Genomic DNA, 117,583 nt, shown 5'->3' with positions numbered 1-117,583 from the left:
TCACACCACAGAAAAATATCCACCCAGTCAAGTATATAAAGTAAGGTTTCAAAATCGTGGGAAAATAAGTAGTATGCTGTGTTCATGCCAGTCACCTTTCTACGTCATAGAGCTACCATTTCAGGCCTGCCCAAAAAATCCTGAACACAGAAATGGTGAAAAAGAGATTAACGCTCTTACTCCATAATTCAGTACTGCATAGTTCACAATCAGTTCACGTTTTCAGCAGTTCACGTTTTCAGCAATTATTTTATAACGTGTGTTTGAAAAGAAATCTCTCATTCTTTACATGGACTTTAAGGTAATCAAAAACAGACCAGTTTTCTTTTTTAACATCTAAGTAATGGATAAAAACACTCTACCAATAAAAAGATGACCAATGATAGTTTACCTCATACAATAGTTTTTAATGTCAGTCATGTCATACTGTGTGGACCTAGCAGTTGCTGTAGGAAGTCGCCCAGATAAGTAAACGCCCATGTAAAGTTATTTCTATTTCACCTGTCATGCGCTCAGATATGTCCGTTTTTTGTGAGACTATATTGACCGGAAACTCCTAATTTTTCTGAACGAAATTAGGTATAACACTCACAGGTTTGACATACATTTGACTGACAAAACCGGTGTTCTAACCATGAATACTTGTGATTCAGTTGCGCTAACGTTAGCTAACTGCGTAGCTAACAGGTCTAACATTTACATAACGTGTTGTTGTCTTTTCAACCGCTGAACTGTTGTAACAGGCGTCTTCATTATTTCAACATTACCAGTATGGGGTGTAGGGTATGCAATAGCCTACATTACTCGCTGCTCCTGGTTACACGTACACACCAGAAGTAACCTGGCCAGCTTTTCACTGAGGAAACTTTGAAGTGAGGAGAGGAGGAAAGGAAAAGTTACTATAGAGGTGAGAACTGAGGGGAGAGAGAGGTGTGTGTATGTGTTGGCACTGTAGTCTATAACTTTGCCTACTCAAGGAAAATTTCAAGGAAAGGAAATACCCCCATTGTAAATCGAGTACAATATATAAGGAGGGATGTGATTATTTCTACAGCCATGTTTATATTCAGCCCCCTATTGTTCTTAGGTCATCATACCATTAAGTAATAGCCTACCTATAATGAGAAGAGTTGTATTAACCAGCTCTAAATTATTTATTTCACCATAGCCACAAAATAGTCTGTTTAGGCTGGTTGGGGTTTTACAGCTCCATTGTCATCATCTTTTCAAATTAACTGAAAATCATATTTCCAAATATGAAAATGGATTAAAGTTTGATTATAGTGGAGGCGAAACTATATAATTGCAGTGGTAGGTTAGTGTGTAGCCTAAATTAAATTGTATTCCTTGGTAAGCTATGTATAGGCAGGTAAAAGACAAATGGACAAGGATAGGCATAAATGACCAACTAACAGTATTGGTATCTGCAGATATTTCTGTAAACAATCTGTTATTGGTATAAAGAATTTTCAGCACAGTGCATCCCTCACTTTTTTGTCTGACTGCTGCATGTATGCAAATGATTTACTACGGTAATGCGTATGTATGCAAATTATGTACAATAATTCATTGTGCGAACAGCAGTATTTACATCCGACGCATCTAGGTCGCTGAAGTGGTGTTCAAAAAATGTGTCCAGGGTTGGCAGGTTGATCTGTCATACTGATGTATATTTTCAAATGCTCATTTTTCTGATAAGTTTGTTTTTATTTAATTATTTGATGATATAAAAAGGGGGTGTGACGTCCTGATTGTCAGTCACTCTCAAACCTCCGTCAGACGAGCTGAGTGACCGCAGCAGTTTCTGATGGAAGATGCTAATGTACGTTTTCATTTGTGATTCACTACCACCTGTAACTGCTAATTACTGGCTGGCGTCTATCGTTTTTCCAACCCAGTTTAGATGAAACCACGCCCACTTCCGTTATGATGAAAGCCTTGACGCAATGATGGAAGCGTTCCCATGGGAACCGTGCTCCCGTGAAATATGACAGTGACAGTAGTTTGGAAAGCAGCACTTTTCAAAGATGACTGACGATCACGAGAGTAGAGGTAATTGATATTTTAATGTTAATGTTATGACGTTGATTTTTAATGCCCCTCTACCTCCGTTATGTGTCTTGTTTACATGTGTATGCCTTCCCTGTGTTTATCTGTTTTTACTATTGTTAACAGTCTTTGTCCTAACATCCCACTCGTGGCTTGTGCCTTGCCATGGCGAGTGGGTTTTATACCAAATCAAGCCTCAAGGTGTGTGTCTTGTCTCAAATGTTGAAACCTAAAAACAATTCTATTCTCCCTCAAATCTGTGTACACAAATGCATAGTATTACATTCACATTTCTTACAGGGAACAATGTAAAAAAACAAATTCATAAATTATTGCCATCACATCAGGCTACAGTAAAGTAGAAAAACTTTATTGTCGATACAAGTGGAAATTTTTAATGCAAATCTTTCTTCAGGCTTCTCTGTCCAGTTTGTTTCCAGTCAGTCGGTAGAAGTTTGGTAGAAGTCTGCATTTCTAAAATGTTGCGGTTTTGGTAGACCTTTTCTTGTGCAGCAAAATCAGAATCCTGACATGCAAAATGTTCTGAGAAAATATTGCAAAATAGTGATGGTAATCTGAGAAAAATAACAAGTCAATGACCATAACATTAACTCGGAATGACTTGAAAATAGATTTCATAACAATCTGGCATAGTGCATTAGGATTTTGTGACAACACATCCATAAACAGTAGCCTAATCATGGACTTGATGGACTTGGATAAGTGCATGTATCATATTAAAATGTTAATGAAAGATTGAAGATCTTTAGTGGGGGCACACCTTTACGGAAACAGCAGATGTGATAGTCATCTATTCCTATAAAAGGGTGTATAGTTTATGTGAATAGTGTAAACCCCACAGCCAGTCTCTATCAAAAACAATGACTTTGACAGCATTGCAAAACCTGTACCTCATGAGTGATAAGTTTGACACATGCTGAATTACGTCCGTTCAGTATTTGTCACGCCAATAAGTTAACATTACTAAAGACCTTTGAATCGACTGCATTCCACAATTAGGAAATAGCATGCTAGGTCGCTAAATCTTGTCTCATTTGTGGTCTGGTAAACAGCAAATTCATCAAATTCAGTGCCCCATATTGCTATTTTCCAAGCTACACATAATAAAGCCTCTGTGCTTGACTCAAACTGTTAACTCATAGCCCTTCAGAATGAACATTTCCCATTACTCAACACCAGACACCCACTGAAATTAGGATGTTAGGAAATTAGGAAATAGCACACTAGCTGGCTAATTCTTGTCTCTTTGTGGTCCGATAAATAGTAAATTCATATGCCCGATATTGCTGTTTTCCAAACTACTGTAGCTTTCATATGTTGCGGGACCCGCATGAGTGCGGTTTCCATGGGAACGCAGCCGTCAAGGGATCTACCGGTGGGCCTGGATGTGCACAGGCCCACTTAGATTGACAGCTTGTCCACTCTGTTAGATTTATGAAAACTTAGTCACTCAGTCACTTAAGAGAAGAAGTTTGCATGAATCTGATAGGGTGGACAAGATGTCAATCTGTCAGTCATGGTGACCCACCCTATCAAGATTAATGAATACTTCCTCTCTTATGTGACTGACGTTACAGTGCATCACACACACGCTGTCAAAAGGCGGTTTCGTGAAGCTAGCAGCTAGATGAAATTTGGAAACTAAACAGCTATCATTGAATCTAAACTACATCTAAACTGGGTCGGAAAAACAATAGATGGGACCAACGGAGAGGATTCAAGATGGCAGAGTGAGTGGCAACACCTTTGCAGGCTACGGTTAAAAGTTTTTTGTTTGTCGAACCCCCCCAAAAAAAGAAAGTGCAAAGTGACAAAATGGAAGATGAAAATACCAGTGCTGCAATGCCCCACGCAGTGCAAACTTTACCCCAAAAGATGAATGAACAGACTGAACTTTTAAAAAGTCTTGAAAAATGCATTGAAGCCAATACACAGCAGTTAAAGAAAACAAGGAGGAAATTGTTGTGCTTCAGAAAAAAAAATGGTGATCTTCAGAAAGAAAACAACTCGCTAAGAGATTCATGTGCGGAGCAATCCCACTACAAAAGAAGATGGAATTTGAGGCTGAATGGTCTTCCAGAAAAAGATGGAGAGGACACAAGAGAAATTGTCATTGGGATACTCGCAAGAATTGTACTACTGTCTGTGGGGCAGCTGCAAGAGACAGTGGATACCATCCACCGCCTGGGAAGAAAGGGCAACCTCAAACAACACACCGAGGATAATTATAATCCAATTGGGGATGAGAATTGTTCGGGATGACATCTGGAAAAGATCAAGAGATGCAAGAGTTTGCAGTGAAATACACATACATTTCAAAGAAGATTTCTCCAAAGAAGACCGAGAGGCTCGTATCAAACTGTGGCTGTTGGTTCAGGAAGCCAGGGGAAAGGGACGGAGAGTGTTCCTGAAGGAAGGATACGTGTTGATCGACAACTGAAGAGTTGACACTGAATAAACAAGCGTTTTTAGGTTTCCTTTGTTCTAAACAGGTATGCTTATATCTTAAGATTTTTTCTACTTTTTTGTTCAAAGGTTTTGAGGGTTATAGCACTAAACATGTATGACAAGGACTAAGTTACTCATTCCTGCCCATTGTAATTTTTTTTTGCACGTTCCTTAAAGGTTATTTATTAGTTAAATGTTGTCTTTTATATCTTTAAATACTAGGGGGTTGAAAAATAATGTTAAATTTAAGGCAACGTTTGTCTTTTGTAAGGAGCAAAAGGCTAATTGCGTTTTCTTGCAAGAGACTCATTCAGCTGAATTCTGGAAACTGCAATGGGGGGGTCTATTGTCTTTAGTCATGGAACATCGCATTTGGCTGGCATAATGATCATGTTTAACAGGTTCCTTGGTAATATAATCAACCACAAAAGTGATACTAATGGTCATTGGCTAATGGTGGTGTCGGAAATTAATGGGGTAAACTATATTTTGTTTTGTGTATATGGGTATAACAAAAAAGCTCAGAGCAAAAATTTCTTCTCATCTCTCAGTAAGCTGTTAGAGGAATGGAAAGTGTCCAACACAACTGATAAAATCATAATTGGAGGAGAATTTAATTTGGCTGATCTCTGGTATGATATCAGAGAGCTGCTTCACAATGCTTTCTTCGAATGCATTTCTGCAAGAAATCTTTCTCCACTATGAAACAAGGTCTTTTCACTCTAATCCCAAAATACAACAAAGATAAACTTTCACTGGATAATTGGAGACCGATAACCTTATGATGTAGTGATTACAAACTATTGGCACATGTTTATGCAAACCAATTGAATGAGGGTTTAATGCAAATAGTTGATGAATGTCATTTGGCCTTTATAAAGGGTAAAAGTATACATAATTTAATCAGGCTGATATTTGATATGCTAGATTTTCAAGATTTAATTGATACAGATATTTTTGTGTTATTTCTTGATTTTTATAGTGTTTGATTCCATTGAACATTCCTTTTTTTTTGGAACATTACACTTCTTGGTTTTAGAGAAAATTTTTGTAATATAATTAAGATGTTTTACACTGACATATATAGTATTGTATCCCTGAACCCTGGAATCACCCCTAGGTTCAAGGTGCTACATGGTATTCAGCAAGGCTGCCCAATATCTCCAAAATTATTTATTTTGACTTACCAATTACGCAATTAGCAATGCTTATTAGTAACCATCCTGAAATACAAGGTATTATCATTTTCGATAAGGAATTTAAAATTAGTCAATTCGCAGATGACACATTTATCTTATTAAGAAATAAATCCCTGGTAGATAAAGCCTTTAATGCAATTTAGATTTTCTCCGAAGTGTCAGGGTTATCCCTTAATTTTAAAAAAATGTGAATTACTTTCTATTCATACATGCACAGATTCCAATATTGCTTCAATTAGAATTGAATCTGAAGTGAAATATCTAGGAATAATGTTGTCTAAAAATGTTATCAGAAGAAAAGACATCAGTATTTCCAACAGCTTAACAGATATGAAGAAATCTCTTAGTCATTGACTAACCAGAGACCTTACTGTTTGTAGTTGTTTTCTGATATGGAAACTTTGCCTATAATGGATAAAGCACATTCTAAATTTATTAAATGGCCTGTTTCCCAAAAGGTCAAAGAAACTCATCTCAAAATAATTCATAAGGTTTTACTGGTTGCAGAATTTCTTTAAAAAAAAGGTTCAAATTTAAAATGGACCCTTGTACCTTTTGTAAAGTGACAGATGAAACATTAGAACAGGTGTTTTTCTCTTGCCCTGTGTCCAAAAGATTTTGGTTAGATGTGAGTTGTTATCACTTAAAGTAAATGACATTCCAACTTCAGACATTAACTCTATCTATTTCCTACATAATATGATCATTCTTATGGGTAAATATATTCATTATAGCAAGTGGAGAAATAGTAAGCCCTCCTTTGTTTGGTTTATAAATGATTTCAAATTATTTTTCTCATCACTTAAAAAATGTAGTAAAATAGCAAGAAAGATCAGTGGGGACATCTCATTTCTTGTTGTTTTGATGTATACCCTTTATTTTTGAAGTCTTTGCTTCAAGTCTTTGTGTTCAAAAAAAAAAAAGAGAGACAAAGATGCTCTATAGCAAAAGATGACACATTACAAGCTACGCCAGTGGTATAAAATTGTATACACTTCCTGTCTCCTAAGTGGGTGTGGTCGCACCCCCCCGTCCCCTAACCCTATGTAGATATGACCCATGCTAACGGGCTAGCCTTGCCTTTTCAGCCCCACAAAGTCAACCTGCTAGCCCCCAGGCTACAACCACAGCCTCCCATGGGGTTTAGTTAATTAAAACAAGGTGCAAATTCACAACATAATGATCTCTGTGTGTTTAATCTTTATTTAAATTGCATTATGTTGATTATATGAGACGGGAAGCAGGTAGATATATGACCATAGCTTAGCATTAGTGCCTGGATAGTTAGCATTTAGCAACTTCCCACGATGAGAGATTAGGGTTAAAACAGAAGTTCATGACAACAAAAATGATAAACACACAAACGACACAAACACAGAGCTGCACAGATTACTGTGGGTTTCAGGTTTATTTCCATGTGAATTACATAAAGTTTGTCCTGACAGAGAGAAGAGATATGTATTACATGTATCTGTGTTGCCAGATATTGTGAGAGTGTGTTGCTGACACAGAGACAGGTCTCCAACAAAGTTAATGTTCTCCTGATTCGTCTGTCTGAAAAATTCCATTTTAGTGTCTGAATGTTTGGAAGATATGTGGCTTGTGAAAAATGGGTCCAATATTTACTCCAGTGAGCGAAAGAATCGGTAATAATCTGTGCTCACATTCACTTCTCACATTGGAGTAAATAGACTCAGAGCCTGCCGCTAGTCTCCTAAAGGGGTGGAGCAGTGGCGTAACCCATGTGACACAGATACAGGAAAAGACTCTTAAGTGCACCGTCTTCTTTCTGAACTGTCTCTGTTTTGGTTTACCTTTCCAAGGCGGCTCCTCTTGATGGTGAAACAGCTGTCAGTCAAGTTTAGGGGGCAGATCCTGTGGGCCATCATCCCACTGCCCGACTCTACTATGCAGACTCTGGTTGACATCACACAGGCACGATGGTAGCCACCTGGAAATTAGGTATTTGGCTTCACTTTGGCAAGAGATGCGTCATCCATCTTTATATACAGTATGATGTTTGTCTCAGTCATTTTCATGTCATATTGACCTCTGTCCATGAGCCACAGAAATCCATTTGATAATATTTGAATTATGTAAATGCACTTGTACACTTTTTGACAGGGTGATGAGTGCAAGACCTCAGACTGCAGTAGTCTTTACCATGGTTAAACCTGAATCAACTGGGAACACCCCGTCATCATTTTTGCTTCCTTCAGTGAAATGTTCAGACGTGCTATATTGTATATAACACTGTTAACATTGTGTGCACAATGTAAGATATGATGAACCACAGGCTTGTCAATCAACAAGCAAGCAATAGCAAGCATAGATAATGAATTAACCTAACTGAGAAGCCAAAATCAAGATAAAAGCGGGCACTCGATGTCCCTCTCTTATCTGCGGACATTGTTGTCATTTTTCAGTTTTCTTTTTTTTCACTTCTGTCTGTGTAGAGAAAGCAAGAGATGGGGTGTGGCATTGGTAAGTATTGTGCCTATGCTTTATCATGAGAAGTTATTCATCAGTCACATTAACCAGCAGGTTTGGAGTGGCATTGGTTATTTTTCCACAAGTTAATTGATATGCAGCTTCACTCATACAGACTGTGTGTGACGGCAGTCAGTCTTTTAATCATAAGCCCTCAGAACTTCAGGACTGTGCTAATATTAAATCACAGTACACAAAGTACAGTACAGTGTGTGTATGTTTTTGAAAAAGAGAGGGGCAGTAAGAAGTAAAAGTAAGAGACGGAGAGATGAAATGTAGACTCTGGCACTCTTTGTCCCTCTCTGTCTGTGTTTCACACCCTCCTCCGACTGTTTGAGTCAAGCCTTGCTGTGCATGTACTTCACAAACATTTAATTTTCCCATAAAGAGGAGAAAGGCTATCTAAGGTTTGAAGATTTGTAATCTGCTGTGAAATCGAACACTAGTGGCGTCACACATTGTGAATCAAGTAAACAGATGCTGAGACCCCTTTCCTGTCCATTTTAGCACAGGAAATACTGTATGCGCCACATAAAAAGATAATGATAACACATAAGATCTGCCTTCCTTTCTCTCCAAAATAGGCACATAATTTAGTTTCTAATGTGCTGAATCCCAGTGAGAGACGGTGAGACATCAAGTGTGAATTCAGTATACCTTATATTTCTTGTAAATTCCTGTCCTGCTAATGAAAGATCACATGTCTGATTATTCTCAAAAAACCTAATTTCACCCAAAACACAAACACTTGCAAGCATGTAAACAGGACTGAAACTATTTATTGCTCTTTATTAACTGATGTAAAAAAGCTTTGTAGTAGAAAATACATTCATTCTCAAATTCACAGTCTGATCCCCACTGAACAGTAACTGAATAGGTAGGTCTGTTTATTACCTGTGGAGGGCAGCAGCAGGCTTGAGATGCATCTAGGCTGCATGTAGTCTTGCAAGAAGAATAAGAATAGGAACAACAACAAACCACCCCTTTTGTGTTTCATTTGAAATTTAGTCTAATGCTATGCTGAAAAACACATTGTACATCTACTGTACCCCAGTCTCAGTCCTTACAGATCAAGTCATATCCACCAGCTTTCAAAAGCTGAAGCAGAGCAAACTGATGTAGCACTCAGTAAGAAACCATAACAACTTGAGATCAACTTTCAACAGAGAGTATTAGAGATATTTTTAAAAGTTCAAAGTATGAAGGAACTGTAAGTATTGTGAATAATTGTTAAAGGGAGCAGAGCAGGTGGACCCAAATGCAGGAGACATCAGGCACATGAACTGAAGAATTATCTTTATTAAGTCTTAGGAGTGCAGGCAAAGCAAAACTGAGCAAGACAGAACAAAGGATCCAACAATCCAACAAGACTGAACCGAAACACAGGACTGAAATACAAACTGAACTAATGAGGGAATGGGGAACAGGTGACTAGGCTGAGAACAGGCAAGGAGCTGATAGGCTGAGGGAAACACTGGGAGCAGGGCAAGGCTAACAAGGCTGATGCAGGGCAGGTGTGGAGGAAATAACAGGCTGGGGACACAGGAGGAAAAGCACAGGGCAAGCAGAAACCAAAAACCTAGAAACACAATGAATACAGTCTAACTAATAAAGGCAACTGAAATGATATCATGTCAGAAGTATTTAAAGATACAACTCAAAACAGCCTACTCCAACTCAGTCTTAACAAGGATAAAAGGCTGAGAGTCTCTGGTGGAATGGAGGAGAATAACAACTAAGGAACACAAAGCCAGACTGCGACAAGACCATGGCAATAATAATTGTTATATAATACTATTATGGCACACTGTGTGTAAAAGTCCCAACCCAGTTCAGCTTTTGTCCTGCTTTTTCACTGTTTTACCGTTGACCACATTTGTCCAAGTTCAGATTATGTCTGATACTGTATATTGTACTGTAAAAAAAGGATTAATTATACAGTGGTTGATGAGGTATTAGAGTTACAACAAGTTGTTCATCAGACAGCAGATCATTGTGAATTGTCATATTAATAAAGGAACAGGTGTTATTAACCCTAACTTTGCCCTAGTGCTGGCCTATGCAATTGGCGGCCCATGGGCCACATCTGGCCTAGAAACAACCTCCAAGTGGCCCAGTGAGCTTGAATTAAATAGGCTACTTTAACAGCAATTTGGATATTTTAATTGTAATATTATTTTATAAAAAATATTTGTCAATAGCAATGTTATTGTGTAGCCTAAATAGTTAGAGCACTGCGGTTGTGGTCTAAAATCCATAAGCAGTCAGGAAACAAAATGAGAAACATATTCATATTTCTTTACATTTCGACTTGATTTGTTTGTATTGTGTCCAACAAAGTCTCGCTCAAGGAGAAGAGTTGAGTTGTTGCAGGAAGACAATGATGGCAGAAATGCGAGTGAGAGGTGGAGAGAGGAGTGCTGGGAAGAGTTTGTTGTGTAGGAGTACAGAAAGCATAGCTTAGTGTTATCTAAAAGATTTTCAAAGTCATCACTGAATATTTAGCTGATTATTTAGCTGTCTCTTGCAATAACTAAACTCTCGCGATATGATCCTTTCCATAATGTCATCAGACACTAATAACAATCTGAGCCTGTCAGTGGCAAAAGCAAGCACTTTTAGTGGACATACATGGAGATACTGGTAGAGAGAGATAGTGTGTTATTGGTTTCTGTTATTGCCACTTGTTGTGATTGTGCATTAGCTCTTTTTTATTCTGTTTCCGCACTTTGTGATGTATCTGGGCCAGATATGCTGACCAAAAAATTTTTTTTTTATTTCAAAAGTGAAACAATAAACATTGCTATTTTACTACATTCATTTGCGTTTGTTTACAATTTGTCATTACCAAAAGCTAAAAAAAAATGGTTTTGAATAGGCTGCTGAAAATGTCTGGCCCATCTACATTTCCTGGTTTTAAAATCTGGCCCAGTTGAATTTATAGTTGAATAGCTCTGCCGTAGTGTCCCAGTAAACCATGACAGTGTGACAGTGAGCCAGCGTGTACAGTACCAGGACCCTGAAACTGAAGCAGCTACATGGAAATCTGCCATGATTAATTCTGTTTTTTACACCTGTGATTTTCCCACTGTGACATGTCAAAATGTCTTCCGTGATAAAGGCTTATTATATGAATATGTGGAAATGTATTTTAAAAGAGGCTCTTGAATTGAATCTGTTAACATTTGGTTAGGTTAACCTCAGCCTGTTAAGTTCTCCTGATGAAAATTCTGGTTAAATTCGAGACCATTTTACAGTTTTCTTGATGCGGCGTTTGATAATATCAATAGAGCCTTTTCACAGCATATATATTGACTCGTCAACAGAAGTTGTAGATAATAACATTAATTATGTTTCTATTCCATTTGAGCGTCCCAGTATAAACATGCACAGTCGCATGGCCCTGAAACTGCAATCACTAAATGGAATGCAACCATCGTTAATGTTATCAATCACACCTGTGCTTTTCCTGCCACGACATGTCAAATTTCAACTGTAAAAAGCTCATATAGCTAACTTGGAACTGGGGTGGTACTTTAGCAATGCAGTAACAGTGAAATATTGCATATAGGTAGGATCAAGTTTAAATGTGAAGGTCACAATGTGATAATAGAAATAGCCTGAACTGTACAATTATTTTGGCCATTACATTTTAAGCAGGATGGAGGGTTTACATTAATTGTTCACAAGCTTGTTTACATGGTGAAAAGTCAGGAACTAAATACTGAAGGCTTGATTAAAAGGCCACACTGCTTATGCTTCATTTTCAAGGGCATGACTAGTAACATCTATAAATTATAAGAGTATTTTTTCTAATAGATTTCCAATAACAAAATTTGCGCTTTAGCAATGTATTTCCAAAGACGTTTTCATCTGCAGCAAACATTGTGCATTCCAAAGCCTTTTACCAGAAAAGAATGGAGAGCTTTGTTCTTGTTTAATATAGGTACGAGAATCTGACCATTCATTTAGTGTCCATGGCTGTCAGTTTGGTTTATAGTTGAATAGAACTGGCTGTCAGTAGAACAATACTGGAAAAACACATGCTTTTTAGTGAATAAAATAACCCAGAGGAAGCAGCTAAAGTCAGGACAAAATGGGGCCTAGGACGGAACCCTGAAGCATCCCCTCTTCACTTGTGCCAACTGCGGGTACAAACCTATTTTTCCAACTGTATTTTTAAAAGCTAATCAGAGAGATTCACAAAATTGGGCATGTGATCCAAAATATCACAGTCTATCGGTTAAATATCAATGATTTAATAAGAATTGCAGTTCAACTAAAAATGCAGGTATTTCTCTGAAGAAATCACTACTTTACTAACTACATTCATATTAAGAGCAGACAAGCTTGATCATTGTGACTAAAGAGATCACCTAGATGGTAGTGAGATATTATAAATGATATTTACTCACATTGCTCTATAGGATATTCTTGTAATACTGAACAGTTATTAACAATATATGGACAAAGCAGATTTTGCCTTCTCTATCAATACAAATAATTGTCTTCACTAAAACATGAAAATATGTCATTATATTGTTACAAGCTCTTTATTCTTTCAACAAATGTATCGAATTACTACTTCTAACTTCAAATGACTGTTTTTGTGTTTTTTAAATAATGAAAATACATAATAAAGCAGTTATTTTCTACTTTCCATCACAGAAACATCATCGTACTCACTGTGCTATGCAAGCCTAATCAAAAATGAAAATATATGGAAGCAGGGTGTTATGTCAACACATTAGTGTCCAGTTGGGCACGATATCTCCTTTTATGTGGGGTCTATAACCTCATTATACCTCAGTTCATGATATAAGCACAGCTGGGTCCTGGGAGTGGATGCATAATGTATATTATTCTTTTAACAGGGTCTTACTGTCAGAACTGCCCTGCTGGCTGTCCGACTGAGGCAGAAATATGAATTTTCAGCCGGTGAGTGATCTGCTCTATTGGTTTGCTTCTTACTATCATATCATTGAGCAGTTGTGTATGTGAGTGTTTTTGTTTTTATTTTTGGTTAAGGAAAAAAAAAGTTTGGGTATGACATTATACATATGACATTGTATTTCAGTAATTTTGAAATACCTAAATACCATCCGCAGTAGATGTGGTAGGAAATAAAAATGTGTAAATTACATCTTTAAACTCTTTTCTCTCTTTCTCTGCTGAAAGGTATACACTGATGTGTGTGTGTGTGTGTGTGTGTGTGAGGGAGAGAGACAGACAAACATGGACAGAAAGAGAGAGAGAGAGAGAGCAGGAGGGACCCGTATTAGCAGGGACACTTGAATGAATTTGAAGAATAGGTTTTTACATGTTGAACAGCCACAATACTGGGCCCTCGCTAGCAGACAGTACCAGCTTCCCTGATTCAAATGACGCAAACCTGCCTGATTGGAGGGATTTACAGTAAACACTTGTTTCAACAGAGCGTCCAAACAAAACCCAGTCCAGTTGTGTCGGTTGAACTGCTACTTATCTGAAATCTGCGGAGGAAAGAACACGGATAAATCTTTCAGAAGTCAGTAGTCTTTGCCTCTATCTGTCCACATCAGTGGTATCATTCATGATGTTTTTTGTTGTGGAGCTAATTTTGCTGGTCTAGAAAATAACTGATTTAGAAAACCATCACAAATGAATAACATAAAACCACAGAAAAAAAAAAAAACTAATTTGAAAAGTGAAGAAAAAGGTCTGTTTATGTAATATTCTCTCCACAACCAAACAGTTTAATACAATTACTGCTTGTGGAGTGAGGGCAGCTATTGTGTCCATGTAGCAACAGTCAGCGTTACATCGATTGTGATTTCCTACAGTGGTGTAAATGCACAACGGGATTATATCTGTAAAGTGGCTGTCCGGGTTTGGTTATGTGATCTTGTGAGGCAAAGCTGGCCCCTCAAATTTAAGTATACACAGACACAACTTAAACTCCCCGCCCCTCCTGCGTGTGCACACACACACACACACACACGCATATATATCTATATACAGACACACACACACATATACACACTCTGCGTCTGACCTGGAGGTCAAGGTGCAGTGACTCTGAGGGTTGTCTAACTGGGCCTCTTGAAACTCTTGCCTTGCATTCCAGCGCCCGGAGGAGGGGGTTGTTGCAGCCAGGCTTATTACCAGAGAGAGAGAGAGAGAGAGAGAGAGAGAGAGAGAGAGACGGAGAAAAAAGAGTGATTGAGAGAAAGAGAAAGAGAGAGGGAGAGGGAGAGGTGGGGGTAGAAAGAAGCTGGAAGGTATTATGCACTATTTCCTTGCCTTCCTAGAAGCTCCTGCTTGTTCCCTCCCACTCGGCCAGCAGAGTTCCACGACAAAGTAAAGGAAACGCTGAAAACTTGAACCTGCTATTCTCCAGCTGCCTCGGCCTTCTAACTAGCTCACTTGTTTTCTTTTCCTGCCTTTCCCTGCGTATGTTTCTATTTCTCTCTCTCTCTCTCTCTCTCTCTCTCTCTCTCTTTCTCCCTCCCTCGTCCTCTCCTTGTTTGTCTCTCTCTCTCTCTCTCTCTCTCTCTCTCTCTCTTACTCTGGGCTGTGTGTAAGAGGATCACTTTGTTTCCGTTGCCCGTGCCGCAGACATACATGGAGGAGAGGACTGGATTTGAGGAGATACTGACGGGGGTGCACAGCTGCAACAGTCCCCTCCATCTCCACACCAGGACTAATGCCCCCCTCTTTCTTTCTCTCTCGCTCCCTCTCTCCCTGTGTGTGTTTGACTCTCTCCCTCTGCCGCACTCTCTCTGCTTTCTGCCTCTCCGAGGGGTGGGGGTGCCATATGGGAGCTCAGAAAAATGGAAGTGGATCGGAGATAGACAAGAGAGGAATCTTTCATTCTTGAGCTCGGATGTCGGGATCTATGTGGTAAGTGCTTCTCTTTTTCTCTCTTTTGACTTTTTAAGTTCTGTACTCCCCAAGAACAAACATATGCCTGAATTCTCAGCAGTCTGTTTCATTTCTCTTTGCTTTTGATTCATGTGTTGCCAGTAGTTACCTATTTTGAGTTTTTTTTTTATTGTTGACTTCCAGCCCAGTTTTCTCTCATAAAAATGAAAACTATTTTTTCCTACACTTTCTTTCAGTGCACTCAAGTTCACATTCCATTGTAACAATTAGTTGTGTGAGCTGTAGTGATAAGAGCTTTGTGCTTTTGAATTTGTACTAAGTTTTGAGGGTCAAGGTAGAGCGAGAAGGGAGGTGGAGTGGAGGCCGACTGGGGGAAGGGAATCCGGAGGGGTCAAAGAGAATGGCACTTGGCCCGGGCAGCACAATAGCTTGAAAAACTTTTTAGTATGACATTATCACTGCGGAACATGTGCCCGCCTCAAAACCTGGAAACCGCCGCACGTTTCAGCTGACTTGCAAGAGGTTTGTTGTGGAGGCCGTTTATACAGCAAATGAAATTAATAAGTTGCTCAGTGGTTTCACTTTTTCAGGAGCTTGGAAATGCTTAAGTCTGGGTGGAGTGCAGTTCTGAGAGACTGAGTATTGAAGTTTTGACACGCCATCACCCTCACCATCTTGACAAAACTGTTTTTGTCTCATTATATATTTTCAACTGTTATTTCTTTTACAGAAATAACAACAGACAAGAATAAAACAAGATAAAAAGTGTGTGGATGACTTAGTTTGGATAAAGAAGTCAGACAGAACGGAAGAATAGAACAGAAGATTCCAAGTTCACAATGTTCTTGTTGACTAAGCCAGATTCAGATCCAGATTTCATCAGCCAAGGATAATATGCTTGAAAGGATGCTTGTTGCCGTTTATTAGCAGTCGGTTCTTCTCCGTACAATTTTAAAACAGGTGATGGTAGATGTTGCTGCTAGTGAACACTAATGCATTACTGCAGGCTCACTGAATAACTCCTTTATTTGATAAATGTAAAGGATACCTCATGAGTACTGGACCTGCATATAGATGTTAAAGCTTTGTATATTTATGATCGATTTTACAGTAATGTTGATGATGAGGAATTATTGAATGTAAGATTCCCCATGAATATTTTTGACTAGGTTAAGACTGAATATTAATACTATATTTATTTATATATTTATATGTGTGTGTGTATGTGTGTGTATATATATATTTATCCCCTAAAAAACTTGTCCTTTACTAAATTTCATCAAAATCTTTAAGTTAGAATATAATCTTCTTTAATTAAAATATACTTGCATATCTTTTTAATAAAGCACAATTTTCTGTGAAAAGTTCTTTACAAGTTAGTGATATTAACTCCTGAAACTATGACTAGTCTTTTCACTTTAAAGTAAAACAACAACATTTGAACCCAAAAAGAGCTGGTGTGTGTAAGTCTGAGAACTAAGCTGAGTTAAGTAAGCGAGCGTACTCCTTTTAGGAACCTATTGAACTTCAGAGCTGTGATTTATGTGTCTCACCTCGATGGTTCATTGGCAGTTTGGGGTTTTGACCTTGCTCCCTCGTCTCTTTGAGGAAATCAGAACCCGTCTCTCTGCCTGACTCATTCTGTGCCTCCCTCGCTCCCTCCGTTCATTAGACATCTAAGTAACAGGGGAATGAAGTGTCTCGACCGGCGTTAATAGACTTATTTCTCTTGTGAAAGGTGGTGCTAAGGCAAGATTTTAAAGGGATAAAAAAATTAGGTGAGCGGAGTTGTGCCTGTATGAATTTATTTTGGCTGTGTCTGTTCAGCACATTGCCTGTATAACTTATAGTATGAGGGGAGGGTTTTCTGGATTTCACTCACTACCACAGCTCTTTTATAAATACACAACTGTGTCTGCTGCAGAATCTAGTTCTCTATTTTGGGCATGTGGGTCACAATCTAATGAAGCAGCAGAACTACACAGTTTCTTAATGAGGACTCGTGAAGTTACTGTCAAAAAGTTGTATTCTCACTTTATGTAATATGACAAAATATAGAATAGAAATAGAAATTGCCTGCTCAGCACTAGGAAATAGACAAATTTGTGGATTACTTGCTTATTGATCAATGGCTTTAAACTGAGTTTCACATTTTTTAACTTGAACGAATCTTGAAATGAACATATTTGTGTCGTCTGCAATCTACAAGCTGTGCTTTGACGAGAGAAAATAAGTTAATAACAGCATTTTGTGTGCTTTTAGATAGCTGGATTTTACTGTTTTATATTTTAGTAGCAGTGATATTCACCCATTACATTTCTGTAAATCATAGAGCACAGTTGTAAAAATATAATTTGTGAGCCTTAATAAAAACAAGCACATTTTTAGCTGAGTAAAAAAAAAGTTTCTGAATTCATAGTAGTACAGGTGCTTGAAGAACAAGGCTGCTGTGTTTTGGTGGGTTACCAGTAAGTCAGTTGGTATGAAACAGTTCATCCTCTCATCAAGAACACCGGATTATTTGAATCTTGGAGGTATTTCATGTTTTTATTAGTAGTGCTCGTCTGGTGTACGTCTGCAGATGAACGTCTTGAGTTGTTTGTTGTCCTTTTTGCCAGGTGAAGACATGTTGTCAGATAACCTGCCTGACCTCAACAGCCAATTTTAGCCTCTCCCTCATGCCTCCTCTGGTTATAAATTAGCCCAGTTGTTGTTTGCAAGCAGCGAAAGGAAAAGCTCACTTAGTAGCTGTGATTTATTAGTTGTTAGCCTGCTGCTGCCATGTGAATGACAGAGGTGCCATTCAGGTTGAAAACAGAAAGCAGACAGAATCTGACTGCTTCAGGAAACTGGAGGTGGTTTCCTTTTCTGCCACTCAACCTAGAGAGAAATTACATGATTTAACTACTGGTACTGCCTCTGAGGAATTTTTTTTTGTTGTTATGTCCAAAATACATGGCATGTAATTCATGTAATATTTACCATGATTTTAATAGTGATACATCTATACTACTCTCTATTCCATGAGTTGTTTGATAGTTGAATTAATACCCATAAGGACCTGTGATAGCCTTCAGGCAAAGAGGAAATGGGAATATAAAAGTAAAATTGAAGTGCTTCGTGTTGATTAATTTACACATCACCTTAATGCAACCTCTGTTATGTGCAGTGGTACTTGTAATTGGAAATCCATTTGCTGTTGCCCCTAAAAATGTGTTTTATTTTTTCCACAGCTGCTAATGTGGAGGCTCTTGTTTTAAACATTGCATCTGGTTGTGACTTTAGTTGCAAAACAGTGAATGAGACCAGGATATATGGTGTATACATGCTGAGAGTCCTTTGAAAGATTGATGACGAATCCATCTCTGTAAATCGAGTTGTGCTTACTCCGATTACAACCTTAATGCAAGTAAGATAACTTTGTTAAGATGTTTTTATGACAGTCGCAATAATCTGAGTATAGTCTTACTCGGGTTATGATCAAATTACTACAGAGAATGTAAACCCAATGAGTGACATCCCTGTTTGCTTCTCTTGCTCTGTTCACAACACCCTCTGTGATACATGTTCAAGCTGTTTTACCCTTTTAACAAGAGATATTTTGGGGAACAAACCTCATACTTTACAGGTCCGTCACTGAATTCTCACTGACTATAGACCACAGTCACTCCAGAGAGAGAAATTTTGCTGACTACTCTGGGCACACAGTGTGTGACTGTGAATCCATGCTGTTACAGGAAGGAGTACGATATGACTGGTTATGAGAATAACTGCTCTAACAATGCAGCTGTTCATGCAGTCTTAGGAGTTCATAACGATGAAGGCCAAGAGAACAGGAGCCTCCATCTGGTCCCAGCACCCATGTCTCCTGTCAGTGCATTGACAGATATGACTGGCACAATCATTACATCTTTAGAAAGACTTTGTCAGCTTGTTGACCGAGCTTAAAGAGTTGCTCCTTCATTATTCTGAAAACACAAAGTTTTTACTATTACATAATCATCCATATGGTTATGCTCAAACAAGAGGTCCAGCCCCAATTGGGATGGCAAACTTTATTAAAATGAAGGGCAAAGTTTGTGTTTAGACAGGCAGGAGATGCTGTCATGCTTTGTTACAGTTTTTTTTTGAGATGACATGCCATTTCAGTCAGGGTTTATTCTGCTCAAAGCTTGAATCATCTTCTCTGGTTTAGATCATTGACAGTAACTCTGTGCAAGGCCACTGATCAAAGGTCACACCATCATGTTTCTTAAGAGGGTTTTCCTCCCAGCAAGCTGTGCCAAGCACATGAGTGAAGTGCATATCTTATCTGTGCTTAATTAAGTGGAAAACTGGTTTTCCTCATTTTTTTTTTCCTAAGATACTGTGCAACTGAGCAACAAATGGTGAGATTGATAATTGGTTTTCTCACTTTGTGCCCAGGCAGAACTCTCTGGTGTTCTAGCAAAAATACCCAAACTTCCCCAATCAATTTCTGTGTGCTATGTTGATAAGGAATTTTAAGTTTTGTAATTCTTTGAGTTTTTCTCATTGACTTGTTAACACTTTTACAAGCTTCTGTGGTCAAGGTCCTTCAGCCCTCCACCAGGATGGCAACCTGTCAGTAAACTCAGAGGCTTCTCCACCGAGAAGAGATATTCTAAAGAGTTAATTTGTCTCTCATTTCCCCGTGAGCAGTGATTATCTAAAGAAAGTACCATCAGAAAGGGTGTGGTGTTAAAGCTGTGCACGGAGCTTTGGACCTGAGACCCGACACCATGATTTGTTGTTGAATGTTTTAATGTATTCCAGGGAAGTCATGGAAACAACTTAAACTTTATTCATATGGTGAAAGATAGTTGTGACTTCATGGGTCATGAGCAAGACTTACTTTGATGAATAGTATGAAGGTCAGATGGATACAAGGTGTCAGTTAACACTAAGATAATGATGACAGATGATATGCATCATAAGTCAGATTCTTTATTGAATTATTAATGACTTGAGCCAAGTCTTGGGCCTTGCGAATGGAAAATAACAGATGTTTAGTGTTCATTGATTGTTTTCTGTAATGAATTAATAGCCATGACTGCATTTTCAGCTAAACCTATTATTACCACATGAATAAGAAAACTAGAACAACATGTTGGTCTTTCAAACTTAAAGCTATATTAACAAATAAAAAATATTGCAAACACAGCTAACTTATTGCATGCATGCACACGCACACACACAAACACTCTCATACACACACACACACACACACAGCATTGAATTCTAGCACAAATGGCCCCCAATGGGTTGGTTATAAAGGGGGTGATGTCATGTCTGTGATGGAGGCTGTGTGTCCCTTTACCAGTGATCCATTTCTTATCCAGCTGTCCTTACTGACACAAAGCAGAGAGAAAGAAAGAACAAAACAAAAGACTGAAAGAAAGAAAGCGTACGAGTAGACATTTATTTTTTTTATCCCCACCCACCTCCAGCCAACATTATACCTGTCATTAAAAAGTCCCGATGAGTAGCAAAAGGTGCAAAATTACTCCTGAATCTTGGCTATTTAAACACCTTATTTCAAGAAGTGCTGATCTTCTTTGTTGAAGCCAATTTACATATTATTTCACAGAAGTTATTATCTTATTTTGTGTTTCATCAATTTTAAAGCAGTTTGTTTTGGACAGTTGCCTGTTTCGTGGGTCAAGAGATCACAGGCAATTTGTCTGCTTGTCTTTGAGCTGACAGGAACTCATCCTCCTTGTTTCCAAGCGAAGGGGGTGCAGGACTTCTTTGTGGAACCGGCTGTGTGTGTGCGTTCATGTGTGTGTGTGTGTCGGACCCAGTGTTTCTAGCCACATGACTCTCTTCACCGTTTTAAACAGCTCAGCTTCTTTAACCACCTCTCTACGTGGTGGTCACATCTCAGCTACGTGGTGGTCACAGACAGTGTTTGGTGGTGGTGGTGGTGGTGGTGGTGGTGGTGGTGGGGAACTGGGGGAGGGGAACCCATAGAGAGCTCAGGGGCACACAGGGAAATGGCTTCCATACATTTAGCATTTCCTCTTTGAGGGCAGTCCAGTGCAGTACAGCGGGGTTGTCGCGTCAAAGCGGTGTGGCGAGGAGGGGTGGAGGTTGCTGGATAATGCAGACACAATGGGCTAAGGCAAACATTAGGAGTGAGACAAAGGACACTCCACTCAGGTCACAGGGGGGCCAACTCTTCCCATTATCTGAGGGAAGTGATCTTAACTGAGGGACTTTTTAAACCCATCAGCAAATTAGGGGCTGTGCTGAGTTGCTGGTGTGTGTTGGGTCATGATCAAAGCCTTGAGAGAGCGTCTGTTTATAGAGGAAGGCTGTAAAGCATAGGACAGCAGTCACAACACGGCACAACATGGGGCAGGGTTAGCACTGAGCATGCTATCATGACCATGTTATCATTGTCACAGCCGGAGTATTTACTCATGGGAAGCAGAGGATAAGTTCTTTCTCATCTACATTAAAAACACCACAAGTGACATATGTCATAGGGTCAGCTGAGGGTTCCTACGCCATATGCATCTACTCCTGTTTTAGCCAGAATACAGTCACGTTATCCTTTCATGTTTTCTATTTGGTATTGGAGTTAAGGCTTAGTTTGGGAAGATCTGTACATTTTAGTCCCCTTGAAAATGATCATTGATATTGTTGTAATTGTGTCGTCATTAATTATACAACAATATTAGGGTAGTTTTTTTTTGGTTTGTTTTCTAAAAACATATATGCTAAAAGTACTAACCGCTACAGTGCTGAGCTATAGGTCAGCTTTTAGCATATTTTATTAGCTAAACAGTCTGTCAAATTGGACTCTAATTTATTGCTTGAAAACAAGGCGTCAATTACATGGTAATTACACGCTCTTAAAGCTACTGCTTAACTGCAAGACATCACAAACATTTATGTTGTTCGCCCTCAGTAAACATATAATTTATTTTAGGGTTGTTTAAAATGAACCTTTTTGCATAAAAAAAAATAAAAAAAATCGCTTAGGAAACCAATAAAGAGAAAAAATAGAAAATAAACGTAGGCAGGCAAATAAACCTATTTTAGGAATCTTCAAAATGGCTCAAGTGAATGTATATATATTCACATGTGGTTGTCCAACTGTGTGTGCTTTTTTTTTTTTTGTATGAAACTCTATGCGTGTTTGTGTGACTGAAGGGCCATTATGGGACAGGCTTTTAAGGGAGATCTGGGAAGTGGAAACCTAATACTGCCTGACTGCTGCTCTTGTGTACATGAACCGCACAGCTGCTGGAGAGAGAGAGGAAAGAGGGAGAGAAAAAGGGAGGAAGAAGGGAGGAGGGGTGGGAGGGGGGGGGGTAGAAGAGAGCGTGGTGCGCTCAGTAATTAGTTGTCTGGTTTTGTATTGACCAGTCTGGTGCTTAGGCCTTGGGGACTGTTAAATTTGCTATTGAAACTGAAAGGATTATGCACCCAAAAGAAATTAAACGGGAGCAATGAATAGATTGTGGGCCACATGGTGGACTACTGTTTTTTTTTTTCTCTCTTCCTCTTTTTTCTCCTCTTTTTCCTTCTCCTCCTTCCACCGGCCTTTATTCTCCTTCAATTAGACAAGGTTGTATTTTCCCTGCCAGAAACTGCTGTTTTTATGTTATAGGTAAATTGAAAAAAAGCACTATAGGGTCATGACAGTTTTATGTCGTGATAATGACACCCAATTTTCAAACTGGCCCATTAAAAAAAACCAAAAAAACAGTACACTTGTTTGCTCTTTGCTAACTGTCAAATCCCGAGTCTTCGTTGGGGTCTGTTCATCAAAACGGAGACAAAATCCAAAATCATTTCCGCATGTTAGCTGTTGAAGGGTGTGATGTCGCAAGGGTGTAATGAAATCTGTGAGCGTAGACGTGGTGATTGCAAGCGGGAATTGATGTCTCCTGCCCGGGCCGCCCAGAGGGAAGAGAGATTTGTGTCTCTGTTTACTCCTGCTGAGGTTGGTCGTACTTATTACAGTGGGCACGGTCAGGAGGGAACATCCTCCACATGCCTGCGGAGGCTCATGGCCCAGAGAGACTGTAGTCCCTTAACGATCCAGCATGGTCAAACTGTTGTGCATCCCCCCCCCCCCCCCCTCTGTCACCAGTTCGGTGTCTTAAGGGAGACCAGACCGAACCGTAACACAATCCTCTTGTAATGACTTCCAGCGTCTGTTAAGCAGGCCAGCGCGCTTCAGGGAAAGTTTTAAAAAGGTGGCTATAATACGCAGGATCTCTTGCTTCAGTGAGTTAACATTAGCCTCCATCTGCATCGAGCATTTGAACCTGCTGAACTGTGAGCCTCGAGTGTATCTAGTGGATGATAGAGGGGTGATGTCATGTTCTCTCTCACTGTTTGTGTAGCTGGCAGAGGCCGGCGGCCTGCTGGAGAGGGTCGCATACTGTGACTCAGTCAAGACCAGAACAGCCCAGTGGGACATTGTCCAAAAAATAGGATAAAATTAAATCACTTCTTTTTTTGTCCCCGCTGCCACAAAAATACAGTCTTTTTTTTGTTCGTTTTTGGATTTCTCTTTGATTCTGTTTTGACATGATTTGAAATCTTGTACCAACATTCCGTGTTTATAATCTGTTTCAGTCTCTTGTAACTTTTTTGATCCGGAGGGGAGTGAACGGTCTTTGTAGATAAGACACGCAATCTGGTCGAGATCCCCGTTTGTGATTATCGTAACGTAAATACAGAAGGGCTCGTGCACAGGTGGCTGGTGCTGGGCTGATGGTAACCAGACCAGACTGATGTCTGCACCAGGAAAATAAATCAATGCTGCAATATCACAGAAAGCACAAGTCTATTTTTTAAAATATGTCAGGGTCACTGAAACATCATATAACACTAGTTTTTCACAGCGCGAAAGAACGAGCCAACTCCAACATAGCAGCAGAGTCAAACTTTGTTAAATATCATCAGGTTGTGTATTCTGTAAATCAAAAAAGTTCTCATAGTGACTGGTCCTAACAAATATCACCTGTGTCTTACAAGGGGCGACCAGGGGAGGCAAAATCCCCGCTGTCTGATTGGGTCTTTCTAAATAAAAACACATACATATACATCTTGCTGCGCCCCAGTGATTAGCAGTGACAGATATTTCTGCGTAGCATGATTCACCGGGCTTGAGACCCCAACAGTTGTGTAATGGAGCTCAGTGTTGGTCCCCCACAAGAGGATAAAGTCAGGAAAAAGGTAAAGAAAATGAGCGATGAAGGAAAGCTGGAGTGAGAATCATCGCACTAACAGGGACTTTGGAACTGACTGAATTTACATTAATGCAGTTAACTTGCACATGGGATGGTTGTAATTAAATAACTCTGCAGTGTTGTTGCAAAATATCAGGTTGTTAGCCTCTCCCTTCGTCGTACAGTTAGGGTTAGAGTTTGCTTGTGGTGCTTTGTTTATGATTACTGCGCTGCGGCCAGCAACGCACGCTGCGCCTGACATGAGTAAAACAGATTTAGGCTATTTGTTTTACAAAGCCTACACAAATTGTAATTTTACATACACATTAGTGGTAATAAGTATGGACTGAAACACATTTCTCACTGGAAAACTGCTCTTCACATGAGAGTGGTTCCCTCTCTGCAGTTTTTCTTTTTGTTTTGTAAATGTCGCCGTGAATCCTTTATCTGGTGCATGATTGCATCTACACTGGATACCAGAATATGCATATCCTTTGAAAGGTTTTAGTTATTGCCTTAGAGCCAGGAATTAAGTCTGATTTGTGGTCCTATTGCACAATGAATGATGATAAACTCTTCTGCCAAGAAGAATAGAAAAAAAAATCCCAAATCTACAGTAGATGAACAAAATTGGTCGATGTTTTTCATTAAGACTGTTGTTATAAAAACTGGAAGGTGGATTAAATAAAATGTATACAAACTTATGCAACCAGTATATTTTTGTTCATTTTAATAGCATGTCATATATGTTTGTTATTTTTTCTTGTTGATTTTGTCAAAACCTGATTTTCACTATTATCAGTAATAGATTACCAATGGATTTGATGATCAGAAGAGCCAGCAATAGAAGCCCAAAAATGTTTTCTGCTAAATCATCTGTATAATACCAGCTAAATGATCCTCTTTTTATGACTCCCATCAGTTTAATTCTCCTTACCATGTTCCTCCACATGTACTTAGTTTATTGCAGAAATATTCCTGCTTAAAAAGGTGGGTCACACCTATCCTGATAATGTGAAAGATAGTCTATGATTCAGTCTGTTTTCTTCCACTAGCTCTCCTTCTCTACTGCCAAGCCAAAGTGAAAAAATGTGATTTAATGGCTTCTCATTTCAGGCCTCTATGCAGTAAATGTGAAAAGGTGTTTTGATGTTCATTGTGTCTGTGTGTTGCTGCTCCTCAGGACGCGGCGGCAGGCTTTGGGTTCCTGGTGCTCATCGGCAGTTATAAACCTAGCTGACTGAGCTTTCCCCCCCATTTAGGGGTCTCTCTGTCTCCCCTCCCCTCATCCCTCCTGGTAATAGATGGCCTCATCGCTCTGGGTTTGAGCCCACCTTTAAACAACTAGAAGGGGACTGGGGTTTGTCTCCGGCCAAACGATGGAGTGGAACAATAGGAGCGTGTGACATTGTCTGTGTGTATTAGGAGGCCCATGTCTGTCTGAAACACATGTAAAAACACGTGACGGTGCGGTGTCGATACGCCCAGCTTCAAGGGGCCTGCCAGGTAGCAGAGAGAGGATTCAGGACATCCAGGGTATGCAGATCTGAGCTATTTGTTCATTTATACTCTCCTGTCTTTTCAATCCACTTGCTGTTTCTCCAACGTGGTCTCATGCTTCTGGGGGTTGCTCGACGCGTACGTCTGTGCATCACGTTCATTGCCGTTTCCTTGCTTCCTGCTGTTTGTCTTTCAGGACAAACCCTTTGTCTGGCTAAACCCTTTATATAGAGTGGTGGGGATGTAGACTGCATGGAGCTGTTCTTGCGTATATGTGTGTGTGTGTGTGTGTGTATGTGTGTCCATTTACGATAAAGCGTTTCTAAATATGTATATGCAATTGTGTTTTGATTCATAAGCTGCAAGGCTGACAGCAGCGTTGACCTTGGCTGGGTTTGAATGTGTGCAGAGAGGAGATAGAGAGAAAGAGTTTCTGTGTGTGTGTGTGTGTGTGTGTGTGTGTGTGAAAGCAGTTTTTTCCTCTTTTTTATTATTCTATCTAAATGTGCTTATGATGCCAATATTTCTGTTATTTGCCATGGGGGAGGATGTAGAGTTCTCGTTGCAAATGTGTGTTTTCTCACCCTGCGGTGGCTCCCTGGGACAAGGATCTTGCTTGTTTTTTTTTTCTTTAGCATATTCCACATTCATATGGAAATGGGGGGCAGAGGAGGGACAGAATCTCACATCAACTTGATCTGGTCATGAATAGCTGCCAGTGTTTGGACTGACCCAGAGCTGGCTTAAAAGGCACTGCCCAGCCTCTGCCCTCAGACCACAGAGCTGAGAGCCGAGCACATTTTCAGCTGCGACACACACACACACACACACACACACACACACACACACACACGCTCACATATACGCGCTTACACTAAAGATGAAAAAAGCAGATGCTCATAATCGTACTCGCACAATTAGATACACTTGAGCACTTGGGAACACTGAGCGCCGTCTTATTCTCTGTCACTGTCTCTGTGTTACACATACACAGACAGCCATGATAAATCCCAGGGAGACGCCACTGTTGGAATACACTCTTTTTTTTTTTCTCTCAAAATCCTTTCTTTATTTTATTAACCCACTCAAGCCATTAACTCACGTCACCATAACCGGATAATTGTGCATCAAAAGCAGCAAGAAGGAATTTTGACTTTTAAGTTTAATTTATGTTTTGTTTTTGTTATTTTTAAATGCATTTTTTTATTGTTAAACCGGCCAAGAAATGACGTAATGGACAAATAACAATGTGCTTCACATTTAAATAACACTGAGAGTTTTATTTTATCGTATTATTTCATCTCATTTAACAATGAAATTATGTGTTTATTTGCATTTTTGTTAAGAGGGGAAAGTCTTGCCTAAATAAAAGGGTTTTTTTTTTTTTTTTTTATTGGAATAGCTGCAATTAAAACAGAAAATATAAACTTCAGTAAGAAACATAAACACATTTTTAATATTATCAGAATAGCAAAAGATACCAAACAATTATTTACTAATCTTTTCAGTTTATTGTGGTTTTATGTGAGTATATAATAGTGTAACAGGAATATTAAAATTTTGCATTCCTGCTGAGAGAATGTGTGGGCCTGGCTTGGATTAAGATAATTTGCTTTTACTATGCTGTCTGTGAATTAATATTGTATTTCAGGAGTCCCGTTTCTAATAAATTTTGAGTGTGTTTCCTTCTCGAGCGTCTCTGATACAATGGGCCTCCCAGACCGGACTGCTGTGGTTGGATCTAGCAGCAGGGATCCATCAAACAAGATTTGTCTCGGTGGATATGCTGGTTTTGTCCTTCAGGATTAGAGCCCACCACCCATATTCAACCCTAGTCTGAGTTACTTTGTCTTTTATACATCCAGACAGTTGCCAAAAGTGTGCCTGTAGAGTTTTAATTCATTTAGTAACACAGAAGCCTTTCCTTTTGTTTCCAAGCAAAATGATCTCTGCAATTTTCTCTTTTTCAGTGAACCACACATTTTATGAATTTAAAAATACAGAATAGAATTAAATAAAAACATGCAAAAAAGCTTTTCTTTTTTTCAGTTCATAATTATCCAGTTATCCAATTTAATAGCAAATTATCTTTTAAAAATTTCAGTGACACAAATAGAAAGAAACCTGAAATCTGTTTATTTTACAGGACATATTACAATCTCCTTAAAGGTTTCTTTGCCTTTTAACATGGTTTTACATTTGTATTTAATATTAAATAACACTGAAAATTGAATTCAGCACTATTTTCTCTAATTTGCCTTCATATAATTTTATTGGAGTTTCATTTGTGTATTTATTTGAAATTTTACACTTTCTTTTTTCCTGTTGTTACATTTTCAGACTCTGTTTTTATGTCCAGTCAGAGCGTAATATACGACAGGCTGAAGCGTGGTATGCCGTCCCTCAACTTATAAACACAAGTGTCCAGCCTCAGTCTATGAAAAGAGCAGCGCATTGCAGGAGGGCCTCAGTGTGTATGTGTGTGTGTGTGTGTGTGTGTGTGCTGTTTTGTCTCTCCATTAGCACCCATTGAAGAGACGGTGAGTTAGAGAAGCAGACAGTGGGCTTGTTAACAGACAGGCATTAGTGAATCAGTGTGTGTCTTTGTGAGGGAGGGGACACTCCTCTAGTGTTATGACGGGAGTCTTTCACTGACGATACACTCCACTCCAACACCACAAGTGTCCAGCCGCTGAATAGGGAGGATTTGTTGCTCTACACCTAATTAAACAGTGCTTTGAGTAGTGGTTATGGTGAGGGGCCTTTTGTTCCAATTCACCTTCTAAAGCACCTTCGAAAGCTTAATGTTTGACTTTGGTGACAGTGATGGTTGGCGCGCCTGAAACCCGGGCCTCGCTGTGACAAATACAGGAGCTGCCTTTCATACAGAATGATCACAGCTCTTCAGACTGTGATCTACAGGGACGCCCGATGTTGTATTTCATCTCGCAAATTACTGCAAGTCATCACGTAGAGAGGATTTAGTTTTCCTAAGAAGATCCCTCACGTCTATAGTCGCTATCACAACCGTCCGATTAATTTTACGTTTTCAGACTCCAAAGCAACAATTTAATCAGTAGTCATAATTGAAATGTGGTGATTTTTTAACACGGAAGCCAAACGTAGTGAAACAATTTGAGCCAGATAATATAGTGAAGATGTTGTGGATCTGCTTAGCATTGTGGATTTTGAGCAGGGCCGACTCCAGAGGGGGTTTTTAGGAGATTATGATGCCCTCAGTGCTTTGTGTAGCAGCCTATGGGCTTGACCTGAGGGAGGGAGACACATGCCTTTGTGGCCCGGAGAAGGGACAACGGATCATGAGTAATGGTCTCTACGTTAGAGTTTTTTTGTGTGTGTGTGTGTGTGTGTGTGTGCCGAGGAGGTTTATGGAAGGTTTAGACCGATCTGTCGGTGCGACGTTTAGACCTTTTATTAAAAATTACATTTCAGCCTGTCGTCTTATCCTTAGGTTCCTCCCTGACCACAGCAATTTGTAAAGACTGCAATTAAATGAGATTTTCTTCACACATTTTATTATTTTGTTTAATTATTAATTTTGAAAATTGATTCTTTATTTAAAGGCATGCTGTCTCCAAGGGTTTCCACGCCTTTGAATCGGTGAGGTCCGTCACCCTGACAACCCTTAAAGAATTTCATTAGTTTGGATTTCAGGGGAGTTTTGGTGTCATGATGGTCTAAATGCTGTTGGAGAGACTTTGAACAGTTTTTATACAAATTAAATTCTGAGATAAAGATGAGTCCTCATATATATTTTATACAATTTTTACCTTCACATCCCTCAGACTCAGTAATTAACATCCTCTCCTACTATTTAAATGAACGGTAGCTGTGCAGATATACGTATGTCAAATGTAAGCTGTAGTCTCACGGTTTGCTTGCTGCCCAATCTGCATACTGCAAACTGGGACAGGATCAGTTGAAAGTGGAGGAAAAAAAAAAAAAAAAAACATCACAGAGATAAACCAGAGAGTGGGAGCTGGAACTTCTCATCCTTTGCAAACTCTCCCTTGTATTGTGTTTTAGCTTCGCTGCCTTGTAATGATGCGTGTGCGCAGCTGACACTGGATCGTGTCTTTGCGGCAGTGAGAGCAGACGCGGTGGAGCTGCACTTGGCATTTGGCTGCCACTGTTTCCAGGCAGGATGATGGTGATGATGGGACGCCGGGTTTACTTGTATGTCCCAGGGAACATCTGCCAAAGCTGTTGTACGTGTCTGTGTGTGTGTGTGTGTGTGTGTGTGTGTGTGTGTGTGTGTGTGTGTGTGTGTGTGTGTGTGTGTGACAGAGAGAAATTCAACGCTGTTCTTTGTTATCTTTTAATAGATTTATGCTCTGCCTGTCATTTAGTTCCAATCAAAATATCATAGATACAGTATGAACAGTACCAGATCTATGAGTCTCATCATCAGCTCCACTCTGCAGCACTCAGGTATAATTTGAGATAAAGAAAAGAAGACATGCTTCATCAAAAGATTTATTTTAGAACGCAGTATTCTAAGACAAGATGAAGAAATAACCACCAATTTTGAATTTGTTTAAAACCACAGTATCAGCTTAAAAACGTTTATTTTTTAAATCTTATTCTGAAAAATACATACAAGGCTTCCATATTATTTTATACTTTTATTTTGTATCTCAGTATAAAACGTGGGCTCGTGCTGGTGTGTAATATGAGACAGGAAGGTCGAGCGTGTCTTTGTGGCACATTTGGCCGGCCTGTCCCTGTCGCTTGTGCTGTATGTCGGCTCAGTCGAGACCCCACTGACCCCCACCTGCCCCCCATCTCAGCCATTGTTCCTGCTCAAATCAGCCAGCTCTATTTTCAACATGTCACTTCTGTTGTTAGTATATCACTCTTCTGTTTTTTTTTTTCTTAACCAAAAGGATGAATAATGTATGATAATAATGTGTGATTTGGGGGGATTTGTGCTTTATTTCATTCTCTTTTATACTCTATCTTTATTTTAAGATTTTCCTTTATAATATTATAAATATATAACATTATAACACATTTTTCTGCTTTTTAAAATGTGACTCTTTTTTTATTAAAGTTATTATAATATTTGTTTAAAATAGGAATGTAAAATGATAAAGAATTGCAATGTCCTAAATTTCCCACTTTTATTACAGTGTATCTATATTACATAATGGTTGTGATACAGAAGTGTTCAGTATTATTTAGAGAACATTTCTCAGAAGATCTTACTAAATTTGAATCACATAAAAGCCAAAGTAAATAAGCACTACAGTTGAATTGTTGCAGAAGGCTTTTTACTGGTCGTTGGCAACATGGCTTTTCCGTCTGTTTAATGACATCATTTATGTTCACATAAAGCAACATTTTCTTAAACCAGTAGCAGACCTCCTGCCGTAAGCCCTTTGGTTTGGTGCTGTCTGGATGTGGGTTGTGGTGGTAGCAATATTTTCGGAGGCAGGCCTGGTACTCGCTGTGGGAGCAGCCTTGATTGTTGCGTGAACACAATGCCTTTGCCTTCTTACTTCACTGGTTCCTTTGCTTTCCTTCCTCTGCCTTTGAATTTGCTCATTTTCTGCCCTGTTTTGTTCCCCCTTTCTGCCCCCTTTGATTGGCCCCTGCATAGCAACTTGTCACATGGAGCATGGAAGATATAACTGCTCCTCAGGCTTTGCTTTCTAATTTTGATTGCAAAGAGCACATTTACAACTTTTACAATTTTCCTTTTCACCTCATTTAATTGTTTGCTTTATTTTTCCGCAGCTAAACACACTTGAAATGCATTTATTTATTTATGGCTCTTAGAATTCATTAGATCTGTTTTAAGAGATTTGGTCAAAATATTAAAAAGAAGCTATCATGATGACTTAAAACTTCATTAACAGGTTTAACATTAACATTTTAAGCATTTATTAATTAGATTTTGTACATTTCTGTTGCAAAATCTAATGAAGATTATTAAGATAAATCATAAAAACATGCCAAAGATGATTTTTTTCTTTCTAGACCAGTTTTCTAAGTATATTTAAGAGTAAGTCAGAGGTGTCCAGCCGTAAAATCCAGCGTCAATTAAACAACAAAATGAGTTTTGCTTTATGAATCAGATTGAACAAATAGTCACCTTATCCGCGGCCCCGTCCCTGATTGAACAATATTGATATGTTGACATTGATCGTCTCACCTTTTACTAAAGCTGTCATCGAAGCCCTCGCCTGCCCTCTCTCTCTCTCTCTCTCTCTCTCTCTCTCTCTCTCTCCATCGCCCTGTCAAACGCACGTATACTCACCCAGAAGCGTTTACTGCACGGGGTCAATATGTAAACACACACACACTTAATCTTAATATAAACAGATATCATTTTAGCTGCCTCAAAATAATGATTATATTTAAGTCATTTTTTTGTCGATCGCCAGGACTTGACAAATGAAGTGTATTTTGACTTGAGAGGATAATTATGGTTATTTATGTGTCATATTTTCTAAATTGAAAAATACTAGTTTGGGTCATATAATGCAATGATTAATGCGAAAATCTTAATTCTGTAAATATAAAACAGATGAAACGTTGAGTAGAAAAATAAGAAAATAACAAAGTACTTCAGAATTTTCAACCTCAGCAGCTTTTAGAAATCAAGCTTCAGTTTAAAGATTTATGTATTTTGTCTGTTTTTCTATCCACAAGATTCAAATATTTAATAAAAAGAGGTTTTGATTTATTTGAGTGTAGAAAATACATAAAAATTGAGCATATAATAGCTTCAGACCTCTGATTGCACTCAATGTCAGTTGCTTATTTCTTGATTTATTTTGACACTCAAAAAAACGTCACTATCACATGATTTGAGTTATTTGCACACATGTAGAAATTTGTTTAATCTGTAAATAAAAATTTGTATTAAAAAAAATGAAACTCATCAGATTATTCAGTGACCAGTGAAGAATGATGAAAGCCAGCAGACCTTATTCCTCCGTCAATCACATATAAAAAAAAAATAACAGGCCACATCAAAATTAAAATAACAAGAATTATTAAAGAGAAAAAAAAAAATTTAAAAAACAAAAATGACATTCTTACAACTACTGAGAAAAGAAATCACAGCTCTGGGCCCACAACACAGACCTGAGAAGAGAGAGGGGAAAAAATGCTTGCTAAGCTATCCGTTTCACACACGCAGGGACAGAAGGTTCGATATTCATTCGATCGATGAATGAAAAGGCACAATGGCAAAATCGGACGGGCTCCTTTTCAAATCCACGTCTCCAATGTCCCCCCCGCCACCCCTCCACAGTCTGCAGTCGCTGGGCGGCTGGTGTGGCAGGCAGAGAGAGAAAGAGAGAGAGAGGAGAGCAAGGGTTACATCAAGGCTGCTCCCTGGACCGTGCAAACAAGTCTAGACCAGTGACCTGTTCAATGGTTCCTTTTGAGAAGTGGGGCAAGTTCGGTCAGAGCGAGGAGAAAGGCAGGCATAGCCTCTTTTCACTGCCGAAGCAGCTCACAGCCCGCGATCGACAGGAGGTAAGGAGGGCCGGGAGGGCAGGCATCTGCTTCCATGGTTACGGGCCGGGTATGGGGACCCTACTATTGAGGAAGCTCCGTTCTCATGCTCCCACAGAGGCAATGTCACGCATTTTAAAAATGCGTCAGGCCGGGGCGAGGACCATATCCACCAGCGGCAGAGTCGCTCTTTGAGAGGGGAAATAAAATGATAGCACGTCAGTTTGAGGAGGGAGAAAAGAGTAGGGGGAACGCTTTGAGATGGGGGTGGCAGCATGTGCTTCAGAAAGAAAGAAATGCGTCACATGATCGTAGCAAATCCTAATTCAAAGTAAGATGTTTTTACTGCAAGGCGCAGTGATGTTCTCAAATTTGCTGGGTCTACGGTTTGAGCTGCTTTTGTGCAGAAATTGTATTGTCCCGTGGAAGTCAGTGGCACAGATGATTTATCCTCGGAGGGAGCAAAGGTCAAGGTTTATGTGGTGAACTCCTTTTTTGAGAGGCAGAGATATGATTTTAATGAGGATTCTCCTCAACCAGCAACGTTCAGCTTTTAAGCTTAAAAATGTTTACTTTTTCACAGGGATTTATTCTTTATCATTTATCATTTTTAATTAATTAAAAATGTCAGGTTTAACATCAGTCTTGGCAAACTGCGTATAACTGTTACAATAACAGAGAATATAGGGGAGGATTTGGATTGCAAATATGTCGAATGTGAGGAGTCACATCTGTCTGTTTGTTTGTTGATTTGTTTGTGTTTGGGCACAAGCTGTGTGTGTGTTGAGTTGAATGGATGCTTTGGGCTTTTCTTCATGAAGGAGGGGTGTGTTGGAACGTTGAATTTGGTCATGCAGCTGACGCTTTAGCCCCTAACACACTCCAAACAGAACGGACAGATGGCCGGCCCTCAGGAAGGGCTCGGGGCGTTGGATTTGCTCTCAGACCGTGGGAAAGTCTTTGGCTGACTTCACCTGCTCAGGGAGTTGATGTGACTGGATTAAACAGCAATGAAAGAAGTGAGAAATGAAAACTAACATGGACAACGGTGCACAACGTTTTGTGCAAGTGCGAGCATTTTCTCAAATCCTGTTTAAGGGAGAAAAATGGGATAAACGGAGACACACAAAAAGATTTAGTATTTGAATTTAGATTTTTTTTTTTTTTTGAAGAACAGCAAACATGTCTTGTATTTTTTTTTTTTTTTTTTTGAGTGTGTGCAAAGGGAGAAAGGGTGGATGGGTTCATTCTATTTTTTGCATGTGTCTTTGTAATCCTAATTGGAAACAGTTGATCCTCAGTTTGTTGGGACATTAGACATGATGTTTGGCCATCTCTCTCTCTCTGCTTTTGATTATCTCTGTCTCAGAGAGACGGCCATGTGCACGCTTTGATTTATTGTTTTTAAAAAAGAATGGGGCCGTTTGTCAGGCTTTCATCTGATTGATGCTAAGATGCATGCACACTTCAAATTCATACTCATAAGAAACCACAGGCCTTGCATTTAATGGGTCATTAATTATATGGTTGAACGTGTAATAAAGTTAGATGGATTACTTACAATGAAACATTGTGTTTTGCTCATTTGATTTAGCGTGTTGGAATTTATGAAGATGCCACTTAAAGGTGTGCTGACAAGTGTGAAACACCGTTTCAAACCATACAAATGAATTATGAAAAACAAAAACAAAAATCACTGTCATAAGTGGGATAATGATCAGTGTAGCATGAAGTCCAGACAGGTAGCTCTTCATTCACCACTCAAGGATTCCCCTCTGTGATCTGAGTGCAGATTTCAGCAAAAGACAAACAAAGAGGCTCAGTATAATTCATATTCTGGTAGAATTTGGTATTCTCTTTTTAGAAGTTGCTAATATGCATGCATCATGCAGCATCCTCACCTTTAATAATTTGAGGATGTGCGTGTCTGATTCTGTGTGTGTTTAGTTACTGGCCATATTATCCAGTTATTTTTCACTCACTCTATGATCTGTTACACATTTTAAAAATAATTTTAAAATGTTCATTTCTGCTGTTTTTTTGTTGTTGTTGTTTTGTTTTGTTTTTTTAGATTATTCTTCCTGGTTTCATTCTGGCAGCGAGTGAGTGGAAAATAAATTTGCCAGATATATTTGTGCACTGGCAAATAATTGCACAGTTGTCATGTTTTTGACAACAGCTCAGGCGTCTCCAATAGTTTATTCACAACCACAAGAATCCCTTACTGCTGCCACTTTGAGTGCCATGCTCTCAATGAAATACTTCATTCCAGTTTGGCTACAAAAAGGCATTATCTTTCATAGAAGTAGAGTGCATTAGAGTTCAGTTTGGGTACGAGTCAAGTGCTCTCCATCCGAGAAGGGCGTGTGTGTGTGTGTTAGGGTTGGTTGGAGGGGGCTGTGAGGACTAATCAAATGTGGTTATGTGCAGAGCAGTGTAGTCAGTGTTTGACAAGAAATGTGAACTTGACTCTGCAGCGCTCGAGAGACCCTTCGGGAATTTAGCGTTGAGCAGTTTAGTCGTAGGTATATTGTGCACTTAAGATTTAGCCAAAGCTGTCTTATTTCTGGAAATAATTTGCACCATAAAGATTAGGTCAGACAGTTGTACATTTGATATTAATTTGCACCACATTCCCTACCAGAGCAGTGATGATGGTAAAATGTCAACAAGCATTTAGATGACATCATTGTTTCTTTTTTTTTTTTTTTTCCTGTCTCTCGTTTGCTTTCTCTCTCAGCTCTAATGGCGTTACTCAGACTAGCTAGCTAAGCACTGCACTCAAAGAGATAGGATGCTCCAACTTTTGTCTTTTTTTTCCCTTCTAATTGTCTATGCGTGAGCTCTTCTCAGGCTCTCATAAATCTCTCATATATGAATGCAAGAACGCAAACAAAACTCTTTTTTGTACCACTGCAGAGCTGCATAACATTGATGTAGATGGAGCCGGTCTCTGACAGTGGACGAACACTAATTGGGTTACTAGAGCTCATTCCCCGTTCGCTCATACACTGTATATAAATACACACTAAGAGACATTTTGTGCTCTGGCCTCACTGACCTGTTCACATCATGGTTTATTTTTATAGTGGTAATTTGCCATTGGCCCGATGGTTTGGTTCCAGAGGCCCACATCATTAATCATGCAGGGCATTACTGCAGTATAATTACACTTTCTCTCAGTGAACCCACAACATTTCCCGCGTGTGTGCTCTCTATCTCTGTCTATAACATAAATACACACACAGTTGGGATGTAGTCAGCTGCAAAGTATGCTCGACACAACAGCGCAGTTCCTGGTCTATATTGTTGAAATACAGCACACCGGTGTGTATCCAGAGGATAATAAGGTGTAATATCCTCATATAAAATGCAAAAGTCAAAATCATTTTCAACCACATCCGTGAAGAATGACTCAACGAGCCGTTTGAACAGCGACTGTGATGCTGGGGCATCCTCTTAACGAACATCGTTTGAAGGTGTTTGCAAGAACTTAAGACAAGAGTTGACAATAATTGAAACTGCAAACACCCCAGGAAACAAATGAATGTGTGCCGGGGGTGGGGGTGAGGGGGTGGGGGTGAGGGGGATTTGGAATCAGTGGCAATGCTGTGTAACCCCTTTAAGATCATTATTCCACACAAAATGCACCCCCGGGGTGTGTGACACATTTCTGAATAGGCTCTTCCGCGGGATTTAACGGGTTAACAGCAGACAAAGGGAGCTGGGACCATGTAGCCCAGCAGGGGAGACCCCAGTGGAAACACCAGGCTGCCTTATAACCCCCTGCTCTGTCCCATCCCGTTTGCTCTGCCTGCAATCACGGCAGACTGACATGTGCTCTGTAGGACTACATGGCTTTAGGGTGAGAGCAGCCACATGTTTTCAACTGGAGCATCTCTGCAGATCCCTCCACCACCTCACACACACACACACACACACATCCCAGGCCATGTGAGGATATTTCACGCTTTTGTACAAGCTGGCTAGAGAAAGGATAATTAAAGACAAATGGTTTAATTACGAATGGATGGACATGAACTTTGCGCTTTATTCTCTTCACCAGCTGCATGTGATATCTTGCTGTAAACCCTGATCTGTCATACACATCTAGAAGTATCATACAGCATACTGCAGGTCTACATGTGTGGATCCGAGTGTATGCTGCAGATCATAGAGGCCTAGCAGAATAAATCCACTAGATAATACTGTGTTGCACAGTTGTCAGTTCCACTGATGTTTGCGGCACATCTTTTGTCTGTGTTGTACTTGCCCAGTTACAATCTGGCTTGCCATTTTCTTTCATGTAATATCGTAGCCATGTTCTCCGAGTGACCAATTACATTCTCCTTTTAAAGATGAATCAAAGCATTAAAGCAAAGCATCACAGTCAACCAGAGAAAACTTGTTTTTTTTTTCATAGTGATTCAGGCTCAAACGTGACGTGTGATCTGAGCTCATAAAATATTTGTATGTTACTCGTCTTCAGGCATGACTTCAAAAATTAGGAAAGAATTCCACATTTCTGTGCTGTGAAAATTAAGGGAGTTGTTTATGAAATCCAAATGAGCTGTCCTTTAATTCAGACCCATTTTCATTAGAAGCTCGGCACATAAAATATAACTAAACTTAATATTTGTGGGGAGGTTAAACATCACCATCAGTAACACGCTGTGAAGGTGCTTATTCTGGACAGCTAGGTTGGCACAACACTGACAGTTCAGGCTTTGATTTCCACTTTGGAAAAGTTCTGGATGAAATCTTGTCTATAACATTTCTGCGGTGGTAGCTGGTCTTCTTGAATACCATGACTTCTGCGTGTAAAAACGTAATAAAACAAAATAAGGGCAGTCTGATGTCTTTCTGATAGCTCAAAATGACAGAAGTAATTTCCTCAGTGGCCCCTGTCTCTACACATGCGTGTAGTTAGGTTGAAGAACTGCCTAAATAATTGCTAATAAATACAACTATTCCACTTGTACGAGTTACTCATTTTGGAAGTATTCCTGACAGCAAAACGAATGGATCGCAATGTTCCTTATAGGATTTTTTATCACATCTGACAACCCTGACTAGGTTTGGGCTCCTTGAAAAGTTTTATGTTGTTGTTTGACCTCGCTGAAATCTGCATGGTGCGCTGGGCACGTCTTAAGAATTCAGAGCATGTTTCCCGACCCACTCAGACGGTGCTTAGGAAGTCAATTACAAGCTAATGGTCGTTTTCGTTGGAAGGCAGTGCCGATTCACCTGCTGATTTACCTGCAAGTCACCTGCTTTATTAGCCTCAATAAGAGCTGTGGAGACTTTCCACCATCAAGTACCCAACTGTGAGCGAAAGGCATCTGAGCTCAAATAGCCATTTAAAAATCATCAAATATTAATTCATCTCCTCTTGCTTATGAGTTTTAGCTTATTGACTGGTACGTCTGATTGTTTTGCAAGAGCCTAATTAAAGTTGTGAATCTGCAATCATTTTTCCATAGTCCTACACTAATTCATGTAATTCCCAGTTTTTTTTTTCTCTCCCCCTATTGTCAGGTGATTGCTTTGATAATGAGGGGTTGTTCAGAGGGATTATCTTTGGGAAAGCACTTGGTAAGGACACGCGGAGAAAAGGTATCATTATGATAACTGCCTCCTCTGCCTTCCTAAATGAGAAGTCACCCTTAATGTAGTAGATTACGCTCCGCTCCTCTGGAGATAGCCTGTGGAAAACTATTTCTGCCATATAGTCTTCTGAGTCATGTCTTTGATATGCACACACCTGTCACTAAGATCTAACATGGCAGAAAGAAGCAGAAAACTGTCAGTGTTGTATTTTGGCAACACTACTGATATAACTGGAACACTGTACTGATGAGTGCAGACTCCTCAGATAACCTTTAGGGATTTACCAGATTCAAAATGGAGGACTCTTTTTGAAGCTTTTTTGAGGAATACTCGAGGTGGTTGAGAGGACGCTTGTGTACACCTTTTTAGAATAACCTTTTGTGTGCTCTCACTGTTGAGTTTCTCTTTATGAGCCCCTTGAGTTTTCAGCTCACCTGCTACTAATGTGCTGTTTTATCCTCCTCTGCTTTATTATTATTATTATCATTATTTATCTAAGTAGCCATAAAACAGAGCTCTGTATCAGCCTCCAGATTAAATGATGTTTTACCTTTTCTCAGTCACGATAATGTCAGAGCGTTTGTCTCTCCACAAGCATCTTTTATAATTGCAGACCACGTGTATAACAGCAAAACCATGCACATAACTTCTAATGAGTTTATAATGATTATACATATCATAAAGCTGTTATGTTTGTTTGAATTGTATTTTATATTTAGTTAGGTGTTAACATTGCAAATTATAACATTAAAGCACCTTAAAAGAACTTCTGTCTACCTCTAAGAAGCATAATGTATGTGGCACCTAAAAGGACGGTTTTGGCATCGGTATTTTTAAAACTCAGCTGGATTTTTTTTTTATATTAATAATAGCCATGAAAATACAACACATGAACAGCTGTAACCGAACGTTGACTGAGATTCATCTGGTTTCTGCAGCATTTTTTACTTCCCTAACATTTCTGCACAGCAATTGCCTACTTTTTAATTACATCTGATGACAACGTTAACCTTTATCTCTTTATAGCGCCAATTCCATCACGATGTAAATGCTAAACTAAGCTTTTCATTTCTCTATTGTGTTTGTCGTATTGCCTGAGCCGGCTGATAGGGGACAGCGATAATTAAAACACAAGGCCGGGTCACGAGGTGAGCCGAACACACAATAAAAAGCTCTCCAAGATTCCAAGACGAAGGTGCCACACAGTCCAATCCATTTTAATTGTCGTTTGAATTAATTTGAAATGCTCAGGTCAATTAAGAAGATGCATTCCTCTGGCTGTGCGTAATGTCATATTCATCGATCTGTAGAGGTTACTTTATGCACTCATGTGTAGGATACATTTATGTTTCTGAAAATCCGCCGTTTGGAATTCATTAGGTATTGATCCCTTTTTGGCGACGGTAAAAGCATGGTCTGATAGCAGCCTCGTCTGAAGCCAGGTAATCAATTCAGTGCCATTCAGAAACAGATGCCCTTTTAGTTTGTTATTGTTATGCATCAACATTTGATACCCCAGCAAAAATCTCTTATATCTCTATCGCCAAGTGACTTTAAATTAAGATGAAACGTTTCTATATATTTACCACAAAAGACACCCTTTGTGTTCAGTGATAGAAAATAATGTGAAAAATATTGACAGAAGAATCTGTCATGTCTGGTTGGTGCCTTTTTTTTTTTTTTCGTTTTTCTTGGCGTGCTTTCTTATTTGGAGTTTTTTGTATGAGGTTTGGTTGTCTCTGCACAGCCTCTTCCTCTTCTTTCTACTCTCACAGTCTGATTCTCGCCCTCCATCCATCCTTCCCTGCGCGCTGATTGGCTGTTGGTCAGTCAGCTGCAGCCAATAAGCCCTTGTGAAAATCTCAGTGTTTAGTCTGGTGCTAGGCAGCAGGATCAACAGACAGGTGGGTCAGGCAAAGTCATCGGCCCCGGCTGGCTGAACGGCAAAAAAGCTCTGCTAGCTTTCAAAGCAGCATTACTCTCTAGGTTAGCAGTCACAAAAGATTATTTCTGTCATGCTAAAGAGTTTGTGAATGTTTTGTGAACGCCTCTCTTTGAAAGCTAGAATACAAAGAAGGGTTGCCTTGATTTTGTGAAATACTCAAGAGAGAACCTGGAGCTGCTCTCTTGACTTAGAATTTTATTTTTGGCTTTTTGCACCCGATCAAGTAGTATTTTATTGCGCGTAGATGCTCTGTGTATATCACAGGATTTACAAGTGAATTAATGTTAAAATTACAGCTCCAGAATTTATCTCTGTCGTGACTCCCTTGTTTCTAGTTTTTGCACTCACCTGTTCACGTTGACAAATCATACTGTTCTAACGTCAAAGTGATATTTTCTTCTCGGTGAAACCTTGTGGCTCGAACATTAAGACAGAGGGGCCAGACCAGGGCACAGCGAGGCGAGGCCTCTCCAGAGGGGAGTAAATCCTGTGCGCAGCCTCGGCTCTCTCTCATTGCCAATCATTGTCTGTTGTTTTTGTCCAATATGCAGAACAACTCAGGAAACAGAGTTATCCAAAATATTCTGTGCTGAATGTCAAATTTCAGCGTTTGGGCTTTTTTTTATTATGTGTTATTCTATGGTTGGCAAGTCAAGTCACATACTCCGAGCTACAGAATGGGCGGATGGGTATGTCTCTCATTAGACCAAACTGTATAAACTTCTGTCTGGATTAACCTGTTGACTGTTTTTCTGTCACGGCTTGAGGCAACATTAAATTAATGGAGATAAGAGCTGTGAGCCAAAAATAACACCCTGTCTCTGGTGAGCCTGTGGAGAATAAAATAGCACAAATTATCTTCCGTCAGAGTTTTGGCTGTCAGTATGCAGGGGTTTTGGTAAAGATAACAAAATGTGTTCGACTTTTAAAAATGCCAATTGTCAAATGAACACATCCTGATTAATATAGCATTTATTCTCCTTCATTGCTTTTGAAGGACTATTGTGCATCGTTTTTTCTATCACATCCAGTATTTCTGGTGTTTTTCCTCATAAGGACGGATGTCACCTAATTTGTTGTTTTTGTCGATGAATGATGTAATGTTTCTATAGTTACACAGATGTATGTTGCTGTCACAGTATATAAACAGGGCATTTTTAAAACCAACGCAGGCTTATATGATGTGGTTTTTTGTGTCCACCTCTATTTCTCCCTCGCCCACTGACTTCAATTTATCACATTTATCACATGTATTACCAGGTTGAGAAGTCTGTCTGATTTTTTTCACCCCTGTCTGGTTCGTAATGGTATATCCCATCCCCAAGGGAAGTCCTCTACACCCAGCCCCCCATTCTCATTTGAACTTTGACCCCGGCCTCCTGCCTTTCGGGATATGAAATGACCCCCTCAGTGGGGGAATGTTTTGGAACTGTTTTAGCTGAGTCTGTTTAATGTTGGCTGGAGCAGATGAGGACCTCAGAGGGCTGCATGGCCATGTTGTTGAGATGTTAAAGGCTCTATTTTAACTATGAAATCGCAATGACTCGCAAAAAGTGCCGTTGTGTGTGTGTGTGTGTGTGTGTGTGTGGACAATAAGGGTGTAGCTAAGTGCGCTCACACTTTATATAGATGCAGTATGCGCAAAAGGGTTGTGTGACACGGAATATAGAAATGTGACAGTTAATCATCTTCTCAGCCAATTGTAGCACTTGTTTCATATATTTGATAAACAGATGTCATGGAGTATAAGAGAAAATGGCTCATCATTGGAGAGTATGGAGCTCTGTCCTATTTAAAAATCATTCTGTTGTTTGAGTGGTGCAGAGTGGCAATGTGGCCCCAGGATGTCACCATTTCCTACACCTGCTGATTTGCAATAAACAGAAATACAAATCACAACTATAATATGTGTAAGCAGTTTGCAGTTTGATGTGCAAAGAAGAAGTTTGTTTGCTTGTTTTGCAGCAGCAAGATGTTGGCTGACTATGATTTAATCAACCACAATGGATCCTCCAGTGTGATGGCACCGTGCTTTGGCACAACACTTTTAAAGTCAGAGGCAGCAGGTGTAACACACATGTCTGTCCTTCTACCTTCAGATGGCTGTACGGATTTAATCAAGTGAAGGTTAAAGCTTTGTTACAAGCTGTTGTTGATGACAGATAATGGGAGGAAACACCCATTAATCTCCAGCTCTCCTCAGCTCAGTGCAGACTGCTTTACTGGCATTAAAACCACATTACGCTTGTATCTTTGATGTCGATCTAAATGTGTCTACTGGTTGGAGAATGTCTGAGAGCTCAAACAATTAGTCAATCAATCGATTAGTCGATCGCCAGAAAATGAATTGGCAACTATTTTGAATATAGATTAATAGTTTTCAGTCATTTTTTAAGCTGAAATGCCAAATCATTCTCTGGTTTATTTCTGTTTTATATCATTGCAAACTAAATATATTTGGGGTTTACTGACAATTGATGACATTTTTCAATACATTCTAACATTTTACAGCTGATTAATCAATTAATCAAAAACATTATCTGCAGATTAATTGATAATGAAAATGACCAATCACCAAATCATCAAACGAGTGACATCGAAGACCCAATCATATCTCGGTATTTTGATGATTCGCTTTCAACTCCAAACTTGTTGCACCTGCCTCCCAACCTTCGTGCTAACCGTGTTGTGCATGGCATGAAAGAAACATCTACTAACATGTAGTAATGCTGGTTGCCACGGTCTTTGCAGCGCCTTGAAAAAAAGAGATGTTTCTCTGCTTGTACTGGCCACCACACCAGTCTGTGGTCGCCAACACAGACAGACTGGCCACAATGGCTTTTGGTTGAATATTCTTTGGTTTATGCTCTGGATTGTATATATATATTATATTGTCTAACAATTATAATTTTCTCTCTCTGCTTTTTTAAATGAACCAGTACATACACAATGATTTGTTTTGAATAGTCTTACCTTACTTTAAGTCAGGTCCTTACAAAATTCAAATCATTTTAAATAAACGCTACACAGTATAATAAATGGAACTGCACAAACTCACACATTTTGCCACTGCATGCTATTTGCTCACAATATAATATAATCTTCTGTCCCTTTGGGTGTTTGTTGTGCATTCAGCTCATTTGACATCGGAAGTGATATATCCATTTATACTATTATTATATGTGGAAACAAAAAATCAGCAACAAATATTTCCACACACACACTGTGAGAAGAAAAAAAAAATCAGAGTAACACAAATATCAAACAGTCCTTACCATAGTTCTCCTGCTCCAATCACAAACTGAACATTTTGTTATTTAATCACGAACAGAGTTGAGCAAGTACAGCAGATGTTCAACAGTTTTGTGTTAAATTGAGTGAGGGAGCCGGCATATGAGAGGCTCTCGAGGCAGAGCTTTAATCTTTTCTCTGGCGGATACCTTGCTCTTCAGTGAGTCACAGGTCCATGACATACGCTTGTGTTATTGTAATAAACCACCCGATTGTGTTTGGCTACTGTTCTGGCTAAACTGCAGAAGTGCACAACATAGGGAAAACAGGCTTGTCTGCTGTCGATGCATGAGAGATTCAAATATTTTCGTAGAGCTTGTCTACTTGAAAAAGATCTCCCTGCCATATTTTAAAAAAACAGGAATTCAACAGGAATTTAAATGTAGTGTATGAAAGTGAATTATTGCGTATACAATCACATGAAGTTCCTTCTATCTTTTAGAACCCCAATTTTTTTGTTCTCTCCAACAAAGCCGCATTAATTCATCAACTTATTTGACATATTGTGGTTTTGTTTGTTAAAAGAGCTCACATGGTTTAGATGAACCATGTTTTAAAACAGAAGCTCGTCGGCTTTATTTCAGCCAGCACCAAATATTTGAATCAGGAGGTACAGTATGAGTGTGTCATTAGTTTGTTGTGCATCCAGTCTTTTGTATTTACCCTGTCAAAAAAATTCTGGCATCTGAGCTGAAATCTTAAGCAACCAGCACGCCCATAGAGTTGACTTTGGAAGGCACTAAGCATTCCTGCTCAACACCACATTAGCCCCTACTTCTCCCCACCTCGGGGTGCTGGGCAGCCTGCCAGGTAGAGGTTGCCATGACTCCTAACACCACCCTTTGCACTGCCCCCCCCCCTTCCCTCTAGAAGGTTCTAGATTTTGGGAGGGAGCAGGCCGGGCTAACGTTTTGATTTAGACAAAAGATGTCTTCACAATGTCAGCAGAATACTTACTGGGAATGCTGTGGCTTTCTGGTAGGAAATCATGTGATCTTTCCAGCCAAGGTTTTGTAATGGTGCCAGGCAAGAGAGAGAGACAGAAAGAGAGAGAGAAAGACACACAGAGGGAGAAAAGGGGGAAACTTTGAATAATGATGCCAGCAAACCGTTTTTATCCAGTTTTTTTTTTCCTCTCTTGTTCTTGTTTGTTTCGGAGAAAATGGCGCATCGCTGAATTGAACCCGTGTTTTCAGTGAGCTCAGTTTAGAAGTGCCCCTCCGTCTTTTCATCATTCCTCTCATTACCAAAAAAAAAAAAAAAAAAAAACGGTTTTAACGCTCACTGCTCATTGCTTACATCCAGGTAGAAAGTGCGGATAGAGAAAAATAGAGATGATAAATCAGACAGGATAGTAGAAATCTGGGTAAGTGGCATTTTCACTCTCTTCTCACTTCAGACTTTTCCTTTGTCGCACTGCGGCCGTAGGAATATTCCGCTGTTTGTGGCTCTCTGGCACTGGCACAGTTAATGGTAGCTGACCGTGGCATGCTTGATTACACTGGCATCCCTCTCAGTCTCTGCTCTCTGCTATCTGCGGTCTTGGCTAAGTTGAGCTAACCTCTCACCACAGCCACATTGCTGCCGGCCAGGAAGAGGACTGCTATGGCAATTCTGTGGGCTAGTTTGGGGATAGCAGTCCACAACAGAGTTATGATTGTTATTATTATGGACTTAATTTCATATCTGGGAACTGCTGAGGCATGTGACGCTCCTAAACTGAGGCACAGCAACTTAAGAACGTACAGTAATTTGTGTTCAAATGTTGTTGTTTTTTTTTCCCCATGTGGATCCGATGTTGTCAGGGCAGTTACCTTCATGTTCTGTAATGTAATAGTCCTCTTTTTCCTTTCTCACCATCACCGGTTTCTCACGCACTTTACTGATGCTGCTGCCAGTATTTCATAAAGCACTGTAGCTGTGTTCAGTGTTAAAACTATTCAGTAATAGGCCTTGAAAAATAGCAGATACATACCTTTGTGTGGTATTTAAAAACAACTCTCTTTTTCCTGTTTTTAGAGAGGCGAACTAAGAATTGACCACGGCCAGCAAAACCCCCTTGTGTAAGACACATCCATGAAGGGTAAGTTAACACAATTCTCTCACCATCTGTTTCATGAACTTTCATTTTCGGGGTGAATCTGAACAAAGGCTCTTGCTGCAGTTTCACTTAAATGCCAGCTGAGTTGAACTCAAACAGTCCTTTTGCTGCAGAGTTTTCGATTCACTGTCACCGTCATGCTCTAAATGAACGCTGACGAGCGGCCACACTGTCATCTGATGTTCAGTACACGAGGCAAGAAGTTTCGAGGCCACGTCCAATTTTTGATTGGCATCTCTCTATAAATGACATAACCTGAGAAACTTCACGGTCACTTTTATAGTTTGTTTGTCCCATTATCAGAGAGTACTGTGCTCAGATTTTATGCTACATTTTTAGTCCTTTCATTTAATTATTTTGATACTTTGGCCATAACCATTTGGCACAAACCCGTAGATCCGATCTTGTGGCAAATCTGACAGCACAAGCTCGCCTCTGTGGGTCTTTGTCATTGTGGTGTGAACGTCGTCCTTTAACCTTGTTTTTCTTTTTGCTTTAATAAGCTGGGTCGTATAGGTGATATGTATAAATATAATACATATAATAATCCCATAGCACTACATATTTTAAAAAAAAAAAAATGTTGCTCTTACGTCTAGCACTGCACAACATTTCTGTTAGTTACAAAGCCGTATGCTAACATAAACCTGAAATATAATGATTGAGATGAAGTAATTTCAGCCAGGTTAGATAAAAACATATATATGTTTTATTCAATATATAGAGAAGAAGAATCTTAGTTGAAAATGTGTGCATCCGGGTTGAGGTAGTAGGTTGTATGGTTTAGAATTACACCCTGGGAGTTAACTGTACAACCTTCTAGCTTTCCTTGGAGTACACGTATGACATCAGTCTGTACTGAAAATTGCTCTGCTTAAAGTCACAGCACATACAATATTTTTCAATAGCATTGCATTGTATAAATACCTCTCCGCAGTGTTAATGGTCTTCTCATTTCATAGCTGACCTTTAGCCATGGTCAGTCTGCCTGCTGCGACTCAAAATGTTCAATTAGCTTTAGCTTGACGAGTGCTTTATTTTTAGATAGAATGCATTGCGGTTAGTCGGAGTAACCGCACTGCATCGATTGCATAATGATGTCCCTTTAACTGCAAAACACACAGAACAAACAAATGAGCCGTCTACTGTTTTCCCTCTAACGCTCTCTGAGTTCACCAAGTCCGGCATATTGACAAATGTTAGGAATAAGTGTAGTTTTATGCGAGCGAAAAGGCCAAATGAAATGTTGAATTGTCGAACCAACAGAGTAGCATTTCAATCTACAAAGACTTTGTCATGCTGCGGTTGTAACTAGAACTGTGAAATTCAGTATGTAAAAAAAGGGAGTGTTAAAATGTTCTAACTATGCTTTATTTATGGTCATGTTTGGAATTGACATTTTTCTCACTAAGGTGTAATTGTGTAGTGGAACCTATTTCACAGAATAATGGCTTCGCTTTTGGAACTGTTGCTCCATCTTTGTGCTCCGGTATTACACCTCAGCCTGTTTACTCAGTGTGGGGCCGTGGCGTCCTCCGAATCAGTCGCACGTGAGCTGTGTGCCAAACATTTAGATGCACAGATGGTTCTATATAAACAAAAAATGTGAAATATAATAATCATAATAAATCTGACTTGTTCTGTTTAACAGATTCTTCAAAGTGGCTGTGGTTTTACAGCGTCGCCCTTTTTGCATATTACATTTGAACATTTTTCAGCAGCTGACTCAGGTTAGATAAATTTCTCTGGGATTTAGAGGTTTGATTATCATACCTAACAGTATTTAAAGTGGTTTGCCCCAAGCTGCCTCAGTAGACCTTAGTAATATTCCAGGTTTCCCACCATGGGAAAAGCTGAATGTTTATATGTTGTCTCTGGGCCTTGTGATATATTTTCCACTGTTCCATACAATGAGCATTTGTGATATGAGGTCTAGTTTCAGGTTAAAGCTTGCCTCGGCGACACTGAAGTCTCTGTTTACTGTAGACTTGTCCACTAGGCTGAATGCGTCTGACTTCATCTCTGTCTGGCACTCAGCCACGGCTTGTAAAATGACTCCAAAGCGCCACACAGGAGAAAAATGGCCCAACGGATCAGCTCAAGATTTACCACAGTTTGTTACTCTTTAGGACGACTTGATTTGAAACGCAGCTTGAGTGGGGAGCGTTGTTGTAATTTCTGCTGTAGCTCTTTATCATCGTGACAGTGTTTTTTCGTTTTGATGAATGACACTGCTTTTGCTGTGTTTAGGGCAAAGGCTGAGTGGACCATCTTTCTGCAACCTATGTCCTTTATCCAATTAGCTCTTTGCTTTTAAGTGGTTGAGATTGCATCTTTTTTTTTTGTGTTGTTTGATGCTCAGAACTCCCACTGAACCGGCCTCAGACTAAGCCAGATGTGTTGTTGTACTTTGAAATTTCAAATCATATGTGGAATCATTTACAATAACCTCTAACCTCCTTTTTTTTTAAGATTCCCTTTGGCTAAAAGATTGTGTACATTAGACTTTGAATAATAACAAAGAAAGGCTATTTTTTTACAATAATAATGAGAAACTTAAGCCACAGTCCTAAGGCTATACAGCAAGGGAGTAGCTTAACAGACAGACCAGTCTTTTAAAGTTTATAAAGATATTCAATGCTTTAAATCATCCTGGAGGTGTAGAAAACACTGGAAACCCTTAAGTGTTTTAAGAACCACTGCAGATATCGAATGCGATTAAGTGGAAACAGCTATTTTTTCGATCATCAGTGATTACATCTGGAGTGATACTTACACCTCCATCGAAGCCTGGTGATCCTGCTCAGGCTCGCATTGCCAACAGAGTCATTGTCATCAAACAGGTTTTCCGTGAGGGAATATGATCCTGGTAAATCCCTGGAAACCCAAGAACTCCCTTTATCTTCGATTTTGCAACCCCACTGTCAGGAAGATCACGCCTCCTCATTCAGCCGAATGTCACCTGCTGTTCTGACCGACTCACATGAAAAATATTCAAAGTAACTGCTTAAAAGTGGACGGTGTGCGAAGCGACCCAGAGGGAATATCATGCTAGTCGGCTTGAAATGAAGAATTAGTTTAGGCAGGAACAAATGTAGCTGCTTTAATTAGATGAGAAATATATACTTTATTTTACAGCTAGCTAAAAAGAAGTCTTTCCTCTTCCTTAGCTCTCACAAATTTAATGGAGGAGAGTTTGGAAGGAGAGTAGAGTCAGGATGTGCCTTGCTAGAGTTTATTTTAAGAAGTGCGATTTTCTCATCTTTCCTCACCTCTGAACCCCAATCGTTCCTCCAGATGTGTAGAGGAAAGCGTCGCTGCTTAGAATTATGCTGCCTCAGCACTCCCCTGTCCAGCTGCCCCAGCAGCACAGCTAAAAGTCATTGGTTCCAGCTGGTCCTTCATTTATGGGATGGTTGAACAAATAAATTATGGGATTAGATAGGGGCGGTTCAGGCCACTGATTTTTTTCTTCATTCCCCACGGTTATAAGAGCCCCTTTGAGAAGTCGGTTGGCCAGGAGCCTCAAGGTTCTTCGACTGACTTTAAGAATTAATAAAATAAAGATTCACTTGATTGAATTTGGTATGCTGCAATCCAAATTATGTATAGCAGAAAGTGCTTGTAATGCCAGGGAGCTCAACAGTGACTCAGTTTCACCTTTACACCAAATTGTATAAATGAGAAACAACATAAGCTGTGAACCATACACCTGAATTGTGTATATTTTTCATTTAATGATAGCAGTTGTTGTTTTGTTGTATCTGTCTCTTTTCAAGACTTCTTACTTTTTTTCTATAAAACTCTTCTTAAAAACACAAAGCCCTGAATTTATCATGTCAAATATCTTTTCCTCATCTATGTCTAGTTCAATATGCATTAGTTCACTGCTGTGTTTTACTTCTAGAGACAAAAAAGTTTATTGTCTGCTATTGTGTGTAGAGCTAAAAAGAGAAAAACTTGGAAAAGATAGAAAATGTTGCCGCTTCAGAGCTCTTTATAGGTGCAGTCGAAGATAAATCTTAGAAAAGCAAAAGCACACAGTCCCCAAACTGAAGTTATTTAATTTTCAGTGGAGTAGATCCAGAATATCCATTACGATCACATAGCAGATTACATTTTTTGCATTTTTGTGTAGAGGTTTGGGAAGCAGTATATACACAGGAATTGACCCAGCACACGAGGGTCATACTTTCTCTTCCTCAAGTTTTTAAGAGCCATTTAAATCTATCACAGGGAGTGACACTCCAGCACAGAATACTTGTAAAATCAGCCAATTGCCGCTTGCGTCGGTAACCACTCCGTGAGCAGTGATTGGTTTGCTGTTCTTGACGTCACAGACGGGTGGAGACCTTAGTAACAAATCGCCTGACACCAGAACACTGTCAGTTCTGGCCAGACTGGTACTTTAGCTCCCCAACTCATAAAATCTCACTTCCCTATAAAAGCCAGCAGCCTCGAGCACTATTTCTTCCCAAGGAAACATATTCCCTTAATGTGGTCGGGTTAATGGCAAATGAATAATCATAACACACCGATGGCAGACGGGGGGTGTCATCGATCTGTCTGGAGTCAGCCCCTCTCCGCCTGCTGCATCAGCCACTCTCCCCCTATTGATACGCTCTTGCCCCTTGACCCCTGGGACAGATCAATGCCATTGATTGGAGAAGGACAGGGACAAGGGCAGGATCTGCTGACTGGCCCGACAGCTAGTGTGACAAGACATGATCGTCATTAATGTCCCGCTGGCTGGCTGGTTGGCTGGCTGGCTGGCTGGCTGGCAAGGCGCTGTGCATCACATATTCCGTGCCTCTTGCTTTCCCTCCCCCTCCCCCCTCCATACTCCTCCGCATCCTCCACTCTCCTCCTTCACCCCTCCTACTTCTGCTGCTCCATGTTCCCATTCTGTGCTGCTTTCACTGACTGAGATAAGTCCATTGTTTGGATACCTGTCTGATGCTTGCCTGGCATCTGTGGCATAGATATGCATCTTCAGCCTGTCTGGAGATATTTTGAGCTTATTGTAAAAAAAAACAAAACCAAAAAAAAAAAAAAAACAGTGTCATTGCAAGTGACTGCTGCATAATGTCTCTTGGCTCATTGTGCGTGCTACTTACCAATCACAATGAAGCCGGTCCTATTTTGGGTGCTTTGAAAAGCTCTGTCTTGGTACAGTTCAAAGCGTTTGAATTAGAATCTACTTCAACTCTGTCACAACAACTTGGTTCTGTATTCTCTGATCGATGGCAAATCCCAGTCTAATAAGATACCTACATGCCCCGATTGCCACAGCTTCTCTGAAAATGTGTCATTGGTACGTAACAGTGACTAGATTGTATTGTATTTCTGCCATAGTAGGATGTTTGCTCTTGTGGACCAATTTCATCACTCCAATGGGTTCTATTTCCAGTCTAGACTAGAAACGAAGCAAGCAATGTTCGTGTGTGTGTGTGTGTGTGTGTGTGTGTGTACGTGGAGGGGTGATGGGCGGGATGCGGCGGCAGCTCCAGACTCTGCAGTGACACGGCTGTAATGGAGCTGATTGATCACCTATATGGCCGCCTGCTGGCCCCCGCTGGCTTTAGCATACAGCAACTCCCAACCCCCCGTCTCTCTGCGTCACCATCGCCATCACCGAACCAATCTGCGAAGACCAACCATCCCCCATAGACTTCAACCTGGCCACGGTTTTGACATTGGCTCGCAGGATTTACTTCTGTATGTCTTCGGCGCTCGGCTCGCCCTGTGTCTGCATGTTTCTGTAGGACAGGAAGGTAGCGACGCATTCACTGTCTTTGATGAAGTGACATTTTCCAATTCAGCCTTTTTTCTGTGTTGCAGCAGAGTTAAAAAAAGCTGCTGTTTTCCATTTGAATTAAAGGGCATAATCAATCAATGATAACATTTGCAGATCTCTCTCCCTGCCCCCCTCTATGTCACACGGGGTCATAACCCTAATCTATCCAGGGTGTTGGAGGTGATTAAGTTCTGAGATTAGAACAAGCTGTCAAGGGCAGATCTCATTCAGACAGAAGGAGAAGAAGAAAAATGTCTTCTTTTTCATTTTTATTTTACTGCCTTCCCCTTCAGATCATAGCGTTCTTTATATAAAATATGCATCACATTTACAGTCTCTGGAAATTTTTGCTGCTGGGGATGTCCATCTGAAGAACATTTGGTTGCAAAGAAAAGAAAATTTACTCCTGAAAAATAAATGAACTTTGGAATGAACATATTTAACTTACCCTGTATTGTAACCCCTGCAAGCTCTTTGACGTCTGGAAATCTTGGCGTTGAACAGTTGGATATTAAATTGTGACGTTTGAAATGCATAGTGAAATTGAAATAGCTGTATGTGTGTGTATACATATGTAAGATTAGTATTCAGCTGGCAGTCCACAGTATGATGACATGGTTTCTCTGCGTAAAGGCCCTCAGTGTGTTTCTGTGTGACATATATCAGTTTGCATGTGGATTTAGAGGAGGACACTTTCTGCATATGTACTGTACATCATGCAAATTTTGAACTATACAAATCATGATTAAATAATGCAATGCTTGACAAGCTGGAAATATAAGACCAGTGTCCTGTGATCTTGGAATTCTTCGACACAATATCTTGCATCGCTTTCCCGTATGTCTCGGGCGGTCGTGTTCCTTACGCCGCCGCTTGCTCTCGATCACAATATTGTGACAGTGACTGTTTGTGTTCATGCTTGCACTGACCACATCACCGTCTGTGTGACAGTTTGTGTGTGTGTGTTAGCTGAGCAGAGCAACTGTAGTGGCACTAAGCGTCCTGTGTCTTGCTTCTCCATTCAAGCGGCGTAGGGTGTCTGTCTTCTTGTGGTGGACGTGTTAGTTGTTTGCTGTTGCTCGTGCTGCCGGTTCCGTCTGTGTGTGCACATCCCTTGTTTGTGTGTGCTGTCTCAGATTGCTGTTTGCACTCAGTTTTGCATCAGAGGCTGTGTCTGTTGATTAGTGTTTGTGTATGTGTTTGCATGTGAGAGCGCTCGCTGCATTCATGTTTCAGTCCATGTTACAAGACCGATCGCCAACAGTGCACCCTCTTCCACGGCCAACCAGTTCACTGCAGTATGTGTGTGTGTCTGTGTGTGTGTGTGTGTGTGTGTGTCTGTATGCCGCTGGAAAAGAGAAGAAATTGATCAGCACAGGGAGGAACGTGTTCACCAGCAAAGGCTGGATGGAGGGTGTGAGAGAGAGAGAGAGAGGGAGAGAAAGAGCGAGGGCTGTCGCTGCAGACTCCTGCTGCAGTATCTCACTTTGGGCAAGAAGCTGCAGACAGGGAGTAACAGACAAGCGAGACAAGCAGACAGGTACAGACCTGGTGTGATGGGAGGGGATGGGTGGGGGTTGAGGGTGTGGAGATAGTGGTAGAGGGCAGTAGATGCTGGAGAGGCAGGGCTTGGGGGTTGGAAGGGTCAAATGGGGGAGGAGGGGTGAGGGAGTGCAAGGTAGCTGGATGCGGCGGCGGCAGCAGCAGCAGCAGCTGGAGGAAGCAAATATTTTTGGCTTTTTGTTTTTTCCAGTGATGGCAGCCCATTGCTTTGGACCTGTGACGATAAAGGAAAGAGGGAGAGGTGGAAAAATAAAAGTAGAGGGTGTAGATGACAGTGTCACGACATGGCTGGTGTCCCAGTGTCTGGAGCAGGGAGGAGAAGGAGGAGGAGGAAGAGTGGTGGTGGTGGTGGTGGTGGTGGGAGTGGGGGGTGGGGGGGGGTTAAGATGCTGAGATGGAGCTGACAATGCAAGCGCTGGGATGGAGCGACACTCTGTGTTGGGGGGCAGTGGGGGGAGGGGGGATGGAGGGGGGGGGGGGGGGAGGCGTCCCACCTCACTGACCTGCGTCTGGCTGCAGCTTCCCGCGGACACCTCGGCTTCACCCGCCCCCCCTCCTCCCCCCACCCCCCCTCCACCTCTTTCTTTCACCCCTTTTTTCCCTTCTTCTACCGCTGCCCTTTTTTCCCTCTGTTCTTCCTCATCCTCAGCTCAGAGGCGGATAACAAAAGGCGTAGTCGGTGGCAGACAGAAGAGTGAGCGTGCGAGGCAACACGTCGGGTGGCGCGGAGCATTCATTTCCGGAAGCCTCCACTTTGCCTGGCGTTCCCCAGAGAGAAGGAGACAGTCAGAGACATCTATCCGATTTTTTTTTTTTTTTTTCTTTTTTTTTTTTTCTCTTAGTCTGAGGGGGAGGAGTCGTGAGGTGGGTGGCGGGATGATGGGGGGGACGGGGAGGAGGGGGGTGGGGGCAGTCAGCGGTGTGTTTGGGTACATGACGGGCAAAAATGACATGGGAATGTTTCCAATGTTACTTTGTTAATGCAACCTTAATTTTATATTATATAGAGATTAATGTCTGGATTCTTTGGTTCCAACTGTACCTGAAGCTTTTTTTTTTTTTTTGAGCTCAGTAGAAGCTGTTTTATGTCTGACTGAAGCTTGTTGCCTTTGACACTGACAACTTATCGCTTGCCAACATTGCTGCTATGGCGGCAGAGTTCGGCGGGTAGGTGGTAGGGTCTGGCGTCGAGGGTGTTGCAGTCAGTGGTGGAAAGTGAAGGGGGGAACAAGTTTTGGAGGCAGCTTGTAAACCTGTACCTGTGCTGGAGGCAAACCTGCTCTCTTCTGATGCTGGTTTTCGTAAAAAAAAAAAGCTTCTTTTATGTGGGATTTTACCTGCATTTGCGGCGATGCTGAACAGCTACAGAGCAGACCCTCAGAGCTCTTGTGTTTCTTTTTTTTTTTTTATCAAAAATCTGACCGAGCACTATCGGGGTTTGCCCCTGTGGTGGAAAGCAGAGGCTGAGGCTGCTAGGTGGCTGCGTCCATCAGTCAGTGCAAACAGACAGACGGTCCAACAGACGGGTCCGGGTCCAGCCATCCTAGAAGAGAAAAATGTAGACTGATGATCAGCCGACGCTCTTTAGGACAAAGAGGCGAGCCCGGCTGCTTGGCTGGGGGGCTTTTCCTTTTCCAGCACAAAGGCTAGTTAGCACAGAGCAGGCAGTGCAGGCTTGTGTGTTTGTCTGAGCCTCTGCTTCTGCTTCTATCTCGATGCTGCAATGAAGATCATTTAAGTCTGGCTGTCTCCAACGAATTTACCTCTTTGTCTTCTCTTTTTGTCATCTCTCTTCTCCTTCGCTGTCGTCTGGTGTCTCGTATTATTTAGTGCATGTAAGCATTTTTGTGAAAATGTTTCTACCTTTGCATGTCTGTGTGTGCGCAGGAATCAAGCTGAGCCTTCTGGACAAAATAAGTTATCTGCAGTGGAGGAAAGGAGGAACATGGCAGCATTTTTTTTTTTCTCTCTGTCCAGGGCACAGATCCGTTTTGTTTTTTTGACTGCATCTCATGCCTCACAAAAGACAAGAGACTTTGTGGCTGTGGGTGCCTTTGGGCAGACAGTGGGTACTTTAAAGTGGCAGTGGTTGAGAAAGACAGTGTGCATGTGTGTGTGTGTGTGCGTGCGTGCGTACGTGTGTGTGTATGAAAGAGAGAGAGAAGGAAAGGTGTCAGTGCCACTCAGTGCCCTGCAGCTGACTGCGGCTCCTCAGTAGACTCTGTCGTACTTCACCTGCTCCCTGAGACCCTAACTTGTGAGCTCTCTTGATAAAAAATCACGGGTTAGGCTCTTGGGACGCGGGCGGAGGGCACAATCGACTTTCTACCGAATGTTCCAAGGGTGGAGGCGGAATGAAGCAGCAACTGATTTACTGCTAAAATGCACATATATTAGGGGCAACGTAAAGAAAGGAAGAAGAATTGACACGGAAGGAAGTAGTTGAGTACAATAAAGTGGGAATTTTGTAGGATTTTTCTTCGATCAGCTCTTCCGTCGCATCATTTATTTAGTGTTAAAAAACAGCAGCATGACGGACTTGTACTCGCAGGAATGTGCATGTTTGGTATAACCGGAATATTTTTTTTTTTTTGTTATTAGAAAAATGAATCAAGAACGCCATTGGTGATCGCAGCAGTGTCATCGCTGTAAAACCTGGAATACCCGTCGACACCGCACTGCGTTGTCAACCCACATTGTAATCTCTCTTTGTGTCAACATCTTTGTTTGAATACCATACAAGTAACACATGATCTGATTAGAAATGGCAGGACACCAACCACTCCAAACCACCACACCCCAGACTCATGCTGATTAACCCCTGTCACCACCACAGCAGAGTATCGCAGAGACCCAGCCAATATATTTGATCCTCTATTACCAAGGCAGTCGCTCTGAATTTGATCACTCCTGCTTCATTCAGACGCCACAGCAGCAGTCTGCCGCTGCTGTTTTCAACATAATAAAAACTCTAATATACCCATTTTACAGTTGGATTTTTAGCAATGTTACTGAATTCCTTGCCAACAGCTAACCAGTTGAACTCCTCATTTCTCTTTTTTTTTACAAACACATATACGTTCTGCCGCATTTCTTCACAACAAACACAAAGTATTAAAATATTTTACAGTTATAATATTGTTTTTCAAAATATTAATATCAGAATATAGAATCTGAAACAATTCCCTAAAAAGTAGGCTCATTTAAAAAAGTTTTTATTTAGTGATTTACAAATATATACACATCCCAGGTATAAAAGCCAAATACATGTATATATAAATATATTTTTAATTTATTATCACAATTACAGGGCAATTGTTTCTTTTATAAACAAATTCAAATTTTGATAGTAACTGTCATTGCTCAAATAATTTCACCTGCTCTATGTTTATGATAACTAATTCAAATTGTCAGTGAAAGACAGTGAGTGATATCTTCTCTGCATAAAGTCGCAGACCTTGTTAAAATCAGAGCAGAGACGAACGAACGAAATACATATGTTGAATAAAAATCAATGAGCACTTGTAAAATGTTAATTCATTTCCACTAGATTTTTGTTGCTCTCTTAATTTGATCATTTCTGTCTGAGATTTTCTATTGTCATGAGTTGTCACAACCAAACTGGTTAATGGTCTAAATCAATATTTAAACTGGAAGTGCGGGACGACTCAGACAGACATTGTAATTCAGCAAGACAGGCTGGTAAAAGGACAAGATTGAACATTGAATAGAAAATGAAAACATTGAATTGGTCTCTTATGGACATGACTATAGAAGAGCAATTACAATAAATTAGGCCTGCTGAAAAAAAATAGTTCTTTTCCTTTATGCTATTCAAAGGTGTGAATTCATTCACCATTACAGCTTGACCTGATTTTTAAACTTTCAGTTTTTCCCAAGGCAGCATGCTTTTCTGAAAACCTAATTTCTGCTAAATTACCCATATTAGGAATGCAGTTCAAAACAATTGATTTTCTCTCTAATACCCTCCTCTCCATCTCTCTCCCACTATCCCCCTCTGCCTAATTATGTTTTTTTTCTCGTCTCCCCATTTGGTTTCATAGTGAACAATGCCAATGCCAACTAATCAGTCTGTGCCTATGCCACAGAGCCCCCAGCAACAGCTGAAGGAGTGCCATGCCCCATGAATACCAAACAGCCAGGCACAGTGCGACAAGTGCTGAGCAGTCAGACGCAGCACAGCCAGAGCAGTGCTGGTGCCCACAAAACAGCCAGACAGTTTTATTAGGGTCTGTCTGACACGCAGCAAAGTCTGGCAGCACCCGAGCCCACTGATGAAATCCTCACCGCTCCCCCAACAGTAACAAAGCAGCATGCACAGAGCAATCCGCCAAGGATCCAATAAATATCACCCCGTAAAAATCAGCTCCCAGCTAGTTTGTAACTCCGCTGAATGGGGAATACAAACTTTATTCAAAGTCAAACTAGTTCTCAGTGAGCAACTGCCAAATTGATCTCTTCTGTGCCATCTGAACATTACACTGCATCTTACACAACGGGGGAAAAATTACACTTTTTTTCTGTTAAAGCAGCTGTTTTATTGGCTTTGGGAAAAAAGCAAATTGATTGTCTTTTGAATCTTTGAGTTTTTAATATAATAATGATAATGATAATAAATATTTTCAGAGGAAATGCAGAATGAAATCAAATATTTTGCTTCATTTTTGTAATGTGAATTGAATTAATGAAGTATATGGAACGTGAATATATTTGACATAAGAATGGGTTCATTTAAAGTTGGGACATTGCTTATATATATTACGTAATATTACATGACTCTGGAAATGCTCATTTCATGATATCTTTTCATTTTAATATAATAAGATGACAGTAGAGCTGGAAGTAGTCGTCTAGGTCAAATTACTGAGCATCATGTGCAATATTAGCTTTTAATTGTCATGTTTTTTGTAAAACTTTTGTGTTGCGTTTACACAGGTCCAATCAAACTGTTTCACCAAAATACAAAAAATATGAATCAGTTATAATTTAGACAGATGACATCACTAAATACTGAGGAAGTGAGATGTTAAAGATCTGCTCAAAAAGTGAAGTCATGAAACTAATAATCATGAAACTCTGCTTTTGCTTCATTTTATGCACACGTCACTAAATGTATTGTAATACTTTTATCATTAGATGTCCTAAATAAACAGCATTCAGTATGCGGTTTCTATAGTCCGCTAGTCTTCAAGTTCCTGCAGGAAAGATTGATTCAGACCTTGAATAGGTGTAGATAAACCAAAGGCTCCAGCTGATGGACCCGAGTGTGTGCGAGAGATTACACTCCATTGTTCAGAGGTGGTCATGTAACACACTGCGCCGCCACGTCGGTCCCCGATAAAAGTAATAAGGACAGATTAGCATTTATCCGCCACATTTGGATTTTGGGCTCGAGCTGACATGGAAATCAGATGGATTTAGTGAATTAGAGGGCTTTTTTTTTTTTTTTTTTTTGCATTGATTGTCAGGTTGTGTTGTCTGGTGAAGCAGCTTAGTGTTCAGTGGATCTCTTATCACTGCAGGGAGGAGGAGGAGGAGGAGGTGCAGGTGGGGTGAGGAGGGGGAGGAAGAGGAGGGGGGCGTCAGGTATGCCTGATAGCAGAGCAGTGTGGAATGGAGGGGGGGGGGGCGGAGGGGTTGGGGGTGGGTGGCGTCTGAGTTTCCAGACACTGCGGCAGGAGGCCAGACAGTCACCTGAACACACACAAAAAGTGTGCCGATGACACCGCACACATACACCTGTTCAACGACATGGACACACATTTCATACACGGAGCCTCGCCTCCTACAGTCTGCACTAAAGCCAATTCAATTTTGTTTTTAATTCAATCAAGGGTATAAATCGTAGTGCCACTCGTAATGTAATTATCCCTGTGCATCCAAAGCACAAAAGTTTCTCTATTATTCTCAGGGCGACAGGGATGAGAGATAAACTCCATTAAGTTTTTCAGATTACAGTAAGTGCTGTGGGAGGTGGGGGTGTCTATTGAAAGGACAGTTGAGCTGCTCTGAGACTTCAGGATTTTCACGGCGGGCCTTGTGGGCACAGAGCAGGAGTCTGGAAAGTGGAGCTGATGATTGAAAACCAAACAACAGAGCTCAGAGGGAGCAGACTCAAGGCCTGACAGGCCGAGTCTCAGCACAGCCACCTGGAATGCTCTCAGACCTGGTTTGTTGTGTGTGTGTGTGTGTTTACGTGTTAGCATCGCACATGTGTGTTTTGTATTGTTTAAAGGCACACAGTATTTGAGGGTGTATCCCCCCCCCTCCGTCCTCCTGGCCCCACTCCCTCCCAGGGTCCGGTGTTATCTCCCCTTCTCTCTCTGATCTGTGATTCACTTCGGAGGCGTTGCCAGGGAAACCTGGTATCTGGCTAGCAGCTTGATGGAGTTATTGAACTGTAACTGGCTGGGATAATTATGCTCTGTCTTGCAGGTTGGCTATCCAGTGGCTGGGACTTGAATGTGACCTATAGCTGGCCTGGCATTGTCGCCACAGGCAAAAGCTTTTAACCCCTTGGCCACCAGACAATTTGACTCAGATGCCCAATTTACACTTTGAGCCACTCTATGACTCTTCCTTTTGTACGCCGACGCTGCATTAGTGCTGCAGTCTGTTTTTCTTTAACTGAAGATTCAAATGATTTGCATTCTGGTTAGAATTCAAACTTCTCCCTGGAACTCTAGCACACACACACACACACACACACACACACACACACACACACACACACACACATGTTCAGCTAGCCTAGTCACATACTGGCGGTTTGCTTTGTGTCCCTGCTGGAACAGGTCATGACCACAAAATTCCTAGTGTGTCCTCAAGTGCATCCGCTCAGGCTCTGCGCAGGTGGACACTTGGATAATCACAGCATGTTTACTCTTTTGCAGGGACTACAAAAGAACTGATGTTTTAGAGATGAACTCTGCTGTATTTTGTTCTCTGTTCCAGTTTTTCTGAGGGTTTTCTCGTGCTTGTAAAGGCAGCGAAAACGGTCAACCCTCCTACATTTTTCTGTTTTCCCACACTTATGCTAAATTGCTATCTTTATCTTTTCTTCTCTAGGAGCCGTGGCAGTTGTCTGTCTTTCTCCCTGCTCTCACAGGTAAGACAAATCACAACTTACATTTGCAACACAACAACAAAGTCCAAAACTTCTTGTTTTTCTGCGTGCTCCATTTTGTTAGCAGGAGAGTATTTGGGTGTATGACTGCCTTGTTTTGCTTGCGCACTTGCGGTAGACGAGTGAGTCAGTAAAAGTGTCAGACTGCTGTAACAGACGGTCTGCGTGAGATAATTAGCCTGGAGTCATTTGGAAGCTGCTCAGCTCTGCCCAGGTGCCCACTGTGCACAGAAAGAGACCAGACGACCTTTTACTCAGCTCCGTCCCACTGCAGTCACTTAAAACAGTGATGGATGTTTCCCTTAACACCCTGCTCCCCTCCACCCCTCGTTCTCCTTTTCTCCCCACCCTCCCTCTCTTTCTCTCTCTCTCTCTCTGTCCCTCATCTCACCCCCTCCCTCCTCCCTGCTCCCTCCACCCGCTCCAACATCACTCTCGCCTTATTTGTCCCTTCTCCTCTCCTTCTTGTTTTTTCCACCATCCTTTGCCATTTACAGCCCTCCATTCTCTCTGTTCTTCCAGAGTGATGAGGAGGAAGAGGAAGAAGAAAGGTTGGGAGGAGGGAGGGGGGGGGGGGGTTGAAGTGAAGTGGACGAGGCATTTCCTGCCAGAGCAGAGTCGAGCCCCCCAACTCACCCCCCCGGTTGTCATTAGTATGCACCGGCTGTTACTCAGGTGACACGGCCGCTGGATTCGGTCCCGACTGCAGGAACATCAGCAGTGTGGTGGAGAGCGGGATAGCAGGTAAGGACAATGAGAGAGAAGGAGATGGGGAGTGGGGGGGGGGGGGGGGCTTGAGGGGCGGAAGGAAAAGGAAGCACTTCTTTTAAGGACTTAACACACCCACACATAAACAAACTTACACATGGCTGTAGTGGACACACATGTTTTCTAACAGTTTAGTACAGTATAAGTGTGTATTTTCTTTAATTATAATATTCATCACTATGTGCTGAGTCGTGCCAGTTGACTTATTGTAGTAATAAACATCTTCACTCCTGCAGTTTTGTCTGTGTTAATAAAATACTCATTGTTGGTGTTTGCAGTTTCCAAAATGTACTGATTTACAAATAAATATCTTCTTGCATGTTATATCTTAATAGAAAATGTGCTGACTGGAGATGTTGCAATATCTATTTTTCATATTGTAAACAGAGTGATTTCAATAAATGTCTCAGTTGAATATGTTGTGTGAGTTTGGTTATTTAGAAATATAATGTTTTATTCCATGTAAGCAAACAATGAAGGAATCCTGCAGTTTCCCCTCAAAACATTTTCATTGTTTTCACTTGTGAGGTTTTCATTCCCCTTGATATGTAGGATATTGGTTTTGTTGCCAAAGGCAACAAAGAGAGAGGTGTATTAGACAAATACTCATACTCTGTGTGTGTGTGTTTGTGTGTGTGTGTGTGTGTGTGTGTGTGTGTGTGTGTGTGTGTTAGAAGAAAAGAGAATACGAAAAGATGGAAAGAAAGGGAGGAAAGAGAGTCTGTGTGTAGGTGTGTTTTTGTTTGCTCCACTGTATTGGTGTGTGTGCACATGAGAGAGAGGGAACTAGAAACAGGCTGAGTGTGTTTCTGTGTGTGTGTGTGTATATGTGTATGTGTGTGTGTGTGTGTGGGGCCAGGCTGCAGATATCATCCATCTCCCTGTCACTGGCCTAAGGGCTGCTGGGAAAGTGGCAGACAGCTCCCCGGCTCTGACAACAGAGGCTGCATCCTAATTTTCCGACACAGAATGCTTGAAAAACCTGCGGTGCTCCTCCCTCACCACCCAGTACGGAAAACCATTAACCCCACGATCCGGGAACAAAGCACCGAGCTGAGCCGGGCCACCGCTGGCTGCGAGTCGTATCGGCTCCCATCATCCACCAGCCGTGTCTCTGAGCAGCAACCCACTTTGCATCAGCTCCACTGTATGAAAACATTCTCAGAAAGCCGCAGTAAATCTGCACGTTTATCGAAGAACGCCACAGATCAGATCATTCCTTAAATCAGATCAAATTAGAAGGTCACATCACAGACTGATACTTGATGACACTGCAGTGATTTCACATTTGTGAAGTGCATGCTTTCTGGTTAGCCGTGACTAATTGTGCTATAAAGCTGTTGTCACACATTGCTTTTGTTATATGTACCAGCACTTTCCAAGTGTTCTCTTCTTCTTCATCTCTGCACGCATCAAATAAACACTGGCATCAGGATTAAATTAGCACTCATTGTGTGAAATTGTTTGGAGGTTCTCACTCAGACTTTTGCTATTGTGGTTAAAAAAAAAAAATTCATGTAAATCTTTGCTGATTGTTAAATTAGGTCGTTGGGGACGTTAAAAAGCTTCCAAAAAACTTAATTGAGGCAGCGCTCACATAATTCACATTTTCAAGTTGAATTACTGTATATGAGATAATGAGTAAATGCTTTCATGAGTTCAACACAATGTATGAAATGAAAGTGTAAATTAATATGGATATGTGAATAACTTTTTCCCAGTAGAGGGATTGTAGTGCAAAAAATGTGTGAAACTGTATTTTTGCTGTTAAGTCACATGTAAACTGTGCAATAGATTGATCTACTTTAAACAAATAGTTCACAGCTTTTTCTGTCAATGTCAGTTGTTTCATTTTGCTCATTGATCTTAATGTTGCCTGTAAAACAAACATTTCTTCATTGTAAGCAACATGACTATTCAAAACATTCCACTAAAGGTTCACATTTAATGAATCGAAAGATGAATTGATTTCCCTCTAAAAGAAATATAGCTGTTATTAACAAAGACGTCAATTCAATGCAGACGTAGAAGTGATGAAGCTGGATGAAATTAATAACGATGCTGTTTTGAGATTGGGTGTCTGTCTTTTGATTTAAGCGGTTTAGACCATAAGAATTATTAGCTCAAAATAAAATTGATCTGCTTAGCCTGTCAAAATATAAAAATCAACACATTAATATCAAGATTCATGCTTTGAACAAACTTTTCAATAGTGACAGCGGGCTGCGTATCGTGACGATGGTAATAAACAGTTTAGGATTTGAGAAAGTTCAGCACATTTCATTCAAGCTGCCATGATCAGGGGAGTTTCATTTTTACCCCAGATTAGGGCTGATATGAGAACGACTGTAAGGGCTTTAAAACCCATGAATTTATGATCAAAGATGTGAGGACAAGGCCTGCTTTAGTGCTTTGATCACTGTTAACAAATCAAAACTTAGAGCACATTCGGTATTGAACAAAAACATCCACGTTAGGTGGGAGGTAATGAATGATATCCAGCTACTGTAGTTTACACAGAGGAATTACACTCCACATACTTATGTTAACAGTAAAGTGAAAATTATACTGAAAGCAAGAAAGTGACCTCATGCAAAACTTTTGATAAAACTCTACAAGAGTGAAACATTTGATTATAATATTCTCCACTTTTCTTTCACTGATCAGGATTTCTCTTTTGCTGCCTAATTTCCCAGTTTTGCAGTTGAACTTTACAGTTTCAGGTCAGAATTTTTCAGTTTCAACGGTCTGGAAGTGCAACAAGTACGACTTACCATTGAGCTGTCTCTTCAAAAGTAATTGGCTAATGAGAACACAGCTCTGTAAGGCCAGAGACACACTTGCTTTTTAACCACATGTTCGCGTAGACAACCGGCTGCTTCATGAACAGAATTGTTCAGATACTTGCAGATGGACTTTGCTTGTTACTGGAGGATTCTACTAGAGTTACCAGAGAACTAAGGATATGAATAGAACTCCCAGATTTGCATGATGTAAACAGACACTCGAGGAGGTTACTGTTTTATTAATTCTTAGACCACGGCAGAGAAAGCGACAGCGGCGCCATTGTAGATGGTAGGCAAGGCCCCTAAATCAAGCACGTTGTGACAATGGCAAATATGTTTCTCTCGTTCTGCCACTGCAAGTAACTGATGATGAGAAACACCACCAGTATTTTCGAATGTCCACCAGGATGTTTGATGATTTTCTCTGTCAAATTAGCCCATCGATTATACACCACTATACTTTCCCTACCGTTCCTGTACGTATTTCATCTTGCGGATATGTAGCATTAATTTCCAAGGATGGGGCACAACTAATGCTCCAAATAGACACAGGATACGCAACGCAGCCATCATGAGCACACAAACGCGTATTTAAAAGCAAGTATATCTCCGGCCTTACACCTGGCCAACATGAGAGCTTTATGTCAGAACTGAAACTGAAAAATTAAGCAGCAAAACTGAAGAAAGTTTTATTGTAAGTTTTGCCTTTAAAGGTCATTTTTTTGCTTTCAATTTATTTTTATTCACCATTCCATTTTTTTGATGCTTGGGAGATTTTATTTAATTATTATGACACATAATTTAATCCCATATCAATGAAGCATTTATTTGTGAACACTTCTTCACTCTCCTTTACAACTGAGCAAATTCCATCCACTGATGAAGGCCACCAGATGCAGCTGAAAGCACAAGAAATCCAGTAAGTGGACCTCGAGTTAAGAATTTTTTTAAACTACTAAAACTACTATTTCCATTTTAAAGAAGGAACTCTGACGTTTCTTCATGAGCACAACACAATGGTTTTAAACCCGCCTGTGAATAATTTCTACATGTGTGTAAACAGTCAATAAATGATTCTTAACACTCTGTAAGGATTTGTTTATGTGTGTAATAGACGCTTCATTAATTATTAATATACTGCCTATAAATGGTAAAAAGGTGGGTTGAATCCTGGTGTCACCAACAAAAATACTCGAGTCACGTGATACATCCACCTAAACTAAAAAAGAACTGCATGACCTCAGTTATTTTTTGCTGACATGAAAAAAAAAAAAAAAAAACATGCGGGCATACAACTTTCTGGATTTGTTATTTGTGGTTTACATTTCTATGTTTGGCTTGCTGTAAAACATGAACTCATGAACTCCATAACCAAGTGCACATGTGAAAACGCTTATGAGGAGAAAACTAAAATCTACAGACAACTGCAATCACTGTGTCCTTACAGCTTCAAAGCACTTCAAATATGAACACTTGAGATTATTTGCCTTTTACCAAGAAGTAATTTCCTCAGTTATCCCCACATGACATGAACACAGCATGAGCCTTTTGTTTTTGAGCACAGAGCCGTTACTACACAGAAATAATTGCGCAAAAGGTGGTGTCTCCATGTCAACATGTCTGTGCCAGTTAAAGAGACACATAATCAAAACAATTAATATTCCTCACTCCATGTGTCCTGCTTTTTTAACAGTGCATAATAAATGAACTACACTTAAAAACAAAGTGCCAACTGCAGCATTTCAGGATGAAATAGCCTGCTTCTTCTTGATTAACAGTTTCCACATTTTAAACCCCTCTCTCTCAGCTCTGCTTGGGTGTCTCACTGCATCACTGTGTGAGAGTTTTGGATGGAGCTTCCCAGCTGTTTTGAAATCCTTGTGACTGTGATTCAGCCACAGCTTGCAAATGCTACGCTGAGCTCAAAGAGACCTCTCTGCAGCCTGGGAATCCAACCCTTGCTTGGCACAAAGACGACTTTGATTTCTGATGAGTAAAATAAACATCATGCTTGTACATGTTATCAGAATCTGCTGACTGTGTCTCCTTAAGTGGCCTCCGGGAATCTCACACTGAGAAAAAAAATAACACAAGCTTCTCAAATGTTGCAAATGAGGCTTGAAAACACATAAACTCAGCCGCAGAGTACAGCTGAAAGTATGGGTGTGTGTGTGTGTGTATGTTTGTTTACAACCTAAAAATTCATGTGGCTGTGTGTGTGGTTTCAGCATTAAACTCATCAGCATACACACTTTGTAGTTTTTCTGCTTTTCAATATCCACACAACAGAAAAAAATGCGTATATATCATTAAATTATAGTTAATTTTAGGTGATATCAAACGGATTTTGGAATGAATATAAAGGTCCATCGAACATGGTATTTCATGACATATGACAATACCATGTATTCATAAATAATGCCTGTATCTGACATCCATGTTCCAAAGGAAAAAAACAAAATTAATCATGGCTGCAGGGCACATGGTAAACATGAAACCTGAACCCCCCCAAAAAGAAGAAAAATAACATATTTTACACAGTAACATCATAGAATAGAAACACTATATAAAAGCTACATATTAAACGCATTTTCAGTAAATAAGCATGCAGTGTTAGTTTTCATTTCATCTTCCCATTATTTCAGCAACAAGACTAAGAGTCTACAGGTATGTTAGCAGCTCTACTTGTCATGCTCACAATGACAATGCTAACATGCTGATGCTAAGCAGGTATAATGTTTACCATGTTCACCATTTAGCATGCTAACATTTGTTAACATACAGTAGCTCCTGACATACTGTGAGTCCAGCTTATAATACTAATAATTCTCTCTACCAATCAACTCATAGCATTTCAATGTGCAGTAACATTTACTATTAGAGTTTTATGTAATAACAGACCGAGGCCCAGTAACAAGCTAACCTGTATGTCTCATAGGCCTGCCAGCTCTACTTATGAGACCTCCACTGCCTACATATGATAATAGCACCTCAACTGTCACTCTAAAGTTGGTACTACAAAGTGTTGGATCCCTCCTTAAAAAGACTTTCATTATAAATGACATTATTTGAGCTCACAGACTGGACTGTGTCCTATTATCTGAAATGGTAGCAAAGAGCTTCAGTTTTGCACATAGCACTCAAGTTAACAGTGAAGGTGGAAGGATACTCCACCGGTTTAGCATTTTGCACTTCTGTAACACTGTCGGACTCTCACAATGGATTTTTTTTTAAAACTTCATTTCTTTCTAACTCCATACTCCCAGATTGTTTTCATTTTCAAACTTGTAGTCTTCAGCCCCAACCAACACTGGCTCAAGTGACACAATTTGGAGACACAAAAGGCTTTATACTACTTTTTACACATACACAGTAGTACTCCCCAACACCTGGACACCTGAAAATATGTAATTGTTGGAGTTCACTTTCAAACTGCAACTATATATATACATATTCACACATTTAATTTAAAAAATATCACATAACTCACAAAAGCCATATTCATCAATACTAACAGAACATCCTGTTACCAGATGTAGTAGTAGATACCAAACATCATCTTGGCACACTTCTCAGATCATTATTTTCAGTACTAAATTCAGTTTTGATTAAACCATCTGTTCTAAGTTCTGACTTCTCCCAAATCTCAGAAGCACTTCTTTTTTCTTCAAACAACCAAAGAACAAAATCTTCAATCAAACCAATATTAACTTTTTCTTTCAAAATGTGCTTACTCCCTTACTCCCTAGGTTTAAAATGTGCATGTACTCTGCCCAAGGACTGCATATAGTGTCCCACATGAGGATTTTCTTGCTCAGTCTACTGTTGTTCATACTCACCAGTGAAAGTCAGTCTGTTCTACAGTCATACAAACAGCCCAACATACTTCACAAGGTTCCCACCCTGGGTCCCCTGTCACAGCTACAATATGATTGGAGAAAACATATTCACTCCCCAAAGAGTGCCCTATAGCTTTATTTTGAACCTGTTTACATTCTTTGTGAGCTTGAAAGCCCCACAAACCAGCAGCATAGAGCAACACAGGGCAGACACAGGCATGGAAGAGTTTAGTGTACATGGAGAAATGTAGTTTTACTTATAACTCCACCTGAAGCCCTACTAGCTGATATTTAAGTGCTTATCTTATTTTATTAGTGTAAATACGTAGATAGCTGACTCATCTTACACTATGCAGTAGTGACAGTGACTTAAATTGATCACGTCTCATGCAATTCTACAACATCAACATGAGAAGATGTTCAGATGTTAAGGCCCTGACACAACAAACACATAGCGCCTATAGGCCTCTACACTGAACACACACACACACACACACACATACAGTATATATCTGCAGTTTATTGATTCATCTTTATTTCACAGTCTCACACAACAATGATGGCGGCCACGGCTCGCCACGCAGCCAGGCGAGCGTGCACCTCCCCGTGTCCTGCCATGCACACTGAGCAGCACATTGCAGGAGCAGAAAACTTAAATATACAGATGTCTCCGTCCCTCACAGGCTCACTGGTGCCTGCACGCAAGACAGAAAACACACAGCACTGCTGCTGCTGCTGCTGCTCAGGCAACAGCCTGTCAGACAGACATCCATCAGTGCAGAGACGGAGGAGACGGCTGCTTCACTGCGGCTCTGTCTCAGTGATGTAGGCCTAAACGACTGTGGAGGACAGACTTGTGTCAGAATTAGCCGCTGGAACAGAGAAGACAGAGCTGTTGGGTGTTAAGGAGCCAGTGTATCATCTGTGAGAAGCTAATTCAAGCCTCAACTCAGAGGTGTGAACATTTCAGACAGGGAAAGTGACTGACAGCTTATACCAGAGGCCTATATACTGTAATAGCTACAGATATGTAGGCTGTAAACCTCTGAAAATAGATGTGAGTATGACAGTTGGTGACAACATTCAATGTCCTCTGAAGATGTTCCTCAGCTTCATACAATAGGAAATATCACAGTAACATTAAGATTATTTCTCTCTGGTCTGATACTGGTGTGTAGACCTTACTGTCAGCTAATTGGATGAAAGAGCTGCAGTGCTGTCTTACAACCAGAGAGAGCACTGGCGCCATCTTGTGCTAGATGTGAGGACATCAACATTTATATGCCACATTTCCTGTAACCAATATTGTGACAGTTTGACCAACCATCCAGCCTCCATTATACCATTATGTCTCTGTTTACATAGTTTAATCCCTTATGGAGTCTGTTATAAAAGAAGCCCATCTCAACACAACAGAATATACAGTTATTATATGCAGTTATTTCACAGAAATTACAGTTTAATTTTAAATGAAAAAGAAAGGTAAATGCTCTTTTAGCTTAGATTAGCACGAGGACTACAAACATTTCTTGGCCAGGTGCAGTAACTTCCTGGAGATAAGTTCTCTGTGCTAAGCTAAGTTAGCAGACTGTTGGCTGTAAGTTAGCAGACTGTTTTACTGTACAAACATAAGAATGGTGTCGATCTTCTGTGCAATAGCCTCTCGCGATCACAGAAATCAGTTTCATTTTAATATCAAACAAAGCTTAATCATTCATCTTTGTTGTGCAACAATGTTTTCCCAAGAAGTGAAATTATTCCTTTTACTAACGAGCCAGAATGAGCTCTTCCAATTTAAAGAATATCTCTTTTCATTGTTTAACCTGTCAAATGATTTCATAAGAACAATTTATGACTTTGTAAGTGTTTCCCGTGAGGTCTCTGGAATCTCCCTTTTTCCACATTTGGACTTACTTACTTACTTAAGTGTTACTGATAACATTAACAATGGCTGTGACAGTGAGCCTCAGCTGAATGGAATTCAGCCATTATTAATTTATCATTTATACTTGTGCTTTTCCTACTGTGACATGTACAAATGTCTCCGGGGAAAAAGGACTAACATCCAGAATAACAGGGATCTTGAAAGAGATGTTGCTGTTGAACTATTTGAAGGCCCTGCACTTTCCTCTGTTTAAGTTGTATTTTGGGCAGAGCTATACTGTGTTTTACATGACCTCACCAAATTCCATGTGGTAATGATACAGTATATTAATAATGATAAAGTCTATTTATACAGCACTTTTCAAAAAGTTACAAGGTGTTTTAACAGGGGTAGATCAAGATTAAAACATAAAGACAGAAATGTTAGAGACAGATACTTTGAAACCTAGACAACTAAAAAACAAAACTCCCAACAGGACTAGAAACCACTGTGAGGTAAGTGAGAAAATGTGTTTTTCTGCAGCCCTGCTATCAGTTAACACTGCATTACTCTTACTTAAATCACGCCAAATTATCATACAATGAGGAGTGTTCTTTTTTGTTACTATGGTGGTCCTGCTGAAGTTTCATGATTGCAATACAGAAAATATGCAACACATCACGGTATTAAATGTGGCAGAGTGAGCAAACATGGTGGGATTGTAACCAGCTGTGGGATAAAGTGAGCAACCACGAAAGCTTTAAGATGTAAATGAGGTTAATGTGCAGAACCACTGTGTTTACAAGTTCAGAGGAAGAACGAGCTCTGCTGGCCGCCATGCTGTCAGTGTGAATTAGACTGACACTGCTCTTGCCCACAGACATCTACCAGCAGGTGACAGTAATGCACCTTTTTGAATCCTGACTGGCTGCTGTGTTTTGTCACTGCAGCTGGGCTTAGTGGCTTTATGCAAATACCCTCCTGAGGAGCCCATCCTCAGCCTGATGGGGGTGGTGGTGGTGGTGGGGAAGGGCAGGGGTGCTCTCATGAAGATCTATGCCATTAACTTTGTGGTTCACCACAATACTGATGTATTTCCAAGAGCAGCCAGTGCCAGAGCTGTCTAGGGAATCAGCACGCAATCAAAACAGCCCCATTGTACAAAGTAAAAAAGATGTGTGCCATTACTTCACTGATTACTGAGTATTTACCAAAAGCACAAGAAGTCAAGCAAAGAGCAATTCAAAGTTGGATCATGAACCACTCCAAGAAAACACTGGCAAAACATATATATGCAGAATGTGTATTCCACTAAATCTGAACAGACAGACCTTTTCTTTTAACATCTTCCTAGCCACTGTAGCAGCATATGTGGCTCTAGGGATGACAATGTCCAGACTGGATGTCTCTAAGACTATTGGGCAGATTGAAATTTAGTACAGACATTAATGTGCCTCTCAGGATGAATTGTGGTGATCCCTTAATTTTTCATTTAGCGGCATCATCAGGTCAAAGTTTAAGATTTAATACTTGCAGAACTACTTTCATTACATGAAGTTACAAACATTCCCATCAGCCTCAGTTATACCTGGTGGAAGAGCTAATTAACATGCTAACACACTAAACTAAGATGGTGGCCAAGGTAAACATTAAAAACATATTAGCTTGCTGATGTTAGCATTTAGCTCAAAGCACCTCTGTGCCTAAGAAATGGTGGAATGTAACTAAGTACATTTACTCAAGTACTGTACTTAAAGGTGCAGTGTGTAGGAATTAGTGGCATCTAGTGGTGAAGTTGCAGATTGCAACCAACTGAATACCCCTTGCCTCACCCATCCCCTTCCAAGGCAAGTTTATTCATATAGCACATTTCAGCAACAAGGCAATTCAAAGTCCTTTACATAAAACAAAAGCATTGAGACAAAGTACAAAAGATACACACCATAAAAGGACACTTAAATACAATCAAAAACAGTCATTAAAGAGCTAAGAGAATAGAAAATAAAATCAAGCTAAAATGAAAAGTCAGGTATAAAATATAAGAATAAAAGTTACAGTGCAGTGTAAGAAATGAATAATTATTTGATTTGAGTCTTCAGCCTTGATTTAAAAGAACTGAGAGTTGTAGCAGACCTGCAGTTTTTTGGGAGTTTGTTCCAGATACGTGGAGCATAAAAACTGAACGCTGCTTCTCCATGTTTAGTTTTGACTCTGGGGACAGAAAGCAGACCTGTCTCAGATGACCTGAGAGGTCTAGTTGGGTCATAACATGGCAGAAGATCAGAAATGTATTTCGGCCCTAAACCATTCAGTGCTTAATAAACCGACAGCAGTATTTTAAAATCAGTTCTTTAAAAGGACTCGAGCAGCAGCGTTCTGAATCAGCTGCAGCTGTCTGATCTGTAAAGACACTGTTACACTAAGACACTGTTACAGTAGTCGAGTCTACTGAAGATAAATATATTGACAAATTTTTTCCAAATCCTGCTGAGACCTAAGTCCTTTAATCCTTGATATATTCTGAAGGTGATATTAAGCAGATTTTGTGTTTGTCTTAATGTGGCTTCCAAGCATATGAGAATCTACGGTGGCCACTAAACTCGCAAAAAACACCCTCTCCAGAGCCAGTGTTTGGTTTATCAGTTCTGGGCTACTGTAGAAACATGGCGGTGCAACATGGCAGGCTCCATGGAAGAAGACCCACTCCCTATGTAGATATAAAGGGCTCATTCTAAGGTAACAAAAACACAATGATTCTTATTTTCAGGTGATTATACACTAATTAAAACATACTTATGAATATTACATTCCATTTCTGCCAAGCCTGTTCCACCAGATGCCACTAAATTCTACACACTGCACCTTTAAGTACAATTTTAAGGTACTTGTACTTTACGTAAGTATTTTAATCTTATGCTGCTTTATACTTCCACTCATTTCAGAGGGAAATATTGTACTTCTTACTCCACTATATTTATATTGTTATGGAGAAACGCTGATCAATGGTCAACTCATCAGTGAAGAAAGTGAACAGGAGCCTTTGATGTCTTATGCTGAGAAAATTTATTCAACACTTGGCCAAGCGGAGAGCAGAAACTTTATCAATCACAGTTGAATGTGCATGATGCCATCTCTAATGTTCTGAGGATCTCAGCTCTGACTTTGGTCTTTAAACCCCTACAGATCATGCCACAAATACTATACACCCAGAAATGGTCAAACCCAGTGCATCTACAATATGAGAAATGAGTCTATTGGTTCATTAGTTTCTAAACAAGGAACTGTGCTTTACCCGTGTTAGTTCAGGTCACGTTGCATGGAGCTTCAGGTCACCGTCAGCACAGTCTGGTCTGGAGCCACTGTTGTCTGATTATGCCAATCTACGCAATCACCTATCTGTGGTGTCTGGGGAGGCGGGCAGTAACCCCCTCTGACCTTGGTAACCACGGCAACGGCGATTTACCCTTTATCAGAAAGGCTTCCGCTTCCCCAGACATCACAGACAGCTGCTCTGAGTCTCAAGGAGAGGAGACAGTATCTCCTTCAGCCTAAGATTTATTGTCTCTTACTCTATGACCTCAAAGCCCATGGTTCACCCAGTGTAACCCAATTTGTAACCCCTAAATTTCGAATTTCCATAACATATATGACAGTTTAGTTATTTTTCATAAAATAACATAATAATAAGATTATAAAGTACACTGCATTGTTGAAGATTAAACTAGTGGTTCCCCACCTTTTTGGCTGGTGGGCCATTACAAAAAATCAGTGTGTATTTGTGTCTTTTTGTCATCTTTCAGGTGTCTTTGTGTTGTTTGCAGTTTCACCAATGAGACATTTTTCTCACATGGTTTCAAAAAATATTTTTTTCAGGCCCAAAATAGTAAAACTCTCCAATATTTCACAAAAATGCAAAGATTAAAGAAGAGTTCTGAAAAATTCATCCAAATTTATGTGGCTGAACTTTGCTTTTTTCTTCTTTCCTACCCAATCTATCATCTCAAGACCCCTGAGATTTATTTTATGACCCTTACAGAGCAATTCAAACTGGCTCCACCTTGAGCAGCTGCAACAATAAATTGCTGCTTATGTATCGACTCATCAGTATTAATAATGTACTTTGTTATATTTATTTAATATATCAGTCAAAGCCAGATGTTCTGCAAAACGAGTACTTTTACTTGAGTAATTTAAGTAAATTTAGCTGGTAATGCTTCTATACTTTTACTTAAGTATGATTTTAAATGCAGGACTTTTGCTTATGATGAAATATTTTTACATTGTGGTATTAATACTTTTACTTAAGTAAAGGATCAGAGTGCTTCTTCCATCACTGTGCCTAAGTACAGCCTGACAGAGCTGCTATATGGCTGCAGGCTCATAGTTTTATTGTTGACCTACATGCTGCCCTACATGTACATTTCCCATACTATTATTATTATTATTATTATTATTATTATTATTATTATTATTATTATTATTATTATTATTATTATTATTATTATTATGATAATACATTTATTTGTACCACACCTTTCATTCATAGTGAAACTCAAAGTGCTACAGTATTAATAACATAGAACACACAACATAAATAAACTAGTAATAAGAGTCTTTGCTGCCCTCAGATGGTTATGAAGACTGTTCCACAAGTGTGGTGCAGCAGAACAGAAGGCTCGATCCCCCATGGTGGGAGCTTAGTACTGGGAGCCCCGTGGTGTGGAGTTTGGTATTGGGAGGCACAAGCTGCTGGCAGATCTGAGGGTGCAGGTTAAGGTTTGTAGTATGATCAGTTCCTGTAAGTAGCGAGGCAAATGTCCGTTGATGGAGTTTTACGTGAGTAGTGACTAGTAGTGAGTTGGTGTTATATGTTCGTGTTTTTGCAGTCTCATCAGGATCCTGGCAGTGCTGTTCTGAATGCACTGGCGCTTCTGGATGCTTCTGCCAAGGATCCCTATGAAGAGCACACTTCAGTAGTCCAGTCTCGAGGCGATAAAGGCATGGACAAGTTTCTCTGCATCTAACAGTGTTAGAGAGGGGCAGAGTTTAGATATAGAATTTTAGTTTTAGTTTGTGCAGTGATTACATTTGTTTCACAGAAATATTGCATCAATAGTTTTTTATTTAAAAAAATGAACACAGGGTGTATTTCTTTTCACAGATAATTACAGCAACTGCAGTGTTCCAAGTTTGATTAACTTTGCGCAATACATCATTGTCATCCTTATTTAAATGAATAATTACTCTCATACTTTCTTGGGTAAAAATCCAAATGCTGCTAATAGCATCTGTGACGGCAGTGTAGAGCAGAAATCTGTTTATAACCTTACAGTAACTCTTCTAGGAGAGAGGTTTACTTTTAACGCCCTTTAAATGTCAGACTGGATCTTTGAAGGAACATGGGGATGAATGATGTTAAATTGGGTTTTACATTAATGAAGAATTATGCCTCAGCGAGTCAGTTGAGGCGACTTGTCCACTACAGTGAAATAAAACACTTGAATTGAGCTTGTTTTTGTTTCTATGTAACATTTTTCCATTCATGGTAAGTGTGCAGATACATCTTGTACTAATGCAGAGTAAAAGGCCAAAGGATTTCCATTTGAACGAGGGAGACCTTATGTCTTCTCTCTTTTTTTTTTTATCAGTGAGTGAAATGTGACATCAAAGTGACCATGACAGTGTTGATATCCAGCTTGCAGAAGGAAGAGTCTATAGCCCAGTACCCATCCAGACATGTTATCATAAAGTATTATATTACCAGTCCAGCTGGGAGATGATACTTGAAGCTACAACACCCAGGATCTAGTCGACATCGGACGGTTTTATGATTTTGTTTTTGTTTGGTTTTTTTTCTTTTTTTGTGGTTTATCCTTCCTGTAACTCCTACTGATTTATCTTTACAGCATAAAAGAAACAATAAAAAGAAAGAAGGTCAGATAGCCGGGGAATAGTGATGACAAACACAGCATAGTCTCTCTACAGTGTCTGGCTCTGTTTGTCCTAAAGCCTGAGTCTGCTGCTGGCTATCAGATATTTTACAATGGCTCATATACTGTAATGTATTTGAGGAACAGCCTGCCAAGAAAGAAACTGTAATATAGTCCATTAACACCATTGACAAATTTTTATATACTTTGAAAAGTAATGTTTCAAGGAAGGAATTGTGTGAACTTCATGCGTCTCCAGAGCAGGTGCAGATGGAAATACAGACTACAGGTACAACTGGTGAGATATGAAATAATACTTCACCTGTGTCAGGGTAAAGGGCTCCATGTTGCTTTTAAAAACTACAACAGGGGTAGTCGCTGCAGGTTTTTATTCCAACCAAACTAATGAATACATCTTCAACTTTAAGAGACTGAGCTCAGAGGAATCACATAGTGCAGTGTCTTGGGATACAAACCAGGACAAAACGTAGCAGAAATTGTCTTAAAATGAGCAAAAAAAAAATCTTAGTTAAAAGTAGGACCAACAAAATTTGTATAAAGAAACTTAAAGTAACTTTTAACAAAAGTCTTTGTGTTATTCTTCAGTTCTGACTGCAGTGACTCCTAATCTGTAAAATAAAATGACCACAGTTTTATCCCACAATACCACAATCCCTCAAAGCTCTGAATAAGCCAGCAGCAGGCCTCCAAAGGTGACGTGGCACATCAATCATCCCCATCATTCACTGCAACCAACATTATACTTATGTTAACCATATCAATATATTAAATAAGTTAAAGAGGGATAGATGAACCATTTTAAATGATATGGCAGTGCCGGTCTGTCAGTCTACCACTTTGTTCCAGACTGAAATATCTCAACGACTATTGGATGAACTACCATGAACTTTTGAACAGATTTTAAAAGGAAGAAGCGTACTGACTTTGGTGATCCTCAAACTTTTCCTCTGCTGCCACCATGAGACATTTTTGGTTTTGAGTTGTTGTGAAATTTAGTCAAGGTCAGAGGATGAGTCCTGATGACTTTTGTGATCCTCTGATTTTTCATCTACCACCACAATCAGTTTTTTAATTGGTCCAGAATTTTAGTTTATGACTCAACACCTGCTAATCACATTTCCATCACCCTCAGGAGTTCAGTGCTAATTAGCAAATATTAGCATGTCAACATGCTAAACTAAGATGGTGAACATGGTAAACATTATACCTATTAAAAAGCAGCATGTTAGCATTGCATGCATTGTCATTGTGAGCATGTTAGCATTTAGTTCAAAGCTATGACTAATTACAACCCCACAGAGCTTCTAGCATGGCTGTAGACTGTTAGTCTTGAGCCCACATGGAATAACTTCTGTAAAGAGTTTACATTTTGATTCAGCATTTCTATGTTTCAATAATCATTGTCTTTCAAACTCACCTGAATTCTTTGATTTCACAGCTCAGTTAATATACTGTAATATTTGCACCTTTTATAATGTATAGAGATGTGGTTCATGTGAACATTAGAAGAATCACACTAATATGTGAACTCATTTTCATGATGAATCCATCATGTCATGATCTTTCTCAGGTTGTACAGATAGTGTGGTTATTGGGACAGACTTTTATCAACTTCATACATTTCCAAAACTTGAAAGTGTGTATTTGCTGACTGGTCTCAGATCCTAAATTAACTTTCATAAACATACTCACCCAGATCAGTTGACAGCACCATCTCCACCATCGTACGTCAGTGCATCTAGATTAAGTGTGTATGATGAAGCAGTGCTCAAGATTCAGAGTGTTTATACTCCGATAGAGGGGCTGACTGTGAGAGCAGTCAGTGCTGGTTAGTTTTCTAATCAAGTGAGGAAGCAGGGCCTAGTCATATTAAAGCCCAGGAGACCTGTATTGATTATGCCAGCTAATTGATCTTGATGATCTGGAGTTAAGATATAAAGACTTGTTTTGTTCTTTTATTTATATGAATTCACAACAATGATTGCAAACAGTAAGTGCATTTCTCTTTAATTTTAGTTGATTTAATTTACCAGTTCAGCTTGTCCACACACACACACACACACACACACACACACACTGACCTGCTCTTTAATTTCTCTTCAAGTGTTTGATTAGTTTGTGTGAGGCTTTCTCAGATGGACTTCTCTATGTGCTTGAGTCTGCAGTCGGTTTGATTGAGAAATGTCACCTTCACTACTGACATAATCACTATTCACTCTGACGGTCCTTTGTGTGGACGGAATTAAAATGCTGGCAAAGCTGAATCCATCATGAAAATACCTGATTTAATGTCTGCAGTCAAATGACTGAGAGCACAAGCAGTTATAAAGAATCTGTTGTAACTTGACTTAATGACTGAATACTGATCACACAAGTATCATTAGAGTATCTTATTTTTTTATATATCTTATCTTATGTTGACGTGGTCCTTACAAGCTGTGTGTGTGTGTGTGTGTGTGTGTGTATGTAAAGTATAGGCAATGTGTAATTCATTGCAACCAAGAGACAAACAGAAGCAGAACATGGTGATAGTTGCTAGTATGGGTTTTGTGGCAGCAATATGACTGTATGCCGAGACATGAGTTTGAGGAAGAAAAAGAAATATAGAAGCTTTCTACAAAAGTTATTGTCAAAATGAGGAACAGTGGGACTTCCCAACATCAGTCTAGTGTGAAGTACCATCTTCTCATTGTATTCGTCTGCAGCTGTTATCAATTTTCTCCCAGCATGTACTGAGTCAGATTTTCTGAGAGCAGAGGACTCCCAGCTCACTCCAGATGACAGCAGGAGCTCTACTGATCACTGTTTCCTCATTGTAGTATCAGTTCAAACCTGCAGTTAGAATAGACTGTGCTGAAATGAATGAATTTCATTGAACTAATGAATGCTGGTGTGTGATTATCATTGTCCATCTAATCACACGTGAAGGACAGAATGATTATCACATAATAGAACACAGACGGTTTAGATAGAGTGCTTCTGAGACCAGTAAAAAGCGTGTGAACTCCACTTCAAACTGAGAACAAACTTTAAATTAAACTAACTGGGTGCCATGGTAATCATTAGGCTCTTACTGACATACATATTACATATTCACTGTGACCCCCTTGAAAAAAAGATGATACATATCTAAGGGTTTATTCTGATGATACATTTGGATTTAAATTCATTCCCAGTTTTTTCCTCATCAAAAAAAATGTAGATGATATATTTAATAAATGAACACATGTTCCTTTTTTGACAATCCCTTGAATATTTCCTGAAATATTAAAGGACCATGAGCAGTATGTGGGTTTTCCATCACTAAATTGACTGGCTGTGACACTCAACACGCAGCTTCCTCAGTGTTTCATAATACACTGATGAGAGCAGAGAGGCTGCAAATGAGGAAAACAACAGGTGTCGGTTTGAACTGTGTTGGTGCTTGTTAAGGACTGAGGTCAATATGTTATTTTGGTAACATAATATACCAGACTTGATCACAAGGTGGCACTGTGTAATACTCTGTATGAACCACTGGAGCTAGAAAAGAAGCTCCATAGATCTAATGCAGCAGTGACTGGTAGTAATAGACATAGTGCTTTTCCTTTTTGCTTGTGTGATGCTGCTCAGACCAGATGAACTTTTAATATATTTTTCATACACTGTATATAACACAGAAGATTCTCTATTTATTGCTGTAGATAAAACGCCTCCCATAAACCACTATTCTCATTATAAAAATCAGGCTTTGATATGATTTTTGAAACAATTTAAATCTCAGCAGAATTATTTTAGGTTTGAGGTTTTCAGGTGAGCAATGAGAAAATCATGTGGTGTTTATATCATAGAGTGATTTGCTACATGCAGAACTCCTATAAGAAAAACATTAAAAGTGTCACATAGTTAACAAAGTACACGTGCAGGCTTTGGATTTCTCTTTTTCTCTATGTGCAAGTTTTTAGTGGTCAGGGCCAAACCCTCGTCCTCTCTCTTTATCCTTGCTTTTGTGACAAGACGGAAGCCTGACTGATATTGACATTGTGTGTCCTTAGAGATTCCTCCTGAGCTGTCAGGACTGGCTCATCTCACTGCCTGTGCTGCTCAGGTAACAAGCTTGACTCCTGTCCATGTGACAGGAGGGAGAGGAGGCTCGCTTTGCCTATACATCATCTGCAGTCTGGCTACATCCTTCTTCTCTCTATCTCTGTCTGTCTCCTTCAGTGAAACTTTATCCTTGTGGTAAAATTTATATATTTTTTTGCCTCTTTAATCCTTTTTAGGTGTGCAAATCAACAGGAGGAAAAGCCAGTAAACACATCACTTTTGACATCACATATTTCCAAAGCAGATGGTGTCGGGTGTCTTAATATAACCCAGACTAGCTGTCAGTCCATTCAGTCTTTATGACAGACACCTGACTGTGAGGCCTTATGGCACTGTGTCTTTAATTAAGCTTAGTCTCAAACTCGTTCGACCCCTTGGGAATAACGCAACTGTTGAAGACAGTCAACATGATGAGTCTGCATGCTTGTCAACCTGACTTCAGTGAACTACTTTCAGCTTTAGCAACTGATACTGCTCATTTCCAGATTTACATTCTGTATTTAATGATCATGCCTGACTATTTGTTGTTTCTTTTTGAGAGATGTTTAATTAATTTAAACTGAGACACAGCTACTGTTTGCACTGGGAAGCTCCAGAGATGGATTGCATGAATGGAATTCTTCTCACCTGCAGCAACCCAAATATTCAAAACTTTTTTTGTCCCTTTGGGGCAACACAACAATCTGAACATGGATATATTATCACCTCACAAAGTTGACATGCATAACATGTCAGCAACATTTACCTATTTACACATCCAGCAGCTGCAGAGTAACATTAGTATTGATTTGGGGTCCACCTGATGAATGTAAGTCCAATATTCACTTTCTTTTAGCTCTGTTTTGGTCTTTTTAGCTGCTAAATGCCTCACTATCTGTCTTTGTTCAGTGCTGGGTAGATAACATACAGAGTCTGCTGTGTCTGACACTGATGAGAACGGTGAGAGTGAAGAAAAACAACAATGAGCTGAAAAATGATAAAAATGCTCTGTGAAACTGAGTGAAACTGCAGACTTCGGTGATAATTCTCTATGGGTCCATCACTACGAGCGACCCTTTTCACATTACACATAGTCATTTAATCCATTGTTAATACATACTATATATTGATTGTAGCAACTTTAAAGTCATTGATATTTTCCTGTGCCATGTGTCACATTTTTACATGTCGCTAAAGTTTTTGTTTGTAGAAAAATTAGACAATGTGAAATTGATGCAGTCTATGTATTACTTTGAATGCATTATTTTCTGTCGAGATGGATCTGTGAGGAGGAAGAGTTATTACTACATCTCTAAGAATCAGATTTTCATATGCTACACATATGTAATCTATTTGAGATCCTGTCAGAGCTATGCATTCTGTGTTCAGTCATGCCATTCCCTACATGCTCATGAAACTAAGAAGCTATGCTCAAACTGCAGTCAACCAGAGCAGCTAGCAGCACCATGTCACCCTCTTGTTCATCCTGATTGTTATTTGAATGCTCTTTGTTTTTGTAAAATCATCTGCATGAGAAAAGGCTGAATTGCCAGAAAAAAGTCCGCACTACTCCAGATCTTCATTCTCTTTGCATTCAAGTGATAAGAGTCAGAGCTGTGTCTCAGATGTTTCAGACATGTGCGCAAGGAAGAGGTGTACCTGAAGCTCCTGTGAAAAGCTGCAATTGTGTTTTATTAGGATCTTGTTCACAGCATGGTCGTGAACAAGCTCATAAATCCAGGGATTGGATTTTGGTGTGACATTCACTGTTGATACTCAGGAAGGACTTCAACCTTGTGGCTTGTAGCTGGAATCTGTAGTTGGCTGTGCCTCTGTGACAGTGAGTGAACACAATATGATGGAAATACAGCCCTGCAATGAATCCTACCGACTGAATATGAGACCAGAGTGCATGATGTTCTCTTGGAATTCATTACATTCAAGTGTAAAACCTGATACAATGAATCAGTCTCAACCAAAATTAGAAAGCATAAGCTTCAACAGGGAAGCAATTCTGTACTGACTTGCATTAGTTTGTACAAGTGTTAATGACATTGTATATCTCCTTGTAGAGTTACAAGCAAACCTCCATTGTGATCTTTGGACATTTACATGTGTCACTCTATTATATTTGTTGTTACTAATTAACACTATTACAGACAGCTTCTCACTGATTTTTGAAGTTCCTAAATTTCCAATCTAGCTATTTCAAAAAAAAAAAAAAAAGAAATCTTGGTCACATCATCATGGAATTCAGAAAATTGTGTCATATTTGTCACACAGTATTCATGCCATCCTCTCTGCCTATGAACTACAATCAGGTACACATGCCTCAAAATGTTTAAAGCTTGTTTCATCATTGCAGTGTCATTGCATTTAACCAGCAGGTGGCACTTTTCTTTCAGGCTTTATCGGGAGTAATTAAAATGGTAGATGTACACTTGTACAGTATCTGAACAAGTGAGAGTTATTTTACTCTGATTTGTACAGTGAACATGAGTGCTTGTTTTCCTCCAGCTCAACATCGTCCTTTAAACTGGAGGTGCTCTGACAAACTGCCTCAGTGTGAAAGTCTGACAGCTAAATACACAAACCTTGTTGAGACAGTGTTATACTGCCTCACCTTGGTCCATTTAAATGAAAAGCATTTCAATTAATGCGAATGTAAACAACTTCTCTCACAATTCAAACTGAATGCGTTTAATGAAATAAAATGTTTTATTTACAGTTGAAAGCAGTTTCACTTTGATCAACATATTTCTGAGTTCATGTACAGTCATACTGGTAGAATGGAGAGTCCATACAGCCACATCTAGCAGCTTTGAGGCTTTTATCCATCGTGATTGCAAACCTGTAGCAACCAGTGGATTCACACAGAAATTCAGTATAATCTGCGTAATGCTTCTGTGGTTGTCATCTGTGTTAGTATGACTGGTAACTGTTATTAACATGGGTGTATACTAAAAACACAATATATGTACTAAAGTGAAATATTAAAGAGCCACAGAGAAAACCTCTTTAACCAAAATGAGTCCATCTTTGATTTACACCCATATTTGTGTGTCGGCTACTTTGCTAGATAATCCCAACTCTGTTGGCCAACAAATCATGTCAAATCCTCTCTGAGTACTCATCACATTTGCTGCTCTCAGAGAGGCAGTTCTGGCCCTGAAGCTTCCTCACAGACTTCTGTGTTCCCCATTGGATTTCACAATGAATTGTCATGTTTTCTCCAGTGACCTCCAGTGTGTTTCTGCGACTCTACAGCCATTCACAGTACATCAGCCTTATCAAACTGTCAGGTGGTCCACTTACATCAGCCTGTGTTCGTGTGTGTGTTCCCCACAGAGCACTTGGTGAAGAACCTCTCTTTGGCAAACCCCTGCTGAACCAATCATTTAAAGAACTACATGTATGACCTTTTCACATCATCATCTGGGGAGGTATTCTTGTGGAAGTCCGCTAAAGTTCCTGCTCTGCAGCGCCTGGTCAACAGTACCAATAAAGGAGTCAATCATCTGTCTCATGTCATGGGTAAATGGGTCAAAGGAGGGCCGCTGAGCCCCTGAGCGTTTGAAATGGCCATCCTGGTTGCTCTGGGCACAAAGCAACCTCTCTTCAGTCATTGTGATGTTCAGAAAGGCTGTGATGAGACGGAGCTGTGGGAGAAGAGCACGTTGCAGCTCCTCGTAATGCACCACCAGCAGGCGGCGTCCAAACTTCAGCCAGCTTAGAGCGTGGGATGCCCACCAGGGGGCGTAGCTGGAGACAAATTCTGGCCACTCTGCAGGTGGGAGAGGGCACAGATGAGGAACATTCAGACAACAGCTACTTTCAACCAGACATGATTTGATTTGTTAATATGACTGTTGGATCTCTGAAAGTTCAGAATGCAAAATTTCCTTCTTCACAGTGTTCAAAAGATTGATTTGTACAGTAGCCCCTAAAGACAAAACACATAAAAGCAAAAGCACAAACATTAAGAAAATGCTATGAATTGTAGTATGTGTAGTAATATTTACTACAATTTCCTTAATGTTTGTGCTTCTGCTTTTGTATTTGTTTTGTCCTTAGGTGCCACCATAGATTTGGGAACATAAGTTAAATATGTGTTTGTGATATCATTACAGGTACGGAGAGAAATGTTTCTTTGCTGTTGTAATTTGGGGGAACTGGCCCTTTAAAAAATACTGTAAACTTTTGTTGTTAAAGATTGTGTCATGTGGCTTTTTACGCTATGTCCAACATGTGATTTTCTGTGAAGGAATGACTGAAGTGCTGTTCAAGTGGACTTTTATGACTCATAAGTATGACATTTTCCAGTTTGTGCTTAACATGAAAGCTGTATTATTCCTGTGTTTGCAGACCACTTAATAGAAAACCTCTCAGACATCACATGAACTATATGCTATTGACGATGGTTAAAGCTGTAATACTGAAGAGTGCGGTCTTCACTGTAAATGTGAAACGGCTTCATGATGTACTCACAGTCACAATCACTGAATGCCCTCTGGCCTACTGTTATCACATCAACAACATAACATTATGCAGCAGTAACTATAGTATCTTTCAGCAGAGCCAGATCCACTCAGCCATCATGTCTTTATGGGTGGGACTGTGTTACCTTTGCTTTTCCACTGTGCATCTGTGGCGTGTCCTAAATGTCCGGCGCACTTGCGGTTGAATTCAGCCATGAGAGACCGATAAGGGTTTCGAATCAGCAGGATGGCAGAATCAAACATCTCAATCTCTTTCTGACCACTCTCATGGGTCTTAATACAGATGCTGCGGCCACTCTTCCAGTAGTCCTTCTCTCCTTTGAAACCTGGTATAGATGAATAAATGAATTGATAATGGTCAGCTGCAAGGCAATATCTCACTGAGCACTCACTCAAAAGCTCGTTTGAACAGTGAGGCGGTGCCATCCCCACCTCTGTTGTACAGTGTGCCGTCGAAATAGAAGCTGCCAGTGTAGTAGCCAGTCACAAGCTCGATCAGGTGCCGCACCCAGGTGTTGCCTGCACCAGGAAAACTAGAAAGAGCCACCAGGGAGCTGGATCTCTGAGGCAAAAACATCCTCTCTTTGCACCTGGAATCTAGAAGGACAGAGTTGTTGTAGTCAATTTTATTTACAAAATAAAGCAGAACTGCACCAGGTCAGAATATATCAAAAAGTGAGGAGGCATAGAGCTCAAAACACAATATTCACCGACACAGTCAGGGAATAATAGACTGCTTTTTTCTGAGGTTATTTTTACAGGCCATTTTACAGGAGGAAAGAGAGGCTGGAACTTTAACTGCTGTGTGTGATCCATAAAAATTACAGACATGGCAGAATGGAACAGGATTAAAATGCAGACACGGTCTGCTAATTACTACATTGTCCCATCTCCCTCTCTTAAACCAATCTGCAAGAGGCTTTACATGACTAGAGTTTGGTTTTAAACACGACCCTGTCACATGCAGATGATTGACACAGTGTTGTACTCAAACAAATATCTCACCAAGGACAGGTGTGTGATACACCTGGTAGTAGTCATGCTCAGTGGGAGCTGTGGGTGTGGAGGTGCTGGTGCGGTTCAGACCAGTGTTCCCCACACACTGCTGGTTTTCAGACTGCTGGTTGATACTGAAGAGAGAGGACGTCCACGTACAGAAACAGTGCGGCTTCTTGAACACAGCCAGCAGGAGCTCCTACAAACCAAAAGCACACAGAGTTCAACATGAGAGTCTGCATCACATCACCACTCCACGCTTTGTTTTTGTTCATTATTTTCTCAGTTACAGAAGGTCAAAATGCTCCACGTCAAAGCACTAGGACAGACACTGTAGTGAATTTCTCTGGAGAAGTTATTCATCATCACACAGTCAGATATACATGCATACAATGAGAATAAATCAAATTGCAGACACAACCAGATGACATGCAGTATTTATACAAGACATTTCTGATTTTGGAGGAGACACAGCTGCATGCAGTCACAACCCAGTGCAGGATCTAGACTATATCCTTCTCATTAGAGGCACATTAAACCTTAAGTATTCAGCAAAATCCAAAGATCTCTGTGCTCCTGTGTGATCTCCTCAGAGCAGAGACGGTTCTCTGAGCTATAGAGTCTCTCCTGGGAGTGAAGAGCCGCTGGTACACTACAGAGAGCTTTGTGCAATCAATTGATCATCAGGTCTCTGATTTCAGGGAACTAATTCAAACCTTGTCTGTGCAGGTCTCGATGCAGGACTGTGTAGTGAGGTTGGGCTGTAAAGAGTCCACGGGGAAGGTGCCGATGATGTTCTTCGGCAACTTGAAGCAACCGCGGTAATGAACATTTCTGACTGGGAGGAGAAAAATACACATGGATATAACAAACAATAGCCTATAGGCTGCACACACTGCACTGCATACTAGTGGCAGACTAAAAAAAATGTATTTGATAAGTTTCACCTCCATCGACCAGCGACTGGGCATATAAAGGGCTTACTGATAAATAAATGGACAGATTTTCAAAAAGTGTTATTTGGAATCAGTATTGAATTTAAATGACCATTTATTCAAAGTGTTTCTGCCTTGATTATATCCCTATATTTGACTTGAATCATGGTATTATAAATCATTTACCATTCAGCTGCAAATCTCTGGAGATGTTGAGTCTTCCAACCAAAAATATTAATTATCTATATGATATCAAATATTTGACTTTGATGACAACATCCAAAGAATGCGTTTTGGTTTGACTGATACACAGTTGTAATAGTTGGGTATATGCTGACATGTTTCTTTCATATCTTGTTCTTTTAAATGAAATGTACAGTATCGTAAATCATGGAGCAGATATGTCAGATAGTAATAATGCGACTACAGTGTAAGAATTCATGTCAAGTTGTCTGTGCTCTACAGTTTCCTCCTCATAGAATATTCTCCACTGAGGAAATCTTCAACAAATGTCATCAATCAAGTTTAAAGCTGTGCTAAGCATGATTTTATGCAAAACCGCACCTGTTTTATCAGCCGAAATCATGAAGTGGGACAACAACAAAGCAGAGTCCCATCACTCATTTGAATGACTCGACTCATCTGCTTTGCCCAAATTATTTTACATTATGAACAAGAAAATCCTTTTGCCACAAGTGAAGTAATGAAGTGAAATACAACAAAGCAAAGATTGTTAAAAGATAGGGCTGGTGATTTTCTATATTTCTAAACAAATCCAATGAAAAGACAAAATCATTGTGTCCATCTCTCAGTATTTTCTACTTCCCTCACACGTCTGTGACACTGAGCTCCAAGCCCACTGATTCCTACTGAAGACAAAATCTATGTTATTAAAATAATAATAATAGAAGAACGAGTCACAAAAATGTATTGTAAATTTTTCAGAGAGGCTCCTTAATTAACTTAAACATCATACAAGTTTGAATAGTGCATTTGTTGGGGACTATTTTCAGCTGTGTATTAATACACATTTAGTGCCTTAAGGACAGGATAAAGGTGCTGCACGATTTGTTTCTGTTTTTCTCATCACATTTTCTCATTACATCAACTACATTTTCATATGACAAAACAGAATAATAAACATCTAAATCACAGTAATCAAAACTCTGTAAAATAAGCAGTTATGATGCAGCTATACTGCTGACAACAGCTCACGGTTACCGGTTATCATCGTTACACATCACTCTTTCCAGAACGTGAGTGTTAAAGGTGCACAGCAATCAGAAACAACGACAGTCAGAGCAGTGATGGAAAGATTTGTCACTTTAAACGGAGGTCCAAGACATGCTGATACATCTCAGCTCTCAACACATTCTGAGATGACTAAAAGACATAAAATTAGAGTGTAGATGAAAGCTGCTTGGCTTACAGCTTTTCATGGAGACGGGAAGATGGCTGTCTCTCACCTGAATGCTTATCTCTAAAGATATTGAATGCTACAAGCGACTAAGATTGAAAAACAGAATCAGTGCATAATGTCATGTCTGTGCTTTTATCCTTGAAAATCTAGCTAATTTTACCTTTGAACAGAACAAAAAAAATGCATATTTATTCAAAAGTTCAGTTATTTTTTCGTTCATCTGTGAAGTCACCCACTGTGCAGCTCGTGCAAAGAACAAATAGAAACTGTCCTGTGTGTTCCCTGAGGGGAAGTTGACTCACATTTTCTGTGACCTGGCAGCTGCTCCTCCACCTTGTAAATGGAGAGACGGCCCACACCGCCACAGGGGGACCCCCTCTCACCCCGACACACCAGACTACAATCCTCCTCAGGAGCCCGCGGGCTACTGATCCGGTTCCCGCAGTGGCATTCAGCTCCATACTCCAGGCCTGCAAACTGGTACCCACTAACCACACACACACACACACACACACACACATCAATAGTCACACAGTTATCAATCCATAACCTCAAGCTATTGCCCTCAGGCTAAGCCATCCCACAGGACATTAGTTAACATTTCAAACTTATCATTTAACTCAAACTTCCCAGCATCATATCTGCAGTATGGTACGTCCCCTGTGATATTTGTCAGTACTTCTCCCTTCTGCACTCATCTGACCGTGTAATGCCTTTTTCCAGCTGAACTCCGGTCACCTCTGATCTGTGCTTTACATATCAAGGCTGTTATGACTCATCCCGCCTCCTCCATCTTTATCCACCCATATAAGGAAAGACAGAGACCTCATCAAAATTGACCTTTTCATATATGTCCTTTGAAGCTTCCCCATAAATTGTCTTGACTTTTTACTTTTTGCTCATCGCGGTAATTGGCCTGCTCAGGTAACGAGCACGAGTGCTCTCTATGTGGATGGGGGTTGGTGGTGGGAGGGGGGCTCGGTGGGCTTGAGATGTGAGCACTAACTCTAAGTCTGACCGTATCCATATGTCTTCTGCTGTTCTGTTTCAGCAGGGCTACACTACTTCCTTAAGATATTAAAAGGAATAATTCAAGGAGGTCATTCCTTGAGTTTGCTTTGAAAAATCCACCTACCTATCCACATTTTCAATGCTGCAATGCTGCACAGTCAGCTCACTCTGACCCAATCACAAGATTTTCACACCATGGCCACAGGAACGTACATACCTCACCACCAATTTATTCACCAACTGCTGTCAGCTCATTAAGCTTTCTCACACATACACACCTCCCTCCTTCCTTCTTCTGCAACAGATCAAGCCTTCTGTCCTGGCCTGCTCCTCACTCTCCCCTCTCTCACCCCCTCATCTTTTACTGTCATCCAGCCACCTGGCTCTGCGCTGGCTCGAAACACAGGAGGCATTCATGGAGGAGACTGAGATCCAAAGCATTTACTCAAACAGCAGGCCTTCTGTGGTCCCTTCACAGGAGCCCGCCGCGAATGCATTACCTTTCTGAGCAGGTGTCTTGACACAGAGAACTGGTCATTTTGCGCAGGTCATAAAGCATGGTTCCTCCCAGGGCTCGATCACTGGCATTGTGCAGGAAGCAACCGATGTAGGTTCCTGCATGTGTCAAAAAACAAAAAACAAAAAAACAGAGACAAAAATCATTCAGACTGAAAAATTCCCTCACTCAGCAAGTCTAACAAAACATTTTGGGCTGAAATAATTTGTCAGTTAATCGATTAGTGGATCTATGAACAAATTAACTGACAACAATTAAGACAATAAATTATGCATTTGAGTATTTGTCAAGTAAATATACTAAACATTCTGTTTCCAGCAACTCAAATGTGAGGACTTGCTGCTTTTCCTTTGTTTTATATGATTATAAATGGAATATCTTTGTGTTTTGGATTGTTAATTGGACAAAACACACAATCTGAAGCTGTCATGTTGGGTTCTGGGAAATAGTGATGAGAATTTATTCTGACATTTTATTGACTACACTACTGATCAATAAAAAAAATCCAATTGACAGATAAATGAAAAGAATCAATAGTTGAAGCCATAATAACATGAATTAAATTAAATATGAAGATGATTACTCGGGTTTTTAGGTTTAATCATTGTTTCACAAAATAAAATAAAAATAGACATCTGCTTTGTTCAGTGTTAAACACCGAAATTCAAACATTGCATTCCCACAATTAGCCATAAATGGATGTTGACAGACTCCTCGTTAACTTGATTTGGACATAAACCAGACTTCCTCTGTCTTTAGTCTGGCACTGGCAATGTCCTCTATGCCTGCCAATGCAGTCTTTGCGTCAGCAGTTACTCACAGTATTGTGAGCCATAATATCCAACTAATTTATAACAAGACCTAATTTATCATCCAATATAAATTCTTCTTATTCCTGTAGTACTGTGAACCTATTTACTTGCACTAGAATAAAAATCACCCCTGCAGAAAGAAGGCTATAAGACATAATAGGCTACGACAGACTATTATGATGTGCTGACAAGATTAAGGCTCCATATAAAATGTCATCCAAATTCAGTCTTTGATGTTATCCTTGTATTTGCTACATTGCTACATCAAACTCAGCTCAGCTAACACATAAAAGTCTTCTTTATAAATATCAGTCTCTGTGTGGAGAGAAGCATATGAATTTCTTTTGTATGCAGACTTCATTTACATCTCGCCCCTTGGGTCTGAGGCCGTTATATTTTTGAGGTTATATGCTACATGTTTTTACTAATTCCTGACCATACAGTTGTGAACAGATTATAGTCTATCTATTGGTGTATGGGGTACATGCAGATAATTCCTCATTGTTGGCTTTTAGGTTTATTTTAGAATCCCTTGTATCAATCTGTATTCATAGATGTTTTAAAGGCTTCAAGGACACTGAGGATTTCGTTTTTTCTGTTTACTACCAGCATAATGGTCAAAGGGAGGATTTAAAAAGTGTTGGAGGAGAAGCATGCTCTTAGAATTGAAGAGATGTGGCAGTAAGGTGCACAGACAAGATGGAAGCAAGCCATGGACCGTGAAATCTCTGGCAGGCCCAGCATCACCATATCGAATTTGATTCAATCAGTCCGCAATGTCCTCTGAAGCCCATCCAGCCTGTTGTGCTGGGGCGAGGCTGAGTCACCAGCTGCCTGTGCCTTAAGAGACAAATGCTGGAGAACACCAGCAGCTACTGCTTGAAAGCACTAAGAGACAGGCGCTGCCAAAGTCCGAGGCAGGAACCATCTCAAGAGGCATCACCCCAGGTGAGCCCCCTACCTCCCTCACCCACCCAGCGGGGCAGGTCATTGCTTTAATCAAAGTGAAGGAGGCCCCAGGCAGCTGCAGCTGGGGTTAATGGAGGGAAGCAGCCCAAATTCCCAGACATCATAGAAATGACTGCACTCAGGTCTGACACTGTGCCACTTTCTTAAACACTAAGACAGATGGCTGCACTGGAGCTGATTCTTCCCTGCAGGATTGGATGGAGAAGCCAATGACAGGATGACCAAGTATGAGGACATATGCCACTACCACAGGCAGCAGTGTGTGTGTCCATTAAAGTGGGCTGAGGAGGGTCTCTCTGCTGGCTGGGTCTATAATATCCTCACTGTCACTGATGTGAGGAGGGTCATCCAAACCACAGCAGAGGGGCTTTAACACGTGGTGTGCTGACCAAAGCCAGGGTCAGAGAGGATCATCTCAACAGGGCGTCTAACACTGAAAAACCCAAAATACCCAGCGACTGCGTGAGACTCCTAAATCCATCAGCATATATATGTACAATAAGATCACCTGCATGTCTCTTGAATTTTGCAGGAGAATCAACACAAACTTCATAAAAATCAAATATCGAGACACAGAGAATTTGGCTCCTGCTGTGAAAACCCCTGTAAAATTTCTTACTTCTGATCCCTCTGCACATCTCTGGCCGTGTAATACTTCTGATATGTACTTTACATATCAAGGAATTTGTGACTCATCCCTGCGAGGCACAAAATTTCCAGCAGCAGACACCAAGTATTATGCATCTTCCACTTTTATTATAAAATGTTTGAATAGATAGGTCTCCTGAATCTATGAATATCTGAGACTTGAAAAGCATGTGCAAACTTTTTCATCCAGTCGTGTAATGTTATTACTGCTTTGTGCAGTGTGTCATATTAGTCAGTTAACAAAGATGGAATAAAGATCAAATAGGGACAAAAATAAAAAAATAATACACCTAAAGATATTATAATTCAAACATCGGCTTTTGATTTGAACTGCAGGCCTTAAATCTTGCAGATTATATGATGTGCTATTTTTCTTTCTTTTCCTTATTTTTCAATACTTTCCATAGAGCCTGACAGATACATGACCAGAGACATCATCTGTGAGATTTGGATAACAAGTTTGTGTTGGATGGATAAAAGTTTAAAATGATTGTAAAACTTGGCTGAACAGCTTATTATAGTCCTGATTTAGAATTTTATCATTTGTATTTGACTCACAGAGACTACAAACACTTTACCAGTATCCTCTTAATTTCCCTGCCCTGATGCCTTTCTTTTTAGAAAGACACCAGGGATGATATCTGACATTGGTGTAATTGAGGCTGCAGCTAATGATTATTTTCATTATTGATCAATGTGTTTTTGGGAAACGCGCTTATTCACTTTCTTGATGAGAGTTGGATGAGAACATTGATACCCCTGTCATGCCTATAGTGCAGATAGTGACCCTTGCTTTTTTCTTGAAACCTTCAGCCAGTTACTCCTCCAGGACATGTGGCAAAATAGACCTGGGTAATTTAATTCTATGTCCTGGGTAATACTTTAAAAAGAACCTTTGCCAGATGGCAGTTACTAAAACTGATCTCATTCCTGCCTCTAACATTTTTCATCTGTATCACACTACTTAGTGACTGAGCAGTTATGTAGTGTCTGTTTAAAAAAGGATTAAGAGCTCTTGCAGGATGCTTTTCAAGAATGAGCTGGAAGAACAAATGTTCCACTGGAGATAATTCCATTGTATTCATCATTTCAACAAAATGGCAAAAGCTCTGACAGGCACCGTTAAACAATAGAGTAATCAAGGATATCTTCAAGCACTCATGTAATGGCGAAGGCTTCTTAGCACAATGCAAGTAAGGAATCTTATCATTTTTATCTTCATAATTGCTTATTTATTTTCTAGAAGCTACTTTGGTGCCTGTCTTTTCCCTCTCTGGTTTTGAGAGGATCAGTGAGCACAATCCCTCATCTACAAGATCTGAAGCACCCACACGTAAAATGTCATATAAATGTATAATGAAGCTCTTCTAAATGTTTTAAGGTCATGATTATCTGTTCATGAATGTACAATGAAGCCTGTTGTGAGCGTGCTATGTGAGCCCTGTGCAGAGAGTGCATTACCTCGGCTCCAGGCCAACCGAGCTAAAAAAAATAAATCACAAAATAGAAAATAAACTTGTAGATTTGTTCCTTCATATATTATTCACCAGGAAAACCGCTGTCTCAGTCAACAAGTCCTCACTAGGATATTTCAATCTCACACATCCTCCCTTCCGCTGCTCTATTTCAGATAGCAGGATATAGTGTTATAGTTGAGAGAGCTTCAAAGACAACAGAGGTACACAACCTTGGCTGCAGACGGTTAATGATTGGCAAAACCACATTAGCTGTTGTGATGAGGCCACACAACCACCAGTCAGCTATACTGGCGGTCCATGAGTATTAAAAAATAAGACAGTAGTTTGTGGTAAAGAATAATATTCATTTTGTATTCACAAAATGCTGCTCAGCTAGTTAAAAATAGTATCCGGTTGGCTTAGCTATCACTTTCATTTTGTTAGCACCTCACTTGCACACTAATTAATGTAATGAGGGCAAGCAGTGGCCAATGGTCACATGTTAACATTAACACTGGTTGCCTGGCTTCTTCTGCCTGCTGGCTAGTTAGCTGTTGAGAGTCTTATGAGGCTACAAGTCAGAGTCTTTAAAGGTGAAATCCACTGATATTTCACATCAGCATGTGTTTTCAGGTGTTGGGGAGTATACTTCATGTGTGAATAAAGTAGTATAAAGCCTTCTGTGGCTCCAGAGGGAGCTGCATGAAAGCTGATAAATTGCCTCAAGTGATGTCACTTGAGTCAGTGTCAGTTGGGGCTGAACACTAAAACTCTGAAAATGAAAACAATCGAGGGGTGTGGAGTTAGAAACAAGTGAGGTTACCAGACATCTGTAGCCCACTCCACATCTCTGCTAGAGGCTAGCAGCTCCAGGCTATAATAGCAACTACTGCACACCTGCATCTCTGAACTGTCAGCGGTTGAGTTGCATTGAGTGTTGTGTGCTGAGTGTTGTGCGGAGTTATTGTATTGTATTGTTTTGACAAGGAAGAGGAATGTCTGGGAAATAATAAATAAAGCATATAATCTCTGGTTCGTCAATTTTGATCCTCTTTTTTACTCTCCATTGTGAGTCCTACAGTGTTACAGGAGAGCAAAACCAAATCAGTGTAGTAATCTTTTAGAGATGAAACTTGGACTCAATGTACAAAACAAATCCAATTTTGTAAACCATTACAATTTAGTAACTATTACATTTGTATTCATAGAAACAGCTGCTAGGTCTGTATAGTTACTTACCTTTGAGTCTGCTGCTCCTGTGGGGAGAAACTCTCTGCTCTGGACTCTCTGGCAGTAGACTGTGAAACCAGCGGTGATGCAAGTGTTGGACCCCCAGGCTTCGTGAAGCAGGCCAGTGTCGCCCTGCCTTGGCTCCCCCTCCGGACACAGACTGAACGGTGGCCCATCTGGAGCGTGCCCTCACGCCCAGGCCTGCAGCCCTGAGGACGGTAGGAGGTGCTGCGAGGGACAGCAGGGGCGGCAGGCCTGCAAGGTTTGGCTGGGCTACTCTGATGCTGGAGCGCTGCAGGAGCAGGATGCTGCCTGCCATAAGATAGGCAATACCCAGACAGAGCAGCAGCATCTGAGCCCGCTTCAAGAAGCAGTGCAGTCTGTAGAGGGGAGCCACCATTCCCACACCGGTTGCCGTCTCTCACCTCAGTGGAAGGCCATTTCATGGATTAGGAATGAGAAAATGGATCTGTAACCTACTTACAACTTCAAAATCTTGGAAAGACCTGCAGCATCTGGCAACGGTGTAGACATTTGGTCTTGGTCCTTCATTGCCACAGAGCCCAATAGCAGCAGTGGAACAATGGATGTGTTTACAACAGAGAGGGATTTAATATCCAAGGCTGTGGTCACTGACTCCAGGATGATCCTCGGGGAAAAGCTGAGGCACACACACACAAAAAAAAACATAAACAGCTGGATTTAAAGCAAAAGTGTATTTCTCTGTATGTGGGCACAATCAAAGGGAAAATATGTGCCTGGTGGATTAGATGCACAGCCCATGTTGACATATGGGCTTGTGTTTCTGTCTTGCAGCATCTTACAACACATCCCTTGGTGTCTGCTGCTTGGTTGCTTTCTTTCCTGTCATTTGTTTTTAATTCAAAACCCTGCCTGAAGTTGTGTTCTGCAATTCCTGTTTTTATCAGTGTGTTGAGATTGTGCTATTCTACCACATAAAAATAAAATCAGCCTTTTGAAAACAAGAAAATTAGGATATTACACCAATCTTTAATAATGTGGCTTTTAAGCTGGGTTTTCTATCAATGCAGATTCCAGCATTGTTAGATAATATTTATCTTAACACCGGCAGCTTCACAATCTAAGTCTCAGTTATCAGAGGGAAATGACATCATGTGATAAAAAACTGTCTGGAGAGCGCATTAGGAGTGCTTATGAAATAGGGATTATCATAGCAGTATGCAGACCATCTCTGGCCTCATCTGTAGAGAGATGAATAAGTGATGAGTACAAAAAACATGCAGCGATGAGATGTTAACTGCTGAAGATTTCTGAGTAATTATTATGTCAAACACACTAGTATTCATTGTTTCATCAAGCCTGATACTTTGATGAGAGGAGCAGTGAAGTGCACCTCTGACCTGCTCTTGTGTGTTTTTGCCTGTGTTTTCTGTCATTATGGTCACTTGCTCGTCACCTTCTTTGACACAGCTGATTGTACGTGCAGCCCATAGAGATTCCCATATAACACCAGCTAGGAGTGTAAACGCAACAATACAGTCTCCCCTCCTTCTCATCTGATGATATCCATTAATGCCTCGTCGTCTCAGTGGCCGTCACACACCGTCATGCCCTTCAGCTCTACTTTTCATCTCAGGCCTCTTGTGGACTATCTTGTGCAGTCACACTCACTGTAGCCTCAAACCCCCTCCAAAAAAGTAGGGGTGCGGTGCTCCCGAGGATAGAAGCAACAGTTTGTACAATGATCAAGTCCGAGTGCCCAAGTTATGTTCAACTGCACATTTGTACGCATAAAATAACTCACTATCATGCAAGAAATGATTCTAAAATACCCATGTCTGATTTGATTCAGAGTGGATGGGAGGTTGAAAGAGAAATGAATAAACAGCGAGAGTAAACACGCATCACCTATTTAAGAATCCGAGGTCTTCCATCTTAAAAACCCTCTCACTGTGCCTCCACCATTTACAGTAGAGGATATTTGAACATGCGGCTTACCTTCAACAGTGGAGTATTACGCACTGCATCCTTGTATCATGCGATCACTTATCAGTTTATGGCCGTTATGATCGCTGTTTCCCCCGCTTATTGTCCACTGAAGGTCCCCTCAGCTCTCCAGCATTTCCCAGAGCTGGTGTTATATAAGCTCTCTCTCTCTCTCTCTCTCTCTCTCTCTCTCTCTCTCTCTCTCTCTTTCTCTCTCTTTCTCTCTCCCTCTCAGCAGCCAGTGCTGCTCTCCGTCGCTCTGAAAGGCTGGCACGGCGATATAAAGCACAGGCAGTGTGTGTGTGTGTGTGTGTGTGTGTGTTTTGTGTGTGTGTGTGTGTGTGTGTGTGTGTGTGTGTGTGTGTGTGTGTGTGTGTGTGTGTGTGTGTGTTGGTGAAAGAGGAGGTGATGGGGAGGAGGAGGAGGGGTAGCAGTCTCATTTGCATTGGTGATTTAAACGCGTCACAGCTCCTCCACTGTGCAAACGGGTGAATCGTGTCCAGCAGTCCACAGCTCGCACTGCAGGGGGGCCGTATAATAAACAGCTTCACTGTATATACTGTAGCCTATCTTCTGACACCGAGCGTCATATCCAGCGTGTCTTTTATCGCCGCGCACCCTGTGTTGGACCACGATCTCCCTCGTGAATCACTGAAGAGAGAGACAGTTCACTGACACTACACTGAGTTTCCGGGGGGGAACATATACTGTATACTATTTGAAGGACATTTGGCTTTGTGCGGGTTTAGTAAGACCAAAGAATGAGAGCAAATGGGATCCACCAAGGTTGTTTTTCTCATTATAATCGAGAGCAAGGACCGGGCAAAATGAAAGAAAAAAGACTCGGAAGACATTTATTTCGCAGTTATATCTCTAAAGTCCCATCATGACTAAAGATCCTGATAGTAGTTGATAGTTCAGAGATCCACAAGTCAAATAATTTGTCTCATTGACCAATTTCTTGTGCTAATTGATAGTTATTACATTGTTGCACGTTAGTTTAGTTGAAGTAATAACTACTAAATGAATGGACTTTGCCATGGATGACACGTCCCTGCCTTTCAGCACCATGGACAGCTCTCCTGCGCGCTCCTGGATGGACATGGATAATTAGCTCATAGCAAAGCGCTTTGTCATGGCTGATTGACCTTCACACTAAGGCCTTCACAGACCGTGTAAATCCTGGATACAAGTGCTGGTGTGTTCAAGACTGCAGAGGTCCAAAATATATGCATCTCCAGTCTTTTAATTTAGTCCGGAGTCTTAAAATGTTAATCTGCTGTGGAGTCCCCAAATGTTAAAAAGTTATGTTTCATAAAACATCAGAAGAAATCTGGGAGTGCTTTGAAACGACTTCACGCTTTTTTCTTAATCAAGTGGTTTGAAGAATTTTCTAAACGTCTCGAAGATGGGATGTTGTAGGGGAAATGATCCACATTTCAAGATATACAGTAAGGATATGCTACTCATTTTTTCAGCCTCGTTTTTTTTGTTGTGATTCTTCTCCCCACGCTCACAAATCTCATCTTCCATCTTATGAGGACTTGAGGATGTCCAAGTACTCTTACATATTATAAGATAAGTGGTTCACTACCAGATGCATACAAGTGGTTTGTGATAATCCATAAAATAATCATCCTGCTATTACAACTGTACTATACAAGTTTCTCAAAACTCACCTTTTTAGAACTGCTGTTAATATCCTGTGCTGCATTGTGCCTTTAGAGTGTTTTTAGTTATCAAGGATCTTTTTTTAACTTTCTAAGTGTTCTATGGAGAAATGCTGAGACCATAAAGCAGCTCAGAAGAGACTGCTGAAAAGCTGAGAGGAGGTGGAGAAAATCAAAACTGCACATTGACCGGGACATTTTCAAAAACACCCTCAGGAACTACAACAGAAGCTAATTGAAACAGGCCAGAAAATAATTCTTCTCAACTCTTATCGACACCCACAAAAACGATCCAAAACACCTTTTCTCAACCATTGATGAACTCATTAGCCCCTCCCCTGCTGTTTCTTCTGATACTTTCTCAATCGCCAAATGCAATGAATTTGTATCATTTTTAACGACAAAATTACTAACTTTACTGCTAACTATGACATTCCTCCACTACTGTGCGCTAGGGGTTTCAAGCATTTCTCCATTGTAGATTCCAGAGATCTCACTGATGCTATGCCTTCTACCAGTCCCCTTGATCCACTTCCAACAAGCTTTTTTAAATCTGTTTTTAATTTTTTAACAGATGACATCTTGCCAATAGTAAACTGTTCTCTCCAGACTGGTATCTTTCCCCAATGCATGAAAACTACTGCAATTAGACCACTTCTAAAAAATAATAACCTGTATGGAAATTCACTTAGCAACTATAGGCCAATTTCCAACCTCACTTTCCTTAGTAAAATCATTGAGAAGGTTGTATATCAGCAACTGAACTGCTGTCTTATAAATAATAATATTTATGATAAATTCCAGTCTGGCTTATGCACATCTCATAGCACAGAAACTGCTCTTCTAAAAGTTGTAAATGATATGAGGATTTACAGTGACAATAAAAAACACCAGTCCTAATACTCCTAGACCTATGTTCTGCATTTGGCACAGTGGATCATGGGATTCTTCTGGAAAGGCTAAGACACTGAGTGGGTCTGTCTGGCACAGTTCTCCAGTGGTTTGAATCCTACCTGCATAATCGAGATTTCATTGCACATATGGGGACATCCACTTCAACAGACACAAATTAGTGTGCGGCATCCCGCAGGGCTCCATCCTGGGTCCTCTTCTATTCAACCTCTATATGCTTCCCCTTGGTTACATTATCAGCAAAAATAACATCAGCTACCATAATCATGGTGATTATGACACACAGCTTCTCATCTCCCTATCCACCGATGACTTCCAACCCATAAACTCTCATCAGCTGCTTAGATGAAATCAACCACTGGATGGCAGCAAACTTCCTTTGGCTGAATAGGGTGAAACTGAGATTTTGGTCGTAGGCGGTAAGGCCCAGAGACAACTTGTCTGCAAGTACCTGGAGTCCAGATCACTAAAAACAAGTGACCAGATAAAAAACCTAGGAGTAACTATGTATGGTGAACTCAGCCTTAAGGATCATATCAACAGCATCCCCAAGGTTGCCTTTTTACAACTCAGAAACTTTTCCAGAATTAGAGTTTTTCTTTCTCTATCTGACTCAGAGAGACTCATGCACACATTCGTCATGAGCAGGCTGGATTATTGCAACTCTCTGTTTGTGGGTCTTCCAAACAAAACAATCCATAGATTACAATTTATCCAGAACTCAGCTGCACAACTTCTAACCAGGACAAGAAGATCAGAACATATAACTCCAGTCCTCCAGAATCTCCACTGGCTACCTGTTGTTTTCAGAACACAATTCAAACTCCTCCTTTTGCTTTACAAAGCACTTACTGGTCTGGCTCCACAGTTCATCTCAGACATGCTGTCAGTTGTTTCTGCCCGGCAGATCTCTCCGGTCACAAGGTGGAAATCTCCTCCATGTGCCTAGAGCACTTTCAAAGTCTGGTGAGATGGCATTCAGTATTTATGCACCTAAAGAATGGAGCAGTTTGCCTGCTGAACTTAGACTTGCTCCAACACTGTTTTTTTTAAAAACCAAACTTAAGACTTTCCTTTTCACTCGAGCATTTTCTTAAATTAACACACTGTATTTGTACAGTATGTTTGTTTGTATGTGTGTATGTATATGTGACTTTATATGTATATGCAAGGATGTTTCTGTTTATTTGCACATTTTTGTTGTTTCTTTTTTTTTTCTTGGTTTTTATATAAAGCACTTTGAACTGCTTTCGTATGAGATTGTGCTATACAAATACATTTGAATTGAATTGAATGGAAATAAATTGTGTTCATATTATTATTGCAGCTGGTAAAGAAATATCAAGTGTTTATCTAAATGTCCTGTCCTTGAATTTCTAAATAGAAAGAAATCCCCAAGCAAACTCAAAATAACCAACAAGAATCCACCAAAATGAACAAAAAACCTGATGAATGCATTGCTCCAGATATATCTGATGGTAAAATATGTATGACATCAGGATGTGAGCAGTTTAAAGATGAACCTCCCTTTAACCAGATTGCGTTTTTAATCAGAAATCAGTTATGTCTGCATAAATACATTTAATGAATGAGAAGTGTCTAGCTGATCTGACAAAAGAAACTGAATTACAGAGAAAAGCCATATTGGAGAAAATTTGGGTTAATGTATTGTGGTTGGTTAAACCAATCTACTGTGTTCTTTAGCATGTTTTTAACCATTGCCTGCTAATTATCACTTGCTGTGTGGGCTTAGTATGTTGCCTCGTGAGACTAAACTGTTACCTTGCTTTTACCCTCAGTTGACAAGCACCTTGCTGGAGCTTTGTTTCCCATCCAGTTTATAAAGAGTGACACTGCCTCCCCCACTGAGCTTAACACTCCTGTTATTATTCCAATCAGCATTAATATTGCTTGGCCTCAGGTTTTTCTCCTGTGGTTTATACTGTAGAGATTCAGCCTTGTGTAACTCACCCTCTTTGCACCAACAGCTGCACTGAAACATGGGAGCTTATCCACAGGAGTCCACTGAGGAAGGACAGAGTAAATCCACGCCAGTCTGCTTATTTGTTTTTATTACTTTTCCCTTCAGAGTATCCTCATCTCTCCTCACATGCCTCTCTCCCTTGCTCCTCTCTCCCCCAGCTTGTTTTTTCAAAGGATGGGGCCATCTGTCCCCAACAATGCAGTCAATTTAACCTTGTTCAACCCTTTAGGTCAGCTTGCACTCAGACCATTGTAAAGACAGGAAGCCGGAGCTGTCAGTCAGCAGTCCAGACACCAGAGCTCATCTCTTCCCGTCTCTGCCTTTCTGTACTGCCTCACAGACATTGATCACCTCAGACAAGACAGAAACACTTGCTGCTGTCTCTCTGCAGCACAATGCCTCAGTCTCCTTCATCCTATATTTCTGCTTGTCTCTCTACAGTTATTCCTCCTGTTTCTCAGTTAGAGAGCAGTAAGCTAGACTCTAAAGGAGCTGGCTAATGATCACAGAGTATGGTTCAATTTCCTACACTTGAGACACAGATTTGTTGGGGAAGCAGGGGTTTTGAAACACAAATGTTCTTAGTCCGATTTTCCTTTAAAAATACAGGATAAAGAGTGTGTGCCTTTTTCATTTGTAATTACACATGTTCATTATAGCATACTCTGCTTCTCCATACAGTATTGTCCTCTATCTCTAGTCCACATTCTTAATATCACCACAAGGAAGTTGAATTACATCCATGTTTAACTCTATCAACATTGACTCAGTTTCTCCGTCCTCTTTTGACAGTGATACTGTCTTTGTTTTATCTTGCAATTTGAGGCCTAGAAATCCCTATCCACCATCAGTGGTAGCAGCTTCCTCTTAAACTGATCTGCCTAAGGACACAAAATGAATGTCAGTATAAGCTGCCAATAAAGTAGTATCGTGTCGTATCATATCATATCCTGTCCTGTCCTGTCCTATCCTAGCTTCTCTCTTGACCTTATCCAGCCCTTCACACTGTGGCTACTTGTTAGCATCCTTTACATCATTAACTCCCCTTCAGTATGAAGCAAGATCATTTTATGTTTTAGGTAAAAAAAAAAAAAGTTTAAGTAAAAACAACATTACTTCTCAAATTTTATGTCCAAAACCTGGAGTATGTACCACTTATTCCCACATTTCACATATCTGGTTTTGAGGCATCCTACTTCCTGTAATGTTCCACAGCTGGACCTCAACCTTGTCAGGCTCATGGAGATCAGGAGAAAATGTCATCTGAAAAAATCAATAGACATCTGTCCATTATGTGAGAGGTATGACTTGCAGAGATGCAGTTTTTTGCTTTGAACACTCCAAGGATCTCCTGTGACTCATCTCCTAACTGATAAAAATTTCTGCCCATCCTCAGTGCAGCAGTCCCACTGCTGCTCCTCTCCTCCTTGACTCTGCTTTCACATTCCACAAGTTTTTCCACCATTGTTAACACTGACAACACTAAACTCTTCTTTTCTCCTATCGACATATATATTGAGGCTTGCACCTCTGCTTGCCCAGCTGACATCTGTAGTTGGATGCCTGTCAACTACATCAGTCTCAACATTTTTTTTCCCTTCATCCAACCCTACCTTTTGTAGAGGTCCTTGGTTTCTCACCACACTCTCAATGCAGACCAGCAAGAATCTGGGTGTGAAGTCACACATAATGCAACCACAACCTAACACAACCTGTATGTTGGCATGTGACATTGTCAGTCCTCCTCCTCCACCTCCTCTCGTCTTGTTGTCCAAATTCTAGTCATCGCTTGTCTGTACTGCCACAACTCTCTCCTCCTGACTGGGCTCCCAAAAGACCTTTCTCCAACCTCTACAACTCATACAGCAGTCTGCAGCCTGTCTCATTTTCATCCACACTAAATTCTCTCATTTCATCCCCTTCTCACTGGCTCTCTGGCTCCTCATATTGAATTCAAAACCTCAACCCTTTTCTCCCTGTGTTCCCAATGGTGCAATGACCTCCCCACCCCTGACAGGACTACACAGTCACTCCCTATCTCCAAGTCTGAACTGAAAACTCCATCCGGCAGAAACTCTTCCTTATGTGCTTGCATCTGATCTTGCTCTTTTCACTATAAAAACTATTCATGCATGACTCCTTTTTTTTCTTTTTACCCTTACATTTCTTTGCCAACGCAATTCTCTATACATGAACAGTCAGAATGCATGAATATCAATGCGTGGGCTGAGCTCAAGCTTTAAATGTAATATATCTGCTTTCCATAACAGCCAGACCTTTCAAACAGCCCTTCAATAAATTGTAGCATATAGATTTATTTCCATGACTGATTTATGTGGGACTAGAAACAAGCAAAAGAACCAAGACTGTCACTGCAAACATCAATAGAAAAACATGAGATGCTTCAAAGGAACGTAAAGGTTTCCTTGCCAAACACCAATGCAAATCATACTGCGAAACAGTTTCATTGTTTCTTGTGGGCACCATTAAGTCTTCTTCCACTGTGTCAGAGGTCCTAGCTTATTGTAATAATTACCTTGAGGCATTCAAATAGAAACCCAGTGCATATTTAAAACCAGTCTTTCTCTAATGTCCCATGTTGTTTCACTTCTTAATCACAATGAACACACATTCTTCATGTATAATCCACTGATCCCAATTAGCTGTTTTACCTTTTCAAAGGATTCAGGAAGCAGAATGAGCTCAGTTGGAAGAACCTGTGATACAAAACAGCAGCAGGTAACTGTTTCAACTGCCTGGCATCCTGCTATATATTGAATCAATTATTGACCTGCCAATATATTCAACACACTCTACAGGAGAAGTGTTACAATGAATCAGACCATAGCCAAAAGCAAGATGAGCTATGTGTAAAGAATTATTGATATATATAGCATCAATGCCAAATTAAAAAACAATAGATTTTTGAGACATAAATAAAACCTTTTCCATATAATTTGTCACATGATCTTTAATCTTTAAATAATTAATTTGATGAGCAATTCTCATTTGAGGCTGGTTCACAAGCTGATGCATGTGTCTTTCATGTGTGACTTTAAGGTTACTGACTAATATCTATCAAACTAGAAAGGTATTTTTAGGCAAATAGTCTGGAATTGGGTGTGCACATTAGGTATGCATCTAGGGCACTAGTGGCTACACACTGCTGCACCCTGTCAAGTAAAACTAGATTCTCCATCAGCTCATTCACCCACACAACACATACAGTATAATGTATCTGAAATCACTACCTTCCATATTTTTTATATGACATTCATATGAATCTGTTCTCATAAAGCACACAGTGACCACTCTAATTTTACAGACACTTAGAAATCCAATGTTAATTTGAGTTTAAGCAGTCCGGTCATCTCATGTCCCTCTGCTGATGAGTTTGGAGAATAAAAGTCACAGCATCAGTTGTTTCAGCAAATCCTCTTTGCTGGTAGGAAAAGAGAAATGAACAGCGGTCTCCTGTGGCAATCAATGTTGTATTCTTTTAACCATGACCACAATCATTCCCTAACCTAAAAGATCCCCTTCAGACCCCCTATTAAGACATATAGGAATGCTCTGTATGGAATAACAATGTGTGTCTCATATGGTTTTTCCACAAAACCCCCCCCAAAAAACATGATTTCAATCATTTAAATTACAACTACTCCTTATTACTCATTAAACATTTCAGAATCTATGAATATGCAAAAATATTCATTTTTTAGTTTAACTGCTGGATACAAAATACAAGTCTCTTACTTCACTGTAAAGTTCATTTTAAGTGTATGTGTACTGGAGGCTTTAGGTTTCCACATCACACTGGTGTAAGTTGAAAATTGCACCACGATTGGCTTCAAAACTAGTTCTGCTGTCACAAATCATGTTCATTCACCCACCCCTAAAAATCGGACTTTCAATGAGCACAGAGAAAGTTTCCACCTTCAGCAGATGAATGTGAAAACAACCTTCCAGTGTCAAACTCTGCACATACATCCCCACAGTGAAGCTCAAACTGCAGGAACAGGGAGAAAAACACATTTTTGAGTGGACAGGGACTTTAACAAAGTGCTTATTATTGTAACCATAATGAAGTAGTAATGTGAACCCAAACCAAGATGTTTTTCTAAACTCAACAAAATAGGCACTTATTTTAACCCAAACCATGTCCTCTCCCTAAACCTAACCAAATTTTAAGCATAACATTGTCAACTATCAGTGATTTGTAACTTATGGAATGCACTGAATAATGATGTCATCCTGCTATAGGAAGTTTGACATTTTGAGATATATCCTTGTTCATGTTCTTACTGAGAGTTTGATGAGAAGATCAATACCATTCTTAGATATGAGAGTGGTGTTCATCCTCTCCTCCAACTCTTGGCAAATAAGTGAACAAGCATAGTTCGCAAAATGTTGAACTGTTCTTTTAAATTGAAAGTCATTTCCATTTGGTGGTGGTGTCACACTGATCATTTCCAGAAGCAAAGTGCTATCCGTATCAGCCCACACACATGCCAAAATTCTGTCATGGCTCCAGTAACATTCAGTTGTAGCACACAGACTGTATGCGGAAGCCAGTGTTTAATGATTGAATGTTTGGTGAGGCTTGGTCTCCTTGGGTTTGTGGTTGGACAAGAAGGAATCCTGACAACCCCCCATCTCTCCCACAGGGGCCTCAGACTGGTCGCAGCAGGGAGACGGAGGGGCGGTGAAGCTTGAAATGACAAGAGAGAATGAATAGCGGAGGGGCATGCTTTTAAAGCCTCAGACTAATTGGAGAATAATTATCCCTTAGCAGTACTTCAGCTAGGAAATAAGCTCTCTGAGTCAAAGTCAAATACATCTAAGAACAGATTTCAGGGCATCAAATGGACTCTAAATGACATGGCATCCATTCAAAAGTTAAAATTCACAACAAAAAACACTTTTGCTTTTTTATTCTAGCTGCTGTCAACCATTACCTTACCAGTATGTCAGGTATGGTATGTTAAATCCATGCTCTCACAATATATTTTCTCATCCGAGAAAAAACAAACTCTTAAATAAAGAGTCATAAAACTAAGATGAAACACTTTGCAGAAACACTGCATTTTATGCTCCCACCCATTCGCCATGCCAGCAGCTCATTTGAGCCTCTCTGTTATGACATGCTTTGGTATTCTTGTTTGTGGGCAGAATGTGTCTAAACCAGCTTTGGCAAGTTTTTCATGCAGATGACTCCCCCATCTTTCCATTGTTCACTGTGTTATTAATTCTGCCAAGCGCTCTCCTTTCCTTTGACTTACAATGACTCATTGAAGAAGGAATGCATTTTGATTTTCTCACCATTATTTAACAACTGAACAAGCATTCCACTCATATAGGACACATTTACTAGCTCTTCTTAGTACTTCACCACAACCTGACTTTGCTGTGGAAACTGAATGGAGGAACTATAATGAATGAATGACATGTTTACTGTTGAACACAGGACAAGTAACCCTTTCCATATACTCTCCGTAAATCAAATCTTTATATATTCATTCTACAGAGTAGCTCTTTGTTCCAATTCAGGTTAAAGGTGCATCAGTATGTATCAGCAGTATGTCTACTACAAACACTTGATTTGATCATGCTGTTGGTAACATATGTTAATTTTCTTGCACAAACTGCAACAAGACTACAGATTACAAGAGTCTACAACCATGCAAGCAGCTCTGTGAGGCTGTGATATGCACAGCAGTGCTTTGTGCTCACCAAAACATGCTAACATGGTAACACTGCTTACACTGATGGCTTAACATGTTCACAGTCTTAGTTTTGCCTGTTAGCATGCTAATGTTTGCTGATTATCACTTAACAAAAAGTACAGCTGAGGCTGATAAGAATGTCATTAGCTTGCAGGTAGTCTGGACAAAGGGAAATACTGACATGATGATTGCACTAGACGATTAAAGGACCACCAAAATTAATTCATCCTGAGGGGTACATCTTGAAGGGTACATGAATAAATCTCATGTGTGCAATGAAAACCACAAATGTCAGCCTCATGGTGGCGCTAGAGGTTGCAGACATTTTCAAACTGTGAGGTGAGCCTCCCCAGGGGGACAGAGGAAAGTTGAAGGGAGCGCAGAGACGTGAAGCAAAGAGACTGTGTGAGGTGAAAGAGGCAGGGTCATGTTTTCTGAGAACAACAGAATGTTAACTGATCTGGCCCACTCACCAACATGGTCAACAGCAGCTGCAGCAGCAGCTGTGGCACACAGCTCACAGAGACAATTAAGGTACTTGAAGTACTAAAATGAAGTGATTTTTGTAACCAAGAGCATTGCAGCCTGAAACTACAAGAGCTAAACCAAAATGTGGGAAATATGATGAACAGTACTTTGAGCTGGGTTTACTTGGACTGACTCAAGTAACTGTCCATGGCCTCCATGTATATAAAGAGGTGTTAGCTAATGACAGCATGAGACCTGCACCACAAACAGAGAGGTGAGTGGTAGAGGAGCTGGTGAGGCGAACCTGAAGGCAGCTGAGCCCGTAATAACACGTTGCAGCGTGCACAACAAAGGAGGGAAAGGTACATATCATTGTGGAAACATTCACATAGACTTATAAATGTTTCACCAAAGTTGTGGACCAACCGACCCTAGACCCTAGAGCCATGGGGCTTGCATGGCTAAAAACAGTACATTTTGTTAATTAGCAGTGATGAGCAAGTTGAAAAATGTCATCAATTGCGCATTACATAGTATCCATTTAAAAAGTAATTAATTACTTTTCTCAACAGCAAAAGTAAGTAGTTACATTACTGTAACTTTACTCTTGTTGCTCAGCTATCATCTCCATCAAAGGCGTCCTCTAAACAACTTCATAATCCCCACACCCACATGTTACATCTTCTGTGTTTAACACGTGTAGAAAAAGTAAAGGAGACATTGTGATTTAGCAAGCAGCTAGGTTGGAGACCAGCAGCAACTGTTAGCCACAGTCACCGCATGAAATCCCGTCCTCTCAGTGAAGCTGCATTGTTCTCACAGCCTCCAACTCTGAACTAAACCAGCTGATTCCTGAATGTTGCCTTACCAGTGGCTAATGTTAGCAAGTCTGCTAAGAATGCTAAGAAGACACAGAACATGCAAATAAGAAAGACAACTTCACAGTTGGCTGGAGTCTTTCCTTCGCTTTTGGTGGTGGCTAACCCTGTCCCCAGACCTCCAACCCCTGTGTCAAGCTTGCACATACCGGACCAGTCTGTCCACTGAACACACAGAGATCAAACTAATATCAACCCTCCATCAAACTACTGGTAGCAGTGACATGGCAAACAAGTTGACCCCCAAACTGTTGAAGTAATGGAATGTTACTTGGGTTAATAACTGTAATGTAATTACTGAAATTCATAATGTAATTCCTTACACTACTCAATATTAAAATACTGCCCAACATACTTAATTAGTAGTTATGGAAGGGTCACAATCAGCACACCTGAAGTGACCAACACATTCAGGTAAACAAAGTTTTATGTAAAAATATGCTCCCTTACAAAGGACCGTATTTGCAAGACTCTACACAAATCCACAACCTAGTAAATTTATGTGTTGATATGTTAAAATATTAATATGTTGCTGTTTATTTCATCTTCCTATATCCATCTTGCCTTCGGAAGGCACTGCGACTCAGGCTCCTGCTCCATTCTGTCTCCATTCTGATTTAATCTGCAGGTTTTAGTTTTAATGAGAGAGTCATTTTTTTCCTCAGGTGTCCATCTCTTTGACATGGGTCTGCCAAACGACGGCCTATGCTAACTGAGCACTCTTATTATTTGCTTGCTCAAGGTCACTGAACAATCAAGAGATTGACTATGAGCGAGCTTGCTGTTTCTGCCTCAGAGGGATAAACTGGATTAAGGTATTGGGAGAGCCATGCAGTTAAAGCTTTAGAGATGGCAAACACAATCAGCATGTCTCTACATGCCTTGCCTCTTTCAATCATCCACAAGCAATCATGGCACGAATGGAAACCCCCATCCCCTTTGCAAATCAGACAGAGAGGCGACAGCAAAAGATATGATCCTTATAATAAGTCTCTTATGGTCTTCATGTGCATCTGTGTGAGGATTCACATCCGTTTCGCTCAGTTTCCATAATGAAACTCAGTGCATAGGTACATTAAACCTTAAACCTCACAAAAAATGAGACTCTCAGTCTGTATATATGTAAACCTTGTTTGCTGTACAGTGAATATTTCATGAAGCATAAAGCACATCTGTCTCTCCTGGAGATATTGGTGTGATTATATTATTGGAATAATTTGAACTATTACAGCATTTGAAATGGTGAGTGTAAATTTAATTTGCACTGCTCCATCTATTCTTGTGACTACTTTTTAAAGATGCTTATTTAAGGAGCTTCCTATTAGATTTCTAAAGGTACAACTTTATTAAGAGGGGTCATGGTTATTGCTGTGCAAGATGAATGAAAACTTTGCAGATAAAGCCTACGCATAATTCATTTTCATGATTGCATTTGCTGTTACAATGTTTACATCCATTTTATAGTGCAAACACACCTTCACTTTCATGGCTGGGTGTTGCTGTAGCTTGGCTAAGTTGTGTGAATGTAATTAGCTTGCAGGTTCCCAAGGGGTAAGTCTGTTGGTTTGTCCACCAAGTATGAACCAGTCATCAAAAATTGCAGAGGCATAATACAACTTCAGGATGCCCCTGTGGCTCATTCATCTGTCCGCGTTCGTGTGCTGGAAAAACATTTTCTTCTCAGTGGTGACCCATTTTTCTTCTCTGTTGCTCACAAGTGTCAGAATACCACTATTCTTGTCAAACATGTTTGCACTCACAATAAAGAGAGATGGATACAATAAAAAAGACAGTCATGAGGTCCAGTATCAATATGATTGTGATGTCACTCTGTGCACAGTTGCATTGAAACAGTCTGTTTATTCTAAACAGGATTATAATTTGAATAATTTGAATGTCTTCAGTCATGTTCAATAATGTTTTTAACCACGGTATCAGCTTAGCTCTATGGATGGCAATGTGTAAACAGACTGTTGATCGGTCACCACCAATCCTACATTTTGGTCCAGATTGAAATATCTCAACATTTATCAAATGAATTGCCATGACATTTTGTACAGACATTCATGTTTCCTGCAGGAAGAATCCTATTAACTTTTCCTCCAGTGCCATCATCAGGTTAAAATTCCAATTTGTCCAGTGGTTTGTTTATTTACTATTACCAAATACCTGCAAAACTAAGGGCATTCCCATCACCCACAGCTGTAATTTGAGTTTAGCACTAACTGGCAATGTTATCATGCTAAGATGGATAGTAATGGATAGTATGGTTTAGATGTCCAAAAACTGCTAGGTTAAGCTCACATTCAGTATATTTTCAAATTGCACACAGACATGACAAACATGTATCAGTTAGTATATATCAGTTTGACTCTCTGGGTACTTCAATTAGAAGGAACAATAATGTGAAACCTAAACTGTCCCTTAAATTGTTGAGATTATTTCTGAAGTTATTAACTCACCTAAAATAATTCAATCAGTTCAGGTTTCAGTGAAGAGTTATTGTGTCTCATAATGTTGCTTGAAATGTTGTTTCATTGCCCCTTTCAATATAGGAATCTTGATTCTAGTCTTCAGAGACACCAAAACAAACACAAGTTTGTAATCTCACTTTAATCAATCTCAAACACCTATGGCAAAAATAAACAGTCAGTGCATAGGCCTTGGTGAGCTGGAGCATTGTTGATTTTGAGTTTGATTAACTTTATTATCCCCAAAGCAAAATATTTGACATTGGAGAAGTAATTCTTGAAGAATGGTTACAGATTTCACAGTATATTGAAAATTATGATACCAAGACAAACAACAGTGGCACTTACAATAATTTTGCTCCACATATTGCAACATACAAAACTAATAACTGATTTTAATGTAACGACTGGAACAACACAATATTTACTTAATATAGTAAAGGTTTTGTAAGACACAATTCATCCCACAGAGATTGTTTAAACAGCCTTCCTTCTAGAGTGATGACAGAGGGACCTATTTGGCTTTCCAAGTCACGCCTTGACCTCTTGGGATGAATGCAGAAGGACATGTTTTGAAGCACGAGGTTACATCTCCCTCTGTAAGGCCTTTGCTCTTTCATCTTTGCCTCACTATCCTCCTCAGCCCGTCTCTCATGCTCTCCAGAGCCGCAGCGATAGCCTCCAGTGTTTACGCGTCATTCTGCATGACTTATACATGAAGAGACTGCTCTTTATTCATCTTCAGGACTCCCACTGTGTGAACGCGACTCTCCACCGTCTGTATCACTTCAGCTGCTGTGTCTTCTCTAACCTTTTCATCTTCGTGCACGCACAGACGTTCACACTGCGTTCATTCAAACCTTGCAGCCTCTGGGAACCCCATGGAAGTGAAAAGGACTGATAAAGCAGCCCTGTGTTTAGCTGCTTCATACTCTCTGCAGTTTGGATTTTTGTAAATGCATTTCTGTGTGTGTTTGTGTGTGTGTGTGTGTGTGTACTAGTAAATTAAGGGTTAAAAATGACGACCTGTCTGATTTTTTCTGTCTAACTGAGTTCTGAGTTCTGATAAAACCTGTCATAGAGCAAGTGGATGTTCAACTCAGACATTGGCTTTATTTGATTGCTTGGTGTGTAAATTCTATTTCTGTCATTTGTGGTTTTGAATGAAATGCATTGACAACTATTGGATGGACTGTCATGAAATTTGGTGCACACATTCATGTCCCCCTCAGGATGAACTGTAATAATGTTGATGATCCCCTGACTCTGTTTCATGGCTAAATACTTATGACATTCCCATCAGCCTCAGCTGTAAGCCTACCTTCTGTTTAGTGCTAATTAGCAAAGGTTAGCATGCTTACATGCTAAACTAAGATGGTGAACATGTTAAACACTATCCCTGCTTACCTACTATACCATCAGCATATCAACATTGTAATTGTGAGCATGTTAGCATGTTGACGTTAGCATTTAGCTCAAAGCCCTTTTGTGCCAACATACGGCTTCTCAGAGCTGATTCTCACTCTTGTTATTTCCTATGTACATTTCCTATGCTAACATAGATATTATTCATATCAGTGTATGTTAACTTGCTTTTTTATTTCTTCCCGGACAGATTGTTATAATTGATCTGTCTATGCTATGTTAAATAACAAATATCCATTACACTGTAAACAGAAAAGATTTTCACCTGCCACCAGCTTTTCATTATGATGGACTTCAGACTATTTATGAAAAGTGCATTTAAAAACTGTTCTACCTCAAAGACCACTTAGACAATCTATAAATAATTCATTATGGTGATTTTTCTCTCTAATCTAATGCTGTGTCTTTGCCTAAGCTTGATCAACATCATAGTTTTAGATCTAGGTTTTTATCTCACTTACCCTCCTTCTTGAGAGGAAATAGAGCAAAATAGCAATCAATCACACAGGATTAGTCATTTGATTTTTGTTCACACTCATTTTTTTAGTAGGAGACATACGTAAGATATGAAGAGGAAAATGTTAGATTATTCTACTGTGAGTGGGCGTATCTTTGGGGATCTTGCTGGTGTAATGGATTGAAATGATTTCAGCAGCTGGAAATACTATTACATTTCAAAAACTAAAATCATTTAAATCTTCTTTTTAAAACTCCTTTAATTACATAAAGTGCGCTGGTAATATTTTCAGTCAGACTTTCAGTCAGATTTACTTACTTACACCCACAACATGTATATTTATCTTTGATTTATGTTAGCTGCAGCTATGAGAGCTTGCCTCATGTATATCAATACAGATCTCTCTGAAATTGTTTTCTTCATGGGCATTTGTCTCACAACAGCTCCATACTCTAAAATATTCACACTGTGACAATTTGCTGGATTCTTTTTTTTTCCTCTCTGTTGAAAGACACACTCTGAGTCAAGTATAGTAATACTGTAAGTACATAAAATGTGACCTTTTATTGTGGTATTGAAGATGTGTGTGACAAACAAACATTGGCTATATAGCAATATACAGTCACTGTTTCGCAGTTTCATATCTGTTTGTGCCTGCTGACTATTTCTCCTGTGATTTCTTTGTTCTTCATACTTACCATAATTGAAAATAGTGTCAATTCTAAGAGCCATTGGATTTTGGTATCTGCTTTTTGCACATAAAGCACTGTGCGAAAGTGTGAGAAAACGAGCAGAATAAAAGTGATTCATCTTATTTTTGGACTATATCTGTTCCATCTGACATGTTTGTTTACCAGAAATACACTGTGATTAATTGCAGTCCCTCTTGCAGAGAGCTTAATGAAACTTCTGATGGAAAAAAATTAGTAATGTTCTGCAGGAAGCATCATTCTTTAACTCTTGAATGTCACATAATTTAATAATTATTATAATAAGCCATTTGTATGAGTAGCATGTTGCCAAAAGATTCATTACAGAGAGGGATTTGCCACAGTTACAGCATGCTGGCTGAAGTTGAGGTTCAGATTGGGAGAGCAAAAGTTCATCAAGTGTCCATCAACAAAGGCCTTTGGTAAATCTCTTCATTTTTTTTCTCACAGAAAAAAGATAAATTGAAGCGCAGTTTGAAGGAAATTGAGGTGAGTAATGTCATTACTGAGCTAATGAGGAAGCACAGCTCCTGATATACATGATCAGTGTCAGCTAATTAGACAACACACACAGAAGCTAGACTGTGATCATAGTTAGTTAAATGTAATCTGACTCAACCTTCTCCACCCCCAACATGCTATTACCTCGCTCTAATGGGCTCATAGTTGAATAAAAACTATGGAGGTGCTCAAAGTTGAGTGTTTCAGAGCAATACTTAGTAGGTGCAGCCTCAGCCATGAGATTTAAAAATCTTCAAAGCAGAGCCCAAGTAAGCAAGCAACAAAGAATGAGCTTTATTTCATACAGCTTAGAAACTAAAGAGCAAGTGTCCACCCAGATAAGAACAGATATTTGTCCCCGCTCTCATTTCCTGAACATCCACAGCTATTTTTTTGACAAACTCACAACACTCACTGTACTCGCTTTTGCCCTGTACAACATCAGGAAGGTCAGAACCTACCTCTCTGAGCATGCAGCACAACTCCTGGTACAGGCATTTGTAATATCATGCATTGACTACTGCAACTCCTTACTGGCAGGTCTCCCTGCACGCATATTCAAACCTCTGCAGATGATCCACAGCACGGTGGCGCATCTGGTCTTAAGCCAGCCCGAAACAGCACATGTCATCCCGCTGTTCCACTCCCAGTTGCTACCTGCATCAAATTCAAAACCTTCGCACGCCCCTACAAAACAGCAACTAAAACAGCCCACCTACCTGAACTCCCTCATTCAGGTCTACACTCCCTTCCTCTCACTAAGAACTGCCAGTGAAAGGCGCCTGGTACCACCACCACAACAGAGTCCTAAGTTGCTAGCCCGACTCTTCTCCTAGTGGTTCCCCAGTGGTGGAAGGAGTTATTAAAATCCATTTGATCTGAGTCCCTCTCGCAGAAACCCAGCTCTTTCGCAAACACCTCTGCACCTGATGGACATATAAAATAAAAAATAAAAAAATGATTGCATTGCCTCTGTGCACTGCCTGCTGGCACCTACGTCCTATCGGACTTGAATTTAGCTTCATGACATTTACTTGCGTTCTCTCCTAACTAGATCCTGGCTTGTGTTGTATTATCTCTCATGTGTACTTCGCTCTGGATAAAAGCATCTGCCAAATGAAAATGTAACATTGTAACATTTTTGTGCTGAGCCAAAGAGTCCCTTTACTGTTCAGTCTGATGATAGCTTTGTACTATTGTGCCTATGAAAACCACATACTGAATTTCCTTTGACACACCAGAGAAGCTGGGCTCAAAATGTGCTCTATTTTCACATCACTTTCATCACCAATTGTCATTATTTGTCCTCATGTGAATTGCGCTCACACCTGTGTTTGGAGCTCATGCATGATATGAGCCTGGCTATTTATATCTGCAGGTTTCCTGTCATGAATACCAGATGATATACCTGATGGGGCCACAGTCTGAGCATGTGAGGGGTTATTGAGGTCTTCTAAATCAGTAGTCTGATATATGCCTTGGGTCAGAAACACTGTGATGATATACAGCCTATTCAATGAATCACTGCTGAAACGTGGCAGGTCACAAAAAGACCATTTCTGAGCATTCTTCCTGAACACAATGCAAACTGATTGATATCCTTTGCTTTACAAGCAGATGATAAGATGTAATTATAACCTATCCACCGCACCCTTTCTCTTGTCTTCACCTTTTGGTTTGAGAATGGCTGCAGGCTTAGAAGGCTGAGAACAATTTATTTTCCTTTGATTGGTAGCCTGTATGAGAGCATGATTTTCCTCTTTCATTTTGACCTTGTTGCCACCTCAAAATTCCCTGTTCAGGTTTTCTTCTGCTTGAAGGACAAAAACACATGACAACACATAGATAGACAGGAACAGTAACTAAGAGGAAAAAACAGCAATGTGAAGGAGTGGAGAACACAAAAGTCTATTTTTATGGCTCAGGCTGGATTTTATAGCTGTCGCTAAATCAGCCTATGATCTTGGGCAACAGCAGCTTTTTACTCCAATAGACATTTCAATTAATCAGTCAGGCTCCAGTGCACAGGCGGAAGAACGAGTATAGGGGAAGGTGGTTACTATTTAAGCACTTTTTTCATCACTGTTTCAAAGAAAAAAACTGGGTGCTACTCTAGATTTACAAACCAGATGCATGACTCATAAGAGCCAATATGGTGGCTGAAGAATTCAATTCCAAATGGAGGTATTATTGTTACTGTTACTCTTCAGAAACGGCCTCACTATAATTTACAGTCCTCTCATCTATTCAACCAGAGTTTTCTTTAACCTTGGGCTGAATCCGCCTTTGCAAACACGGAGCATTACTTGTCATTCAAGGGTATAATGACTCACCATCCACTGTTCCTCCTGGCATCATCAAAGGTCATTCCTTCACCCGCGTAACACTCACTCATCAGAATATAAAGACTGCAGAAAAACTTATGTCATCTGCTCTCCCAGGTGCCTTTAAAAGAGAGATTTCACTGCGGTAGAACATTTTATCATTTACTGCACGTGCCCACCAATTGTGGCTATTCAGGGAGATGCAACCACAAAAGCTAGAAGATTTTCTGTTCCAAACCAGGCTCAGTGCCTTGCTCAAGGCCACTTTGATTAAATATTATGTCAGTCTCTACCCAGGAAAGAAATAAATACATCCAGGGTCCTTCCAAGGTACAGTTGACACAAAAAACAGAGAAAAGTTAAAATTAATTTCTAAATAAACAGTCAGGAAGCATCAATTCAGTGAGCATGTATGTGTGTGTTTTTTTCTTTTTAATTCCAGAGTCATTCTTTCCAGGATGTAATTTTTGCAGCTTGCAGTTATTGATGTTGTGATGCAGCAGGGGAAAAGCCAGATTGCTAGTGGTAATAGCAGATCCCCAGGGCAGCCAATGTGGAGGTTGACTGCTCTTGAACCATGATGGAAGTGTGGGTGCTGAAAAGTGATATTTTTAGCTAAGTGAAATATAGCTGGACCAGACCAACAATCACACACCCCTGGAGCATTTTATTCAAGATCCTAACTTGTTTTTTTTCATTAGACTTCATTTTTCTTAAATTCTTATCAAGTCTGCTCACCTTCGAACAACACTTATCATTTCTGCCATGTGGAGATGGCAGTGAATGCAATACTGTGCTGCTATAGCTGCTGGTACACATGCCAACTTCAAAGATGAGTGTCTTGTCCAGGAGCTGAATGGATGTGTGCATATCTGTTTGGTCTGATTTCATTTCCAAATCACACAATGGGCTTATCTCTTCCAGTCTCATCCTGCCTTCTGTGCTGTCCAACAAGACAGCCAACCACAGCATGTACTGCATTCTCTTTGTTCTTCCACACAGACGTGAGATGAGAAGAACAATGATTGCATCCTTTTAAGAAAGCTGTGAGTCTGGCTCTTGCTTCGCGCCCTCCCACAGAACAACTTCTTTTGGCTCCCATGTTTATTTGCTCTCCCCCACCCAATTCCACCTTGTGTAATGTCTTGTTTCATTCCTGCATCAATCACTCAGCTCTCCCTCTCCTTGGGCATCGCCCACAGATTGATTACCTTTCAGGAGTTCAATGTAATGACAGGAGGCCAAGCTAATTTCTGAAGTGATAAATGGTGAGCTAAGTGACTACAATCCACTGGAAGGCAAATGGTCCTCAAGCTGCTCTGTGAAGTGGCCCCAGTTGTTTCTTTAATGGCGTACTGAGATAATGTTAAGCAAAAGGAAAGACAAAGACTGTCACTAAGCATACATCCAAGAAACAAAGAGATGAAATCAGCCAGAATGAGATTATTGCTGCTTTCCTTTTAAAAGTTCTCTTTTTGAAATAGAGCCTTTAAGGCCCAATTTGTAGTGCTAGAGTTGCAAATGCTAATGAAACAATGTCACATCAAGTAATACTTGAAGGTAAAAGGGTCTTACTGATCTAAGATGTGCATAA

The 117,583-nt window shown here is 40.2% G+C and overlaps 1 protein-coding gene and 1 long non-coding RNA gene across 7 annotated transcripts; one reads left to right on the top strand and one right to left on the bottom strand.

Annotated features, from left to right (window-relative positions):
- The first annotated feature begins 444 nt into the window (after window positions 1-444).
- Window positions 445-65,349, top strand: LOC137195185 (uncharacterized). 6 transcript variants are annotated; one of them, XR_010931083.1, is made up of 11 exons: window positions 445-579; window positions 771-907; window positions 1,899-2,052; window positions 7,541-7,679; window positions 8,174-8,201; window positions 13,082-13,145; window positions 14,772-15,089; window positions 46,140-46,203; window positions 60,671-60,710; window positions 61,251-61,472; window positions 62,171-65,349. It is a non-coding gene; the product is annotated as an uncharacterized lncRNA (long non-coding RNA). The 6 variants fall into 6 exon arrangements; XR_010931082.1 differs by having other exon boundaries at window positions 445-907; XR_010931085.1 differs by lacking the exon at window positions 1,899-2,052 and having other exon boundaries at window positions 445-907.
- A 17,351-nt stretch (window positions 65,350-82,700) lies between these two features.
- On the bottom strand, window positions 82,701-96,661 carry wscd1b (WSC domain containing 1b). The gene is made up of 9 exons (XM_067607349.1): window positions 96,476-96,661; window positions 94,505-95,156; window positions 89,363-89,477; window positions 88,154-88,338; window positions 86,213-86,334; window positions 85,506-85,695; window positions 84,933-85,097; window positions 84,626-84,826; window positions 82,701-83,785 (listed from the first exon to the last, which is right to left on the bottom strand). Exons 2-9 carry the CDS (start codon window positions 94,893-94,895, stop codon window positions 83,433-83,435), a joined length of 1,722 nt encoding a protein of 573 aa, XP_067463450.1. The 5' UTR covers window positions 94,896-95,156; window positions 96,476-96,661; the 3' UTR covers window positions 82,701-83,432.
- Between the last annotated feature and the right edge of the window lie 20,922 nt (window positions 96,662-117,583).

Source organism: Thunnus thynnus, chromosome 13, assembly GCF_963924715.1.
Source record: "Thunnus thynnus chromosome 13, fThuThy2.1, whole genome shotgun sequence".
NCBI lineage: Eukaryota > Metazoa > Chordata > Actinopteri > Scombriformes > Scombridae > Thunnus > Thunnus thynnus.
Note: the sequence above shows the minus strand (reverse complement) of the source record. Positions and strands in the feature narration are given on the sequence as shown.

Excerpts from the sequence above, each read along its gene's own strand:
- wscd1b (XM_067607349.1), bottom strand. The coding sequence starts at position 94,895 with ATGGTGGCTCCCCTCTACAGACTGCACTGCTTCTTGAAGCGGGCTCAG. Across the intron at positions 85,098-85,505 it reads GTATCACACACCTGTCCTTG|ATTCCAGGTGCAAAGAGAGG; the intron begins GTGAGATATTTG and ends CTGTCCTTCTAG. Across the intron at positions 84,827-84,932 it reads CGGCACACTGTACAACAGAG|GTTTCAAAGGAGAGAAGGAC; the intron begins GTGGGGATGGCA and ends CATCTATACCAG.